Genomic DNA, 144,179 nt, shown 5'->3' on the forward strand with positions numbered 1-144,179 from the left:
TCTGAAACACCTGCACTCAGATTATTTAAATGAATTTTACATTTTTGATGGGTCAGACCTATTTAAAACTAAAAGTCATATATTCAATATCTTAAAAGATCATATGGTAGGGGCTCAAATATCTTTATGGATTAAAAATAAAATTAGCTAGTGCTTCTTTACATCTCTATAGGAAAGTGAGAAGATAAATATAAGATTAACTCCATTTCCTGTTGAAAAAGGAAGTATGAAATAATTCAGAAATAACTTTGCCTACTGCCTAAGGTCATTATGCCTCTAGTTTGTCTGACTGTCTTCCTGTCTTCCTGTCTATCTGTCTACCTATCTATCCACCTATCTATCTATCTATGAATCTATCTACTGTCTGTGTCTTGTAGCTCTGCCTATTTCTATCATCTCTATCTATCTATCTATGAATCTATCTACTGTCTGTGTCTTCTAGCTCTGCCTATTTCTATCATATCTATCTATCTATCTATCTACTGTCTGTGTCTTCTAGCTCTACCTATTTCTATCATCTCTACCTATCTATCAATCTATCTATCCATCCCTATCTATATCTATCTCTACCTACCTGCTGTCATGATAGAAATCTGAGGGACAAAGGTTAAAGTTTCCAAGCAAATCAATTTATTCCAAGGCTAGCAATCGCCAATAAATTGGTCCAAGTCCTTCTCAGTAGGCATGAGGTCGTACATCATTGGTAGTTCATACAATATTCTTATAGTCAATTAAGAACAAATCAAATGATAAAACCTTGACTTCCTTTATTCTGATTGACTAGTGACTGACACAATTCTTGCAGTTAGAACAAAAATATATGCAGAGAAGTTGAGGTTGGAAGATATGGGGACAGGAAATTTGTGTTTGGAACAAGGAATGTTGCAGCCGGAACATTCTGGTTTGCACAAGTCCCGTCTCAACCTTGTTGTGGGTACATTTGGGGGATAGGGAGTTCTGCATTTGGTTCCTCCTAGTTTATCAGAGTGCACATGATTTACAAGAAACTTAGCACAAAATGGAGGACAATTGGGTTCGCAAGATGCAGTCTAATTGTAATCGTACCACCTGTATACATATACATATGAATCTATCTATACCTACCTGTGTATATAAGTATGTATGCATCTGTCTATCTTTATCTTTCTATCTGTCTTCATCTACGTATCTTTCTATCTTGACATTAACATTCTAATTTCATTTTCTAAGGGCTTAAGATCCTTATCCTTACTCCTGTGAACTAATTAGCCAATGCTCATATCACTGTCTTACAAGGGAGAAAATTTTAGCATCAAACTATAAGTGACTTGTGCAAAGCCATATATTCCTTCAGTGACTCAGCATAGACTATTATCTTTTCATTCTCATTTGGCAACATCTGGTAGCCAAAGAAATCTTCCAGATTCATTGAAATTATGGGTTTTGAGTGCTTTGTTTTTCAGGTGACTAGAAGAAAATCTATAGATACTTAGATCAAGAATTAGATAGACATGAATAGAGAAGCAGACTTGTCAGTGTCATCAAATTACAAGAAGTCCATAGGAGCTCTTGTGGACCTGATCTTCTATAAGCACTAGCCAAGGTTGACAACAACAAGAAACAGAGAGCTGTTTCGTCTGTACTGAGAAAAAGATCTATTTAGACTGTGCTGTAAATTCTTGTCTCCTTTTTCTGACAGGTTGGATCAAAAATACAGTAAAGAGCCATATCTATAAAAGCTTCCTTTTCTATAGCAGCCTTTCCATTTTCCCTCAACATTTTGTACTTTTGTTGCTAAAAGAAATTAATTTTCTTGAGAAAAACATGTACCAAAATCGGCATTCATCTTGCTGAGTCACTTGTCTTCCACCTGCATTTTAACTGCAGGAGTCAGAAACCAGCATTTGCTAGTGAAGCTCAGAGATTCTGGAGAAAAGTGGGAGATCTTTGCAAGTCCCCAAACACCAAGGGAAGAGATAGCTTCTCTTTATTTATGTATTTCACTGCCACAGAAGCAATTAGTACTTTAGATGGAAATTGTAATATAATCCTGTTTCTCCAATTTATTATCTCCAATCCCCCCACCCCACCATTCCCCTACAGCTCCCATTCACAGTCTCTTTTTATCCTTAGAAGATTTGGAGTGCTCATTTTAACAAAGGAATGTTTTGGAAAGAAAATTAAATACCATTACATCAAGAGAGAAGAGTTTTTTGAAAAAAGAATCAGAGGTCATATCATAGCATCTGGTCTAGTCCCTTCATTCTGTCAGGTGAAGAAACAGAAGCCGACAGAAATCAAGTGACTTACCCAAAGTCACACAATTATCAGAGATGGGACTTGGCTCCAGGCCTTCTGAATCCACTAATGTGTTTTCCCTTTATAAACATATTCCACCTCTCTCCCACCACTAACAAACAATAAGTAATTCCTGTTTCCTCTGACCACAAGAAAAGAAAGAGGGAATAGAGTATCTTTTTATGTAAACATTCACCTAAGCCAGCTCATTGAGCTTCCCCTAAAAAATAGGCCAGGATTCTTCCCATACCCATGTCATCTTGGAAGAGCTGAGACAAGTAACAGATGAAGCCCATGTAGCTAGTTAAGGCTGGGGCCCTCCCCATCTGGTCACTGACAAAGGCAGCTGAACCTGTGATCTTCTTCCTAGAAGCAGGTGGAGGGGACACTTTCCAACTGGAAAACAGATTAAACAAACAAACAATTCCCCCGCACCCTAAATGCCACCAAATGAAGCTAAATAACAGGAATTCACTAGGGAATTCACTCCCACTGAAAATTATTGAGGGTGATACTTTAGCAAGATTCAAAAAGGAATCACACCACAGGAATAGCATCAGCATTATTCACATTAGGTCAGAAAGCTAACCCTTTAAATTCCACTGTGTGGCTTGGCTTCAAACATCGCTGAGAGCATACTCAGGGACGCTCTCCTGAACATACAACTCCTCTCTGCCACAAACATCTGTAGCCCCTTCTGCTTGTTCAGATGGCCTCATGTCTCCGGTGATGTCCTCAATCCAATGTTTCCCTGGGGGAGCAACAAAGTTTAACCTACCCTCCAATAATACTTTGCTAGTCGTAGTAAATGGAGATTCAGGAACTCTTGGGGTTAAGTCCAGCCCCAGAAAATCACTTTTAACCACCCTGAGCTTCAACATTTATTGAGAGTTCTATAGATTAAATCAGAGGCCCCAACAACAACAACGAGAAAGAAGATAATAATAGTGCCAAGGTACAGGTTTATTGTGAGGACCAAATGGCTCTGTGTATACTAAATACTCTACAACAGGACTTAGAGTTAAAAAGATTGAGGTTTCCAACTCCCCTCAGACATCTACTGGGTAGGCCCATTTCCTGGGCCTCAGTTTCCTCATCGTAAAATGAAGGGGTTGCAGTCAGAGACCTCGGAATTCTCTTCCACCTCTAGCTCTATGATCTTACGAAATCATTTTGCCACCCTCTTTATCCCCTCATTGGTATTAACCTTCTCATTCATTGATGCACTCCGTAATCACGGGACCACAGATTCAGAGCTGGAAAGGACCTCAGAGGTGGGTCACTGAGTCCAATCCTCTCATTTTATAGATGAGGAAAATAAGGCCCATAGACCTGAAGGTGACTTGCCTAAGGTCATGCAGCTCATAAGAGACAGAACCAGGATCTTTGAATATCAACTTAATAAGGACTGGGCCTTGGCAAAATTGTCAAATATTTGAATTGTCCTTGGTGTCTTTACAGATACAGGTCCATTAGTTGATGAATAAATAGGACCTGAGTACAGAGAGAAACAATTCTTGGCTTTTAAAAAAAGAGTTAATTTAAAACACACCTACTTTTATTGAGCTAAAATACAATTAGTTTTAAAAAGTTTTAGACTAATAGAATGTTAGTGTCAGAAGAGACCATAGAAGTCACCTAATATAATCCCCTTACTTCATAGATAAGGAAATTGAGGCTGAGAAGTTAAGAGACTTTATCAAGGTCTTGTAATTAGTGGAAGGGCTGGAATTACAACGAATGTCTCTTGACTCTCAGTTCAATTTAATTCAATAAACATTAACTAAGGGACTACTGTATTCAAAGGCCTGTACTTTCTACTGCCCCCTGCTGCTTCTCCTATTGGAGGCCATAAAAACAATAAAATAAGTGGTGGCACAACTACATATGCGATTTCATTTTTGTCTTTGTGCCCCAGCAACTAGCATGTCTTTTTTTAATTTTATTTTTCATTTATTTTTAACATTCATTTTTGTGAAGGCAAGAAATGTGATATCAATATACGTGTGAAATCACGAAAAACAATTCAATATTAGCCATGTTACAAAACCAAAGGAAAAAAAGACAGTTTAAAAAGTAAGCTTCAATCTACATTCAGATTCCATCAGTTCTTTCTTTGGAGGTGAGCAGGATTTTTCATTATAAGTCCTTCAGAATTGTCTTGGATCGCTGTATCAATCATAATAGCGAAGTCATTCAGAGTTGATCATTGTACCATATTGCTGTTACTGTGTACACTGTTCTCTTAATTCTGCTCTTTTCACGTTGCATCTGTTCATACAAGTCTTCCCACATTTTTCTGAAAGCATCCTGCTCATAATTTCTTATAGCACAGTTGTATTCTGTCACAATCACCTACTACAATTTGTTCAGCCATTGTGAATTGATTTTTTTTTTCAATTATGGGAACCACAGGGAAATTCATAACAGGAGGTGATAGTTATTGCAAACAGTTGTCACAAATGCATTTTTAGACATGAAGCAGAGACCAAGGGGAATTTGTGACCTCTTTTCCCATCACTGAAAAAGTTTTCATAGATGATTTCATGATTTCAGGAACCGATGAATAAAAAAAATTATATAATACTTCACAAGTTGGATATGGCACAGAGCCCATATTAGGAAGTGGTATACTAGAAGGCTACATAATTGACAAAATTTGAAGGGGTGTCAGGAAGACCCTTTCACCCCTGGCCTATGTCACATAGCCTATAGTTAATAAGTCATTCCACTAAGTTAAGGACTGCCCTTGTCTCTCTCTTTGTTACTTAAGAGGGGCAAAAAATTAAATTAATACCTTAGTATGAATTAACTTACCTTTTTTCCCTCTGACCTTAAAGGTTTTTAGGGAAAGACAAGGAAAACATTTAACAAAGACTCTAGCAATATTTTTCTAAAAATAAGGAAAGATGTGGGTAAGATGAGCTCAAATCCAGCCTCAAACACTTACTAGCAGTGTGACCCTGGGCAAGTCACATAATCCTGTTTGCCTCAGTTTCCTCATTTGGAAAATGAGCTGGAGAAGGAAATGGCAAATGACTGTAGTATCTTTGCCAAGAAAACCCCAAATGGGGTCATGAAGAGTGAGACGCAACTGAAAAACAACAGTTAGATGGCTTTGGAACTGGTAATTCAATAACTGCACCCAAAGAATAAGTTCAGTGTTAACTTGCAAGGTGTTCTCTAATGGATCACCCAGGGATCTTTGTTTGGTTCAATTTTTTTAAAAAATATTTCAGCAACCATTTATATAAAGTCTAAATGGCATGCTTATAAACTGTACACACAACACCAACTTAGGGGGCAGGAAGAGGGGGAAACTAACACTGCATAAAAATCAGGATCCAGAAAATTGTTGGCAAATTAGGATATCAGGTTAAAACTAATCTGATGAGTTTTAGTAAGGATAGATATAAAGTCTTCCATTTGGTTTCAAATAATCAACTCTTCAATATAAGAGAGAAGTATATCTAAGTGGCAATTTATTTGAAAAAAGATCTTGGAATTTTAGTGAACCAGAAGCTCAGTATCAATCAGTAATGTGATTTGGAAGTCAAAAGGGTTAATTTAAACTTAGAATGTGCTAATAAACAGTGTCCAGGGCTACAAAGGTGACATATCTACTATAGTCTGTCCTGATCAGATAATAACTGGAATGTTGTATATTTTGGAGAATTGTTGACATCCCACTGAGATATCAAAAAAGGAGAAAGAAGGAAGAGAAGAATTTGGATGCAAACTAAATGTGGCAAAAAGAAAAATAATGGAGAGTCAAAGACGACCTGCAAATTTTATGTTAAGATGACAGGGAAAAACAGATAAGTATTATTTTTAAAAATGTAATATTGTGTAATAGTTATTTTACAATTAAAACTGGCTTTCACAGTCCCTACTTCCCAGATGTCAAATCTCACATCTCACTTTTCACTTTGAATTTCATTCTTTCTTAGCTCTATCCAAAAAAATCTAAAAATAAAATCTGGAAAATCTTTTTTTTTCTATGAAAGTTTGATGTAGTCTACCATTCCAGCAGAACAAATAGGCAGAATTTCAAAAGTGGCAAAATAGCTAGTTTTAAAAAATGGCAATCTACAAAAGCAAGCAGTTCCCATTGGTAACTACATAAAACTATGCTAATTCTCTTACTTTAAAAGGTTTGGGAATGACTGTAAACACTCAGTCAATTGTACTATATGAAAAAATTGCATTATGTTATCAAGATAGTTTTAGGTATTAACCAGACTATTTAAAAATAGCTGTCTGGAGACTCTTCACACTAAGTCAACAATTCCTATGACACTATTTATAGAATATCATTTGTGACCAGCAAGATGATACAAATGGCCTTTTGGAGAAGGGAGAAGGAAAGGGGAAGGAAAAGGGGAGTGAGAAGGGGAAGGGAGAGAAGGATAAGGGGAAGGGAAGGGGAAGGAGAAGAAAAGGGGGAATGAAAGGTAAGAGAAAGGGAAAGGAGAAGGGGAAGGGAAAGGGAAGGGAATGACTGGATTTAGGAATGGGGTTACAGATGGAGGAAATTGAGATTTAGAGGCAGAGTGACCAAGTACAGGGAGGTGATACCACCATTATACTCTACCATGGTCAGACTGTACTATATCTGAAATACTGTGTTCAATTCTTGGTTTCACATTTTAGAAAGGGAGAAGCTGCAGAGCATCCGAAAGAAGGCAAACAAGATGGTGACATTCTCAACTTTATGCCATATGAGAAGTCGAAAGAACTAGTCATATTTAGCCTATAAAAGAAATAGGAACAGGATTGATAGCTTCCTTCCAGTATTTGAAAGGTTGTTGCATGGAAGAAGAAATAAATTTTGTTCTATTTTATATCAGAAGTCAGAATTTGGAGGAATGGTAGAAAGTTACAAAGAGACAAATCTACATTTGATGTATAAGAAAATTCATAAACATTAGAGTTATCCAACACTGGAATGGATAGCTTAGAGATCCAAAAGTTTCCATGATATTAACCATCCTACAACAAAAGACGAAATATCATTTATCAAGAGAAGAAACTCTTGTTCAAGCGCAGATGGGATTAGAGAGGTAACATGACATAGAATGCTAGACTCAGTCAAAAGGATTTGGGCTCAAATTCTGGTTTTGACAAATCACTTAATTTCTCTGATTTTCTGTTTTCTTGTCTGTATAATGAAGATAATAATACCCTCTACGAGGCCATTGTAAAACTCAAATGAGATAAAATACATAAATTTCTTTGCAATCTTTAAAACACCATGTAAGTATTAGGTATTATTAGATTACTACTGAAATCCCCTCCAATTATGAGAATGTATATCAGTTAAATATACAGTTAAATAGAGGGTGAATTTTCTTTCAAGACTAGTCATACTTCCTGCTATGTCCCAACATCTATTTTTCCCTTCCTGGTTAAACTTGAGAAAGTCATCTATAACTGGTGCCTCCACTTTCTCTCCTCTAACTCGCTTCTAAACCATTTGCAATCTGGCTTCTGACCTCATCATTCAACTGAAACTGCCCTCACCAAAGTTACCATTGATACCTTAATAGCCAAATCTAATGCAGATTCTCAACCTTCATCCTCCTTGTTCTTTGTGCACTCTTTAACAGTGGTGATCACCACATCTTCCTGGATAGTTTCTCCCATCCAGGTTTTCATGATGCTTCTTTCTCCTAACTCTCCTCTTACCTTTCTGAACCTCCTTTGATAAATCTTCCTCCAGGTCATACCCAGAAGCCATTGGTGTGTCTTTAGCCAAAGATCTGTCCTTGGCCCTCTTCTCCTTTTATATTATTTCACATGGCAATCTCCCATGGGTTCAATTAACCTTATAATTCTCAGATCTATATATTCAGCCCTAGTTTTTCTTCTGAGCTCCAGTCTCACATCACCAACTGTCTTTTAAATATCTCAAACTAGATGTCCTGTAGGCATCTCAAGTTCAACATGTCCAAAACAGAACTCACTATCTTTTCCCCAAAACTCTCCCTTCATCTTAACTTTACTATTACTTTAAAGAACAACACCAATCTCCCAGTCACCCAAACTCAAAACCTCTATGCAGTCCTTGACAACTGATACTCACTCACTCACCATATCGAATCAGTTTCCAAATTTTCTCCTTTTTATCTCTACTAGACCCCTCATAATAATCCACCTTTTTTCCCTCACACAGATACCACTCTAGTATAGTCACTCATTACCTTTCACCTGGACTTTTGCAATAGTCTTTGAGCCGTCTTCCCTCTCACCATATAATTGTATATAGGATAGGGATAGTCAAGATGTAGTCCCTCAAATATACACACATATGTCTGTGTGTGTGTATATATATAATATATATATATACACATATGTATGTATATATATAATTATATTAATGTAGACATTGATACAGATACACTCACTTTGAGGGATCTGAGGTCTTACTGATGAGATACTTCCTCCAGTGAGTATGTATAGATATCAATATATTTATGACTTCTAATCTTTTGTGATTCTTTTCAATATCCTTCTTTACATTATCCAACAAAAGTAACAGAGCATGGTGGTTATCCCTCAATCTTAAACAAATCCTTTTTATTATTAATTTAACAATCATCAGCAAACATCCACATTTCAGTACACAAATAACAATAAATCTCTTGGACTTGGTACTCAACTAGTCCACTTCCTTTTTTAGGCATTCATTTCTTTGATAATGTCTTCTCCTTTGCTTACCTGGTGGAATTCTTTGTTGAAAATGTGGCTATATCCTATTCATTTTTTCTTGCTCCTTGGTAACCTGAAACTTTAATTCTTTGGATTATAGTATTCTATGTTTGAAAATCACATAACATCCCTGCAAGAATATTGATGTAAACAAGTGTAAATGAGTACAGTTACAGTTGTTGTTGTTCAGTCATTTAGGTCATGTCCTACTCTTCCTGACCCCATTTGGGGTTTTCTTGGCAAAGATCCTGAAGCGGTTTGCCATTTCATTCTCCAGCTGAGGCAAACAGGGTTAAGTGATTTGCCTAAGTTCACACTGCTAGTAAGTGTCTGAGACCAGATTTGAACTCACAAAGAGGAGTTTTTGCGACACCAGGCCTAGCACTGTATCCACTGCACTGCCCTTAGGCCATCTGCAAAGGAAGAAAAGCCAACAGAGGAGAGGGGAGTGGTGGTCAGGGATGGAGGAAGGTCACCACAGGCTTACAGTCCAGTGGGATTAATTTTAAGAAGAGGCAGTGGTGGATAATATCTAATCCATTGCATGTATGTTCCTATCCATCTGAAGCTTTGTGCCTTCTTTTTCAGCTGATAACAAAATACCTACCTATGTGCCATGGGAAGTGAAATTTTCTGGCACTAAAATCATGTATATTATAACAGCAAATAATAAAAAGTATCCCTCGTGATCATCATACACTAAAGGAACTATTCCTTTCCAGCAATTACAATACTTGTGCTCTCCATACAAGATAGCCTCCTTTGGTGTGTTAGGAACACATTGACAAATTACTTTCTTTTCAGCTCTCCCTCGAAAACTGGATGGGATATTTGTTAATTTCCAATTCTATCGGTGCTTATGTTATTTTTATTTAAAGGCAGTTCTTTCATCTATTACCTTTATGTCGTTCCTACAGTTTTGGATGCCTTTCTTAGGGTGGGCCTATAAAGGCACTTGTTCACTTCATAAAAGTGTCAGCCATAAAATACAGAAGGAAAACCATATAATTACAGATTTTCCTGTTCACTCTAACTGTATAAATTAAAATCTGGGCTAAAAGTCCCATGAGGTCTATCCTCATTGACATAGCTGATAGCTGAGTCTTTGGCTGACAATTTCAGAAAAGTATAGATGAGAAAGATCTCATTTTATGTAGAAAGAATTTTTGTCAACAATAAAGGGATATTTAATTTTGAGCTAATAAAAACAATTCTCACAGAACCTTGTTGTTGCTGCTCTTTATAGCGAGCATTGAAGTCCAGCTAGGTTTTGATTTCTTCTCAGATACTTATTAGTTTTATGATTACAGACAAGTCACATAACTCTTCCAAACCTCAGTTTCCTAGTTTGTAAAATGGGGATCATAATGCCTATAGTATCTGCCTCACAAAGTTTTATAAGAACTATATGAATGTAATCTATTATAGTTGTCATTTCATTCTTTTCATCTTCTTTGAAGTTTAGATAGAATTAGTCTGAAGACAAGCCATTAATCTGATGTTATTCTCACTGACTTATTGATTGACTATACTCAATGTTCTGTGGACTATCTGTAGGTAGATTAAATGACTGCTTTTTGCAATTGAATAAGAACATTAGGATGTAAGTTCATCTTCAGACTCATTGTGAGCATTTTGGGGACAACAGTTCCAGCAGCAGACAGGTCAACAGGGATGGCATGCCCTTTATCCTGTTCTCATGTGGTTTTAATTTCTTTCTTTGTCTCTATATTTTGAAAGCTTTTTCTTCCACGTAGTCTGGAGACTCTAAGTATTTGCTGTGGTAGCATCTATCATAACAATTGTTTGTAAATGTTTATGATTCAATACTGTGTTCTGGAGGTTGTGGGAAACAGTTTGGTCTATAATGATGCATAACACAAAGATTTTTGGTGATCTGTATTTGTAACATGGGGATTTGTCATCTCTTAGTTTATAAAAGAGAGTAAGCTTCTGATATGTAATCATAGCCTCATAATTGTGTCTTTCTATATACCTAGTAGATGCTAAATTATTGCAACCTGAAATGATATATTACTACTTTGCAACCACTTCATTAAGGATAACCTTTCTGTAATTTCTTGTGACAGTGAACATATAGACAGTCACTTGACCCATATTTAAAGCCTTCTTGGATTGATAGGATTCTTCATTGTGTTCGGTCATTTCAGTTGTGTCCAACACTTCGTGGCCCCATTTGGGGTTTTCTGGGCAAAGTGGTTTGCCATGTTCCAGCTCATTTTACAGATGGAGGAAACTGAAGCAAACAGGTTTAAGTGGTTTGTCTAGGGTCACACAGCTAGTAAGTGTCAGAGGCTGGATTTGAACTCAGGAAGATTCATCTTTCTGACTCCAGGTCCAACATTCTATTCATTGCACCACCTACCTGCCCTATTGATAAAATTGTTTAATAATAAGAATAATAGGCAAAGTGCTTAGAGCACTGGACTTGGAATCAGGAAGACTTGAGTTCAAATTCAGCCTCAGATACTTAAGAGCTGTGCAATACTAGGTAAATCATTTCACCTCTGTTTCCCTGAGTTACCTCATCTGCAAAATGGGGATCGTAAAGATACCTACCTCTCAAGATTGTTGTGAAGAAAAAATGAGATAATATTTGTAAAGTGATAAAATTTATAAAAAATATTTTTAAATATTTGTAAAATATTTGCAACCCTTCCAGTGCTATATAATGCTAGTTACTATTATTATTATCATTGTTTTTATAAAAATACCGACTTCTAAAGAGTCTTGAAAGATCTGAAGATTTTGGCTACCATAGAATCTTAGAGCTTGTCAAATCCAGCCCCCTCATTCAACAAAGGAAGAAACTGAGGCCAAAGTTCAAGGTATCCTTAGATTAAATGACTTGCCCAAGTTCATGCAATTAGACAGTATCAGAGCTGGGACTAGAACCTAGGTCTCTCAACTCCCAGTACAATTCAGTTTTGCACTGGACCATGCTACTCCTAGTGGATATATTGTTCAAGAGTATATATGTGCATATACACGAACACACATAAACACACACATGCTTTATTTCTCCATAAATCATATTTGTTGTTAATAAAAAAGCTCATTGTATCAAATTTTTTACCACTAGGAAACCATTCAGAATGTAGGAATATGTAATTTATTCAATTGTTTTCTAATATTCCCCCATGCATAATTTATTTCTTCTCATCAAGAGACATGAGGATCATGTCTCTTAGCTCCATGTATAAAATGATGATGTCAGAGAAGAAATTAATGATGTCGTACCCATTATACAGATGCAGAAAGTGAGAAACAGGTTTTAAGTGCCCGGCATCTAAATCTTTTAGAACTAGTTCTACTATACCTTTTAATTAAATAAACCAGCTAGAATCTCTTGGGAAGTAAGGTTGTTATAGCCCTAGATGAATTGTCCATGCCTCCATAAAGATGAACTATGGCTGATTGATTTGACTGTCACAGTCTGACTAGGAATAACTCAGACACTGAATACTTAAATACAATCAGACAATTTGTATGATTTGCTAAAAGCCATAGAGTGATTCATTAGCCTAGTTCTCTGCTTGGCCATTACATCTCCCTCTGGTGTACTACGCCTCTCTGATATACCATACTCTCACTTGCATAGTGCCCTTTTCTCAAAAATTTCCTATGCATCAGATAAGAAAGAACAGGAAAAGAAATTAGGTTTGGGACAACACAAATTTTCTCTAATGAGATGGCTTTGATGGCTGACTGTCTATCGTCAAAGAATCACTTCAAAAAAACTTTCAGTTCATTGTCAACTAACCAATTTGGTAAACTATTAGTCAGCCTAGCTCATGGAAACATTCTCCTTAAGTAGAAGCAGCCAAACACTGTATTTAAACAAATACAAAGACCTGTCTACTCCTCTATGCCTGTCCCCTACTCTGGTTTCCTTTTATACCTACAACTGTTGACACAGAATCCCATTGCTCTCCCCAAGGGAATGACTATTAAGGGGCAAAGTGAGATATGATATTTTAATGTAAGGTCAAAATCACTCCAGTTTAATTTTTGAAATGCCTAATAGACAATTTTCTATAAAATAATATTGCCTATTATATTATAATAGTTGAGTGTACATAGATTGTATCCCTTCAGGGAACAGAATACAAGCTAAATTCATAGGTACTTCCGATTCTGATGTTATCGATGACTAGAAAGCCGCAGACACTGAATCAACATCATGTAAATAACCACCTAGCAAAGCAAGCAATTTTCTCACTACTCATAGTGGGCACCTAGGTGGCTCATTTGATAGAGTGCCAGGCCTGGAGTCAGGAAGACCTGAGTTCAAATCCAGCCTCAGACATTAGCTATGTGATCCTGGGCAAGTCACTTAACCCTCTGTGCCTCAGTTTCCTAATCTATAAAATGAGCTGGAGAAGAAAATGGCAAACCATTCCATTATCTTTGCTGCAAAAACTGCAAATGGGGTCACAGAGAGTTGGACACAACTGAACAACAACATAGATGCTACTCAACTTGCTGGATCTTTGTAGAAATTTTTTTGTAGCTAAATTGTTTTGAAGCACATTTTTTTTCATCTTCACTCACTTTCTTGTTAGATTAGACCTACACTATTTCAATATATACCCACCTTGGGCATAATGATTATGCCATTTTTTCCAGTTGGCAAAGACTATGGTTATGTTTAAATTCAGACTATAAGAAGATACTAGAGAGACCAGCCAACATGGCAGAGTCAAAAGAAAAGAGTAGAGCTCAGTTCTCCACACAATTATTCCAACAACAATCTAAGAAGGATGCTGGATGAAGAAGTAAATTGGAAACTGAAGGAGAAACTGCAATGATCCTTCCAACTCAAGATTACAAATTCAACCCATAGGCAAGTGACCAGGGTGGGAACTATGGAACTGAGGTGGTCTGGTATCACAAATTCAGGGTTCTCAATCTTCAGGTTACTGCAGTCCAGGCATACTGAGAGCTGATCACCCTTTCTAGTAATTCAATAGGACACCCAGAGCTTTGACCTGGACCAGCCTAGAGCAATCTCAGATTTAGCCATTAGTTCAAGTCAACAGCTATGGGCAAGAGCATGGACTCAATGTCCAGAACTCTGAGCTAAGCAAGTAGTGTGGACATGACCAGAAGCTGATCACGGACTCAGTTCTGAGACCAAGCTAACAGTAAGTGGTCACCCAGAGGTGTTAAGAGGCTAAACTCGAGTCAAGAGAGATGAACTAGGCCTGGAGAACAGGGACACAGAGATGACTTTGGCCTTAGTCCAGGTCAGCAGACTGGACGTGGGAACTGGAGTATGGCTGTGTAGGCCAGAGCAGTTCATTTGACGAACAACTAAACAAACAAAAAAGATATAGTCAATTAAACAACAGGCACTAATTAGGTAATTATTATGTGTAAGGCATGCTGCTAAGTGTTTGAGATAAAAGAACATTAAAAAAACTTATTCTTCACTTTCAAGGAGCATACAGGAGGAGACTTCATAAATCTCTTAGAATGAGAAGAGGAAGTAAAAATACAAAGAATACATGGTCACTTCCTGAAAGAAACCCCCGAATTAAAGTTCCTAGGAATGTCATTGACAAAATCCAGAGCTTTCTGATGAAAGAAAAAATATTGAAATCTTCCAGAAAGAGTTTAAGGACCATGAAACCACATGTGATAGTCAAGATCACATGAGACTTAGCATTTACTACTCAAAGGGGGAAGCTAGGTGGTATAGTGGGTAGAGTACCTGACCTGAATTCATGAAACCTGATTTAAAATCTGACACTGAACTGTGTGACCCTGGTCAAGTCACTTAACCTTTATTTGCCTCAGTTCCTCATCTACAAAATGGGGGCACACTGGAGAAAGAAATGGCAGACTACTGCAGTATCTTTGCCAAGAAAACCTCATGGACAAGTCCATGGGGTCCTGAAGAGTCACACACAACTGAACAACAACTCAAAAGGAACACAGAGCATGGAATACGATATTTGAAAAGGCAAAAGATATAAGTTTTTAACTAAAAATAACTTTTGCAGAAAAGCATAAGAAGTAGAATTCTCCAGGGAAAAAATAGACCTTTAATAAAAGAGGTCTTTCAAGCATTCCTAAAGAAAAAACTGGAGCAGAATAGAAACTTTTTATTACAAATCTAGGATTAAGGAAAAACACAAAAAAGTGAACATAAAGGAGCAAATGGACGGGGAAGAGAACTTTGTAGGGATTAAGTATTTGTTTTCTAATGAGGGAAGGGAATAATATCTGTATTTCCTAAGAATTGTAATGTCATAGAGGGAGTCAAATAAGACAGGGTCTTGAAGTAGTTTTTGTTGTTTTGATCATAAAAGTTGTAAGGAAAGGGAGGGGAAAAGAAACACTACAGAAGAAAAGAGGAGGAATGGAGGAGTGCCTATCTTACATAATCTGGGGCACAGGTAAAAATCCATACCAACATGGAAGAAATCAGGGAAATGGGTTTCACAAGCAAGTCAGGTTAAATAGATGCAGTGTTAAGTGAGCAGAATCACAATAATTTATACTACAGCAACAACATTGTAAAACTGAACAATCTACAAGACTTAAGAACCTGGATTTATGTAAAGATTGTGATTCCAGAGGACTGCTGATTCTGCTCACCCCTGACAGAGATGTGATTGACTAGATATACAGAGTGAGACATATTTTTGGACATGGCCAATGTGAGAATGTGAGACTATGTTTTACTTGACTATGATTATTTGTTGCCAAAGTATTGTTTTTATTAGGGGGTGGCTGGGAGGAAGGGGATCTGCTTGTTAATTGAAAATAATTTTTACAAGTAGATACTATATAATGAGCACATTAAAACTTAGGAGAAGCAGTCTTTATCTAAAGACTAGACTTGTGATCTAAATGACTGACAATTTGTGTTTCTCAATTCAGACTGTGTTATCTTTCCTGAGACAGGATGCAAAATATCTCCTGTTGGCATCATGTTGGTCAAAAGTACTTGGTAAAATAATTAATAAAAGATGCTGTCACCACCATGAGAGCTTCTGGTAGTACCTGTGATTTAGTTAATCAATTTGACATTCTATTCTGGCTTTTTTTCCCCCAAAGATGTCATTGGAGTGCATCAGCATCTAAATATTAAGCTTTAACAAGTCAGTTCTTTCAAGGCAAATCTTGCACAATTTTTGCTTGCAGAATAAGCCTCTATCATTGACGCATTACCTATTCTGCTTTTTCACCCTGGAAAATCCCCCACCTCCTCTCTATTCCTTCACAAGCCTTTCTGACTGAACATCTTCCATTCAGATGGTCTCACTCAGAAAATTATTTTTTTTCGTCACTGCAGAGCTTCCTTCAAACCTTGTATGCTGTCTTTGTTTTCTTGGTGGCACTTTGGCAAAAGGAAACCCAAGTCTCTGCATAAAGCATTTTGCAGTGTTTGTGTCTGTCGCCCCTTAAAGATTCCAAATTGTTTTGCAATGAATGATCAAAAAACCAGTATTTTGTTGGTAATTGAGCACTTATAACTATCATAGCTTTTTATCATAACTTTCAGGGATTAAAATGTTTTATTTGGGTATGAGTATGCAAAATTTATGTGTTCTAAAGCTGACAACCTGTCCGGTTTTGTGTATCCAACATTAATTAAACATAAATGATTACTGAGTATTGTGATATCAGATTTTCCAAACCTACCATTTGGTCCAGTGATACTAACAAGGTCTAAGGAGTACAAATTCCAGACATCTACATTAGAAACAGCTTAGATTAAATTCTTATGAACCAGACCCCTTCTGAATTCATTTTATTTTCTTTTTTCCAGGGTCTCTCTCCCTCCCTCTCTTTGGAAACTGTAATCAGGAATAAAACTACTGTTTTGATTTTACCCTTAGAGAGCAAGATGGATGGAGAATTCTCCCAAGACCATAAGCCCTAAAGAGATTCTCGTGAGCTAGATGGGAATCTTTCCTTTTTCTCCTCTGGAGAGGGAGTCGTGAAGTTTCGATACTTCAAGGTAGAATTCCTGATCACGTCCTTCCCCTAGGAGTACTCTGCAGTGCTGGATTTGAGACGTCGCTCCACCGCCCTGCGTTGCCCCTCCCCACCACCCCCACCTACCACCTACTCACCATCCTCCTCGGAAAACCCGGGCTAACCTTCCAAAACACCTGCGAAACAGTCATAAGATGCTCTCACCCCAAGCCGATTTACATAACCTACAGCCAGCTGTGGGCTGCTTTGGCACAACTAGACAGTCATTTAGTATTTGTTTTCTCACAAGTAAGAAAGTAGATAGATTAACACTTTCTTAGTCTAAAACAATATTTGCGCAAGAGAAGTTCCCTTTACCAGTCACAAATGATAACCAAAGTATCTTGTTTGAGAAATGAATGAACCACTAGGATTTTGTCACGTCCAATCCCCCTAAGCGCCTCCCTATCCCACCTCCTTCCTCCGGAAGTCTGGATTGTTCTATAAGCCACATACATACAGAAATATAGAGTAAGTCAGAAACTGGTTTACGAAAGCAACAAACCAAAACATTCTCTCTTCTTTTTTGGGAGCGGGGACACTATATCGGGGGAGGGAGCACAAGGGGTGTGTGTGTGTGTGTGTAGCAAGAAAGGGAAAAAAGAATATTTAAATCCCAGACGAGGTATTTCTTTCTAGCTCTCATACCAAACTTTAATTGCAACAGTAAAACAAGGTTCTATCATTGGCAATCAATAAAGGCTAGCTTAAATTCTAAAAACAATCATATCCACGTCTCCAACTTCCAAAATAAACTCATTTGCTTCCTTATTATGGTTGTTCCTCTGACGTATTGTAAAATAATTGTATTTTCTGAAAGAAATAATCAGATTAATGCAATTCCATATCTAAGGGGCTGCTCTAATAAAGAGAAAGAAGAAATCACACATAAAAATAGCAGCCCACGTAGACTGGCCATATATGGAGCAAGAGAGACTTCAGAGGGATGCCCCTTCAGACCCTCCCCTTTGGAGAAAACAAATCGCTGCTGCATTATCCTCCCTCCTCGCACCCTCCCCCTTCTGTGACTCAACCAAAGCTTCAAGGGGGGGCGGAGAGAAAACAGTAAGACAGACAAAAAATTGCCCCGACAGCCTCTTTATTTCCACGCCATCCGGATGGTATAATTGAATTACGAGAACCATCTTCGTTCAGTTATTCACTTATTTCTAAGAGATTAAAATTACAAAGGATTGCAGCAAGGTGCAGTAGCAGCTGAGTCAAGCCATCAGCATCTCCCAGCTCCTCCCCCTCCTTTTCTCCCTCCCTCAGCTCACTTCCTCCTTCTCCCCTCCCCTTGATGAGATGTCTATTAAAAGCTGCTGACGTCAAAAAGGACGGCCATCTTTGATGAGGGCAGAGCTCCCATTGCATTCAAGAAGAAACCTCGGGGAGGTCAGGAGCAAACCGTTCCGTCCTTCCCTCCCTTCAGTGGCAGCAGCAGCCTCTTCAGAGATCGCCTATAGACTCGAAACCTGCTCAGGTTCCGAGAACACCGTCCCTTGAAGCCCGCTCTGCAGAAGCCAAGGTAAGCTACCCTCTCCCTCATCCGTGTATCTCTCTGTGTGTCTACACAGAGGGGATACGGATGAATGTTGCTGTGTATACAAAACGGGTTTGTGCGAATATGTGTTTATGTATACAGGTTGAGGTATTATATTAGTTTCTCTATGTACTCGCTATGTACACGTATTGACTTCTAAAGTAGCTTCTTGGTGAGCAGAATGATGGAGAAGTCGGGAGGTGGGGGGAGAGAAAGAGAGAGAGTACTGCAGATAGACCCAGGTGAGAAAGAACGTCCAGAAGAGACTTATTCTTTTACAATTGTTATTGGGACAGGCACTCTTTATTCCTTTTCTGTCAGTTTGCGGTGCAGACTTCGGTGCTCGTATTGCTAATTTTTCTTTACGGAAATAATGATCATTATAAGATTATTGTGATTATTATATACGAAGACGATGCGTTCTTCCCCCACAGATTATTAAGGAGGAGGCAGAGTGTGAGGTGGGGACTGGAGAAAGAAGGGAAAGAGGAGGGTGAGAAGGAGAGTTCCCACCCAGATGAAGGAGAAGCAGCTACTGCAGCAACAGCAACCTCCATGGCAGAGGAGTTTGATTTATGCTGTCTGCTTTACGTAAACTGCAGGCTGGTGCGGATTTGGGGTAGTTCTGGGTAGATGTTTTGCTTCTGGGACGGCCGATTCCGAATGGTCTTTCTACCCCTTCTGCGGAGCACCCATGGCCCAGAACCATGGAGAGTGACGCTGAGAGACTGCGTCTGATGCAGTCGACCTTTCAGCACCAGGGACAGTAACCCAGACTGCTGGGTTTTGCTGCTGCATCTACCTGGTGCAGAATCAGTGTGTCTCGTTTGAGACAGGAACACACTGAAGTCCTTGACTGGAATACGGGTCCTAGAAAGAGCTGCAGGTCTCTCAAATAGCCTTTAAAATATCCTTTAAAAGAACCATAATGGATAAAATCTTGCCAACAGTAGCTACTTCTTATTTGACAGTTCTCCCCACTCACCAGAATATCTATCCTTTCTTTGTTTTATTAAAGATTTACTTGTGGAAATAATTTTTAGTGACTCGCCCCTCACCTTATGGAATTTTTAAAAAATGTGCATTGATTCTTTACACCAAGTAACAAGCTCTTTTAAATAGGGACTTTACTAGAAGATGTGAGGATCTATGGTATATTGGTGTGTGTGGGTTGTTGTTGTTTAGCAACTCTGGAAAATATGTGCTCCTAGTGATCTGCTGTCAGTTAGCTCCTATTTTAAGAGATTATGAGTCTGAACATATGTGTCTATGTATGTATGCATGTATATGTGTGTGTGTGTATATATATATATACACATATGTGTATATATACAGATATGTATGTATAAGGAAGGAGGGGGAGAGGGGAGAGGAGAGGAGAGAAGAGAGACAGAGAGAGAGATATTAACTAAAATATATCACAGGTAAACAAAGTGGGATCAACTTTAAGATTGAATCCCCCCTTCCCTCAGAGGTTCTCCCAGTCTCTCTCTCTCTCTCTCTCTCTCTCTCTCTCTCTCTCTCTCTCTCTCTCTCTCTCTCTGTCTGTCTCACACACACACATGCACACACACATTTTAAAATATATTCCTAAAATTTTTCAGGTTACTGACAGTGTATATGGAATTCATTCCTTTAACTTTGTGTTCAGATCACAAAGCAAACATAAACATTTCTGAGAGAATGTATTAATTCCTACTTTAGACTAATAGCTTATCAAACAATGAACTTCTAGTTTTGACAGAATGGACAGTTGATTTCTTGCAGGATCCTAATGGGGTCTTCATTATGACTTCAGTGGGAAAATCATAGTGGTTCTACTGAAACTGGACGCCGTCCTAAAAATCTGCTGCAGTTTGTTATGGCATTGCAGAATTCTGCTGAGATTGTAATGATGACCAAACATCTCATTGGATGAAATTATTTAACCATTTAGAATCATTCAGAAAAGTCATCATAGATTTCTGATATAAAATGATCAAAAGCAAAAATTTAGTGGCTTTGACAAATAACAATGAAAACACAGAAATATACACATTTGATGTACACATATAATGCATGAGCAGAAATTCCACCATTGGTACCCCCTAAAGTCTTAAAAATAAGATTTCAAAAGATGTTTATCAAACAACCATAACAGTGTAATAGTTTCTATATCATGTTTGTTAAAATGGGAGCAAACACTTAGCCTTTTCCCTTGGTCTTTTCCTTTTAGTCATGTGTGTGTGTGTGTGTGTGTGTGTGTGTGTGTGCGCGTGCCCCATATGTGCATGGGTATAAAATTATTTGGTTAGTATTTTGTCCAAAGATGTGTAACTATTTAAAAAGTAACTTTATAGCCTTTAGGCAAATAAACAACCATGTTTGTGATGAGGGAAGGTTAGGAGAAAAGATGGGCAGGAGTCTTTTAAAATATGCCTCGACTTCATAGGAATGCTACCCTGCTGCACGTCCAGACAGCCCTCTGCGTAGCTGCGTCAAAAGAAAACCACCAGAGCTGCCAGATTTACGTGCTTGGGCATTAGCAATTACTGCTGTTTTTGTTCCCTGCTGGTGGAGGAGTGAGGGGGAGGGGAATCTGCAGTGAAGCTAGTGGGGGGGTGCAAAAGGCTAGGGGAAAGGAATGAAGTGTTTGATTTTAGGGAGAATTGCATAATATCCTCCTGGGTAATGTTTTTTAAATGACTGGATGATGAATTTAACGTTTACTTGTTCAGAGGCTTCAGCAAAAGCATTCCTAAAAATAACAAATTTTTGAAGCCTAGACAGTCAGGTCAGGAGAAACACATGCAGATATGTTCAAGGACAAGCATAGGAAAGATTATATAGTTCTTCCTATGGGACCTGCTCATAGGTTCATTAAGATTGCCTACATTACTGTCTTAAAGTTTGGCTCAAAAAACAACATACAAATTTAATTAAGCCCCCAAGTCCAAATTGCTCTAGGGAATGCAAGTTATTATTTTTATTTTATTTAAACAAAAAAGTCCATAATTTTCTATAATAAGGATAGTAGCTTCATGGAAATTTGTGGTCCCATTACAATGGCCTTGAATGTTGATTACCTTCAACCTAGAGTTGGAGGTCTCCACTGGTTCAGTTTCTTCACATCAAACATAGGGTTTTGTAATGTTAAAAAAAATGGGAGTCAGCTTCAAACAAGTGCGATTATTAGAAGCAACAGAATAATAATGGAAGAAGAAAGAGTTAAATTTATTGTTCAGATTACACAGGTTGAAGAAATATCTTATTTTTCAAGTTATGGAAAATGGTTTTCAATAACATAAAGGTAAGAAAATGTTTTTCAGCTTCAGTCATGGGTAAGCTTGTTTTATTACCCTTCCATACACTAGATCTGATTTTACTTAATCAATATTTATAGAACAACAGCTATTTACAGAACACTCTGCTAGGCACTATGGGAAATATGAAGTGATATAAAATATGATTCCTGCCCTCCAGGAATGTGTCATCTAAAATTAGATTATGAAGAAATGAGTTAAATGATAAGATACTGATACAAAAAATGATAAAGACACAATATGATTAAATATCAAATAAATGTGACTGGCAATTCTACAAGTTCAGGGAATATAAGGCTTTGTAAATGATGAAGAAATTGAATTGCACTTTGAACAATGATTGTGGTTTGGATAAATAAATATATTGGGAAAATGTCACGTCAAGGCAGGAGGTGCAAGAGGAGAAGGACAAATTAAGGAGAGGTACAGAGACAAGAAAGCCCATAGCATGTTGGGGGATAGTAAGTAGGCCAGTTTAGCTGTACTAGAGGGCTTATAACAGTTAACATAACTTATATGGTACTTAAGGGTTTGCAAAGCACTTTGCATATATTAACTACTTTTGGTCCTCACAAAAACTATGTAATGTAAATGCAAAAGTTATTAGTATAATCCATTTGATAGATGAGTGATATTGAGGTTTGAGAAGCTACATAACGTGCCCATAGTCACACAACTAGTTGGTTTTTGAGGTAGTATTCAAACCCATGTCTTTTCCTGACTTCTATGTCTGGTGTTCTTTCTACTATGCCACACTGCCTCTCAATGGAGAGAATCAGGAGAACGTAAGACTGCAAAGGTTGAGTATAAGGATTTTAGAGTTGGAAGAATCATTAGACATAGGTGGTGGCGAAATTGTGGGAAGTGATGAATGATAGGTTAAATAATTTGGACTTTATCCTATGGGCAATGGGGAGCCAAAGAAGATTTTTGAGCAGGGGAGGGAGTCAATAAAAATGACATAATCCATAATGATATTTAGAAATTATTGACTTAAGAACAGATTGAAGTTGCCCCTTTCTAACAATAAAAGGCAACAAAATGATTTAAATTAAAATTGATTACAACTTGAAGCATGTGTATGAGTAAAGGATGTATCTGAGGAGTGAAAGCAGACTAATCACTTTCCACCTAAGACAATATTCAAGGTCACACCAGAGCAGACACACACACACACACACACACAGAAACCCATCCCAGATATTGATTTTAAGTTTCAATTTTCCATTATCAAGGAGAGTGAGTAGTCAAATTTAATGCTTTTCAAAAAGGCAGAATTCTGATGGAAAATCACCAGCTTTCCCATCAATTTTTACATAATCAGCACTACTCAGAATACCCACCCACAACCTCTGTGTCTTCCCTGAGTACATGGTCAGATATCTAAGCATTATGGACAGCTGGACAGCTGAATTAAAGAAAAAAACTGTCCATTCATTGCTTACTTTAGGGCAACACACAAAAAATCCATTATAACCTAAGTGGCAGAAGATAAAGATTCTGTAGTATTTGAACTGGGGGGAGAAGAAAAGCTGGCCAATATAGCATTCTTCTTTCCCCACTTCCCACTTCTTTATCTTGCTCCATCCTTTGGCAGCCTTCCCAAATATCCAGCTGTTTTGTTTGGGGCATAACCATGTGACTATGGCTATAACAGCCTAGCTTAAAACAAGCTGAGACCAGGAGCGCTACAGATATAAAATAGATGCTATGATGGCATATGGGAAGAGGCAACAGTCACCAGGATAAATGTCATTGCTGTTTGGAGAAGGAGGAGCAAGAGGAATGGAGTCTTCAGGGAGATTTCTTGTCCATTCTAAAGAGAAGCATCAGGCAGGAAAGACTAGCACATAGGATCATGCTGTGAACTCTAAACGAAGGAATTGATGAAGAGCAATTTCTGATGCTTCGTACATAGATGAACAAGATTATCAGTGTACTCTTGGTTGTGCTACATGGAATCCAGTGGAGATCCCAAGCAGTAGATAAGGTGAAGGGCAAGATTTGGCATCACCTTCTTCAAGAAAGCAGGCTATAATGACTAAAGGGAGTAATCTAAAGGAGATATAAGAGAAATGATCCTTACTCTAGGGGGTGAAAGATTATGATTTGCAGAATCATTTACAGAGAGCTAATGTTATTGCATAATTCTCTTCCCTACAAAATTCTCAAATTAACACAACTTCCCCCCCAAAACAGTAATATTATGGCAGTGTGATATCATAGAAAGATCACTGGATTCAGAGTCAAACAACCTGGGTTCACATCTGGCTCTTTTACTTACTATCTATGGGATCTGAAGCAAGTCAATTTACCTTGATGGGTCCCTGACTTCCAAGGTCCCTAAAATATGTAATCCTTATATTTCTTATATTTCTACATTACCTTTTATATAAGGTACTTGAAGCTCTTTGCCCAATAAAGAAATTATACAAGGTACTACATGATTAACTACACGATTAATGAGCAGTACAGATAATCTGTTTTATGGGTTCAAAGGAGTAACATCACAATATCCCACTATGAGAGAAGTACAGATGAAAATCATATTATCTCCTGTTTTAGAGCCCACAGATGGTACAGAGATTGCAAAAGTGATTTGTGCGGTATTATTCAGCAAGTTATGGAAATAGAGGACAGTATAGCAGAATGGAAAGAGGACAAGACTGAGATTCAGGAAAATTCAGTTATAATCCTGTTTCTGCCACAAATGATCAGCCTGTTTTTGTTTAGATCATGTGCTTTATCTCTCTGGGCCTCAGTTTCCTCATCTGTAACACAATAATATTGGACTGAACGATATCAAAGCAATTTTCCAGTTCTATCATTTGATGAAATAGAATGTCTCCAAATATGACTGTCTCCGAGTCCAGTGGTAGCAAGATGTCAGGTGTCACTTTTTCAATTACATTTTAGTAATTGAGCTGGCAATCATTTTTAAATGGAAGCCTAAGGTTAGAAAACAAGCTACATTCCTACCCTTGATGTATTCTAATTCATGTAGAAGTTCCTTTTAAAGCCATTTTTAAAGAATTTCTCTTTACACCCTTTCAATTCAATATGACCCAGCAAATATTTAAGTTCTTACTGTGTGCAGAACACTGTTTTGAGTATTCCTTACCCTTGACATTTTGTCAACTCATGTTTATGAGTTTATAGTAGTTTTTATATTCTTTTATCCCTCTTTCTAAAGCCCATCTTAATTTACTTTTGTAAGTCTCTCATTACTACAGACTCCTTACTATAGTATCACAGAATTGGAAGGCAGCTCAGAGGATATCTAGGCCAATCCCTATCTGAGCAAAACTTTCCTCCCCACCATATCCAGTAAGTTGTCATGCAGGCTTGTTTTGAAGTCCACTAATGAAAGGAAAGTTTCACAAACCCCTAAGCAACCCACTCTATCATTCTTAGAAGGTGTTATCAAATTCTTTCCTTGACATCAGTTTTGTATTATTATATGTTTTCTCTCCTCTTTTTCTTGTTTGTGAAAATGGTGGCTAGAATATTCTCAGACCTATAGAAGGTGATTAATAAATTCATGGTAAATGAATGAATGAATCTATATCTTCTTCACTTAAATATTAACGTTTCCAGGTGGCCTGAGTGACATAATATTGGAACCTTTCTCAACAACTTAAGAAATCAGGAAGGATCAGAGATGAACTAATATTTCAAAGCAGCTTTAAGGATCTTGGCCAAGGAGAAAAGGACAGAGCTCTCTAGTTTTTTTTTTCAGATTTCTATGTCTATAACCAGCTACATTTAAAATTCCTGATGATCCTTTCAGAGACAGACAAGGGAGAGGGGACAGCGGCAGCTATACAAAGTTATAGAGTGTATTGTTTATCAAGTCAATCGTCCAAAGAAAGCATGTATTTTGTCCTGTTACAAAACTAAATAGACCATAGATTTCAGCAGCATCCAAGGTAAAGCCCAGTGTTTAGTAGGGAAATATCTCATTGCATTTTTTGGATGACTTTGCCAATGATTGACTGCAAGAGCTAAACTATTCCTTGCTGTGGGGGGCACTGAAATTCCCTTTGAGGATTAATATTTGCATTTAAATTCCTGAAAACATTTCCTGTAGCCTCAGTGGATGTGAAATGTTTTACCTGCTATGGTCTATAATAAAAGACAGCTATACTTGATAGTTCATTCTTAGGTTAGAGAACTAGCTATGGTTTCTCCTATTAGCCCATAGAAGAAGCTAAATCCAAAGACAAATGAAAGAGAAGACCAAGTAATTCATCCAGTATTTCACATTCAGCAATGAATTAACTATTCTGACTCAAGCAATCACATGACATTTACCAAATAACTACTTCTGATGTCATAGACAGCAATCGTTACACTTTTCTGCTGACTCACCAAGTGCCTGCAGGCCCCTGCTCTTCATCCCTATGATTCAAGGGTGCTGTTATTTTTCTCCTAAGCTGGAAGTTTCTACAAAACGACTACTCCCCACCCCTCAATACATCTCTCTCCCTACACCACTTGTATCCAAACAATAATATTCACACACTTAGGAGATCAAATCCTACATGAGATTGTGGCTTGCCTCCCTTACTGCTCACAGCAAACAGAAAAAGAAAGTCCCATTTGCCATCCTTGGGCTGGCATGTTCATCTCCGCCATCCGCCATCCTGCGGCATCCTTGTTTTGCAGAAATCTATCAGCAAAGCTTCCGTGAGAGTCTCAGGGCTGCCTTCCAAGGGAACACTGCACATCAGACAGCATTTGTTCCATTAATAGCCTCTAGCCAAATTGCAGCTCTCTCTTCTTCATGTTAATCCATTACACTTGTGTGAAGTAGGACCTTCAAAGACTAATGACTGATATATTGCAAATCTGTGAATTCCTCTACTGTCAGGAAAGCGAATATTGAATCTAAGATTGTTCCATTTGTCTGGGCTATCATGTGACTTCTCTGTAGATAGACAGAAGGCAAGGAAGAAAAAGAAAAGTGAAAATTATAGAAATCTTGTAAAGAAAAAAAAAACACAGACTGGCAATTTCAGTGCCCAGTAGTCTATCAAATGACTACAGAATTCCATCATGTTCCATCTTAATTCTGATAGCTAGAAAAAACATTTTTAAATATACATGCAAGTCAACATAATTGTTTAAATCTAGTAAGATTAATAAGATGACATTTGACAGGGATGTTAATGTAAATGTAAAGTCTTACACTTCAGTTTTTGAAATAAAAATATTGGCTTCATAAGTACAAGATAGGGGAGGAGTGAAAGAGGTACAAAGCTAGAGCACAAGGATTGGGGCAGTCCCTGCTAGGGTGATCCTATTGGGAATTACAGTCTTAGGATTGGGGACTTTCTTACCTCTAGCAATTCTGCCCAGGAAAGCTTTTTTCTGGATGTCCTTTGAAATCAGATATGATCTCAAATCTGGCTTTGGTGAATAGAAGCTTCTAAAACCAGGCATACTAACAAGATGATTGTGCTGAAATGTAGCTTGAAAAATGCTTAATAAACTTAGTTTTTTTAATCCAAAATAAATTTTCTTTTATTAGCCCTTCCAAAAATAAATTTATTGACTGCCTACTAATGGAGAAGTAACAGGCTAAAGGACTACTCTATAAAATTCTGGTTTTGAGAAAAGCCTCTTAAAAGAGAAGATAGTGGCTGAAATCTCTGGAAATGGCTTAGCTATTTTTCTAAGATATTCTGATTGATGTACTAGAGATCACTGAGTCATCAACAGTGATAGCATCATCCACCAAAAAATTAATAGCCTATATTGTAGCCTTCAAGGAGCGATTTATATATCTAATATTACCCTTATACATATTCATCCCATTTACATAGTAATCAAATGAAAACTGGGGAGGGGTTCACTTAAATGAATTCCCAAAGTGCAGCTGGTCCAGTAGACCCTCTCCTGAAAGACTTTTTTTTTCCCTACAAGTCACCAGAATTAGGAATCCATTAAGCTGCTATGACCTTGGGCAAGTCATTTTCCCTTACTAAACCTCAGTTTACTAGTTTTGAAGATGAAGAGTTTGAACTGGATGTTTTCTAAGGTCTATTTCAGCTCTACCTTCCATGATTCTCTATGTTATAGCTTTAAACAGAATCAGAGAACCCCAGAGTCAGGAAGACCCTAATGAGCTCTCCAGTCCAATCTGTACCTAGACAAGAAACCTCCCTACATCCTTCCCAACAAATGTCCATCTAACAATTGTCCAAAGTCCCCATGTAAGGGGGAACTACTACTTCCCAAGGCAATCTGTTCTACCTTTGGATAGCTTTAATTGTTAAGACTTTTTCCCCCCTTAGATGAAGGAAAAATTTGCTTCTTTGAAGTTTCAACCTTCCAAGCAGAACAAGTCTAATCCATATTCCAAATATTAGCATTTTACATTGTTAACCATCCTCTCCTCTTGGATGCTGTCTCCTCTCTAAGTTTTTATAATACTATTCCTTTTGCCTCTTTTCTGTCCCTGTAGAGGTAACCAAGTGACACAGAGGGCAGCTAGGTAATACAGTGTGTATAGTGCTAGCCCTGAGTCAGGAAGACCTGAGTTCAAATCTGGCCTCAGACACTTACTAGCTATGTGACCCTAGGCAAGTCACTTAACCCCATTTGCCTCAATTTCCTCATCTGTAAAATGAGCTGGAGAAGGAAATGGCAAACCACTCCAGCATCTTTGCCAAGAAAACCCCAGATGGGGTCATGAAGAGTCAGACATGACTGGAAAAGTGACGGAACAATAAGGTGGTACAGTAGATATGGTTCTGGGCCTGGAGTCAGAAAAACTTGAGTTCAAATCTCAGACACTTATTACTTGTTTGACCCTAGAAAAGTCACTTAATTCTGTTTGCCTCAGCTTCTTCAACAGTAAGATGAAGATGATAATAGTACCCACCTTGAAGAGTTGTTGTGTGGATCAAATGAGATAATATTTGTAAAACTTGCCAGGCATACAGTAGGTGCCATGTTAATGCTTATTCCCTTCCTTCTCTTTTGCAAGATCATCATCCATGTCACATACCATAACTGGAATTGTATCCTAAGGCTCTATCATTAGCCCTCTTTTCTTCTCTTTCTAAACTCTCACTTGATGATCTCATCAGTTCTCGTGGGTTTAATTATCTCTTCTTTATGAATATGACTCCCAGATCTGGATATCCAGAATTACAGATCTCTCCTGAGCTCTAATCCTAGCTAGCCAACTGCCTGATGGATGGTTCAAACTGGATGCCTAATATGCATTTCAAACTCAACATGTCTAAAATAGAACTCATTTTCTTTCCCCTCTGACCCCCTTTGCTTACAAGCCAGCTCATTTCTGTCAAGGGTATAGAACCTTTTAGTCATTAAGATTCAACCTCAGAGTCACCTTCATTTCCTCATTCTCATTTGGCCCACATAGCCAACCAGTGATCAAACCATATTGTTTCTATCTCCACAATTAGCTTGCATTAGTCTCCTTACCACTCATGTACACAGCACTACAGCCCAGTTTATCTGGTCCAGGTGACCAGAATACAGCTGAAGTAGCTAGGTGCTCACTTACTATCTGCCACTTATCTTGTATTTAATTCCTTATTAGCCATTTTTGTTCTGTGCTTTCCAGTCAAAAGATCATTTGCCTTGGCAAGGATGAATGAAGCAAGAATTGAATACTTCTGCCTTATCTCTGTCATATGCCTTCATCCACCCCAGAGTAGCAGCAGTCCTATCTTTTCTTTGATGATCCACTTTTTCTGTAGTATGGCCTTTAAGACCAAAGAATCCATTATCAATCCTAAACAACATTTGGCCATGTAAGATGGCCTAGGAAAATAAAATTCATATTGCATAGCTTTAACTGCCTAAATCTTCCTGCTCTCCAAATCATCCACTAAGCCTCCAATAGTTTTTATCCTCAAATAAAATTAGTGATCAAATGAATCTTTGTGCCTAGCCTCCCCTATAAGAGACTAAGCATTTTCAATCTTATACAAAGTGTCTACATCCTTGTAGTGTCTATATTTCAAGAGGAAAAAAAAGAATTCATTAATGGTCCACAATTCTACTTCTTGAAACAATTTTTGGAAAGCCCTCAAATCAGAGACATGGAGCTTCTGCAGTTCAATGACCCTTCATGGTCACTTAGTCTTCGCCCATCTTTGGAAGGATTCAGTGACCCTGGAATGAGAGGAAATTTCCATTCCATAAACGCATTAAAAATTTGGTTGGAAAAGTCCAAGAAACCATAGGAGCCAGGAATTCCTAGATGTTGCAACTTCTTGGTCAACATTTCCTTAAGGAATGTTGCCAAACAAAGAAAGACTTCAGGCAGAACAATTCTTGGAAGTGATGAGATGCTTAAGTCTAGATCAACATTAATGGGAGACAAATGCTTTGCAGCAGTACTTGGTTAATAATCCTATATTAATTTTTTTTCCATAGATTTTGGCCTGGCTAGTCCAATCAAGATGGTAAATGAAACTTCTTGGCCTTTGCCAATTAGGCTAATAGGTAGTAAGATCATAAGTTATTTGTCTGGGACGGGTCAGTGTTACGTCCAGAAAAGTTCTGGAACCATTTTGAGAGGCTGTGAGATTTCCGAGAAATTTTGTTTATGTCTCATTCTTGGGTATTACAGAAAGGATTTGGCTCAGTATCGAATGCAAGCTACTTGAAGGCAAGGACTATTTTGTTTCTGTCTTTGTATTCCCAGTATCTAGCACAGGGCCTTCGACATAGTGGATGCTTACTGTATGTTTATTATACTGAATTTTTAAACATGAAAACCTTTGTTCTCATTCTAATCTCAGAAATGAAAGTCAATATAAAAATTTTTATTAGCATCTTTGTCATTAAAGACCATAAACGTTTTTATTTCACTCCATTGGCAACATTTTTACCACAATTATACCCTTTCAAAAATTGTCCATAAGCAACATCCTCTTTATATCCAACATAGTGGCAAATCTGATAGGGCTAGAGGAGAGTGGCTTTAGAAGAATCAACATATATCTCTTTCTGTGGCCATCTTCTGTCCACTAAGTTTTTTTCTATGTGGTCAGAGCTGGGCTGAGTAAGCAGGGAACTGGAGATGAAGAAGCTGAGATGTCCTACAAGTCCTGGGTTCCTGGTGAAGCTAACTAAGGAGGTAGGTTGGGGAGGATGTGGTAGGTTTTGTTTTTGGGAGTAGGGAGGCAAAAGGGAATTGTGTTTGCTGCTGAAAAGCCACCATTAGGGGCCTATCTCTGAGAATGAGCTGATAGATAGGAAGTGTTCCCTAAAATGGACTTGGAGTCCAATGAGATCTGAAGAAATTAGAATCTTTGAGAAAAGAATTTGGGTGTTCCAGGATCCATCTTGAATGTTTCATCTTTTGACATACAAGTATTGGTAGAAAAAAGACAGCACACTTCTGAAAATCCCCTCTATAGCTGAGCTCAACAGGTTGTATAGATATATAGGCAAGACAGGTTGTGGTTATGGTTTATCCTTCGTTCTCGAAGAGGACTATGACATCAGGAAGATAATTCCATGACTCGGAATTGGATTAGATTTGAGTGAGGGAGGGCAGTGCAGTCACCAGCCTCACTTTCTCCTTCAGAGCCATCTGAGTCCCATGGCCAGATGTAGATCAGAATGACTGGAGATGGCCCATGATGCAGTGGGAGACCTTGGCCTTTCTTAACCTAAGGTCTTTCCTAGTACTCGCTTTGCCTGAGTCAACCCCCATTCAGGGATTTGATCTATTTAAGAAGTGAATCAAGGGATGACCCTTTTAAGATAAAAAAAATTAAGCAAGACATGTATGTATATGAATGTTGGCTCAAAGATAGGAAGACACATATCCTTAAGAAATGAGTAAGCAAAGGTTGGACTGAACCTTTATATAATGGAATATCAATTAATAGAAGTTGTAATTAAAACAAGTTGTTGTGTGGTGTGGTAGACAATGCATTGGATTTGGAGGCAAGTCTACCAATTAGACAAGTCACTTTGTTTCTCTAGACCTTATAGTAAGGAAGTTTCATTAGACAATTGCTACATGCCCTTCTAGCACTACCTATCAATGGAGGCGGCTCATTATAGATTGTGGCTATGGTCCAACAACAACGTATCTGCCCTATGTCAAACCATTTATTTTACATATTGTTCAGCCACTTACATTAAATTTTAAAATGCTAGAGAAGTAGAAATTTTTAAAATTCCAGAAAAACAGACACTATTCAAAATGTTATTAATTCAAAAATTTTCAAAAATACTATCTTATGTGTCAACCCACTTATTTCACCATTTCACTGGTTTTTTGACTACTCTTCCTATCCTTACCTTTACCCCAAGAAAGTCTTCAGGTTACTCAGTATGCACAATCAGAATTCTTTATTGTTCTCTTATGGGGCAAGTAGCTATATTTGAAATTGTTATAAGGGATACGATGATCTTTTCAGCCTATCCTCTGTAGCACATGGTGGATTTGCCAGACAAAGGAGCCTCTAGTGCTTGACTAAAGCCAACTCTTGCCTTCAGATTAAGAATCTATTTGTTACCACATGATTAGAATCGGCAAGAGCATGCAGGACCAGATAAAAGGTTCTCTGAAAATGGACTTCAATCAGATTTTTTTCCTTAAAAAAAAAAACAAGGTGATTTGATCACAGAGTCAAGAAGAGTCAAGCTGGTTAAAAAGTGTTAATTATTGCTCAAGCATATGAGGCTATGACCTACCTTTTCCTTCCATTTCAAAATGTCTGACAAGACTCTGAAAATAGAAATATGAGAAAAGTAAGCCCGAAATTGCTCTGATATCTTGAAATAGAAAGTACTGTCTGTCTATCTATCTACGTATGTGCACTATTTACAAAACATAGATATGAGATTTCCCTAGAATAAAGCAGAAGAGTTCATGTTATATGAATAATTAGGGGCAAAGGAGCACCTGAAGGTCCAGAGAAATCCATTATAACATTCTAATATAGTTAGCCATTTACGATAGTAGATATTCATACTTTTTCTTAGAATTCTTGTTATAGGCTATGCAGAGGCCGTATGTTCATTTGCAATGTTAGGATTATTTAAAGGAATTATAGATCTTAGAGTCTCATTATTTTCAAGACGGAACAACATGTGGTAGTACAAAAAAATGTGTCACCCTCCTTTGTTTTTTCATCTGGTGGAGGAATTAAAAATACATTTAAATGGGGTTATAGTCTCTATTTTGGTTATATTCATATGATAATATATACAAAGTCAAACATATTTAATGCAAGTAGACTTTAGTTTGTGATTTAAATAAACAAATAAAAAATTCATAATCAACAAAATTTATTGAGTATTTACCATATGCCAGGCATTGTGTTAAATGATATATATATATAGATATATATAGATATATATATATAAACAAAAATAGCCCCTGCCCTTAAGGAGGTTGCATTCTAATTGAGGAAACAGTATGTATGTGTGTATGTATGTACATAATGTGCATATATTTGTATACATATATAAGAAATTTAGGGACATGAGGGCAGCTAAGTGGCATAGTTGATTGAGCTCCAAGCCTTGGACTTGGATCATCGGTTCTCTGTGTGTGTGTGTGTGTGTGTGTGTGTTATGTATATGTATATATGTATACATATGTCTGCATTCTATTTTATAATACACAATGTATTTTATGCACTTTGCTTCATTTGAGCCTCACAATAACCAAATCAGATATGTATAGCAGGTAATACCTCCATTTTATAGAGAAAGAAGCTGAATCATAGATGTGTGAAATGACACAGAAGGGTATGTCAAGGGCAAATCTGTATGAATCCAGGTGCATCTAACTCCAAATCCAATATACTAGGCATGAAAAATTGTAATATCCTCTTGTTTGATGCATATCTTATGTTTTAAGGTTCTAGGCAGGTTAAATTTGTATAGAAAAGAAAGTTTGTCCAACAGTTCAGCAATTTGTAGCTAACTTTGTTTGTTGGTCCCCTCTTTTTTTTTAAAGGCTCATATTATGAGTTTCAAGATACAAAACCTGAGTGAGTCATATTGATGGGGAAAATGTAGCTCTAAAGCATCAGGCAACATAGCCCATTGTGAGAACAGTTCTTAGTTATTTGAACAAAGACTAATATAAAGGTGCTGTAGTAGTACCTCTATGGCCTGGTGAGATTGAGAGACTTAGAGGCAGGTAGCTTTTAGTGTGGATTGAATTCTGGGCCTAGGATCATCAGTTCTAGTCACATTTCTTCTTCTAAAAGCTAGCACTTATATAGCACCTTAAGGTTTGAAAGTGCTATCCATATGTTATCTCATTTGATCGTCCTAGCCACCCTGCGAGGTACATATAGTTACTCTCTCAGTTTCATAGATGAAGAAACTGGATATCTCATCTAAACTTAAGAACATAAGTAAAATTTCAGATTCAGACATTTGGAATGTTTTCTCTCAAAGATTTTCTATCACTAAATCAGCATGGTACAGAGAAAAAGCTGCTGGATTCTAATCCTGCCTCCATCTCTAACTAACTGTATGTTCTTGAACTAGTCACTTAGCTCTTTGGACATCTGTTTCCTTCACTATATACATAAAGCAGTTGGACTAAATGATCCCTAAGGACCTTCTGTCCCTAGAATTTTTAATTCTATAATTTTAATCCCTTTCTCCTATGAAGTATTGAGTGAACTCCTCAAAGTAGGAGCATAATGTTGTCCTACTGAGCCTGCCAGAGATTTTAGGAAGGGCAGGTCAGTTTTGTTGCCCTGCTTTTTTGAAAAGCCCAAGTCACCCCCAAGCCAACAGATAATGCCATATTGATCTTTGAGAGAACTCAACTCTTCCTTCAAAAACACTAGGATGAACATGATAGCAAAGAAGAAGAGCATTGTCTTCTTGACTCTGATTCAAGACTTAAGAATGTCCATCCATATCACTTGTTACCATTCTTTTCCACTCAATCCCTACATGTTATGCATCAGTCCCTTACTCTGTCATTTTCTTGTGTGGCCCAGACATGTGATTTCAATGATGTAGTGAACACTCAATAAAGACACTTATCTTCACTTTATAGCCTTCATTAGATCATTGCTTATCAAAAGTCTAAACAAAACTTTGGATTTTTCTCTGAAGATCTCAGAATACTTTTCCAGCCTTTATCTCATTTATGGCCAATATATCCAGATGAGAAAACAAGGGTTTGTATTGATAGTTAACAGAAAGGGCACATAAAATGTCAATGGCAGAACTGAAGCTAGAAGTCAATCTTGACTCCTTAGCCTCTCCTATTGGACCACCAAGCTTCTTTAGGCAGCCATCTTATATTCATTACTTCTCTTGGCATTCTCATGAAACAAGTTCAAGATACTATTTTCTACCTAAAGAAATTGGGGCTCAGAGCTTGATATCACACTAGGGTCATGAGCTAGGTATATAAGAAGCAAATATGGTATGGTGGAAACAACACTAGACTTTGATTCAGAAAACCTATGTCAATTATTCCCTCTGTCAATTGTTTGACCTTGGATGAGTCTCTTTATATCTCAGAGGCTTACTCTTCTCATTTGTAAAATTTGTGAAAAAGAGTTGGACTAGATTCAACTTAATTCAACTCAACAAACAATTGAGTACCTGTTATATGCTAGGCACTAGAGATACAAGTCAAAAACAAACAAAAAAATAGAATGTAAACTCCTACTCTCAAATTTATGTCCTGTGGTGGGGATGTGTGCACATAGAAGTATATCCAGCTTATAGGCAGAGTAAATACAAAGCAACTTTGTGAGGGAGGAGAGCACTAATAGGTGGAGAATCAGAAAAAGCCTCATGTAGGAGGGAGTACCTGAACTATACTTTGAAATAGAATTGAGGAGAAAGAACATTCCAGAAATGAAAGACATCCTATGGCCTATGCAAAGGCAAAGTGGGGGGGTGACAGAATACTGTGCCTGGCAAGAAAGACAGTTTGACAGAAACATAAGGTACATGAGGGGCCATCAGTAATGTGCTATTAGTCTGGAAATATTTGTTGTAGCTAGATTATGAAAGACTTTAAATGCCCAAAAGAAGAATTTGTATCATAATTTAGATGCAATAGGGAGCCACCAAAGCTTCTTGAGTCAAGGAGTGACATGCCTAGACCTGAATTGGTAGAGGATGGTTTAGAGAAGGGAGATACTAGAAGCAGAGAGATCAATTAAATCTCTAATGATCTGTAATGTCCCTTGTGGCTCCAAATCTAAGATGTAGGAAGTTTCAGTCCTTGGGTTCACATTCCTTCTTCTTTTGTAACTGTATAGAGTAGAGATGGGGAGCCTCTGGCCTTAAGGCCACATGTGGCCTTCTAGGTCCTCAACTGTGGCCCTTTGACTGAGTCCAAACTTCACAGAACACATTGCGCAGATTCCCCACCCCTGGTACAGATTTTTGAAGTACCAGGGCAGGTGAGATTAAAAAGGAATGCAGCCTCAGCCCTAACCAGTTTTACCACCAGGTATTTCAGCAAGGATCAATGGCTGTCTACCAAGATAATAAGGAAAGTAAGGCTTTTACTGTTATGCCTTAAACCCCTCCATCAATCAGCCCAGAGTCTCTACCAGCCAGCAAAGAAGCTTATCATATAACTGATTCATCCCTACAACATGCCTTATTTCTTTCTTTTAGCATGAGAAACATTAGAGATTTTAGTTTAAGATAGATAGATGGATAGATAGATAGATAGATAGATAGATAGATAGATAGATAATGGACAAATAAGGGAGTCAGACCTTTCTAACTAGAAAGGCTGGATCCGATGTGACTTGGCACTTGGTCAGCAGATTCAGGTTCAAGTTTAGATTCCTTTCAAGAAAGGAATCCATTTTGCTTCAAAACAAATCTCAAGGTATTGTGATGAAAAGTAGTTGCTGTTGCTGCTAAAACCATGTCCTCAGCCTGTTTGATAGCCAGATGTTGACTAATGAGCCCCCCCGGGAGCACCTTCTCAGTCACCACTTCCCCATGGAGTCAGGACTCGGGTGATTCCATCTGGGATTCTACTGTTAACATTAAATAGAACATGGCAACAGCTGGCCCTAGCATGAAAGATTTTAATGTGACCTCACTTATTCCACTTTTGAGACTAAGCCAGTTAGGAAAAGTACTCACTGGTGCCAGATGGCTCCCTGAGAGAGAACTAGGAAAGAATCAGAAAATGGAGGCATTGACTGAAAGTCAGGAAAGCTGGGTTCAAACATGTATGATCCAAATAACATGATGTGATGGAAACAACAGTGCCCTGGTATTTGGGAAACCTGGGTTCAGGTTTCAATATGCTGCTATCTAGCTTTGAGCAGACCATTCAAGTCCTTGTTTCTCAGTTTCTTCCACCTTCAAATGAGAAGGTAGGAACAAATGATCTCAAAGATGCTTCTTGCCTCATATTCTATGTTTCAAATAGCAATGGTCTCTCCTTGGTTTTTTCTACCATTCATTTGAATACACAAGGTTTTGTTTTTCCCACTCAATTTCCTGGATATGATGTACCATTCATTACAAAAGCAGAAATTTAGTTTTCTCTATGAATACAATGAGGACACCAGTGGACTTTTCTTTTCATCGTCAAAAAAAACTCCTCAACAATCGTGCTCCAGAGTAAAGTCCCCAGTCATAGCTATGTGCTATGGCTTGTCCTACATGACAATAGACCCTAGTTCTTTTAACCACGCCTCTTTGGAGGATGACCCTTTGGGAGCTGACCAGAAAACAGGTTTTGAGGTGGGGAAATCAGGTACCTTGTAGATATGAAGTTTATTGCACTCTATTACTTGTATGGATGTTATAGAGAAACCTTCTGTTCAGGTGTAGCTTCTAAATTACTTCTGTGGTCTCTTCCAATCCTAAGATTCTGAAGTTCTGTGAAGTCACAAATGAAATGAGACCTTGTTGTTGGGAGATAACCTATGTAAATTTTCTTCTATTGATAAACTGCTGTAAAATGGAATTCATTACTTTAATTCAAAAGGCATTTCTAATGCGTCATATGATTTGTATCTTCACAAGGAAGGTACATTCAGAAATGACTCCCATTTTACATATGAAAAGACTAAAAAATGAAGAAGTTCGATGACCTGCCTAAGGTTACTCAGCTTACTAAAAGCAGAGGTATGACTGGAATCCAAATGACTTGATTTCCAATTAATTCTTCTTTTTACTAGAACAGCTGGTCACTGGGGGCAGAGTATAGGTTCCTGGTGATACTCCAGCACGACCAAGGAGATTGTTGGATGCATAACTCCAGGGAAATCAGAAATTTCTGGTTAGTCTATATCAGTAGCTCTCTTTAAGTGATAATAAAGGTGTTTCTGAAAGGCTTTTAGATGACTGATCAGGTAGGCTAGAAAATATTGCCCCAAGCAAATATTTCAGCCAGGCCTTATCTCACCACACAATAATAGATAGAAATACATAATTTCTTGGGACTCAGAATCATTCTCTCTTTCCCCACCAATCATGTAGAGATGCTTATGATAATAACATCATGAGACATATTTAGTTCTTTAGAACAAAGGTATTACAGGAATGTTAACTGTAATGATTAGACTATCTAGATCATTTGATTAGGCTATCTAGATCATTAGATATGCCATTGTCATCATCTTTTGAGACAGCCAGACGTATATGTGCCTCTTACAGGTTGTACCTGTAATCTAGCTATCTACCCATTGACTCACATTTTCTGCCTCTTGAATTAGGTCACATTGCAAACCAATCAATCTTGGAACAGTTGCTTTTTTCTTTACTTCTTGGCAACTTACATGAAAGATTACCCAGTTATAGAATGATAGACTGCTCCTCCTAGGTGTTAGAAATTTACCAGCATTAAAATCAGTAGTGTTTACAATTGAAATTATTTTTCTTTCTCCTTATAAAAGAATAAGAGTATGTATGTTTCAGGTTAAACTGATGTACACCTTTAGACATTGTCTAAAATGTACAGACAAGAATGAGCTCAGCGTTCTGATGTTTTAGGATATCAAGTTCTTGGGTCTATAGTAGAATTTATCATATTTTGCTCACTATCAAATTTTTTTTTAAAAAACTCACTCTATTTCTTTGATACCTTGCTGCTTACTAGCTCTCAACTCACTAATATTGTTTATTAAATAACAGGGTCACTATGCATTTTCTCTAGACAGAATTCTTTAGTTATTTTCAAAGATATTAGTGTGGTTTATTCCTAAAGAGACACAGTTAAACAAATTCAAGAATAGGAATGAGTGGGCATGAAGGAGAAACCTGTCCAAATTAGTGAAAAGTATGAGGTTTTGATTGTAGAATGTAGTTAAAAGGAGGAATGTCTTTCAATTAACCAGTGAATCTGTCAATCAATGAGCATTTATTAGGCACCAGGCACTGCGCTAAGTTCTGAGAATACAAATACAAGCATAAAGGAAAAACAGTTCCTGCTCTCGAGGAGCTTATAGTCTAATGGAGGAAGACTACATATAAAAGGAAGATGAAAATGGGTTAGGGGAGGGATGTGTGGAGCAACGATGAAGACGTTAGAATTGCATCCTGTTGAGAAATGAAGAGATGGCTAATCTGGGCATCCTCCTTTATTGGAGGGTCTGGAGCAAGTCCTCCAATTAGAAGTGCATCTGACATGTGATTCCAGGGCAAAGTGATCTACCAGGATGAGGAGGTTTCTGGCATATGGTGGAAAAGTCTGGAGTACAAGCTGGTGAGAAATGAATATACACTGTGACTGATAATTTTATGGGCAACAGTAAACCAAATGTGTTCGGTTAATGAAAAAACCAATTTGCAATAAGCCTGAATTACATATCATAATCATAACATCAATGTCCCAAAGTATACACCTCAAACCTGCCAATCAAAAAAAAGTCAGACATACAAAATTGGCATCACCACTTTCAAATTAATGGGATCCAAATTTAATGAAGTTGTATTTTGTTATGGCAGGAGAAATTGATCTCCCACGAGCTCTAATGATGTCTCTTAAAATGTCTTTGCCTTGGTTTCCTCATTTGTAAAATGAGGATAATACCTGAGCTAACTACCTTAAAGGATTGCTGTGAAGAAAGGCCTTTGTCAACTATAAAAAACTCTATAAAAGTCAGCTGCTATTATTGCTGTTGCTGTTTTTAATCCCCTTATTGGTTTATAATTCTTTTTGCTAATTATGATTTTCTAATTGTTTATAACTAAGGAAGCTAATAGAAAGGGATATACTAAACACCTAACTGATATCTACAATCCTTGTTCCTTTGGGGTCACATATTAATAATATAGATCTTAATAATATTTAAGTGAAAATTTATATGCAAGCATTAACTTGATTTCTATGTGATAATTTATATTGCCAATTGTTAAGGGATTTTATTTTATGCTCTTGATGGTACCAGTGATTTTATTCCTCTAAAACACACTTTTACCCCCATATTGGTTGTCTCCTTTATTATCTTTAATGCTTACAGAATGGTTGTTTGGAAAGCATTTTCTAAAAATCTTCCCATAGTTGGACTGTGAGGGCTTTGATTAACTTAAATGCTTCAATAGTATTCAATAGTATTTGTTTAATGCTTAACCTCAAAGCCTCCTTTATTTCAACCTCTAAAAATGCTTCTAAAATGTGCTAATGCAATTTATCTGATTTAGTAAATAAAAATTCTAAACAAAAAAGGAAAGCACTTTCTAAACCTTAAAGCTTTATATAAATGTGAAATATTATCAATCAAGCATTTATTATGTGCTTACTGTGTGTCAGGCACTGTGCTAAACACCAGGAATATGAAGAAAGGCAAACCCTACCCCCCTCCAGGTGTATACATTTTAGTGAGAGAGACAATGTAAATAATTAGGTATATCCAAGAAATATGCAGAATAGACATAACCTCAGAGGGAAAGGCACAAGTAGCTGGAGGAGAGGCAAGGAAATCAAAATGGATAAGTCGGGGGCGGGGGAGGGGGTGGCGGCAGAAGTTCTAGGTATGGGGCACAGCCAGTACAGAGACAGAAAGATGGAAGATGGATGGAGTGTCATGTTAGAGCAATTGAAAATAGACCTGTGAAATTGGCTTGTAGAGTATATGGTGGGGGGACCTAAATTATAGGAAGAATAGACAGGTAGGAGGAGGCCAAGTTATTAAGAGCTTTAAATGTTTAACAGGAAAGTTTATACCTGATCCTGCAGTATGAGGTAGCCACTGGAGTTCATTGAGCATGGTAGTAACATGATTAGATCCTGCACTTCAGAAAAATTACCTTGGCAACTGAGCAAAGGATGGATTCCAGGAAGGAGAAAATTGTGGCAATCAGAAGATTATTGTAGTAGCCAGCCCTGGTGAGAGATGAAGCCCTAAACCATGATTACAATTGTATAGGTGGAGAGATGGGGATGTATTCGAAAAATGTTCTGATGCTATAAACAAGATTTAGTAACAAATTGGATATCAATGTGGTAGGTAACAGTGACAAGTAGAGGAGAATATTGAGGTTACAAGCCTGGGGGAGTGGGAATATAGTGGTTCACTTGATAATAATATGAACATTGGGAAGAGGGAAGTATTTGTGGGAAAAGATGACTTCTGTTTTAGACAGGTTCAGTTTATGAACTACTTTGAGATGTACAAAAGGCAGTTGGTGATCCATGACTGAAGCTCAGGAAGAATACTAGGGCTGGATATATAGATCTGGGAATCATCAGCATAGAGATGATAATCAAACCCATAGGGATTGATGAGATCACCAGGTGAGATGGTATAACACCAAAAGAGAAGAAGCCCCAGGGTAGAGCCTTGAGAACACCCATGGTTAGTGAGCATAAGCTACATAAAGAACTCTTTGCCCCCAAATTCTCCTCACTGCTCAACTCTTACTACCAAGGGAGATACCATTCTCCTGGTCACCCAAGTTTGGAAACTCCATGTCATCCTGTCTTCACAAGATCCTGCAAAGACATTTTCTCCTCTCAACTCACATAGCTACTACCCTGGTTAAAGCCCACATCACCTCTATAGCCTGCTCATTGGTCCCCCTGGCTCAAGTCTCCCCCTTTCTAATTTATCCTCTTTTCAAGCATGAAAATTATTTTCCTAAAAAGCAAGTCTGACCATGCCACCTATCTACTCTTACCTTGAAGATAAATACAGTATGCTGTGTTTGGAATTTAAAGTCCTTCACAACCTGGCCCCTTATTAACTTTCCAATATTCCTATACTTATCTTAATGAGTGCAGCTAGGTGTCACAGTGGATAGAGTGCCCTGGGGGCCTGCAGTCAGAAAGACTCATCTCTCTTAGCTCAAATCTGTCCTTTGACACTTACTAGATATGTGACCCTGGACAAGTCACTTAACTCTGTTTGCCTCAGTTTCCTCATCTGTAAAATGGGCTAGAGAAGGAAATGGCAAATCACTCCAGTATCTTTGCCAAGAAAATCCAAAAGGGGCTCATGAAGAACCAGACACAACTGAACAACAAGACTCACTTTGATATATTTTATAATCCAGCTACAATGGACTTTTACTGTATCTCACAAACACTCTATCCCTCAACTCTTTGTCCCATATCTAAGATGCTCTTAATCCTCACCTCTGCCTCCTGGATTCCTTCATTTCCTCTAAGACTTTCTTCCTTCAAGGATAGTTTTCCTTCTTGTCTCTCCCTCCTCAACATCCCCTTGCTAGTGACTTCCCTCTGAGCTACCTTCCATCTATATACACATATGTGTGTATATCACATACATACATATACATACATGTGCATGCACACATATATGTGTATTATATATTTTTAATGTACATAGCTATTTGCCTGTTCTCTGCCCCATTAGAAAGTGAGCCCTTTGAGGGCAAAGACGCTGTTTTTGCCTTTCTTTGTATCCCTAGCACTTAGCACAGTGTTTGGCACAGAGTAAGCACCTAATAAATGCTTATTGATCAACTGAACAAACAAAAGAGATTGAGAAGAAGCAGTTGGATGGATAGGAGTAGAAACAGGAGAAAACAATGTCAAGAAAACCTAGAGAGGAGAGAATGTGCAGGGAGGTGTGCAACAGTGACCTGTAATGCGGAGAGCTCAAGAAGGATGAGAACTAAAAAAAGACTGTTAGGTTTGGCGATTAGTAGATCATTTGTAACATTTGGAGAGAGCACTTGACCTCATTCTCAAATATATAATGGATCTGAGTGACTGATTTTCTCATTTTAGGGACCTCTCAACGTGCTAACTCCCTTTACCAATGCAACTCTCAACCCATTTGTGCCTTAATAGAGAAGTCCTAAGGAGTTTCCTTAAATAGAGAGAAAGATTAAGTGACTTGTCCAGGGTCATAGATCCAGTAAATATCAGAGGTGGGATCTGAATAAAGTTCTTCCTGCTCAAGATTGTTGTTCATTTTGTATTTGTCTTTTTAATTATATATTTTTATTAATAAGCATTTATTGTCTCTCCCTCCCACTTTCCTTCAATCCTCACTGAAAAAGGAAAGCAAAATCCTTCTAACTTATATGCATCTGGGGGCCTAGGATGGTGCATTGCCCTTTTAAGTGATTAAGAAATATCTGTTGCCATGAATTGGATCTGATTGTGAAATCAAAGATGAAATAGATCTGTGCAACTTTTGGGGTTTCACTTGGTAAAGGCACATTCAGTTTGTTTTTAAAAATTATTCCCAGCCCACCAAAAAACACAGCTAGATTGAGCAAAGCTTGTATTCTGCAATAAGTGTAGTTGTAACAGTGGGAAATAATTCTCTACCCTCTGGATGCCTCTCATATGAAGGAGCTTTGCCCATAGAATCTCTCAGTGGAGAGCGCTTTAGAAATGGGGACTCCAGGGAGGTGGCAGTGGAAAAAACCCTCAAGGCTTTTCAGCTCTACTGCTGCATAATGGAAAACACAATAGGGTAGCACTTCCTCTGCTTCCTGGGGAGAACAGCTCTAGGCCTTTTGTCTTAATTATTCCATAGATTAGCAGGGGATTCTGATGCATTCTGGGTTCTAGCCATGCTTTTCTAAACAGTCAAGTTTTGAGCGCCCTTACATTGTTCCTCAGCTCCCTTCAGAGATCTGGGAGCCAGCCTCAAAAGGGAGATCATTTGTTGACTTCGATTCCTACTGCATTGCTGGCCATCTGCAGATTATTAGGCAAAGATGGGGAAGCCTTTGTTGGGCTGGGGCATGGATGCCTACTGTTCAGAAGCAACAGTGAATACCCAATGAGGCTGGAAATTGCATTCTTTTACTTCAGCTTTGAGTCAATAGCAGGGCCCACCACGGGCATCTCCACAAATCTCAGTAGGGTCTTGGGTTAGATTGTTTAACTGAAAGGCTGAAGGATCTTAGACAATTTCCCTAGGAAACAATGAGTTTTGTAGTTTTGAAGTTTTCTTCAGTGTTACTTGAAAAGGGAAGGAAATAAAAGCAAATACATCTCCACACTTTCCTCTTTCATGTCTATCTAGTCAATCATAGTGGAATGCCCCCAGAGGACTTAGACCAGGACAGCCACTTTCTTAAGCAACAGAACAACATTTAAGGCAATGGTAAAGTTACAAAATTATTATTTCAATTCTTTAAGAAACTTCAACTTTGCTAGTATGGATCTGCCCTCCTCCAACACAGACTAAAATCCCTTTACATCTTAACACATAATCTATGTGAGGAAGGAAGGAAGGAAGGAAGAAGGAAAGAAAGAAAGAGAAAAAGAGAGAAAGAAAGAAAGAAAGAAAGAAGGAAAGAAAGGAAAATAATTAGCCAATAGCTAACCTCCCAAGAACTGACCTTTCTGAATTTAACCAATCTTTAAAAATAGATGTGCAGTCCATCACAAGGAGTCTTTCCATCTTATGTTCTACTGGCATAACCTTTGAGACCCCAGAGTCACCTCCACACACAACAAGGTACCATAAGTTGGACTTAAGTGGAGGAATAATATTATTAATGAGATAATATTGGGTGAGTTAGGGGAGAAAATGACTGATTAGTTAGTTATAGCACACCAGCAGGGGAGTGGGAGGGAGACAGGTGGCTTTCACTGTCTCTAGAAATACTAAACATCCCTCAGTAGTGCTGTAGATTCCAGGTGGCAAGAAATGAAGGCCCCGGGAAGCTCTCCCTCCTCTCCCCATCAGCAAGACATATTTTTGTCTTCTTCCCTCACTCTCTAAACAAGAAGCCAATTCTTTGGAGGAACCAAAGCTGGTGAAAAATCAGTATTACTGATTAGACATTATGTACAATTCATGTCTCTTGATCCTTGCCTAGTTCTGTATTTCCTGGTTTTCTCACCACCCTATCGTTCACATCAGAAAAAAGTGAGACTTTTTTCTTTCTGATGCTCACCTTCTTCTTCCCCAAACATTCCCTCATTTTCCTTCTTGCATTCCTTTTTTACTCCAATGTTTCTTACTTATCCATTTGTCCTCAGGAGCAGTCTCCTAATTATTTTTGTACTCTGAAAAGATCAGGGGCCCTTTCAGCTCAGAATGATACTTATGCAAAATATTTATTTTATTATTCTTTTTTAATGGCTAGAGATAACATACAAATTAAAATGGGTCTGTTAGACTGAAGTCTTCCTGTCAGCAGGCCAATTAATCAACCAATATTTATCAAAGCCCAGCATTAGGCATGGTGTGAAATACAGAAATGCAAGATACAATCCTTGCCCAAAGTAAGTTTATGTTTGAGTTACCTGAATCATGTTTACTCCTACTCTATTCAAAGTCTCATTTTTCAGAGTATTTTCAGAAGCCCAACTTTTGCCCTTGCCTTGGTCTGTGGGGCCAAGCAAATCTGCATGATTGCACTAACACCCTCTTCAGCCAGCTCTGTTATCTCTTGAAAGTAATAGTTAAAGCATGAATAGCATAGTACAACGAGAAGAGTGCTCAGCTGGGAATTGGGCAACCTAGCTTATGGACTTGGCTCTGCCACCAACCTGCTGTGAGACCTTGGGCAACTCTCTGTACTTCTTTGAATCTCAGCTTTCTCATCTAGAAATAGACTGCACCAGATAGTCTCTCAGCCCTTCCATTCTCTGACTTTACTTTGGGAAGAAGGCCGGAGAATTATATCGGGAGCGAACACTGAATTCAGATGCTCATTATGGTGCTATAAATGGAGGAAGTTTTTAAAAGTCCTCATGAAAAAGTCCTTGAGTAATTTCACTTTTGGAGGATGTTTAAATCATTTTAATAATTGTTTAATTATTGTAAATTATAATTATTGTAAAAAAATTGTAAATCATGTTTAATAATTCATTTTTAGAAGGTGTTTAATAAATGTTTGTTGATCGATTGGTGAAAAAGCTCCTTTTTACAATGAAAATAAATGATCTGCAGTGAAACTTCATCTTTAACAATTATTTTTCAGAAAGATAATATTTCAAAACCCCTCTGGATAATCCCCAATACTCAAATGAGTACAGTCAACTATTTATGGTCTGCAAACAGGGAACCATCAGTCTGACGGAGGGAAGGCAGTACTGGACAAGGAGTCATGAGACTCCAATTACTCAATTTTAGATTTACTCACTGTTAGCTATGTGGCTTTGGGCAAATTGCTTAACCTCTCTGAGCTTCGTCTGTCCAATGGATTAGTGTAGCAGACCTCTGTGGTCTCTTCCCACTCTAACCTGTGATTTTTGATGTCCTACATTCACAAAGCACTGATTGGATTTGTCCTGTGTGATTTGAATGCCTCCATATGGAAAGGGGAAGTAATGGTTCCTCATTTCTTTCTCTTTCATCCTGCTGCTTCTGCCCACCCCATTCCCCTTGTAAAATACAATATGTCTTCATTGGATTAAGTTGAAATGTATCCCAGAGTTCTAACCAATCATTCCAGGACCACTACTGCCTCCTCCCTCCCATGGATCCTAAAACCAAATTGAGTATGAAAGAGCAAGAAGGAGTGTGTGGGGTAGGGCTGGGGAATAGAAAGAACCTCGATGCTGGGGAATTTAGGATGATCAAACCTGGTCCACTTTTATAAGATCATAGCTCTAGAGCTAAAAGGGACCTCAGAGACCATATAGTCCAATGCTATCATTTTACAAATGAGGAAACTGAGGCCTAACCAGGTAGCATTTGAACCCAGGTCCTCTATCTCCAGAGCCATTGCATTTCTCATTGATCCATGCTGCTCTCCTTTCTTTTCTTTCCCTTTTTCCTACCTAATCGTAATCTCTCACTCATCTATTCACTTTTGCTTTCTGGTCCAGAGGCAGACAATCTAGGATGGACATAGAGGTCCAGTAGCCTGGCTGAGGCTGAAAGAGGCAATTCTAGGGATGCCTATGAATAGAAAAGTGTCACCCCACCCCTCCCGTGGTCCCCTGAGATTCCTAGCTAGCAGGCTCCCTCATGTCCTTTGAGGAACAACAGAAATTGTCATCTCTAACAATTCGCAAATGCCTGTTTCTAAGGTTGTCATTCTATTTCTTTTTCTGCTGTAGTAGAAGTAGCGCGCTATGCTCCAGATTGCTCAGTAAGGGGCCTCCCCAAACACACACTTCACATCAGCTTGGAATATTTTTTTTTAGATATTTATTTTCAAAGCCATTCCCTGAGCCCGGCATTTGTTGCAGTGGTTGCCTCGATACAAGTGCTCCACATCAATTACTGCAATCATCTTCTCAAGTTCTAGGGTTTCACCCCAGAAGGGCTCCCACGAGGTGGAGGACAGCACCAGCTTTCAATGCTTGCTCCTGCTGGAGAGGGGGATGCATGCAGAAATCTGACAGCTCCAAAAATCCCAGCGACCTCAGTCACCCTCAGGGTCAGCTCCTGAGGGATGTAGGCAGAAGCCAAAAAAAGCTCATCTCTTCCTAAAGCCACTGACTCGGGAAGCAAAGACATGGCCACCATCTCTCTGTCATCCTTCCTGAGCTGGAAACAGATGGCTCTGCTGCTTTTAGAGCTGGATCCCCTAGGCCTTAACATACTGGGCTAGAGAGCAATTATTGTGAGTGCCACTGCTAAAAATGGGGATCATTTGAGTTTCAAATGATGCAGGTATCTTTAACCAGGAGAGAGAAGGGTTCAGAAGGGATAATCTCAATTCCAAAAGCCCATATATAACAGAAACTCTAGACTTAGAGTGTTTTCTACATTTTTTAAAATGTCCTGAACCCCTTTGGGCAGTCTGGAGAAGCTAACTGATCCCTTCTTAGAACAATGTTTTTAAATGCATAGAATAAATACATAGGAATATCATAGAAACCAATTATACTGAAGCATGATTAAGAAACAAACCAAGTTTACAGACCCCAGATTAAAAACTCCTGTTTTAAAGCAAACTTTCTGCTGTCAGTCTGGCCATTTGGATGCCAGGTGAAAAACCAAGGCAGCCATTTTAGGAAGGGGAGATTTAGTGCAGCCATATTTCTAATGCAGAGTGCTACAGTTCAGCAGACAGCATGTGACTGGTCTATTAAGGGCTCACTGCAGATTTGGGCTGAGCGCTGCTAAGGCAGAGAAAGCTGTGTCAAGATCTTAAGCCAGGAGAGGCTTTATCCCATCACACTTCTAAAGACTCCAGGCCAACCCTTTCATATTATAGGTTGGTAACCAGAGCCCAAGGTGGCTAGAAAGTAGCACAGCCAGCGTTAGACCCTCAGATATCTGACTCCCTGTCCAGTAAACACAATGCAATGCAACAGAACATAATACAATTACATATTAAGTGACTACTATGTTTCTGGCTAGGTACTAAGTGCTGAGTAAGTTACAGGATCAGAGGTTTGGATCAGAGATCATAGACAGAGCTATAGGGGATCTTAGAGACTGCCTCACCTCCTCATTTTACATATTAAGAAATTGAGGTTCAGAGAGTTTAATTTAGTTGCCCAGGCAGGGTCACACAGAGAATGTCTAAGGTAGGATTTGAATCTGCTTCTTGATTCCAAGTCCAGTACTCTATGTATGATGTCATGCGGCCCCTGAGCAAAGTAAGCAAATGGCCATTATCACATCATGACGATGATGATGTTGATAATAGTGATAGCAACTAGCATTTATATCATGCCTCTGTGCCTTGCGCTGTGCTGATTGCTTTACAAATATTGTCTCAGTTGATCCTCACAACAACCCTGGGAGCTGGCACCATTATTATCCCCACTTTACAGATGAGGATATTGGAGCAAAAGGAGGCTAAGTGACTTGCCCAGTTTCACACGGCTACTAAGTATCTACGTGGCATTTGAATTCAGACACTGTAATCTTGACTCCAGACCCAGTATTCTATTCACTGTGCCACCTAGCTGCCCCCTCACATCCCACTTGCTATTTTTGTTGGTTTGGTTTTTTTTTGGTGGGGAGGAAGTCTGGATCTGTGGTTTCATACACATAGAATATTCCCACTATGGAAATTCCCTACATTGATGCAGATCGACAGTTCCTCAATAACTTCTAGCCATGCCAGGTAGTATTGCAACTCTCTGCCTTTATTGGGAGAGAGACAAGGCTGAGACATACAGATGGAGCCCTTAATAAAAAACTGGCTGTTTTTCTATACTCAGCTATGCTCAGGTAGCTAACCAATTGATTTAGTTCTTGATTCTAGACTTCAGTCTAGACTTGTAGGGATCAATAAACAGGGGGACAAAGGGTGAAAATCCAGCAAATGTAAGAATGGATCACAAAAGGAGCCTTCATATTGCACTGGGGTTGCCCAAAAGGTTCCTTTAAATACCTAGTACAACTAGGCTAATAGGGTCAAAGATTTTGAGAAAGGAGAGACCTTAAATGTCATCTAGTCCTTTAGCCTTATTTTAAAGATACAGAAATTAAGAAGCAGAAAGTTCAAGTGACTTGCCCAACACTACACAGGTCCTAAAGTAGCAGAACTGGGATTTGAACCCAGGTTCCCTGACACCAGGTGCATTACTTGTTCCACTGTCTCTAAAACTGTGAATTACAAATATTTACATACAACTTCTCAGAAACATGTCCATTGACTAAAATGAGGCAGATCTTTATATCTTTGACTGCCATAAGAGAGACTGGTTCTAGGCATAAAAAATATATTTTTAAAAGCTAGCTTTCTCCAAAATCAACTTCTTTTCTGAGAACAGATATAAATACGAACCATCCCCATAGAAGTGTTCATTAATGAATCACTCACACTCTGACAGAAGTAACAGGAAGAACAAGTAGATAGAAGGACACAGTGACTCAACCACCCATTACTGCTGTTGTTTCTCTTAACCTGAAAGGAAATAGGAATCATCAGCCAATTGCATCTAACTCTATAATCTGTACAATGTGGGTCACTTTGGGTGCTTTGCCCTCCTTGGTCTCTCTTCTCCCTAATGCCTACTCACCCTTTGGCAGCAAGTCTCAGGTACTTTGGGACATTCACTGACCCCCTGTAATAGGAGGGCAGAGTTTATAATCTCAAAGAGGATCATAAACATGTCTGAAAGGTTCAGAACCGCCGGATATAAGAAACTCTCAAAGTAGAAGGTAGAAGAATCAAAACATATATTTAGGCTCCACAGTAACCAGCCCATGAACCAGCATCCCCATTTTGATATATTGATCAAAAGCTTCCAGGCCCAATAAGTACGCCTTGAAAGAGTAACCAGGAGGCTACAGAGAAGCATGATTGCGTAAAGCAAAATCATGCTTCCCCCTCTATGGTAAAAAGATTACCCACTGGCCTGAAGTCTTTGTTCAGCTTCCTCCCGTAGGTCAGCTCTGCTACTGGCAGCTCCTGCTTCAGCTGTGGCTGTGGCTGTGGCTGTGGCTGTGGCTGTGGCTGTGGCTGTGGCTGTGGCTGTGGCTGTGGCTGTGGCTGTGGCTGTGGCTATAGCAGCCTCTGGCTCCAACAGGAGCTGCTTTTAACCATCCGGCTTTTGCGGGGGTGTAAGGTACGCCGGGGAAAGCACAGGTTCTTTCAATCTGCTTAAGCAAGGTGAAGGGGTTGACCGGGAAAGCACAGGTTCTTTCCATCAGCTTAAGCAAGGGAAGCAAGGTGAAGGGGCCGACAAGCTTACTCCAGTCCAACATACAAACAGCATTCAGTTCAGGGGAAAAAGCCAAACTAGTCAAGGGCACTTGTTGACTAAGTGCTAAGGAGCCCATTTTTGGTTGCCAATACACCCCCTTGCAGTGTGGAGATGTCTATTCACTGTAGCAACAACACAATAAACATTTCCCAGGGGCCTGGAAGAGTCAATGATTCAAGAAAAGGTGATAAAGTATCTTGAAACCTAACTTACTTTGAGGAGAAACTGCCTATGTCCTTAATCAATCATCATCCAAAACGACCTTTCAATTGGCTCAATTGAGCAATATTCCCATTTTACAGGTAAAAAAACTAAGGGCCAGGGAAGTCCTGTGGCACCTACTTAGCAAAGGGACATTAAAAAGTTTAGAAATGGACACTCTGGCCATGCCTAGGCCCAGGAAGTTACATTGCCTACCATGGCAGCATCACTGCCCAGGTCTAGTTCCAGAGAAAAATGATTGCCCTGTCCTAATTAAAAAAAAAACAAACAAACAACCAAAAACAAAATAATCTATTAACAAGTACTTATTGAGCATATGTCTTATACCCACCTCTAGATGTAGAATCATTAAAGTGTGATCTCTCCCTTCCAGGAGCCTGTAGGGTTCAGCTGGCGGTAAGTTGAATATATATAGAATAGAATTAGAAGTTCATTAGAAGTTCATAGACAGAGCTGGAAAGGACTTTAGACACTATATAATCCACGGATTGCAAACTACAGCCTGAGGACCAAATCCAACCTGTCCTCTGATTTTGTACAGTGAGCTAAGAATGATTTTTACACTTTAAAAATAAAATAAAACTGTATTTTAAAATGTCAAAACCAACAACAACGTTCTTAACTTGCGGCTGTACACAAATAGGTGGTAGGCCAGATTCTTGGCCTCCGGGCCCTAGTTTACCAACCCCTGATCTTGTCCATTTTTCATATTAGCAAACAAACCTAGAAGAGGAAAGTAAATTCACCAAGGTCACACAGGCAGTATGTGGAAGAGCTATGATTTTTCATTTCTTTCCTTTGATGCTAAATGCAGTGTTTATTTCTACTATAACTAATCCAAAAACAATGTATGAAATAATATATAATTAAGTGCTAACCTGAGTGGTCCGCATTATGAATAATAGAGAAGTTCAGAAAGGGAGAGATGGGTGTGGCTAGAGTTGTCAGGGAAATCTTCATAGGAAGATGGGACTTGATCAGATCTAACAATAAAAATAATAGCCTTTTAATAGGGCCTACTGCATGAACATTGTGCTAAGTAATTTTTTGGAGGACAGTTGGGGTTAAGTGACTTGTCCAAGGTCACACAGCTAATAAGTGTGTCAAGTGTCTGAGGTTTGATTTGAACTCAGGTCCTCCTGACTCCTGGGCCAGTGCTCTACTCAATGTGCCACCTAGCTGCCCCCATGTTAAGTACTTTTTTTTTTTTACAAATATGGTCTCATTTGATCTATTAACAAATCTGGGAGGTCGTTGCTATTATTATCCCAATTTTACAGTTAAGGGAACTGAGAAAAATAGAGATTACGTGATTTATGCAAGATCACACAGCTAGGAAATGTTTGAGGTCAAAGAGATCTTCCTGACTCCAGGCCCACCTAGCTGCTTAAAATCATTAAAGGAATACCATATTCCTAGATTGAATTGAGCTGGGATAGAGGGATACATACTGAGTAATAGTGTCCTAGTGGTTGGTACCAAAGTTTTTCATCTCCTTAACTGCAAAAATGCCCCTCGTCCTAGCTTTGAGGTTCAGCCAAGGTCCTCTATCCCCCTCCAGTAGTAGCCATAAAAGGCTATGGGTCTGTATAATGTGGGGGACCCTGAATCTGAACCCCAGAGGCCGCAATTGCTCTAGGCTCAGATGTGAAGATGAGCAGGAAGGAATGAGACATCGTTCAGGAAGAAGAGAAGGGCTACAATTGATTTCTTCCATCTGGTCCCAATTCAAGGCTTTGCAGTTGTGGTCATGGACATGTTCAATTCTGCCTCACTGGAAATTCTCTCCTTCTGCCAATGTTGTGCTCCACATTCACCATCAATAGTCTCCCCCAACCATTGGTTAATATGAGGAAGAAGGTAGAGAAATGTTGATGACAGTCAGGATAGGAAGAAGTATTGGATATCAGTTACTGACCCCCTCAGCCCTAATCTTATCAATAGCTTGGGGTGGGGGGAAGAAGTAATGGTAGTAACAGCAGGAAGAAGGGAGGGAAGGAGTTGGTTAGATTTCCAAGAATGTAATGGCTCTCTGATACTTTCTCAGGTAGTTGCCTATTCATGGCTCCTTTTCAAAGGAAAAGACCAACTTTCCCAGATTATCTCCCACAAAGACTTGTTTCATTTTAAGAACTTCTATCCAAATGTTGACCTGGAGTCAGGAAGACCTGAGTTCAAATATAGCTTCAGACACTAGTTATGTTACCTTTGGCTTGACCTCTGTCTGCCTCAATTTTCTCAACTGCAAAATGGGGATCATACCTACCTCCCAGCGCTGTTGTGAGTTTCAAATGAGATAATAATTGTAAAAGTGCTTAGCACAGGGCCTGGTACCTGGTAGGTGCTTAATAAAAGCTTATTCCCTCCCGCCCTTCACAGATTTCATCTCTTAACACTCTTGAATAAGAAAAAAAGGGACCATTCCTCTTGTCTTCATGTTCCCTTTGCCTCAATGCACCAAACTTTTCATATGGACGATGCCTTTCATGTGGACTGTGTCATCACTGATAGACAATGAATATTTTAACATAGTCACCAAAATAATAGGATGTCAGGGACTGTGTCTGATTCACATTTGCATCCCCAAATAACATAGTGCCCTCTATGCCATAGGTACTTAATAAATGTTTGTTGAATTCAGTTGAATTAAATATAAATTGAACTTTTTTTTTCCCTTATCAGAAGGAAGGCTGCAGAAATTGTTTGAAAAAATCCAGAGCTTGTGGTCTGGGAATTCAAGAATATGATTTTAAAATGGAAACTTCATTTAACCTTCACCTGCTCTAATGGAATAGTGGTTACCTGAATAGAAATAGAGAATGGTGGGGGTGGGGGAAGGGCTAGAAGAAAAGTCTCCAATTCACATTCCGTGATCCATCAGGAAAAAGGCCAGGCCTTTGTTAGAACAAAGGACAACGCCCTCTTACCAATTCCTGACTTTCTCTAATTAAAAGTAAGACTCATTTTTAGAAATCATAGTCTTATTTGCTAACATGGTGTCAGATTAATTTTATGCCTTTTTAGTTACACTTCAGGATTTAGAATTTAGCCTGCAAGATAGATGTTGAAATCAGTTTCCATTTTAAATAATGAAGACTTGCAAGGGGAAAAAAATTCCTTTAATGAGAGTATCATAAATGCTATACTAAGTCAGTCCTATGTGCCAGGCACTCAGTGTTGATGAGTGATAGCAAGTGACATTGTGTGGGAAAGCATGATTCCCTCAAAAATTAGGGACATACCCCAGACATCCTTACTTTCCTGTTGAGGTGATCTAGTGAATAGAGTGCCACTTACTATCTTATCTATGTGACCCTGGGTAAGTCACTTAAACACTTTGGGCCTCAGTTTACTTAATGTATAAAATGAGAATATTGGCTTTAATAATATTTAGGGTACCTTCTAACTCTGGATCCTATACCTCATTAGGACATTCTGAAAAGAAATAAGATTATTGATATATTTGAAGGTATTAGCTGAGCTAACTAGAGCTGAGTAGAGATTGCTTTGTGCCAAGTCATCCACACTTCCTTAATTGGTCCCCTTTTCTGCAAATGACATGTATTTTTCAAGGTGGCTGCTCAGGATTTCAGCTGCAATTTGTGATCATATAACTATGTAATACTAATTGGCCCATGTGGGAAATGAACCCATGACCTTGGCCTAATTAATGATGTAGCCTAACTTAGCTAACTTCACCCTACTAAAAAAAAGTAACAACTTCTACCTGGGTCATAATAGTATCTTTTTTCCCTAAAAAATAAAATTTTAAAAAGGGTTTTATCGTATATCATTAGCTCATTTCTCATTGCAACATATGTGGGACAGGAATTATCACTTTTATAAATGGATAAACTACATAATTTTAATTTGTATGAGCTTAAAGATAACTGTTGGTACTGAAAATTCGATCATATTTTAGAGATAATTATTCCTAGGGATTGCTTTATGCACATAGAAATCTGGCTGAAATATAAAGAATTTTTTCAGAAGAATGGCCCAATAGAAATCTTATGTAAAGAAGTGTTATTTGAATTTACCTATGTCAAGAGACAGCTGTCGACAGTTGCCTGTATCTCCCCTCTTTCTCTCCTTTTTCCTCCTCTCTTCTCCTCTCCTCTCTCCTTCTTACCTCCCTCTCTTTCTTACCATCCCACCATCCAATAAGGTACTCCCACTTATCTGTACTTATAGGCCTCCAGCTAGCCTGTGCTGGCTACTGTCTGGTGTGTCTTTCTAACCTCTCTCGACTAAAGTCTTTATACCTTGCTTCCTATGTTCTGATGCCCAGGCTATCTTCTTGGATTCCAAGCCTAATTCTTGTTCTGGCCTTTGATAACCTTCCTTGTTATGACTTTCAGGACCCAAATATACCCCTCCCTAGAATGTTCACCTGGTTCCAGACTGGTGTTTCTACCTTGACCACTGTCTTTTTTGCCCTTACCTAGGTCTGCCCCACTCCCATTCCTACCCTCAATATGGTACTATTCTCTTGTCCCCAGAACTTCCAGTCTTAGTTACTCAACCTGAATTTAAGTTGATATTTCAAGTCAAACCAAGTCAACAAGCAATTTTTAAGCACCTACTACATGTCAAGCTTTGTGCTAAGTGTTGTGGATATAATGAAAGGCAAAAAACAGTCCCTCTTCTCAAAGAACTCAGTTTAATGAAGGAGCTAATATTTATCCATGATAACACATGTTCCTCTTTGTACATTTCCTTTGTGGTCAGGGGAAGGAGGGACTTGATTTGAGCAGAATTTCCTTGCCAGCTACACTATTTTTCTACCATGTTTGAAGGAGTCCAATCAAATCAGTCAATTGATCTAAAGGAACTATAATACTTGGAGCTCTCACATCTTTTTCTGTAGTTTCTTTAAAAAAAATTTTGGAGAATTTGCACCTGCAGAAATGCACAGTTTTTTTCACATTAATAAGAGCAAAGATGAGAGGATGTTTTCATTCTGTAAATGAAATTGATGGCCTGCACAAAATAGTAAAGGATATTTTTAAACATGTCCTCATGCTTTGTCTTCAACATTTAAGAAAAATCAATGTGCATTACTTAATTTTTGTGTCAGGAAATGATCTGGGTTAGGTAACACAGCAAGATCTATGCCTTTTTGAAGTACATTGCATAAAAGAAGTACACAAAGGAATTCAGAGTGCTTGTCAAATGATGTCTCCAAAGACTGAGTGCTAACATGAATTATGAAATGTACTGACCAAACACTTCCCCTGTTTCCAGACAGTGTTGCTTTCACAATGTTGTGTTTAGGCTTGCCGGGCTGTACTCCTAACATTGCCACTGAATTTTAAATCACAGAAACCTAGAGTTTCAGATTGGAAAGGGGCCCCAAAGTGACTCTAGTCCAATCCATTCCTGAATAAGAATTCCTCTAGAACATGCCCAGGGCCTTGAAGACTGCTGGTAACAAAGAGCCCACAAGTTCCAAAGTCATCCCACTTCACTTTGGGGTAGCTCTAATTAATACAGCCATGGAACCTGCTCCGCAATTTAAATGTAAGCTCCTTGAGGACAAGAACCCAACTTAAACCTCTTTGTACTATCCTACTGTCCTAGCACAGTGACTTCTACCTAAAAGACAATTTTTTTAAAAAAAATATTCTTTTAACAAATGAATATGTACATTGGCCATCAGTCTGTAAAATGGATCTCCTTGGAGTTGAGTTGTGATTAACAGTGCATTTTACGATTACTCTGAATTTTGTCTTTTGTCTTTTTCTAGTTCCCTAAAGCATTGCTATTTGAAAACCCCAAAATAACTTTAAGTCATAAATATGCATGCTTTTCTTGATCCTCTCTAGTTCCCATATTGTCATCTCCACCAATTGGATATGACAAAGTATTTTAATTCCCATCATGATTGAAACTTTAAATATATAAAAGTCCAGATTTTCAGTCAAGGGCTCTAGAGCTGAAGAAACTAAATGTCCCTATGGGTATGCATTATTTAGTGGAACTCTCTTTTGGACTTCATTGTACTCTTGAAATATGTTTACTCTTCTTCTCTGTACCACCTGCTTCAACAACTTAGAATTCTTGTGCTTTGACTGGGAACATATTGATTCTGAGCCATTATGTTCCAGTCATAGTTTACAGCATTGAATTTTCTTAGAGGAAAGAAGAAGATACACATTGTAGGAAAAAAATAACTCAAAGATAAAATTGAATAGTCTCTCTAATATTTGGAGCTCCCAAACAATTTGACATGTTTTCTTGGGATGTCTTAAAAGAGAGAAAGAAAGTTGCCAGATATTCTGGGTCTCCTCCATGGCCATTTAAAATTGAGAAGAAATAGGGCAACATGGTATAGAATATATGTACCATAATTTTTCCAGAACATTAAATTTATAGCCATAGATACATGTTTGAGTCCTAGCTCAGCTACTAGTAATGTTGTGTAGCCTTGGACAAGTCATACATTTATAAAACAAGATTAGATTTAATGATCCTTAAGCTTCCTTCTGGTATTTAAGCATCCCTTTGTGTGACCTATGGTTAAGTTTGGAGTGTTTGTCATTTGATGCAAGCTGAAAGTAGACAAATCTGAAAGGAAGGAGGAGTTTTACTTGTGTCATCATTCTTAGGATGTTCAGTAGATTCCTTTATGTTCCTCTAACATTTCATTTAAATATGGAAAATTACAGAGTTCACCAATGGGCTGTACTTCTATCCCCCAGGTTAATATTGCATTTTAAACAAGTGCCAAGTGAAATTTGAAGAAACAAAAAGAAGTCAGTTTTTCTTATTGCTTCACCAGATGCATGGGGAAGCCTTAGCCCATGAAAAGCAATATAGATTTTATTTTGAGATACTCAAAATGAAATATGACAGAAATTTACCATATATAATCTCTTCAACCCAGCCTACCCAGATCTGCTTAACCCCTTAACCTCCCTGTATCCCCATCTCTAGTATTCACTTTTAGACTATGATTAGCATTAAAATAAATATATATATATGTTATACATATATTTCTAACACAAAGGTTTACTGACTATAGACTGCCTAGTTGTTCTAGATTTAGATCTGTGTGTGTGTTTTATGATGACCCTCTTTTCCTATATTAAAAGGTGGAGGTGGGACACTTTCAGGAAAGACCACCAATTACCAAAGTGTCCTTATTAACACAAGCCATCAAAATGTGTTTCTCTCTCTCCGGCTGTCTAAAAATTATTTAGGCAAATGACTGAAATATGTTTAGGGAGGAAGAAGGACTTGGTACCACACTATGGTACTGTGAAGCTATAGTGAACTTGATATCAGTACCCAAAGAATCCTAATGGCAATCCCGGTTCTTGAGAAGTCTGCCAGCTAAGTACTGGGCAGAGAGAAAACGTGAGTGGAGAAAAGCACCTCCTCTTCTTAACTTAACTCACCATTTCATTGACTTTGAATTTAAAAAATAGAGGGATTGGATCCAGTAATCTGCTTCTTTGAAAAAGAGGAAACTATTTGAATTAATGATTACCCTATTCTTATGTTGCTTCTTTATAATAACGAAAGGATGAGGGACTTAATGCATGAGACAAAAGCATACTCCTCCCCATTGGGCCAGATCACAAAGTGGATACCAAAAAGCGATGATGTGTTTGAAGTGCTTTGCGAACTTTGATGTGCAGTATAAATGTCTATTACTGTCATCACCATCACCACCAACTTTTATTTACTAAGCATCTGCTATGAATAGGACCCCATGGTGGGCTCTCTTGATTTTTTTTAATTTTGTGTTTTTGGATTATTTTTTGGAGGGGGGAAGGCAGGGCAATTGGGGTTAAGTGACTTGCCCAAGGTCACACAGCTAGTAAGTGTGTCAAGTATCTGAGGTCGCATTTGAATTCAGGTCCTCCTGACTCCAGGGCCGGTGTTGTACTCACTGTGCCACCTAGCTGCCCCTCTCTTGATTTTTTTTAAAGTATAAGACATGATCCCCACCAGCCTGGAGGAGCTTACAATCTGATTGAGTTGAAAGAACAGCCAACGATACATTTTTCAATCTCTTTTCCCAGGACTCACCACAAAAGGTACTTAATTTAATGAAGCACCATATTTCTCACATTTATGCCACCAGAATAGACCGTAGCATTCTGACTTGAACAGAAATGAATCAGAACCCATGAAAAGACCCCATGAAAAGATTAGAAATTTTAAATAATATTTGTGTCATCTATCAGTGCCACCCAAAGTGTGACCAACCACAAAGGCCCATTCTCTTTTTTCTCTAGGAATTTAAATCCCCAGACATACCATGGAGCCAGTAATGTTTACTTCATATTTATACTGGATTAGCTTTCCAGAAAAATACAATTAGCAGATCTTAACAAAACACCTTTTAAATAGAAAGCAAAGCACTTCACTTCTCAACCAGGTATCATCTAAAGGGAGACTTAGTTTGCAGGATAACATCTAGTCATACAATTACTAAGGAAGCACTAGATAATGGTATCTATTTTAGCAGTAAATTAAGTGGGGTAAATGTGGTTTACCACAAGCTTGTAAATAAGCATCTCAATTTACTAGCCCACATTTTTTTTTCTTACCAGCCTGCTTTCCTCAATGTAGGACTGATGGGAGCAAATTTAGCAAAGTGAAATTACTTGGATTTCTTTTCTATGAACTCAATTGTTACCCCTCCTTTCAGAAGAAGCATGCCTGAGATTATTTTTAAAGCATTTTCAGAGGTAGGAGAGGAGGATCCTATTTGTTAAAAGACCCAAGGCTTATAGGATACTCAGATACTTCATTACCATGTATCATGAATAGTATCTTCAACATAGGAGTCAGAAGGCAATAGAGATGGCAGGCACTGAAAAACACACACACACCCAAAACTAACTATATTATTGAAAAAGAAATGACTGATCACTTCTATTAATAATCATTTACAAATGAGCAGTCTGACCATTAGCTTGGCAGAAAAAGGATCAAATTAAAACAATAGTCATTTTTTTGCATATGTTCTACATATTTCAGAAAAGATCACATATTCTTGTCTTTTTAAAAAAAATTTAACTGTCCATATAAGTATTAGATTTAATACTGTATTCTGACATGTAGTTTCTTTCTTATTTATCCTTTTGATGTATTTATTATGTTCTGATGAGTGTTAAAATCTCCTGTTTCCATTTTTTAGCAATTTTATTTTATAATTTGCAATTCACTTCATTTTATGAATTTCCCTGCAATATTATTAGGAGAATAAAGAAAATGATATATTCTTACTTGGATTGGGTCTTGTTTGGGTCTCTGAGGAAAAGGTCATTTGTTTTTACCATTCCCTACCCCTGAATTCAATGACTATTTAGAGAATTTAAATAATTATGTGCTTGCCTATTTTGCTTTTTTCAGGATGATATGGCAGTGTTGAAAGACCAAGGTTCAAATCCTCTATATCTTTTTGAGCCTCAATTTCTTCATATATCAAATGAAAATGATCTCTCATCTACCTTCCTCACAGGATTGTTATGAGGATCAAATAAAATAATGTACAAAATGTTCTGTGATAGGGAAGCACGATATGAAGTCAGCTTTTCATTATTAATTAAGATATATAATAATCGCCATTATTCTTATATTTTTGCAATTACCTCTAAACATGTATTTGGGAAACAGTTGAGAATTGCAGTCAAAAAGGGGGAAGCAATAGAAGTAGGTCCCTGTAAGAATGAGGGTATAAACTTAATTTATAATTAAGTTTATTTAATAATTTTTAGTTTAAATTAAATTTATTTTACTTAATAATTAAGTTTATTAAACCAAAACTCTGGATTAACTCAGGCACCAAATTCTCAGACAATGCAAGGTTGAGAAAATGGGAAAGTGTCCTAAAGGGGGCCACAAGGTGAGGTGATCATACTTTGGGTTTGGATCTGTAGTCCACAGAGCTGGGTCTCATAATCTCAGAATTGGAAGGCTATCCAGCTCATCTCATAACTGACTAAGAATTCCCTCTACCCAGTCACTGGAAAATGGTCATCTGGTATCTGTAAGAGGAAACCAACTAGCTTCTGAGGCAACCTATTCCACTATATATCTCTAGTGGTTAGGAAGATATTTCCTACATGAAAACTAGATATTCTTTTCTGTAGTTTCTACCCATTGCCCCTAATTCTGATACTTCTTCCATGTGATAGCCCTACCCAAGAACTACTCTTCCCTACTCTAATTAGAAAAGTGAATTTACTAGACTATGGAAAACTGAAGAGAAGAAGGAAGTGGGGACATAAAGTTAAGGTGGGTCTGTTCTTTGCCTTAGCCCAGTCTGCATTTTGTTTGGCCACATGAGTTACTTCCTAATCACACGTTCACTAAGTAAATCTTCAGATAGCCAAGAATCCTTTTTCAGCATCATCCCATGGTAGGTACAAGGCCTTGAGGTAAATTGCATTGTATGACCTCTAAGGGTATACCAGTAAATGTTTGACAAGTGGCTCTCTGGAGGGAAAATGTATCCATGAGGCACTTTTAAGTTTAATATCCATTAGTAACATTTTCTCCATCACTTTCTTAAGCCTAAACAATTCACAAAACAATAAACCGAAATCTGATTTGTAGTGTTTGCTGATTTCTGAGATGTAAATGCTCACAGTGAAAATTTAACAAAACCAGCTCTTGGAGCACTAAAGCTTACTGCACCACCCCCTTGATGTCATCCCATAAACATCACTGCCAACAACAAAAAGAAAAAACAACTTCTATAGAGGTGAAATGGAATTAAAACAAATATTAATAGCATCATTAAATTAAAAAGAAAGCATAAAGGGCATCTTGGGGAAGAGTTCATATAGGCAGGAATTCATGGTTTCCCTTTTTCTTTCTGATGATTCATTCATCCATCGTTCCATTCACTTATTCATTCGATACATATTTACAAACCATGATGAGAAAGTAATGAGATAATTTATATATAAGACTCTCAGGAAATTTTTAGGACCAATTATTAGAGACAATCTGTTCCTCCCTTGAGACTGTGGACTTGGCACTGTCCACCTTATCAATACTGTAGAGTTCCCCAAAGCATAGGACCTAGCACCTCAATTTTCTCTACTCCAAGGATAACTTGATCCTTAACCTGTAATACTGAGTGGAGCTGAGAGAAGGAGCAGGAATGATGGAAATCAATGAAATCTTCCATGTTCAACCCCCAGATTTCTTAGCAGTCAGGTTACCCCTTCCTCCTATACTTCTCTTATTTGGTGCTTTTGAAGATAAAAAAGAGAACAAATCACCTGCAATTGCTACGCTACTTTAAAACTTCCTAAATGTTTCTCTAGCTTCTCAAAGGGTAGCATTGGAGGGGGGGACGATTCACAAATCTCTCTTTGTAATCCCCAATTTTTTATAATCTTGTAACTAGATGGAGTAGTTTTGGAAGCCAGGAAGCATTGTTTTGCAGCTTTCTGCATGCACGCACCAAATGAGAATTGTCTCTGGGTTAATTATATCTCTTCCTCAAATAAGGTAATTGACCATCTGGGATGCTTTAGGTACAGTCCTACCTAGAGGAAGGAGAAAACCATCTGCATCAAATTGTTGTGATCCCTTCAATCCCTAAGAGTCTGTAATTCTAGAGAAACTTTGGTTTCTTCAGTTAATAAACTGATTTCAGAGAAGCTTTTATTTTCAAATCCATTTTTAGAACAAGGTCACAAACTCTTTGTCATTAAGGGCCTGGCAAAATCATTCTCATTGTCAACTACCTGCATGAAAGTAAAGGCATCTGCCTCATTTTAAACCAATGAGAGCATCTGTATTTCAACTGCTCCTGTTGCTAAGCTAACATTTTCTCTTCTTGCCCAAGAAAATACTTTAAAAAATTTACCCCCAAAGGTCATTTTGAATGCAAATTAATTCCATCCTCAACAGCATCCACACAGCTCTTCAGCAGCAAATGTTCTCTTGCTGGATTTATTAAGGGCATTACCCATGGTGTTAAAAGACAGGAAAGAAAAGGAAAAAAATACCACTAATGTTCAATTAACATATTTCCTCTGAAATGGTACCTGCCCAGTGAATCAAAATTGCCACACAATACAAGCTTTCTCAAAATTACCAACTCTAAATTTCTGCATTTCACCCCTTATCCTTGTCACTATTTTTTTTTCTCTTAGGAATGCAGAAGTTTAAGGCTCAGATTGTGTCCATTTTCTCCAGGAAGTCTTTCTTTGTCCCCTTGATTATTAGTGCCCTCTCAAATTATCATGTATATGTTTATCAGTTTCCATGGTAAATATCATATCTCCCCAGGTCCTCCACCTCAAAAGAATATAAGCTTCCTGAGGATGGGGACCATTTCTTTTTCCTCTCTGTATCCTCCCACGATGCTCAGAGTGAACACTTAATAAATGCATATTGGATTGGGTTGGATTGGATTGGATTGGTTGAAGATAAACTCAGAAATGAATCAATAATTTTTTTGCCGTATGATGACAAAAAAAGAGTGATCAGGGACTGACTAGGAAAAGTCTTGGTAATCACAGGGGTCTCCTGTGTGTCCAGCCCTTTTCTAGATGCTAAAGAGTATATCAAGATATGTGAGATATGACCCCACACTTAAGAAGTTTACAATGTCATTAAAGAATTATTGCTGTTTGGGATCACAGTAATTCTTAAGAGGTAACCCTTCCAAGTTAGGTCAATACCTGAGACCAGATTTGAACTCACAGTTTTCCTGACTTCAGGCCTAGCACTCTATCTACTGCATCACCTAGCCTAGTTGTCTGTTTGAATCCTAAGTTTGTTATTTATTACCTGTGGAAACTTGGGCAACTCACTTCACTTATGGGTCTCAGTTTTCTCATCTGTAAAGTAATAGAAATGGGCTAGATGACCTTTAAGGTCTCTCCATTAAGAGTTCTTAATCTGGGGTCCAGGAATGTTTAAAAAAATATTTGGTAACTGCATTTCAATATATTTTTTTTGTAATTCTATGTATTATATATTTTATATTTAAGACTATACTTCTGAGAAACAGTTCATAGGCTCCATTAGACTGCCAAAGGGGTCCACTTAAGAAACCCTACCTATGATCTTATGATATCCTGTATGGTAACTAAGTTGTACCATTTTTTTCCAGTTCCTAAAAAGTGAAGATTTACATGACCTAGACCAGGGCTGTCCAAAATGCGGCCCACGGGCCACATGCGGCCCACAATACGATTTATGCAGCTGGCTTACAAGCATAGAAATTTACATGAATGCATTAGCAAACGAAGCTGAGCTACAGCAGAGCTCTCACTAAAATGGCAAATCAAAATATATTGTCTATTGTTTCAATAAAAACCTAAGGTTGGACAGCCCTGGTCTAGACCAAGGCTAGGTCTACAGTTACACTCACCTGTGGCTCTTCCATCTTCAGATTCACAATCCACCTTCCTGACTGACCCAGTTACTACGTACCATGAAGAGACTCAGGAGAACAAAGAATGGTTAATAGACTTTACAGTTTGTTGAGTCTTTAAAATGTATTTACTACTTAGAGGTCATTGCTTAGAAATTACCTAAATGTTTTATTTTGTTTATTGAAGTGTATGTATCTATATTTAGAAAGACAATATGATATAGAAGAAAGACTATTTCATTCAAAGTCTGAAGATGTGAGTTCAAGTCCCAACATGAGTACTCCCTAGCTGGATGCCTGGGCAAGTTACTTAGCCTCCTTTCCTGAACTTGTTTCCTTGTCTGTAAAATGAAAATTAATAACGCTTGCAATGCAGAACTTATGAGGTTGATGTAGGGATAGCAGTATATAAATCTCAATGTACTAAATCAGGCAGTGACTCTCAATATGAGGCAAGGCAGTATGCATTTAAATAACACTTATAATGTACTAGGTGGAACAGTGGATAGAGCACCAGGCCTGGAGTCAGGAAGACTCATCTTCCTATGTCCAAATCTGGCCTTACACCCTTACTACTTGTGTGAACCCAGGCAAGTCACTTAACTCTTTTTGCCTCCATTCCTCATCTGTAAAATGAACTGGAGAAGGAAATGGCAAACCATTCCAGTATCTTTGCCAAGAAAACCCCAAATGGGATTACAAAGAGTCAAACACAACAGAAAGACCAACTTAAGAACAACAACAAACATTGTGTGAAGTACTGAGGATACAAATACAAGAGAAAAAAATCCATGCCTTCAAACAGCTTACTTAATGGAGAAAGAAAAAACACAAAAGGGAGCTTAAAAGAGAATGGAGGGAGGAACCTATGAGAAATCTTCCAGGGTCAGAAGGCCATAGGGGAAGATAGATATTCTAGCAAAAGGAGGCCCCCTGGCACTTTCCAGGGTAAGCTGGCATCTGGAGCCTGAAAGGCCGGAAAGACAGCATTAATTAAATGCTTACTATGTGCCAAGAACTATAAGAAAGAAATATAGTTCCTGTTCCCCAGAGCATACGTTGTAATGGAGGAGACAACATGGAAACATTTCAGTATATATAAAATCTACACAGAGCACAGGAAGGTGATTATTAAAAATTATAAATTAAATAAAATTAAAAATTATATAAAGGCAAATAATTTGCAAGCTCAGTTAATATGCTGTACAACATGCTAGAAAGGACAGGAGGTTTAGAATCAGAAGACCTTGTTTTGCATCTTGGCTCTGCCTCTTACTGAGTGACCTTGTAAAACTCATTTGTCTTCCATTAATCTCAATTTCCTCCTCTAGGAAATGGGGACACTATCAAGTTATTTTGAATCAAATGAGATTTCTGTGAATGCACATTATAAACTGTAAAGCTTACATACAAATGTAAGAGGTCGTCGCTGGTGTTATTTGCTTTGTTGGTGTGCACACTCTAGTTGCTGGGAAACTGGAAAAACAACCAGGGTAAGAGGCTAGTGGTCTGATTTTACAGTTTGCAGGATAGTTGGATCTGGGCCTTTAAGACTGGTGGCTGGCAGGTATCCTTTGGCAGAGATATGCCAGCACATTCCCTACTGAATCCACAGATGGGTCACCATCTGTTTGCAGCAAAACCACCTCTACCCAGCTCTAGGAAAGGGGGAGGGGGCAAAGATGTATGTAGAAGGTCCTTCCCTTCTGTATCTACCGGAGAAGGGTAGAAATCTTACAGATGAGAAGAATGAAGACAGTCTCAAATAGTAACCCTGAAAGGTCAGTGCTTATGTCTTGTTCCATACAGCACCACACACTTACGAAATACTTCCAGGTGATGAAGAGAAGAGGATATATTGGATCTATCCGCTCCTGGTCAAGGTTTGGTCTCATTTTCTGAATCAAAGAGAAAAATGACATATGTGGACTAGGGATTCAGGTTCTGAGAAGGCTCCTCCCCAAACCAGCCATCTCAGATCAGCTCTCATTGAGTTTGTACCTGGGGCTTATGCACATACGCATAGGTTTCTATCCCCGATGGAAGTCTTGTTGGTATAGTTGTTAGAGTCCTGGATTTTGAGTAAGGGAGACTTGAGTTCAGATCCTGCCCCAGACCCTCGGCAAAGGTCTCACAGCTCTTAAATTCCCAATCTCATACTTTCTCAGCCTCGATTTCCTCATCCATAAAATGAATGGGTTAGATTCAAGGGCTTTTGAAGTTCCTTCCAGTTCTAAACATATGATCCTCTGATTCTAGTTTCTCATGCAAACACCCAGCACCAGGTACTCCCAGAATCATAGGCATACCCCTTAATAGACTGCAGTCACCAGGCCTATCCACAGTGACCTTGAGGGATAGGCTTCCCTAATATTTTTTTTGTCCCTTCACCTGTTTCCATCTCTCTTGATGAGTCATTTTCCCCATCACCCTGCAGAGCCACCAGTAGAATTCCCAAGTGCCCAAGTACTACTTCTACCCTGAGACAGGCTGTTTCTGGAATCAAAACAAGGCTGGGGCAGCACTATTTAGGTACAACAGGCTCATTGTTTGCCAAGGGCACAAGCAAACGTTGCAGGTGGCTTCCTTTCCCTAGTGTCCTTAGGGGGAGCTGTGAGTTTTTTCATGGCATGCCCTCATAGCGGGGGAGAGGGGAGAGCCACTTGAGACACCAGCATGCAGAGAGACAAAGCTCCCTAATCACAGAGACCAAGCATTCTATTCAGGCCCTGCCAACGCCTGAAATGGTAGATTGCTTCCTGCAAACTCTTTAAGATAAGGGAGCACATCAGGATAAGAGATTTGATCTCTCAAAAAATCCCTTATCTGGCCACAGACACGGTTTGCTTAGCCACAGGCAGCCATCTTGCAACTGAATGTGCAGACATACACATGAACCCTAGGGTCCAAGCAGGGCTGGGTGGGAAAGGGTGAATGAATGGATCAGATTAAATATCCTCACAATTCAAAGCAGTAACAGCAACTCCCATGACCCATGTGCTACTGAGCATGAGCCAGCAATAGCATCTCTGTTTAAAGAGCAAAATTCACAATCCATCATTATGAAACCATGGCTGCAGTAGCTACCTCTTCCCTTGTGTCATTACAGTGATAGGTAGGCAGTAGAGGTAAGGTGAGAATGGAATAGGATGGAACATGGAGTCTCCATGGACAGGCGGCAGATGTTAATAGATTTGGAGATGTGGTCATTAAGAAGTTTTTCTCACGTTTCCCCGCCCCGCTCCTCATAGTAACATAAGTCCATCCCTCTTGTATTTTTTTAATGTTTTATCGATAATGATGATGATGATAGAACTAATTCTTATGATAACTGAAACACTAAAGAGCATTCAAATGTCATCAATTTGGACTCCAATGATTCACATTGATAGGGGCAGCTAGGTGGCACAGTGGCTAGAGCCTTGGCTTGGAATCAGGAAGATGCTAGCTGAGTGATCCTGGGCAAGTCACTTAACCCTGTTTGCCTCAGTTTCCTCATCTGTAAAATGAGCCAGAGAAGGAAATGGAAAACCACTCCAGTATCTTTGCCAAGAAAACCCCAAATGGGATCATGAAGAGTCAGACATGACTGAAATGACTAAGCAATAAAAACAGCTTCACGTAACAGAACCCAGAAAAAAATAACCAGCTGCCAGTAAAAATCAGTTGATGGATCTGTGATGGAGTCAACCACGGTAAAGTAGCACATACATGAAGATTACTTCTTGTGTCAGTGTGAACATGGTATATAAAGATATCCCTTGTTTCCATCTTCCTGATGTAGTAAGCATAACCCCAGCATAACATTATCCCAAGGTTCTACTGAAACTCCCAGGGCCACTTCTCTGTAGCTTTGTTCAGGCTTGAAAATCCATTATATTTCTGTGACAGGAAATGTCACAGAAGCACATTAAAGTGAAGCCCGTAATCCTCTCAGAGATTCAGATGGTTCCACAAACACTAGTTAAAGATCTTAAGCTGCCGGGAAACCATTTCACAGGTGTACCTCCATTTACATAATAGTGTTTCTGAAATTTGCATGCAAATCAAATTTTAAGAATCAGATTCTTTTTTTCTTCCTCTGATTTATGCAGCTGTTCAATGATGCTTTCATCTTCATTTCTGATTGATCTTAAATTGGCAGTGGTTCCTAAGACTTGCTTTGAGTTCCTCTGTCCCTAATCATCTAGTCAAGTAGCTAATGATCTTTAAAATGCTTAAATGTACTTTGGGAGCTTAATATTTAAAGCAACCCTACCCTGAATTTATTTCTACAGCAAAGGATCCTTTTGCAATGAATAGTCACTCCCTAAGTTGTCAGTCTAGTTAGTAAGTTAAAATATTCCCATTTATTAGGTTTACTACAAAAAAGCATTATGCTGGTCAAGAAGGAGGTACCTTTGGTCATCTAGGTCTCTCATAAAGATGATGATTATAACGCTAAAAGCTAAAATCATATAATTTTAATGTATCAAGATCAAATGTAGCTATAAGAAAAATAAATAATCATGATAAATCTTTGTATTAATGCTATCTTACCTCTAAATCTTTAGAGGTGAAGGGTCGGATACTACAGCTAAGCCAATTAGTACTGGGGTGAGGGGTGAGTTTGATAAGTTAGGAAAGATATGAGTTATCTCTGGCAACCGCAGTCATTGAATACAGTAGAAAACACTGCTCAAAACCTTTCTGTTCCAGAAAAAAAGTGTAGGCCCTGGTCCATGACAGCACACATCTCAAAGTATCTATGATGTATTACAAGGGCAAATGTAGCTTTGACCAACTCCACTGGAGAAATAAGGAAGACTGAGCAGGAGAAATTATTGGACTCTTTTCTCTAGGGAATTCAGGGAGTGGACGATGGATCCAGGAACAGAAAATACACTCATACGTGGCATCTTTTGCTAATGTTTGTCAAACACCATAGAATACTATACACACACTCTAGATGTATTAGCACTGTGCTCCATCATGTATTTGCAGATCTTAGTAAAAAAAAAAACTCTCTCCTGAGTCAGAATAATAGGATAGGCAGTGCAGTCGGGCTATAGGGGTAGGAAGGCAGCATCTGCCACCGTTGATCCCAAAATGTGTAGGACATGACTGGGTACGACTTCAATTAATGGGTGTCATGCTCCCTTTCGTAAAATAAACCCTCATTGTTCTGTTAAGTAGAGTGACTGTGTACACGGTGTGATAGAAAAGAAGAAGAATGATAGTAAGCATTCATGTAGCATTTACCTTGTCCCTGGCACACATTTATGTAGCGCTTACTTTGTCCCTGGCACACATTTATGTAGCGCTTACTTTGTCCCTGGCACACATTTATGTAGCGCTTACTACGTCCCTGGTGCTATGCTAAGCCCTTTACAAATATTATTTCCTTTGCTCCTCCCAATAACCCTGGGAGGTAGGTGCTGTTATTATCCTCATCTGAGGCAAATGGAAGCTAGATGATGCTCCCTGGATTATACAGCTACTAAGTGTATATAAGTATTGTACAGCTATAAGTGTAAGGGCTGGATTTGAACTCAGATCTTCCAGAATCCAGCCCTACTAGAAGGCAGAGAGGAATCAGTTTACCTTCAGGCAATTCTACTACAAAGGTTTCAGGTCCTTACATGTCTGCGCTTTTTCCTTCTTATTAGTGCTGGGCTGGTGCCCTAGACCTTAGAGGGAGAGAACCAATATAGAGAACCAAAAATATACAACCACGTATGTTTTTCCTCAAGGCATTTTGTCAGGTTGAGATTGTACTCCAGAGTATAATCACAAATAGCAGCGCTTAGGCATGGCCTGTGATGATGCCATATATTCAGGTTCAGAGGATGCTGAGCACCTATTATTCCCTGTGTTAGATCACTCCCAGTGTTAGTGTGGCCAGTTAGGATCAAGAGTCGTAGCGCTATGAAATATGCTGCAGTGACAGTTCTGCTGATAAATTCCCAGGGCTATTTCCCTAAAAATTTGTTTCAGGCCAGGGGGAGGTCTTTGCTCAATTCTGACTTGCCTTACATAATAATTTTTTTCTTCCTGTGCACATCCTGCATTTAAAGCCTGTTCTCTCTGGCATGCATCACACTCTTGCACCTTCTAGTATTCACAGTACCAAGTGGCCTATTGGTACTGGCACTGGCAGTGAGAAAATTTTCCACCCAGAGAACGTGCCAGTGTGAAACTGGAGATCTTAGCCAATTCTGTAATTGTTCTAATCCTAGTATGGATGATGCGACCATCTGCCTTAGAGTAAATGGAATGGACTCAGTAGATACATGGGCAGCAGCATTTATTTTCATATGTCCCCCTAAGAACGTCCTTAGAGTATATTTCACTAGAAAAACAACATTCTACATGATTATTCATAAACAGTTTACCTGACAAGTAGTCAGTCATGGAATGGGATATGGCATTCTAGTCCAAGAGAAATTAGAGAATGAAAGGAAATGAAAAATCTCCCTCCATCTTCAACGTTGGTGACTACGATCGCTGACAAATCCAAATCTGAGTCTCATTTACCCAGTGTGTGTGCTTCATTGGCAGAAGGATACATGTCTGCAAAGCTAACAGAAGCAATCATGCTGTAGATAAACTCACATTGAGAGGGATGACATTAAGATGGGTATTATACTGCAAAGAGCACTGGGTTTGAAATTCTAAGACTGCAGATTTGGAAGGGACCTTGAAGATCATCTGTTCCAACACTTTAATGTTACAGATTTTGAAACCAAGACCCAGAGAAATTCAAGGTCATCACATCCGTAGCAAGGGCAGAGAAATTGGAGAAGGGAACTATACCTCACCTTGTCTCACCTTCATACCTTTACCTAATCATTAGTGCTAGCATGAGTATGCAGTGATTCATTGTCCTCATCAAATTGTGCATGGCACTGAATGGAAGGGTTAACATAATCATCATTCTTGACATTTAAAAATTTAAAATATGCTGCATTACAGATTGGCTGTGTCCAGAGTAAAATGAAGTATTGGTCAGACCTGATGGATAGTTTCTTTTGGGATCCCCAGCCCCATAATCAGAAGCATCTTGTTCTGCCTACCTCCTTTTTCCTATCTCATGTCTCCCAGGGCATCTTCCAAGCTCTGTAATATGGGAAGTAGAGACTGGAGCTCCCAGCATACCTTCTTCTTCTTCTTCTTTTTTAAAACTTGATATTTATTAGTCCCAAAATAGTACATTTAGCATGACAAAGATTTTAAGTAATCATGGTTTAGAAAACCAAAGGACCTGGAACAAAGTTCCCTGCCTTATATCTTATAATTACTATAACGATTTATGTCTGATAGAAGAAAATCATAAGTGGTTATACATGAGGAGATTGAGATAGACAACGTGTGCATGCACATATGCATTTATATATATAATGTATACATACATATATACAACATAGAGGGAATTGAACACTAGTTAGGAGAAAAGATTGCATAGAACCATATAGACCAAAATATTCTTGTGCGTGTAAGTCAGTGCTAGGCCATATGTGATAAGTGATATGACAATTGAAGGGCTGTTTTGCAACAACAACCATTTTGAACTCCTAGAGTCCACCACGTAACTTAGCTCTAAGGAAAGCATGGACCTGACATGGCAATGAGTAATAATGGGAACTGTTTGGGGGTAGGTAGCATGTGTAGCATGTGTCCTCAGTCCCAAGACAGGTAAGCCTCCATTTGGCAATTTCCAGGTATGGAAGAACAGAGTCAACAACCTCAGGTGGAGCTGTTTGCTTGGGCATTGTATAGCTACATTCAAGTCAAAACCACACAAAAACACCAGAACAACTTGGTTGGTATTTTCGTGGTAAATCTTGATTCTGCAGTAACTTGCCAGGCATATGTGAATCTTTTGGGTCCTCTGTAAACACATTCAAAATAGGAGACACTCTCTTTTATGTCTAATAGTAGTTTTTATCTGTGTGTGTTTTTCTTTTTTGAAAGTACTTAGCATTCTCACTTCTGCTTATTGCTTCTCTGTATAACTCAGGAAGAAAGAAACATTTCTGTATGGTTCATGTTAAGTTCATACCAGTCACACAGCCAGGGCCCAGACCCCCAATGTATTTTTAAAATGTGTTATTAGTGTTACTTCTGGGAGCAAGCATAGTAGTTTCACTCATGTAGATGGTGGGTATTCTTCAGATGACCCAAAGAGATTTCAGAAACCTCCTGAATACATAGAAGATAAAAACATCAAGAAGGTTTTTCCATTATTTCCCACATTTAAGACTGAATAAAATTAACATTTTTCCATTCCTAAATGGTTAAAAGATTTTATCCAAGAATCACTTTGTAATAGATGCTAAAAGAGTATTTTTATTTATTTATTTATTTTCTTTTAGTTTTCAACATTCACCTTTATAAGATTTTGAGTTTTAAATTTTCTCCCCCTTCTTCCTCTCCCCCACTCCCAACATGGCATGCAATCTGATATAGGCCATACATGTACAATCACATTAAATATATTTACACATCAGTCATGTTGTAAAGGGAAAAACCACAAGAAAGGAAAAAGCAAAAGAAAAATAAAGGAAAATAGCAAGCTTCCATCCGCATTCAGGCTCCATAGTTCTTTCTCTGGATATAGATAGCATTTTCCATCATGAATTAAAAGAGTATTTTTAAAGGGCTTAGGGCATGGGGTTTTTGTTTAAAAAAGAATATAGGTGACTCCAAACCCATTTATTTTACAAATGTCATCAAGAAAGATCTGCCCTAGAGGGTAACAGCCTCCAGCTCCTCAGCGGAGTCTGCTACTAGACTCCAGGTGGGACCTTTTACCAGAAGTTAGCACAACAGTAGGGTCTTCAGGCTCAGGAAATGTCCTCTGGTAGTTCTGCCCATTTGGCCCCACTGCCATTTGCAGATGTCACCAGCACACTGCCAGCCCATGGACTGCAGACAGAGAGCACTCACAGCCAAATGGGAGTACCGAATATGCGGTACAATCATGTTGTCAACCCCTCGAGGGATGATTACATCAGCTTACTTCTTAATTGGCAGCAGAATTCCTCAAAGGCAAGTTTGACAAAGATGGTGTCCTGAGTTAGTATCAGCTCCAAGTCTTTCCCAAGATGCGTATCTCAGAGAACTGTACAAGAGAACCTTACATCTGAGTCAGGGCCAACAAAGAGTCGAAGGTGAAACATGTCCCAGATCTCTTGACTATGAAATACCACAATGCTCTCAAACAGAGCCATATCCCTGGGTAAACCACAGGTGTCTCCAGTAACCTGGGAGGCAGAGGTGAGGAAATGGGATGCTGCAGGAGACAGAGGGTCACAGGGTAGTCTGCACAATCAGCTTCAGTGTTGGGGGCACTGAATGCTTGGAAGGAGCAGATCACGAAGAGTCTGCAGGGCCTTGAATGGGTTACAAAGTCATAGGTTGTGACCTCAATGATTTTGCCCTCCACAATGTGTTTGAGGGTGGTGTGCATCAAGTCATTACCAAAAACATCCAGGTGGTCAAAGCTGTAGGTCCCCTTCAGTAATTTGGCTGTCTGCTCCATGGTCAGGACATTATAGAACTAGTCCTGGCTCAGGATGACCAGCTTGTGCTGGCAGTGGTCCACTTCATGCCAGCTCAGCAGTTCCATAATCTTCTACACACTGTGGACTTTCCACTGGCTGTGCTGCTGCTCACCCTGGTCAGGGAGGGTCACCTATTAGGGTGCTCTGCCTCTGTAGCAGCCCAGCCACTGCTGCCTCTATCCAAGGCCATCTCCTGTATACTTTCTAACAGCTAATGATTATAAGATTAGGAGAGGGGCTGAAAATGGACTACAGTACCTACCCCTACTCTGTTTAGGAGATGTAGGAATAGAATAGGTTTCGTACATGCTCTTATTACCTACCAGATTGGAAATACCCACATTGATCTCCTCATATTTCTAATTGACTCAGATATAGTATCCCAACAAGGAAGCTCTGAATGACTTTCCCTAGAGTTGTCCTACACTGGCATTTCCATGAGGCCCTAAGAATGTCACCATTATCATCGATTCAGATCAAGAAGCATTGTTAAGCACTTACTATGGGTCAACGCATTGTGCTTGGTGCTGGAGAGACAAAGACAAGAACAAAACTACTTACATTCTACTGCTGTAGTTACTTAATTGACTGTCTGGCAAATAATGAATTAAGTCACTAAAACAAGACTGTACCTTGAAGCTTAGAAACATGTCAACTTAGGGAAATTTTGTCTTTAGTCCATGAATACTTATTCCTGATATCCTCTTCTCTCATCCTGTCCTGGCTGCGTCTAGTCAATTTGTGCAGAAAAACCGCTTCATGCTAGGGTGTTGGTGACTAAAATGTTACCTCCCGCCAATGATATTTGCAATTGAAAATTGTCATTGTTCATGGATTCAATAATGTCTTTGATCAGTATCAAAGAGGAGAGGTGAGGGGGGAGGTGTTTCAATCAATCAATAAGTACTTATTAAGAACCTACTATGTGCCTTCATCTAATTCAAATGGATGAATCTCTAATGGTAGAATTACAGAAAGGATAGCACCTGGGTGGGAGAGATGTATTTGGGGGTGAGACTTCCCACTCTTTCTGAAATTATATTGTATTAGTTTCTATCTATCAACTTCTCCATAAAGCCATCCCTATGGCTTTATTTTATTGACACAGTTCTGGAAATTTGCCCTTGAATTGGTCAGCATAGACATGATCAGATTTCATTTTGCCATCCTCTCATCTTAATAGAAATTGTCCTCTGCTATAGCTTCCAAGTAAACCATCAGGAAATAATACTTAAATTAAAGGTTGTGCTAAATGCCCGTTTGGTCTCATTTGTCAAACAGACAAAGGAAACACTGGCATTTTCAAAAACAAGAGATTGAAGTACAATTCAGTGGTAGTCATGGACGCCTGCCATGTATTACGATTAGGAGAGACCAAAGCTGTTTTCTCAGCCTGACAGGCAAAGAGCTTGAGCCCTAGCCCATGGCATCCAGGTGCCTGGAGAAAAAGCCACAAACCAAAGAGGACTGCCCAAACTAAAGCTGGCCACGATCCTGGCTGCCAGTAATCTTTGAATGATACAGGACAGAGTCTCCATGGAGTAGGCGTGCTTCCTTCTCTTCTCCAAAAGAATTGGAAAAATGAGACAGTACTAGTTCAATCATAGAAGGTTTGCTTACTTTCTTACTTATCTGTTTGTTTTACAAACAGAGGGGAAATGGAATGTGCAGGTAGACTAGAAGAGTTCAAGGCATCCAAAAGAGCATCTGATCCAGCCTGATTAAAGCACAATGTGTTATGAAATGATACCCATTACGGCGACCTTGGGTATGAATATTTTGCATAGTGCTCAATGTATTACACATAGTAGACACTCAAAAGTTTGTTGAATAGTAAATGAATCTTTATAAAACCATATCCATATAGAATGTAGCATAACACAGTGGAATGAGCCTTGACTTTGGAAGACCTGGGTTGAAATCCCACCTCCGATGCTTTATTTATTAGGTAAGTCACTTTAATCTCCTTGGATCTCATTGTCCGCATCTGAAAAATTAGGAGGTTGGACTAAATAGCCTCTGAGGTCCCTTCCGGGTGGGAGGGCTGTGCAAAGTCATCAGCCTCACTTTCTCCTCTGGAGCCATCTGGGTCCAGTGGCAAGATATAGATCAGGAGGACTGGAGATGGCCTAGGCTGCAGGGGGAGACCTTGGCCTTTTCAAACTAAGGTCTTTAATAGGTCTTGGTATGAACAAGGCAATGCCCATTCAGTGACAAAGGCTTAATAAGAAATGAGGCAAAGAATGGCCTCTTTACCTAAAGCTAGAAGGGAACTTAAAGGGCAAATAGTGCATACAACATGTATGAAAATTGAGGCTAGAGAGGTTAACTGATTATCCAAGCTCACATAGATAGCAAGCATCAGGAATAGCATTTAAACCGGGGTCTTGTAACCCCAAACTCATTTTCTCTATATTGTGCTCATCTGAAGTCATCGGACAAAGTTTTCCCAATTTTATCCAATATAGTTAGTGAGCTGTTATTCACTAACAAGAAGATTTCAGAACTGACTCATGAGAGATTTAGAGAATGGCTTCAGAGAGGTCAACAAGTGTAAAACCTAGGTGCAACAAGGATTTCATAATCCTTGTTATAGATAGACAGATAGAAGATAGATAGATAGACAAACAGACAGATGATAGATATGTATCATTGGTGAAAAAATAAAATAATATAAAATACAATCTCCTTAGCCTCAAAAAAAGGAGAAAGAAAATGGCTTCATCACTTCAGCTATCTTTCACCAGCAGGAAAACAGAGGCATGAATCCTAGTTCATCAACTCTACACAGAGTTCTTTTGGTTTTCGGTGAAAAAAAAAGATATTGCTTTAGTAGCTCCAGAGCTGCTTCAGGAATGTTAGCTCTTTGGTTGGATTCGGTGGTTTCCAAAGTGTCTTTGTCTCCCTATCCCTTAGAACCAATTTACATGCAAGTCAAAATATCCCTCTTGTGATAGCACTGGTCTTCAAAAACAAAGGACAAATGACAACAACAACAGCAACACTTTTAAACTTACCTTACTCCTTAAGAGGAGTTAGGGAAAGGGGAAGCTGGCTAATCTTGTTGGCATCTTGACTCTTTGGGTATCATTACATCTGTGGAGAGAGAGAGAGAGAGACAGAGAGGGAGGGAGGATGGGGGTGAGTGAGAGAGAGATAGAGAGAGAGAGAGGGTGAGAGAGAGAGAGAGAGAGAGAGAGAGAGAGAGAGAGAGAGAGAGAGAGAGTGAGGAAGGGAGGGAGGGAGGGAGGGGGAGAGGGAGAGGGAGAAACTACAACAGGAATGCTACGGGCATAGCTGTACCCTAACCTAGTGAGGAGTAGAGATAGAGAGGGAGAAAAAGCAATTCACTTAATCAAGATCAGAAGGGATAGTTTGACCCAGGTTGTAGAGACTGCAGTTAGCAGCAAGCAGAATACGAGATCTGAAGTAGGAGAAATAAGAGGAGCCTGAGTTTGCATCTTGGCCAGGACACAACTTCTGAATGACTTTGGGCAAATAAATCACTTCCTCTTTCTGAGCCTCAGTTTCCTCATCTGAAAAATGAAGGGATTGAGATGAAAGGACTTCACAAGTTACTTATAGATCTAAACCCACAATCCTGAATATTAGTTGACCAAAGGTAAGTCAATGAGAAAAACCTAAATGAGAGATATGCTAACGAAGGGAAGAAAAGGGAGATATCCTTTGAGGGTAGACATTTCTAATCAAGACATTAGGATCTGAGAAGCCAATTAATGGTAATCTTTCACAATTGAAGTATTAATGTTATCCTGGTTCATGTTATTTGCTAAGTGCTCTTTCTTCCAATGGACATTTACAAGTTCTAATATCAACACCAGCTTCCGTAGTCTCTCCCACAGAGATCATAGATACTATTATTTCCTTAAGAGGCAATAGGATCTTGAAAGACCGAGTTAAACGCCTAACTATACTGAATAACTCATGAGACCAATCTTTCCCTTTTCAAACACTGTTTTTTCAGGAGATTACAATGGTTCCAGTTTCATCTTTCTAATAACCCCCTTTCCTCTGCTTTTAGAGTACAAGTCTCTGTCCTCTAGAAATGATAGACATTTGTCAGTCATAGAGCCCAAGAGTAAATATTACATAATTATGCTTAGTTGCCTGACTTTGGCAAGTCATTTATGGACATCAGTTCCTCAGTTTTAAGATGGGAGAGTTAGATTAAGTACTTCCCAAGTCTTAACATCATATGACTGATTATTGAGTGTCAGTTATGTGTACAATACCGTACTAGGTATGGGGAAAGGCAGAGGATGGGAAACAGGATGAGAAGACAAAAGATAAAGTCTCTGCCCTCATGGAATGTATACTTTTGTTGGAGATGAATACTCCAATACTCCATTTCATCTCTGATCTCATCAGTGTGGCTACTCACTCCAATGATCAGATTGCAAGTTATCCATATGACTGCCTATTCTGTATGACTCTTGTCCACCCCTCGCCCTCCATACACCCACTACTGGGGATCTCCCTAATGACCTGGAGGCCTTCCCAATGTTCTCTTAATATCATGAGAATTCCCAAAGAGCTTGCAGGCTATCAGTTACTGGATAAACACATAAGATCTCTCTCTACCTCCCTCTCCTTCCCTCTCCTTCTCTCTCTCCTTCCCTCTCAATCTCTCTCTCTCTGTATGTATGTATACACACACACACATATGTCCCTAAACACTTAGAAACACAAATGGTTTTAACCCTAGCTCTGAGACTGAATTTGGGCTCCTCCTTCACACTTTTGAAAAGTAACAATAATAAAAAATCACATTTATCAAGTGTTTTGAGGATTACAAAGCACTTTACTCACAATGACTTTGTGAGATAGATTGTGCAAATGTTATCATCTCCATTTTTCAGATGCGCAAACCAAGTTTCAGTGATTTACTCCAGGTCACACAGCTAGGTAAGTGGCAAGTCAAATCCAGGTCCATTGACTCTACATTTTATGTTTTCCATGCTCTACTAGTCACTTCATTTCTCTGGGCATAAATTTCCTCACTCTTAAACTAAGAGAGTGGGATTAGATTTCCAATAGTCTTCCAGCTCTATCGTACTCTTATTTTATGATGTGCGCCAATAATAATGCAGCCACTGAATGGTTAGGGGCTTAGAAATAATTAGAATTCTGATTAGGGGCTAACCTGGAAAGACTAATTGCTACTTAGTACTAATTTGCATAATTGGGATCATTTAGAAAAGTTGAGGAAGCCATCTCTTTCCCCAGTTCCTTGCCATTGCTTCCATATAGGCTAGAATGTTTTGGGAAAGTCTGATAGAATTGTCTCTCAAGCAGCCGCCCTGGGCCTGCTTAATTATTCTCTTAGAATTAGCACTTTCCTACTTAGGCTTGCATTTACTTCAAGGAGAGATTTCCCCCCGTGAAAATAATAGGACTGGGTGCATCCTTGATAGCATTCTCTTGCAGTTACAGCAAGAAAAGTAGGGGAAAAATCAAGATAATTAGCTCCTTTCTCCAAATTGATCAAAGTACTTTCCAGATATTATCTTATTTTTCTCAACTTCCCTCTTGAGGACAGACACTTCCCTTCTTGAAGATGGTGAACCAGACACAGAGGTAGCTGGCAATTTGCCAAATGCCATTCTGAGAACACATTTCCTAGAGAAGGTCTATGATGTTGTCCTGGTACACATACAGTATTAACCATTTCATAAATATTTTATGATAATAAATGAGGCAGGGGGAAGTTAGAATGAGAAAATTGGATTCCTGAGTTCAGTCACAGGATCATAAATTTAAAACTGGAAGAGAACTTAAAAGGTCATCTGATCCAGCCTCCTCATTTTATGTCTAAAGAAACTGAGCTTCATTAGGGGTCAAGTGACTTGCCCAAGGTCACACATGTTGCTGTAACCGAGCTGTAATTCCAACCCAGATCCTCTGACTCCCAATTCAGTGTTCTTTCTGCTGGAGCATACTAACATTCATATGGTTGGGAATCATTGGGTAACATTAATTAGCTCATCTAAAGCTTAGGGAGCAATATAATGACCTCTAATGTCTACTTGGTTCCCCTCCTTTTTAACATTGGAGTTTGTTATAGAGAAAAAGTTCAGAGTTCAGTTTCAATTGTTCTAAGCCCCCAGTTAGGAAAATTCTTAACACCTAGGCAGAGGTTAGGCTCTCTGCCTAACTTTATAGTTTTATTTCTAATCAACCCCCATTAACCCATGGCCTCTTTGTGATTGAGACAAAGTTCAGTTTACTAGAAAGGGTTGGGTAACAAAATAGGGTAACGAAAGCAAATTATGTTATACTATCTGTGGATAGGCAGGCATTGGGAGGGCAAGCTGGAGAACGAATTGACTTTTCTTGGGATTTCCCTCTGCCAGAGCCCTCCCCAGTTTGCACCAAATACCTTCCACAGTGACAAACCCCCTGACATTTCTGAGGCTGATGTAAGCAGCGGAGCCCTGCTGCTAATGCTAAGTATGGTTGTTTCTCTTTAATCATCGGAAATGTTGAGTCTCTGTGGAGGTGCATGGGAAACTCCATTACCTTTGGGTTGTTCATAAACATTAACTGTGATTTGTGATCATAAAGCCCCACAGACTTGGTTGCAAACTAAGTTTTGTTTTTCATCTGTCATCTTTCCCCTCCCTCAAACGACCTATGACTCTATGATTCGTGGGGGACAGTAGAGCCCTGGACTAGGTAACTCTGACCTTGACTTGTTGTATGACCTTGTATGCATCACTGACTCTTTCTGTGCTCAGCTAGATATGATACTGAAGCTATTCACTCATTTCTCTGCAGTTAATGTCTGTGACCTCTTTGACCTTGGATAGTACTTCTTTAATGATAATTGATTGGCTGCCAAAATCAAGAACACATAACCAAAATATTACAGGGTAAGAGACAAGTTATTTTTTTAAAAAGACCTTTAAAAGGAAAACAAGTTTTGCTTTCACTTTTCTCTGAGGTGAATCAAACCCAGTCAACAACCAACCTAAGAGGTAGTGAGCTCCTCTTCATCAGAAGTATTTAAGCAGAAATTGGATAGACATCTATGGCAGGGGTTTGGGGGAGGGGAGCAGGGATGTAAAAGGAGTTCCTTACTAAGACATTGGACTAGGTCCAATAGAACTAGATCTAATTCACACATAGTGGGGAGGTCCTTCCCAGGTTGAAAAGTCTCTTCCAACTTGAAAACAATATGATTCTAAGTATTTATTAAGTAACTTCTCTGTATACAAAATAAGTATCTGAATAATATATTGGTAGCCATTCTTTCCCAAGCTTTCCCTTGCCTTCTTGTACTCTTTCCAAGGACCTATCTCTATAAAGGAAAGAAAAGCTCCACTCTATACTCCGTCTTTCTTTTCTCCATTTCATTGTTAGGTAAGTTTCTCTAGTTCTCCTCAGCCTTCTGTGACACTAGAACCTCTCTTATACGAAAGGACTTTGATATTTTAATAAGTTGGCAACCATTCCCCCAGGGTGTGGGAAAAAGTATAGCATCTCCAGTTGATCTGCAGTTGGCTATTAGCTAAGTGAAGTGATCCCAAGGGGCACTCTCCTAGTGGCTAGCCTTTTTGTAATTTTAGATATCTAGACAGACATTGAGTAACCTGCCATTCCAAGGAGATCTACCTAGTGATCTGACCCCCTAGCAGTCTGCTCAGCCTTGTTCTTCAGAGGTTGCTTAACTTTGCCTCTTATTCAATAAATGTTTGCATCTGCTATGTTCAGGCCAATGTGCTAGGCACTAGTGACAAAAACCCAGCTAACCTTTTGCTATGACTCATGCGGTAGCTGTTTTTATGACAACTGGATTCCAGGGCCAAGCTATTTAAACCCCATTATGGTTCCCAAGGCTCCCAGATTATAATGGTTGGTTGGTAGGATTGATCCAATTTGAGAGGTGATCTTTCTAGGGCCAACTAGATACTAGCCCTGCCTAAAGAAAGTCCCCCCCCACCCAGGGGTGAATATAGGATCTATTCCCTTCCTAAGCCCTCCAGTTCACCTGATAGAAATAACAAATCATCTTCTTGTTTGGGGTATGGATCCCATTGCCTTATAGGGTTGAGTGGGAAAATGGGCCAAACCTTAATAATTTCAAACCCTGCAGGAAAGAAAATGAACAAATGAACTAAAGCAATGAGCAGCCTGGTTTGCCACATGTTGTTCCAATTAAATGGTTTTGATGGGGTTTGCTAGGTTCTCTTTAGGAACATTAGTTCCCCCTTCAAGATGGAAATGCATTTGTTAGGATACAGGAGTGAGAGTCATTCCAACATCTCCCAATAATTTATGGTGTGAATTTTGGACAAAATTCTGCCCCTAGGTTTTTCACTTCCAATGTTTCTCACTGGGCAATTTTACCATCTCTGGCTTCATGGAAGGATTTAGAGCAATGTTGGTTTGATGAACAAATATGAGTTAAATGCTTTGGGCTGCCCAGATATTAAGCACCATTTCAATACAAACCAACATCCTTTTAGCTATTGTAATTACTATTAATTACCATCATTATGTCTCTTCAGATGCTCTCTCTTGGAATACTGATGTATGTGTGTTGAGGCTAAAAAAATAAAAAGGGAAAATTGATCAAGCACTGACAGTAAACATACTAAAAGGGGGTTTAACACCAAGTTGAAATGTCCATTTCCCCCATTCCCATTTCCTAAGCACCCAACAGCCACCTGGACTTATTGGCACAGCTAAGATTCATTCTTCTGAGATGAAATGTTTTGAGTGTTATGCTATCCCTGAGGGCTTGATACATATGTGTAAGGGCAAGCAAAGTGGGGCTTTTCCCTGGTTTCTTTTTCCTTTTGGAGTTCTAGTTCTTCTCAGCACTAAGGCAATCAAGTGCCTTTCATTGAATCCAGAGTCTTTGATGACCTGCTTAAGTCACCAGAAAGCCTAAGCCACGTGAGTTTGAGTCACAGGAGCTGGGGTCACAAGAGTTGTGCTGCCTTCTGACCCTGAAGAAATATATCTATATCTATATACCTATATAGATATATATATGTATATATATATATATATATGTGTGTGTGTGTGTGTGTATACATATATACTCTGATGTTAGCATTTTGCTTGGGGCTCACTCATGGAAAGAATGTTCATGTGATGTAGCCAGATGAGACTCTAGGTAGCCATTAAAGAGGCCCATGGCTTTGAAAACCCAGATGTTGGTGCTTCTCTCTCTGGTGACTACGTGTGTATGTAATGGTCAGACAGCTACAAGCCCTGTCTATTGATTTGTGTTATTTTCTCTGCTTATAATTTCTGTTTGTATTTTCTCAGAAGTTCAGGGTGCTGACTTTTCCTCTGAACTAAATAAATGATGTATGTGTTTGATTAAAGTAAGATGGTTGACTCCTTTTGAGTTGCTTTCCTTTAGATCTAAGAACCTATGCTAGCATCCCTCCTGTGCGCTTATTCCTGTGTCATTGGTCTTACACCCCCACAGCAGCTGCAAGTAACATTGTTGTTACAGTATGACTCAACAATGTGATATAGTAAGAAAGAAAGCTCATTGTAATCAGCATCGTGGCCAAATGGGAGGTGAGAGCCCTATTATACTCTTCCCTAGTTAGATGGTCCTTGGAGTATGGTGTTCAGTAAAAAGTGTCACATTTCAGGAAGTCCATCAATCAGCCATAAGCAACCAGAGGAGGGACTCAGGATGGCAAAGGATCTCAAGATAGTATCACAAGAGTGGGTTGGGATGTTTAGCCTGGAGAAATGAAGAGTCAGGGATTACATGATAGTTGCCTTCAAGAACTGGAAGAACTGGCATGTGAAAGACAGACCTGACTTGTTCTGTTTAGACCCAGAGGACAGAATCAGAAGCAGTGGGTGGAAACGACAGAGGTGTAATTCACTAGAGGTCAATTAGTCAACAGCCATTTTTTTTGAGACTTCCTTTCCTTATCTTGTCCAGGTTGGAAGTGAAGTGACCACTCATGGGTTTTATCCCACTACCAATCATCATAGAAACTTTGACCTGCTCCACGGTCTATTAGCCCCTCCTTAGGCAGCCTAGAGGCTCCCTGTTCCTGGCCGGGGTGGGGGGAGGTCTCCATATTGGTGCCTGACCTGGTGCCAGAGTGTATGGCAGGTAATAAAGCATAAGAAGACTGGAGAGGGCCAGGTTATGAAGAACTTTAAATTCCAAACAGAGACATTTATATTTGATCCTAAACAGTGAGCCACCTCACTGAGCAGGGCAGTGACATTGTTAGACCTTTAGAATACCTTAGAAAAATCATCTTGGCATCTGAGTGGCGGAAGGATTGCAGTGGGGAAAGATTTGAGGCAGGGACATAAGTTAGAAAGTCCGGGCAAAAGATGATGAGGACCTGATCCAGGTTGGTGATTCTGCGAGTGAAAGGGGTGAATATGGGAGATGTTATTAAGTAGAAAGGACAAGATTTGATATGTGGGGTGAGTATGAGGAGCCAAAGATAACAGCAAGGTTGTGGGCCTAAGTGACTTTGTCCTTGTTAATATAATACGGATGTTTGGAAGAGGGGAAGGTTTGAGGGGAAAGAGAATGAGTTCTGTTTTGGACATGTTGAGTTGGAGATACCAAGAAAAACTTGTTGGGAAGGCTTAATGATATCCAAAAGTGATTTGGAAGTAGTGAACTTCCATACAAGTCTTCAAGTGGAGGCCAAATGACCAATTGCTGGGGATGCTGTAAAGGGGAGTCTTATTGTTTATGGGGTAGCTGACCTCTGATTTTCTTCTCAACTCCACCATTCTGTGACTCATCATCTCTTCTCAAAACCCAGTCTTTCTTCTGAGGCATATATCAACTATGGAGTGGTCAAAACCCAGAAGATACTTGAATGTCCCAAATGAGATGCTTAGAGAGGTGGCTACAAATGGACCCATGCCCTTATTTATACTAGAGTCTCCCTAAAACAATTCTCTCTATCTCTGTCATATCAAGGTTAGCCAAGAGCCAGGAACCAGTGCTTGGTTTGAAGGCAAAGAAGGTCAGACAGGTGTTTTTTTTTTCATGCTGACAACTGAGAGAAGAAAACTGTTAAGGAAATAGCAGCAGCTGCTGTGCATTCTTAGCTGCACCCATGCATATCTATCAGCAAATCGCATTGGTGCAGCAGGACAAAGCTGTAATCCTGCAGGTGCCAGAGGAGCATATACCTCAGTTTTCCAATAAATTACGTTATTCAAAGGAAGCATCAATTGACTTTACAGTAATGTAGCCTTCTAACTTAAAGCAATGCAAAGTGGAGAAGTTGGATAGTAAGAAGTATGTTGTGAAAGAACTCCTACTTGTTTCTCTCTAACTCAAGCCAACAAAAGTCCTTAATGGGTATTTAGCTCTGCAGAGCAGCACCTCCTGGACTTCCTTGGTTTCATGCTCCTTGGTGGTGGGGTTGTGCTCCCCAGTTCAGCTCAATAACCAACTCATTAAGAACCTGCCCCAGGAAAGCCACCAGGAAAGATACAAAAATAAATATGCCACAGTCCCTGCCCTCAGGAAGTGTATATTTCTCTGGGGGTAAGACCTATATGCAAGTAACTATAAAATAAGGTGACATGATAAATGCCATCAGAGAGGTCCAAGGTGCTGTGGAAATTCAGAGGAGGGGCCTCAGTAGAGATTTCAATGCAAAATGGAGCAGATGTTAGACTTGGTGGCTTGGTCAATGGCTTATGCTTAACAGTGGGAAGGTGTGAATATAACAGGGAAAAGGCTATGGTGTGAGAAAAAAACATTTAAAATTGGAAAAATGCAAAATAAAATAATGAGATTGTGCTCGATGATATCTGTTTCCTTCCAGCTTTAGCCAAAAAAAAAAGCAATTCAAAAGAATGAATAATCTCTTCCAATCAGGAGGACCAGGAAAGACTATATGAAAGAGGTGACATCCAGGTTGGGATCTGAGTAATGGGTAGAACTCTCCAGATGGAGGTAGGAATGGCTATGTAGATTACAGGCATGGAGACCAACATGAACAAAGACACAGGATAAGAAAAGAAGAGAAAGTGTCCAGAAAATGGTGGTTCTGCCACTTGCGATATGCTTTATACTTAGTCTTAATTAAGGCAAAGTTAATTAACAAATATTGGATTGGTCCCATTTCGAATCATTGGGAATAACTTTACCCTGAAAGTGAGAAACCAAATGATGACCATACAAAAGGGTAGGATCTTTTAAAACACTCTCACTTCACTTCTTTAAATCTCATCTTTATTTTTTCTGGATTTCATAGAAAGGCTGAAAATATTCTTGCAACCATGACCATATTCACTCTGACTCCCATTTGGCAATTTGGGGTATTTGTTTGGTTGGATTTGAGCTCTCACACAGTCTATTTTTAGCAGCAGACCTCCCTTCCTCAGGCTTCCATTCTATAAAATGGAGAAAATATCAAGTAATATTGTGAGCTTCTGCTTATAATTATTCCCCAGGCAATAGTTAACATACAAGATGCTCCTGCTCTTTATGTGCTTAGCCCTAAGTATGGCAGAAGATGAACACAATTTTAGTATATGATGCTATATCCTTTGGGATAAATATAACACACGTTGATCAGCTCCTGTTTTCATCCCTGACCATTTGCATCATTGTAATTATTTGTCTTTCTTAAAATTTTGTAGATGGCTTCTTTTCCAAGAACTCTATTGTGATTTATTGTGTTCAGAAACTGAGAAACTGGGTGTATCCATGGCAATTCATTGTCCATGCAAAGATGAATTTAGCACATGAATTGTTCATACTTCACTTCTGGATCCTTTTTGAAAACGTTCATTCACATGGAGTTAAAGGGGCAAATAATGTACAAGATTATCATAATAAATCCCAAGTTAATTCCCTTCCAGAGAAATATTGCCTTAGCTTTCAGGAAGGAGATATATGAGTAGGACAAAACTCCTGAGTTCACTTTTCCAGGCACTAATCTTGGCCAGCTAACTTAGCATCTCTGAGCTTTAGTTTCCTCATCTGCCGAAAATCCAGCTAAGTGAGAGAGAGAGAGACAGAGAGAGAGAGAGAGACAGAGAGAGAGTGTGTCAGAGTCCTTATACACAAGAATACTGAAGTAGAATTCTAAGCTTGAGTTCCTCTCAGAGTTTCTGCCTGAAATTCAGCCTCCTTCATGAATAGCTTTCCATAATAAGAAAACACACATGATAATAAATCATGCTTATGTGCACTTTTTCTCTTGTGTGATACTGGACAAGTCACTTGGCCTCTGAAAGTGCTAAGCAGTACTACAAAACCATAATTTAAAGAAACAGTGCTGGCCTACATTGATAGTCAGTCAATAAACATATATTAAACCCTTACTATATGCCAGACACTTTGCCAATCACTAAGGATACAAAGAAAAAAGTCCTTGATATTCAAAGACCTCAAATTCTAATAGCAAATTTCCTCATTCAGGAGTTCCATGTATCAAAGAAATCACAGGTCCAGTTCCTATCCTACAGGGCAAGAACCACGGGATACCTTCATGGAAATCAGTCATATGACCTCCAAATATAGATATACTCTGGGAAATTTTTCCTGACCCATCTTTGTCAATTCCACAGATTTCAGGAAGGCCTGAGATTTTCACATCAGCTTTCACCTGTGTACTACACATACATATTTCTGCACGGAGTACTGGACCCCAACTTTTTTTTCTAAGTACAGTGTCAAGAGGTTGAGCTCATTCCTCTTGCAGTCCATAAACATGTCGTGAGAAGAGACATATCAGAAGTGTCATCTTTCCTTTTGGGTTCTAGACATTCAAAGCACTAAGCTGCCTCATGCTTAAGTGGTAGCTTTTTTATGTGTTAAAAGGAACTGGTAGGATCAGAGACATTCCCTTTGGTTAGGGAAATGGCAGTCTCTTCTCATCTTCCTACTTTCCTGCTTTCCTTTCCTTCTATTTGGCACTTCCATCAGTGGCCCACGTCCTGGTTGTTTTAAACACTCCTACGTGATGAAATAAGTTAGCAGTGTCATTGCTTTTCTCCCCTTCTCCCAGAATCTGTTCACTAGCACAAAACCCCTTGTCACTTTCTGGTAATAACTGAGGGCCAAAAGCCTCTCTCCACTGAAAGCTTTTGTCTCCAAAAGCCAGTCTGCAAATACATTCACATGGAACATCATCCCTACGGTCTTTATTTTGTCTTTCTCAATCCTCCGTGTACTTAATCCTAATTGACGTTTGTACCTTCGAAAACAGAATTCAGCATTGTCAAAGTAGCCAAAATATACCCGTGTTCCTATTCAGAAGAGTGACTAAGAGTCTGTGAATAGAACATTTTTGGCCTTGAACATTGTCTGAGCACCGTGCTCTGTGTAAGAGGCACATAACCAACAAGAGCTTCGTGTGTGGTTATTGCCAGTGTTTTTCAGAGACATTGACGTTCAAGAATACAAACGCAGAGAGCAGCAAATGTCACTCACAGAACTGAGAATTTCTTTTCTTATTTGATTCATTGCAGGACCCTTGGCCAAAGACTTTGCATCCTGAAAGTCAAGTCCCCGGCACCACCACCACACCACCGTGACCATGGCAGAAGACGCTGATATGCGCAATGAGCTGGAAGAGATGCAGCGACGGGCTGACCAGCTGGCCGATGAGGTGACCATGAGGGAAGGACCTGGGAGGCGGGAGGCTATGGTAGTTTGCTGTCTCCATATTGTAGGGACTCTCAGTAGGAGGGTGAAGGTTAAAAAGTCAATTTGGCTTTACGTATTATAGGTCATAAGACTTCTGAGGCCACGAATGAATTGCCTATAAATGGCCAGTAGTAGGGGAGGGCTTGGTCCAAATATCTATTATACAGTATGCTACAGGAATTAATGAGGCTGAAGAAAGAGCATGACCTTTGGTGAATTTCACAGCCACTCTAATTCAATTAAGACCTACTAGCAGTAGTTTCTCCCCACTTAATGCTATATAAATGCATATTCATTTTGGTTTTATTCCAAGGCGTCCGTGAGATTTCAGCTGATAAGGACTTCAGGTGGAATTTCTTAGAGTGTCATAAAACTCTTCATAGCATTCACCCTAAGTCATGAGAGATTTAATTGTCCAGAATCCAATATCCCCTAAACGAGGACGCCAAATTACTTCTCTATGTATTGGTGGGACTTTTCATCCATCATGTACAATAATTATCTTTTTCAGATGATTTCTGCCTTTGATATCAGGATTGCTTTCATTTAGATCATTTGAAGACAAGCTATAATTTAATTGCCCTAGAGAACCTTATAATTTGGTAAGCCTGATAGCAAAGACAGATTGAAAGAAAAGAGACTGACTCAGTTTCAGTAGAAAGGGCTGTTGGTTTTTTCGTTAGGAAGGAAAAGAGGAGGAAGGGAATTTCCCAACCTTTTTCAGTATGAGAAATCCAGTTTAACTTCAAAAATTTTCTTGGAACCCCACCCTTGTTAAAGTAGTTAAACTCTAAGAATAAACATGATAATAAGCTATTATGAATTCAGTAATATTTTTCAATGATTTTGTATTTTGTTAATTTTGTTTACATAAATTTGAAAAATATTGGTATTTCATATTTAAATTTCATTTTACTGTTGAGTATTTGAGTATTAATTTGAAAAATAATTTTATATATACATATATATGTGTATATACAGAGTGTTCCTAAAGTCTGGACACATAGGCAATCAACAGCAATGTGGAGTTATTGCATCGAGTTCACGTGAATCTTGCAAAGCACATCAACCTTTTCGTCACAAATGGTGGAAATCATATCGAAGATGTTATTTGTTAATACTCCAATTAAATAAAATTTCATTCATTTCTTGAAAATATGAATTTTCGCCTATGTGTCTGGACTTTAGGAATACCATGTATATATTTGTGTATGTGTGTGTGGTATTTATTTGCTCTTCCAGAAGGTAGGCTCACTTATTTGTTGACTCCCAATCCCCTTGGAGTTTCCCAGACAGCTTGCACCAACTTCTCCTGGGGTCCACAGCCCACTAGTTAGTAGCCACCAGAATAGACCAAGGAGAAACTTTGGGGGCAAACAAGTAGAAGAAGGTACCAAGAAAAAGATCTAAGTGAGAGTAGTTTTCATTTCTGTGATTCTCTGCATCCTATTTATTTTGTATGGAAAATGATAGTGACAGCTAAATTTCTTATCTATATTCGTGCATTTGTGTATACATGTATGTGTATCTATAAAACACTAAGTGTATATATAGTACGTGTCTATATACACATGTATTATGTTTATATAATGCATATATTTGCATATGGATTCAAGGGACCCATTTCCCAAATTCTTTTTTTGTTTTATTTTGGGTTTTTAGTTGTCATTGTTATTTTTTGAGGCAATCAGGGTAAGTCATTTCCCAAATTCTTTGAAACCTACGTTGCCCACAGGGCACTGGCTCGGAGTCATCCTGGCTGTAGAAAAGTCATTGAAAAACAATGGGGCTGGGTGGCAGCCCATATATAGGTGGTTTCATGGATACTGAGGCAGTTCGATCTAAATGATGTAAGAATTAAGAAAAGGGAAAATTTGATGACATTTTATCTTTGGGTAACTTTTTAAAAATTTCCATGATCTGTATAAATTCTGACATGAGCCTAAGCTGAATTATTGTGACCGTGACTTAAATGTTTATGTTTCTTTTTTCAGTCTCTGGAAAGCACCCGCCGTATGCTACAACTTGTTGAAGAGGTAAGGAGTGATTGTCTTTTAAAATAGAGGCCCCTTCTTTCCTCTTACCTTTATTTACTTTATCCCCTGACCATATATGCTTTAGGCACTCACACTAGTGAAAACTTAGCTACCTCATAGACTGCGCAGATTGAAGAGATATTATGTTTATATCAATTTTCCACATCAATATGCAGGTCTCTATGGCAAATGCATTTCTCTCAGAAGTAACACCTTCTAAGACAGTAAGCACAGAAGGTTATTATGGCAAACTGAAGTTTTCCGAACAATTCATAAAGGTAGAATGTCATTGGTCAAACTGAAACGAGTCTAAGCGCCAGCAAGTTGCAAAAACCCTCATGGCTCTTCGTATTAATGTTCAATCATAGATATCTGCTCTCGGATTTGCCACTCTGGTTTTAGTCCTACTGGCATATTGCTGTATTTTATCATTTATCCAGATAATGACAACAATAACAGCCCTTTCTTCTGTTGGGGTCTACATTTCCCTGATATTTCAGAATTTTTAGCACTTGGTTTAAAATATTCCATCTTAAGCCTATATCAATAAACGCCAAAGTGAGTCAGCAATACAGAGCTTTGCAGAAGGCTCAGCTTTTCACTTCTGAGCCAATTCCTAATTTGAAATAACACAGGAAGGGAAAAAAGGATAGCAACCATAAGGTTTGTATGAAGCCGGCAAGGTGGGGGAGGTGCTTAAAAAGTAGTTTATTTTTAAAATGGCAATTTAAGGCTACAGTTTAGGATGAAAGCAATCGATGAGCCCCACAAGCCCAGCACTGCAGAAATCACAGGGAGGGGACAGAACAAAAAGAGAAAAACAGGAAATTTGACTTTTGTACTCTCTATCAGGTATGCATGTTCTCCACTTAAAGCAGGGGTTCTTAACCTTTTTGGACTCCTTTGGCAGTCTGCTAAAGATGATGGCTCCCTCTCAAAACAATGTTTTTAAATGCATAAAATAATATACATAAGATTACAAAGGAAACCAACTATATTTAAAACAGTTATGAAAATATTTTTTGAAATAATATCATGGAAACCAGGGTAGGGATCTACATTAACTTACTATTATTTCAGAACCAGAACCAAGAGACACCTACTTTAAGTGTGTCAATGATGGCTAGGTATTTAAACGTAGATGTACAAATCTGACTCACTCTCCCCAAGCAGCTTCTTATAAAACCCTCAATGATTGGTCTAAATATCAGTAACAATGTTGTTTTTTAAAAGTTTTTACGTAATGATCTGTAACATTAGTGCCCCGGAGCATTCTGAAATAAAGTGACTTAATTATCTTGACACATTTCCCTGACTATAGGTCACAGATTCCAAGCTCACTTTTGCTTGTCCCTTCTGTTATAGCCACATGAAGTAAATTCTCATAATGTTCAAATGCAGCCGTCGATTAACTCACCAATGGACGGTTGGGTTATGCAGCCTTTTGGGCCTAGAAAAGAGACTGAAGACACAGACAGAAAGCACGTCATGGAAATGATTCTCTTCTCTTGCCTTCTTTGCCTTTGGGCTGTTGACACATCCCTTTAGTGTCTTCTCAAACTGCTGAAAGTGCCACCCTGTCTGGAATAAAAAACTGTCTGAACCGATTTTGTCTGGAAAAATTCCATAAGCTAGATTGAAATGAAATTCTCTATTTAAACATTTATTTCTCTTGGAGTGATCAAGGATAAAAAATTGTATTTTGATGTGGAAGATGCCCCCATTTGATATAATCAGCAGGAAGAAGCTAATAAGCTTTTGTACATTTTTGAAATTATAGGCATGACTTTCTTAACAGCAGAGCTATTCATACTTGTTTCCTGGATGGTTAGTTTGTGGTTTTGGTCAAATAACCTTCATTTCTGTATCAGTCCCTATGAAAACGTACCTCTGCTTTTCATTTAAAACGAAATGATCGTTAAAAAAAATTAGCCACATGGTCCAGTGGAAACAATACTGGCTCTGAGCCAGAAGATCTGGGTTCAAATCCTTCTTCCAATATTTCTTACATGTGAGGCTTTGGGCAAGTTCCCAAAGCTCTCTGAGCCTCAGTTTTCTCATCTATAAAATACAGGGTGTGGACTAGATGATCTCTTGGTTTCCTTCTATCTCCAGATCTAAGATGACATGACATTTATCAAATCAGTACAATTCAGCCAACACATATTAAGTGTCTGCTGTGTTCAAAGCTTTATGGTGGGCCCAGGGGGATGCAAAGACAAAAAACCAATCAGTCTTTGGCTTTAAGAAGCTTACATTTTATTAATCAAATCTGAAATCACGTTCATGATCATTAGGAACCCATGAGCATTAAAGCATCACTATTTTGCTCATGAAGCCAAAGAACCAATGTAGTTTTATGTAACTGGAATTGAGCTGATTTCTCATTGAGATGTAGTTTCAAAGACAGGAAAGGTTACTAAACTTGTGAAAATCTCTGACTGTGAAGAATAGCACTTTCAGTAGCAGTAAGAATATATGAGTTTTGTGAGTAATACGCAGTTACCAATCTATTCCAGAGACTAATAGTCTATTTTGATGGAAGTAGATTTCAGTATTTCAAGGACTACGTAAGAATCCCATATGACTAAAATTAAGATGCACCAGACACATTGAATGTGTTATGGGAGACAGAAAGTTGAAAATTATATACTACTCCATTCTGGCTCTATAATCAAAAAAGATGTCTTTTGGTAAGGGATTTTTAGGAGACCCACGAAATTGGGTACTGCTGATTGTCAAAAAGAAATGTAGTTTTTACCTGCCAGTCCACTTGAAAGCCAGGCCGCAGGCAACACTACAATGGAATCCCACTGGAGCTGTTTTAAGTGAACCCCACTACGGAGTTCATTGGGGCAGTAATGGAGGGCTTCTTAGAATTTTAGTGTGCTCCCAATTACCTGACCTGTGTGCATGAAAAAAGGGGATCCATGAATCTGAAGTTATATCTATTTGACATCAAACAGCAAAAATGGTACTATGTGGCCAAGGCCATTCTATTCAAACCCAAGATATTTTGTCACCAGGAGGCAAAGTGGAAGATGAGTGCTTGGATTTTAAGACTTTCTCTTCAAGCACTCTAGACTCTAGGTAAAGTATTCTTGGCAGACAAAAGACAGACCAAAACTCTCTGTAAGTCATTTTGTGAGTCAGGTGTGCGGTGCCAGTTCACCTTCCAAAGAGCAGTTTCCTGTCTCCAAATTCCCTGGTTTAAAAAGAAGATCCCTTCCCTAGAAAACAGCAAAAGGAAGCCAGAGATTGAAAAGGCAAGGAACTAAAATCTCTCTCTCTCACTTCTAGCTATTAGTGTATAGTATTCTTTGGGTGGGACGGGGGCGGGGGGGGGAGGACAGGAAGCTAGGTGGCACAGTGGATGGATCACTGGGCCTGGAGTCAGGAAGACTGGAGCTCAAATCTGGCCTCAGACACTTACTAGCTGTGTGACCCTGGGCCAGTCACTTAAACCTGTTAGCCTCAGTTTCTTCATCTGTAAAATGAGATGGAGAAGGAAATGGCAAACCACTCCAGGATCTTTGCCAAGAAAACCCTAAATAGGGTCACAAAGAGTCAGACACAACTGAACAACAAAATGGATTTCTTAACACTTGCCATGTCTGTCTCTTCCTCCCTGATTACTTTTTCTTCTTTTCCTCCTCCTCACTGCCTCCTCTCTCCCTCCCCAAAAAAGTTTAATTGAGATATATTTCTTTTGCACTATTTGGGGGTATGACATGGAGAACAGAAAGGCAAACTATGCATTCTCTCAACTCATCAAAAGAAGATTGAGGCTAAGAAGGAGCCAAAATCAGTACACTGAAGTATACCAAGATGCCCCCTGATGCCTGCTTTTCAGAACATTACTTCCTGAACTCACATTTTGTAGTTTTTCAAAGGATTTTAACATTTCTACTCTCATTTGATCCTTGTTTTATCTAAAAAACCTGTGACCCAAGTAGGGAAAGAATTATTATTTCTATTTGACAAATGGGGGAAGGTGACCAGAACCAGTGTTTGGTGACTTGCCTAAGGTCACATACATAGCAAATTTCAGGACCAAAACTAGAACCAAGGACTAGTAACTCCTGACTCTAGGTTCTTTGCAAGAAGATATAAGAACTCTAATAGAAATGTAGTAGAACCTTTTATAATATGTGATTATATGCTGTGTTTCAGAAACAATACAATTTTCTCTTATGTCTAAGTTTGAGTTTATGACATTTTAAAATTACTTATTGAGCCAGCTCATTATAACATGGTCCTGGCTGTTAGTACAGATAATTGAAGATGGAGTAAAGTAGTAGGGTTTTCCGCTCTAATAAGGAAGACATTGCAAGATGCCAGGATGATGGCTGGGGGTGATGGATTTTCAGGTATGAAGGAAACTGAATTAGAGAGAATTATTAAATTCCCATCAAGAGGAGCTGAAAAGGTTAGGGATGGTATAATCATAGAAACAAGCAACAACATCTTGGAGCTGGTCAGGACTTTAGGGGATCAGAGGTTAATGTGAGGTCCAAGGTCACAGCTAGAACCCAGGTTTCCTGATTCTTCTCCCGTGTGCAGAAGTCCCAAAAGACAAGGAAGATAAGCAAAGAATATAAAAACTCATCTCAGAATTTTTAAGTGAACATGGAAAACATCCTAATAACATGGACACCTCATATTCCAATTGCACATTAAGGTCTGCAAATTCCTTTCATCGCAATAATCCCACAGAGGTAGATGGTACAAGTATCACATCCCCATTTTATGATAAGGAAATTAAGACTCACGGAGTTTTAATTGGACAAGAACCTAATACAAGGAGGAACCTAATATGCAAATGAGATATTAAACCCAGTATAGCCCAGTCCTAAGTCTTTTCACCTAAAGCACAGTCACAACCTAACTATTAGACATTTCCTGCTTACACACCAGTCAACACCAGCACCAACTGCACAAAAAGTATGGCTTGGCTATGGCTAAGGACATATTTTTTTCTCACTCACTGTTTCCGTAAATTAAGTGCTTGATATCACCCAGACATTTGCTAAGTGTTTTACAAACATTACCTCATTTGATCCTCAGCAGAACACTGGGAGATAGGTACTGTTATTTTCCCTATTTTACAGTTGAGGAAATGAGGTAGATCCAGGTTGAGTAACTAGCCCAGGGTCACATAGATAGTAAGTTTCTGAATCTGGATTTGATCTCAGGTCATCTTGACTCCAGGTCCAGTGCTCTGTGCACTATGGCACCACCTAGCTGTATTTGAGACGTAGTGGGTTATCATGTAAATAATAACATAGAGTTGGGAACTTGGACCTGTGACTTCACTGGTACCAAAAAAAAAAAATCCTAAATGAGGAAACTCCCTCTTCTAATGCAGGGTTGTACTTTCTATGCAACTTCTCACCTTAAGAGAGTTGCCTAGGGCACCAAGAAGTAAAATGACTTGCCCAGGGTTCTACAGCCAGTATGCATGAGCCAGCACTTGAACTCAGGTCTTTCTACCTCCAAGGCCAGCCTTGTGTCCATGCTACTTCTGATAAATAATGACAATAGGAATAGCTTACATTTAAGTCCAAGGTAGTTAGGTGACTTGCAAGTAGTCATTCAGCTAGTTAACAGAAGAGTCAAGAATCAAACCTGGTGGTATCTGATTCGATAGCATAAGATCAGGACAACCCTTGGACAACCCAACTTCATGTTGGCTCCATGGATAATGCGCCAAGCTTATCACGCTCAGATCCAAAAGGAACAAATGTGAAGGATCATCAGTGGTGTTCAAAGCCAAATAAACACAGAAGAGGAATGGCCAGGAAATGAAGATATTCTGAAGACTGACTATCCAAGCTGATATCATTAAGCCATTCCACATGAACCATCCCAAATATAATGACTTGGAACAGTGATAGGTTTCGTTAGATCTGGATAGGACCCTAGGAGAGAAAATGCATTGTGAGATACATCTAAAAATATCCTATTTACTGGCCAAACCCTGCTACATCCATATGCTACAGAAGCCATCTGATTTTTCTTCTCTTCCCCCATTCATAAAGTATAGTGGGAACTGTGCCAGAATTAATATAAACAAGATTTTTTTCTTTTTTGTTTCTTTGGGTTTTTTTAATTTAAAATGTAGCTTAGTAAAAAAAATGGATAATAGTCAATTTACCCTGTGTTCAAGAAAACACTGTTGCTTGGTTGGAATAAAATAGCTCCTTGGGCATTAGTAGCATAGGCACTCCCAAACACAGTCAGAAAGCAGTTTCCTGTCCCAGAATTGCTGCCAACTGCTGACAGGGGAGCCTGATGTCATTACTAACCTTTAGAGATCAACTAATCATCATATTTCTTGATTTACTGCAACAGAAAACTTTTATCAAATAAATATGGTTGTTCAAATTAAAATGTGCTTACAGATAGAGCACAGTTAGACTCACTGATTCATGTGCTATTAACCTCTATCCAAGTCTCTCTATTAAAAGTAAATCCTTGAAAGACAGATTCAAAATATGGTTATGAAGGGTCTGTGATTTTTCAAAATTATCCTGATATCTTCCTTGATTCATTCACCCAAAAAAAATTTCTTTAAGTCATGCCTTTTCTCACTGTAAATCACCTAGTAGAAAAAAGTATCTGATTGAAACTAGCTAGTGTTTTGAGATTTGACAATCTTTAAGAAAAAGGGTAGCTGGCGTCCTTGCTTATTTCTCCCTGTCCAGGAGAAATTCTATTATTTGGTTTCTTTGAATGAAAGGTAGTCACACAGGGAAACCTTTTTAAAAGCCTGCTCCAGTACAAAGGAGGGATTTTCCTGAACTAAAGTTGGTATACAAATTCATTTCTCCTACCGGGTCACTATGCTGGACTTTAATTGCATTTGAAAAGAGTCTGTATTTCTCATTTAGCAACCACTTTTTCTCTTCCTCATTACCAAGGGAAACTTGACAGTGAATTTTCTTTATGCAATCCATATGGTATCTATTGATCTGAGACCTTCCCCTAGTCCCTTAATGTTCTTGCCACATTTTCTCCCTGTTTTTCTTTTGCCCTACTCCATTTCCATGTCTAGGGCTAATTGTTCCCTTATTGATTTCTCTTTTCTCTCTAACTCTTTTTTAACCTACCTCCCATTATTGGAATGTAGAGTAAAGATGCTGGCATCAGGACTTTGGTTATGTTGGATGAACAAGGAGGTAAGTTCATTTTTCTTCAGTAAGAGTGATTTATTCCTTCAATGAAGTATGTTGATTATTATTTATATCTAAAGATATAGCCAGTTTAACTATTAAGATTTATGTGTATATATTTGAGTGCCTCAGAGGACTCCAAATCCTTCATTGTCTTGCCTTCTTTATTCTGTTAAATAGCCTGGTTAAAACAAATACATATTGTCATCTTCTTCATATTTGATTGATTAATATATCATTGGGAGATATTCAGTGGGGCTGCACTGAATCTTTTAACAATCTTTTAACAATAACTTTTAGCTAAAATTGTCAATAATAGTTTAATATAATATGAAATCTCCTACCATCTTACCCTTCCCATTGAAGTAGCTCATATAATATTTGTAGAACAGTATATCATGTTATAAAAATATTGTCCACATTCTTCTATCATGCCAATTCAGTCCTTGGAAAATCTGATTAAAAACTGACTGTGGGTACCTCTCAACAAATAGGAAACTATTTTTGGATGCCACATACTTAACCTTAATAGGATACAGAAAAATATAGAACCAGATACAACATTTTAAAATGAGTCTTGTCAAATATTCTGCCATATTTCTATCACAGTAATCTTTATTGAAATCATTTTACTTTAATCAAGTCAAGTCACAAAAATTAGCTTTGCTACCCTTTAAATATGGTCATGCTATAATTACAAAATAGGAAGGGGAACACTGAAATTCTGAAATTCCTATCTTCTTCCCACTGATTTTCAGACTCAACTCATCTACTCGTACAGCAACGTTTTAAAGAGCTACAGTCACAAGGCTGTTATTAGAGAAAATACCACCAAAGAAACAGAACTATAGGCTTTATTTTTTCCTAGTTTCATATGGTGGATTTGGATCCATATTAAATGAATTAATAAGGTATCTTAATACTATTTTAAGTTCAAGCATTGGGAAATTATTCAGGCTTCTAAACATTTCTAAAAACTGGACCAAAATATCTTTGTCTGATTTCACTTAGTCCCACAAGGTAGTCTGTTGAATTTTCTTGGTGTTATATGAAGTGCCTCTCAAAGGCTACTTCTCATCTCAAATACTCCTGGGAACAGTTTCCCAATCCTTGGAAACAAAAGAACATAAATCCATGAAAAAAATCAACATATATGTAATAAAAATGGCAGCAAGCAGCATGTTCAATAAGAATGTAAGTGGAGAATTGATTTTAAACATATTCTTCCCATAAAGATCTAAAAAGGTGAGACTAAAATTCCATCTAAATACAAATACATAGACCATGAATGATTTCCTGATGCATATTATACTCTATAACATACTTCCATACTTCAAGTATCACTAATTTTATCAAGGTTGGTATTCCTACCAATGCTGTTTGTGATCCTTTTATTTTAGTTAGTTTTTAGATGCTGGAGCTAATCTAGTGACAAACCCCTCCTCAATTACCTAGACTAATATTGGGAAAAGAAGCATGAAGTCTATTACCTGGCTCATAGCATAGTGACTGGCATGTAGTAGGTGCTTAATAAATGCATGTTAAATTGTCACTGGATTGTCCCATGCTCAGAATCTTTCCAGAGTGGCAGAACCTAAAAAAGCATGTGCTCCACTCTTGCCTTTCAAGAACCCAGGATCACTTTCATGCCATCACAGCAGAGCAGAAGATATACATTTATCTATATGCAAACATGTAGATGTATATATTTATAAGTATATACAACACAATTCAATAAGCACCTTCAAGACATTAATGTTTCCTATGTTTTACCATTGGTCTAAGAAATTTCCATTTTGGCACATAATAGTAAATATAAGATCCCGACATTAGATCACTTGTTTAAACTGATAAATGATTAACAGACTGCTGCAGACAAGGGGTAAACATCGCAAAAACCTCCTAGACATCAGGCCAGGCCGTAAGTGAGTTGATTCATTTCTATTGTAATGATGGGTTAGGCTTACTTTAAAATGATAAATCAGTAGAAGTGACAATTGTATGGGATGATTTTGTAATTACTGTGACATGTTAAACGTATTTTATCTATGCTTTTGCTATCTTCAGAGATTCTATGTTTCTGTAGTTTTTTATTTAATAATTGCAGCATCTATGCTGGGAAATATATTTGAATATACAGCATTATTAACTATTCCTACACAGAGGCAGGAGCAGACTGATTTAAGGAAGCTCTACAGCCATCATTCTGGGTCAGACTGATCAAAGTAGTCCAGCTACAGGGCACCACAAGCCTGAGACCTTGCCATAGAATTTCAATTTCTCCAACCAACTTGTCTTTGAGACAGAGCCCATGAAGTTGATCTTGGGAAACTGCTAATAATGCAGTGGTTATTTAACCTCTCCCATCCCAGAGTTCTTTTGGCTTCTTTTTTTTTTTGCTATTTCATTAATTTATTTGCTTTGATGTCACAGATAATAGTTGCTGGAAACAATCCTTCCAACAAATGGCAAGCTAAGCAATGAATGAAAAGTGATACTGTTTTGGCATCGTCAAGCTGAAGGTTTTGTGATGATCCCTGTCAAGTGAAGTGACTGTACAGAGTACTAGCTTAGTGACTTAAAAGAGCTTTGGGGGAAGGAGAGAGGGAAGGGATTTTCACATTTAACACAATTAGAGCCTCCTTACTGGCCTTTGTCTATGATCTGTTTCATCGAAGGAGAAATGGAGCAGTCCAAGTTTCAGTTCTAGGCTCCTTAGCAAAAGGTTCTCCCTGTTCTAGTCTTCCCTGAACAAAAACTTTCACTATGCATCCTGGAGATTCTCAAGCATTTCAGGGCATTCAGAGGCCTAGAGCCCTGTTAATTTTATCGAATCTCCCAGAAGAGAAAGGATATTGGAAAAACTAGGACATTAATATATCATTCTATGCACCTTATCCAAAGGGAATAAGCAGCAAAAACAACACATGATCTCTTTAGCCATTAAAAAAATGCTCTGCACAGCTACAGATGGCCATTACTAGGATTCCTGGTTCATATTTCATAAACCATTATTATTGTTTACTAAAGGGAACATCTAAAAGCACAATTCTCATGTATTTTGATCTAATTAAAATCAACCATTTCTGCTTAGTTCCCCCCTTTGGATGGGTACAGATGTTTTCATCTCAGAAGCCCAGTTGATTGGAGGGCATAAAAATATTAAATATGAGCCAGGCCCTATAGAGGAAGCTGAAGGAGAGCAATATTAAGGAAAGTGAGGAGATGGTGCAAGATTTGTTCGATTATCCAAGACGTTGAATTCCTTGCCTACGGTAATTGTGAAGGAGTATATGCTATACCTACCAGAATAACACTAAATTGAACAACCGTATTCTTTAGAAAACAGTGGCAACTATATTCTTGCCACTATGTGGCAAATGTTGCACTGCCATTTGCATTTGGATATTCCATTGGTTTTGCAAAAAGTTCAGAAAGTATTCACAGTAAGTAGATACATAATTAAAGTCAAATGGGCTTGAGGAATCTCATTTAATCAATTAACAAACATCTATTAAGCATTTGCTATATGCCAATTACTATGCTACACACTGGGGATGCAAATACCTAGAATTAAACCCTCCTTAGCCTTTAGAAGCTTACATTAGAAAGAGAACTCTCATTCTTATATTCCTTTTAAAAAAGATACTATCTCTCAGGGAAACAAACCACTGAAAGGACTTTTTCTTCCATAAGCTGCAGTATTCCGTTGGAAAACCAACAAATGGGAAAAGGTATAGTTCAAAGGTATGACTCCCCAGAGAAGGTACTACTCATCATTTGAGAAGATAAGGTTGACACTAACTCAAATGTCTCTTTGAATGATGAGGGAGGTATCTCCCAGAGCTTGGCTTTCTAATGGGATATTCTGTCATGTACAAAAGAGGGACCATTCAAGAATTTTCTTGAAAATATTTTTACATATATTAGCATTTTATGGACATTATATGATTTGAATCTCAAAAAAAACCCTGTGAAATAGATACCATATGGGTATTATTAGCCTCATTTTTGCAGATGAAAAAATGAGGCTCTAAGAGATTAAATGACTTATTCATAGTCATACAACTGTATCAGAAGTGGTGTTTGGATGAAGGGCTTCCTTTATCTATCCACTATATCACACTATATCACAATCCACAAACATTTATTAAACCCAACACTGTGTTAGATGCTAGGGATACAAATATGAACAATGAAATAGTCTTTTGCCTGAGGAGCTTACAATCTAAGGAGAGGAGATAAAATACATATACAGGCATAGCCAAAAATGAATACAAGATAATCTTGGAGGGTGAAAAAGCACCAGCAGCTGCGGGGAAGAGGGAAATCAGTAAAGGCTTAGGAAGAAAATGAAACCTGAGCAGAGCCTTGAACAATTATGTACTTCAAAGACAAATAAAAAGCATTGTGGATTATTCATGCCGTAACTGTTTTTAGTAGTCCAGATAACAGAGCTGACATAATGAAATGTGAAGATATTTACACTGCAATACAAAGATACGTTTAACACACACTCAAATTTATACAAAAATTTTCCAAAACGGTTTTTATGAAATATCCTTAAAATCTTTAGTCAATAGAGGTATGCCTCACTTTATACTCCTTAAAGATTTTCTGAAAATAGAGTTGTTTTTAAAAAATAAAAGAAAATAAATTTAATGGTAATGACTCACATTTTAACTTAAAAGTTATTGTTTATTTTAATTTTGCTCTTCAATTGGCAAGGGCTACTCACATTTTTACTTTAAGGTTCTCTGCTTCCTCTCTCTCATTTAAACCATTCATGCAGTAACTATTGAAAGTTACCCTGCAGGGAACATTTTTTAACTGAAGAATTTTTTGTAATGCAAATAACTGATGTCTGATTTATCCAATTCCTAAATTAAGATAGAGAATTTTCTTAAAGTGGGTTACAGTTGTTCCACACAAAAGGTGCACTAGAATTTGATTCAACTTGAGACATATTTATTGAACACTTACTGGACACACTGGACTGTAGACAAAAATGGAATTGTTCTTAATCTCAAAGAGCTTACCTTCTGTTATAGAATTAACATTGAATCATTAGCTACTTCTATTACTACTCTTCCTGGGATACTAATAGAAAACCCCCAAAAATATGCTTTCACTGTTCAGATGAATAAAAAATTTGAGAAGGAGATTTCTGTTATTCATTTCAGAATCCATATATTAATTAAGTATTAATATTCTTAAATCATACAAAACCAAGAACAATAGAATTCACCTTTCCAAAGCTCCAGTCTCTGCTTTGGTTTCAGGGGTCATTCCAGCTTAATTATTAAGTTGGCAACTGCCATCTTATAATTTCACTTGAAATGTTTTTAAATTATTATTTATGGCCTTAGGCTTTCAATGTGTTTGTTTATTCATTTTATTCTAATCATGCCTATTACTCAAAGTCCTATGCATGCATGCATGAAAATGCAAATGAAAAGAAGCAATAGAACCTAATTAGGTTTTGCAATTAGACAACTAAAATATTAAATGCTATTCTCTTTTAATCATCTTAAAAGTGATCTTAAAATCCTTCCTGTGTACCTGCTGTTGCCTCATTTTGGTAATATAGTTTTAATTTATGTTGTCTTGGTGATTTTTTTTAATCTTAAAAAATGAGAACTGGGTTCTTCTTATGACAGTCAATCCCTAACATAGAGACAGTGTGTTAGCTTTGCCTGCAGTAAAGAAAGTATGTAATGATTTGCAGCAATTCCCAAATAGATCAGTGTTTTCATTCATTCTTGCCACATTCCCTGGGGTAGGTATCCACTTGCCTCCATTTTAGAGATGGAGAAACCAAAAGGCTGAGGAGTTAAATGGCCTCCAAACATCTCACATCAAGTAAGTAATGAAACTAGATTGGAATCCAAATGTTTTAGGCCCTGAAACTTCACTAATATTGCTCTCTGTACTGCTTCTGTAAAATAAGCTAAGTGTTTTCACCCAAAGATTGTGCCACAGAGGCGCATACTCAACTGTTAGGTCAGCCAGAAGGTCAGTGGGTAGAAAGGTACAAAAAGGGGGAGAGCTAAGAGTCAATTACCATTGTAGCCTTATCCCACAAGCAAGCTGGTTCTATTATTTTGCCATTGCCTGGCTGAAAGTGATCATCATCATAATATATTTTTAAAAAAGAATTATCAGTATTTCAACAAATTTTCTCTAATAACTGTTCAATTAAAGTGCATGAAGAATAATGCCTTATCTCTCTTTCCCTTGGGTGTCACTAACATTTGAATAAGTGAATGTATTGCCCTGTTTTTAGGCATTCTGAATTAAACAGGCCTACCTAATGCCATCCCATCGTGTTTGAATTAAGAGCTGTTATAAACATCATTTTTGGTTTTTTCCTTCACTCCGCATCTGCACAGGGCATCTTCAGCACTCAGCCTGCATACTTCCTGCCAGCAATGCATCCATTCAGACAATGCATTGTCAATTTCTTTCTCTCTCTTTCTCTCTCTCTCAAATTCCGTTCTACATAGTCATTTCTCATGTTCTGTTGGAGATCCAAAAAAAAAAATTCATTCCACCCTGTCATCCCTTTGTCCTGACCAGAACAACTCGATCGTGTTGAAGAAGGCATGAACCATATCAACCAAGACATGAAGGAGGCCGAGAAAAATTTAAAAGATTTAGGGAAATGCTGTGGCCTTTTCATATGTCCTTGTAACAAGTAGGTACTGGGTACCGGCTCTGCTCTGTGGTGTCCAGTTTTCTTTTTCTTTTTTCTGTCAAAGTGAATGTCTGAAGTTTTGTCTTTTTTTTCTTTGTCCTTTTTCATCCGCTTCATTCTGTGGGGATAAAATACTTGTGTTTAATCAGAACAACTGGAACGCATCGAGGAGGGAATGGACCAAATCAATAAGGACATGAAAGAAGCAGAAAAGAATTTGACGGACCTAGGAAAATTCTGTGGGCTTTGTGTGTGTCCCTGTAACAAGTAGGTGCTGCCTGCCTGCCTGAAGCTTTGAGCCCCAAGGCCCATCTCCGAGCCTTGTCAAGCTCATCCCTGCTGGGCACTTGGGCAGGATGAGCATGTAGCATGCAGAAGAGATCAGTACGGGTTACAATGCATTCATCTCATAGTGTAGACAATTCCATGGGAGTTATTGTAGATGCATCCAAAAAATCAGGCATACTGCAGTGAAAGCTTCACTGTCCACACCTCTTCTTGGTAAACGTTTCAACATTTTCCAAAAAGTGTACCCTAGTACAGAGCCCTTTCCAAAGAGGCTGTCAGGTAACAGGACTGTGTTTCCCACATCACTTCCCCCAACCCTAGAAACTGAAATTTTATGTCCAGAAAAAAGTTAGGAGGAAGTTGGAGAGATAAGAAACATGGAAGTCAGGAACCAGTTCTCAAAAGTAAATGGCAGGTAATTTGGCCCCACTATTTGATAATACAAGGTTGAGAGTGTACTATTAGCTCTCTTTTTCCATTTCTGGACAGATTTCGATACCTTTGAAAGACATGACCTGAATTGAGATTATTGAGATCCAGTGTAGGAGTACTTATCAGTCCTTTAAGGAGTGGCCAGGCTTTACCCAAATTGATGGTGTCCCTCTTAAAATTCTTCTTCATAGATACCCAGTACACTGACTGAAATGTTGAAATGTGTAGATTTTGCATGCACGGCATCACAAAACATGAAATGGTTCTCAAGATTCTTCAAAGCTTGTTTTGAGTGCAGCAGAAAATGTGACATGTGGTTGTAACAGTTTGCAACACAAGAAATACAATGGGTAGTGTAGGGTTCTTGGAGACAATCTCATCTGACAGGGAGATCAAATGCATGAAATGATTGTCAAACATGCATTTGGAAATTAAGCCAGTTCTAAGGTCTCCCCTCACCCCTCCCAACTGTCTATTTGTAAAAATCCTTTTTTATCCTAAAGCTTCATAATCTCCCCCCTTTTAAAATGATAGTTGATTTGCTTACTATCCAATCGTATAATCATCACATCCTTTAAAGTTAGAACTTTCACCCTGATTAAAAATGCCCCATTTCTGTTTGGGAGGGGAAGAGGATCACATATTGATATATTCAAATGAAACCTCTTGCTTTTAGAGCATGATCTACAATGAAATCTGATTAACTGGAACTTATCTAACTGCAGCCCTAAAAACCAATTACAAATTTTCCTGTTTTCCAATTTTAAGAGAAAGAAACAACTATTCAATTTTTATATCATCCCTACCTTGAAAAAAGAATCTTTCAGGCTAAGGTCCTAGAGTTAGTATACATTCTCTTATACCTTCTATACCCACAAACTATACAATGAGAATTTCTCTTGACATTGAAAACCCAGAGATAGGGACAGCAAGCTCCTCAACCACCAACAAAAGATTTTGTGTTCTTGAGTCAGAACTCATTCCCCCAAGCAGGCAACTTAATGAATTTAGCATAGATTTTTAACTGGAAAGGAAGGAAATAAAAGTTTCTCCTTCCACTTAACTGACCAGGAAATTTGGTTACCCAGACCAATCTATTCCTTCAGCATTCCAGTTAATCAGGGTCTTATTGTAGATCATTTTCAGTAGCAATTTTCCCCAAAGACTCCAACAGTTGGCTTCATAAAGAATTTCCCCAAATGGCTTTCTTCCTCCCCAAAAGTGTCCCTAGGGAGGTTTGAGGAAATCCCTACTGAAAAGAGCACCCATGTGATGTTAAAATGCCCCTTCCTGATTTTATTTATTAGTACGCAATAATTAGATCATCCACAAGAGGCCCAAATGAAACTGCAAAGCTGGACTTAAATGTCCCCCACCATTTGTAGACGAAGCTTGGAAAACCATGTGTCACAATTCAGTGTGTGGTAGTGCACCTGGAATTCAGAGGGCGTTTTCCTGTCATAGCATGTTTTTAAGGACTCAAGTCAATGCCTACCAGTAAGTGTGAATGTATGTGCAGCATTTTGGGTAGCAGTAGTTTGCCTTCTTTTAGAAACGCATTCTTTCCCATCCCACCCCACCCCACCCCCCCTCACTCCCAAGTTGCCAAAGATGGTGTACAAAACATCTTACATAGCAGAAAACATTTCGAAGTCCTTGGGATTTCACACAATCTAACATAGGCAGGGGATTCACAATACAACAGACCCCAAGGCAAGTCGCTAAATTCTCTTAAACACATTTTTCTTTTTCTTCTTTTTTTATTTGACATTGTCATATTGTGTGAAAGCAATTAACCTTTGCTTGCAGTAAATTTGGACAAATGCGAGAGCTATGGAGTTGCACATGCCTAACTAAACATGGGTGAAGGAAGTCACTGATGTGTTATTGGAGTAGTGTTCCAATTTGTCTCCAAATGTGCTCTGTCCCCAAGCTGGGAATATCAGAGCCACATCTATGCCTAATTGTAGCCCTGTGATGAAGGGGAAAGGTGTTTTCATTGGAAACAATCCTATCTAATTCAACAAGCATTGATTAAGCACCTATTATGTGTAAGACAAGGTAGCCTACTATGTTCAAGTGTGATTCCTGTATTCTGGAATCAACCAAAGGGAATCCTACTGCTCTTATTCCAAAAATCTCATGGTTTCTTCTATGCAAAGAACTTGAAAACATCTTTGATTGCTTTAGTTACAAGACACTCCCCCCCTCCCAAATATGCTGCACATGTGTCTATGAGCCCTGCAGGTATGCCTGGATTTTAAATTTCTCTCCAAGGCAGCTCAGTGAAAAATGGCTCCTTCAGGCCAATCACTACCCACAGAATAGTTGGAAGTATCAGGGCTTAAGCACTCTCCACCCTAGCCCCCAGTCCAAAGAAGAGGACATTTGGCCTGCGTTTCGCTCTTTGGGAAGGCTATTACTACTGGTGCATTTCGGGAATGGTCAACTACGGGAGCAGTTCGTGCTTAGTGAGAATGCTTCACTTTCTATTCATGCCTGTAGCTGGTGCATGAAGAAGATGTAGAGGACTTTCCCTTTCTGATGCTAGATTGCTTGTATTTTTTCTTTTTCTCCTGCGCTCATTTCACTATGCCTCTTTTACTTTTTGTCTCTGTGGGCAAAGGTTTGTACATCAACTCTGGATGTATGGTTACTGTATTGAAGTACCGATATATTATCCTAGAAAACCATTGACATTGCCCTAAGTAGAACTCTAAAGGCCATCGCCCCAGCCAGCCTCCAATGCTGTGTCTTTTATGCCTCATTGGAAATGTCAGTGGCTTATGTGTCCCTGATGCCACACAAACATGTGGAAAACAGGGAATCTCTGTATGATGCTGTGTTAAAACTTAGCCAAATCTGTTTTGCTCAATGATAGTGTGTTGCTGTGATGTGATGTACACACTATACTTGGCAGTCTTGTTTCATGTCTGTCTGCCAGTATGTTTTTCCGTGTGTGTTTTGTGTCTCAAAATATAACCGTGTCACTGAAATAAAAGTGAATGTCCTCCAGCTACCTTTATGCTTCTGTCAAATCGAACCAGCTAATCCAAAAACTTCCCTTTTGGGCAATGTTACAGACTTGACAACTGCAATTGAATCCATTGGAATTGAGTCATGGAGTAGTCTGGTCATGGTGGCAGCCAAACATTTGAGTCAGGTTTATGATATATCGGTATACTCTTAATGCCCCTACTGGAAACTCATTTGCTTGGTTCAGTTCTTAGCTTGAAGAAATAGATTGTAGCTCAACAGCTCCTCCCCAGTGCACTGTTACTCACCCTCTTTTTTGCATAGGCTTAAGTCAAGCGATGCTTACAAAAAAGCCTGGGGCAATAATCAAGATGGAGTTGTTGCCAGCCAACCTGCTCGTGTGGTGGATGAACGAGAGCAAATGGCCATCAGTGGTGGTTTTATCCGCAGGTGAGCTTTGTTGGGTTTAGAGTGGTTAGAAAGAGGTGCCATGTTGCCAGGAGGTGCCATGCCCTCACCCTCTGTTCCAAATGTATTTTCATGAGTTTTATGTGATGTTTTAGTGGAATCCAGAGAATGCCAAAAAGACTGTGGCTTGGCTTCCTATCAACTAACTTTCTCTTCTAGTTCAGGTAAGCAAACACTGACCACAGTGTCTATAAACAGCAACAGGTATAGATACGTGGCGATGCTGAGACATTGAGTTTACAAAGGCAGTCGCCAACAGCTGGCCCTAAGACAAGCCTATACAGAACTCGGCTGTTTGGAGACTGAAGGACCTGGACTAATAATAAGTAAATATTCTTCAGGTAATGAACTCATCCCTTTTTACATGATATTACACAAGGATATTCGACAGGTACTTAGGTTTGCAATTCTACAAATATCAATGGCCAGGCCACTGTTAGCTCTTACAAACCAACTCAGCTGAGCGTTCCCCAAGTGTGCAAAATGTGCAAAAGTGTGCAAAAAACAGATTGTATTTCTTCATGTCTAAAGGATAACTTTCTAGTTGCTTCTTGAGGAACCAGAGGTAATAGTCACCATGGTTAATGACAGGCTGATTTTCCTCAAAAAAAAAAAAACATGGGATAACTTCATGCTTCAGTTTTGCGGTTTGGTTTTGACATAGGTTGTTGATCAAAGTATAACTAAGCACTTTCTACCCTCAAATAATCCATTAGGAATGCTAATCAGCACTGCACAGAGAGGTGTTAAGGTGGCCACCTCCAACAGGAATCTTCCTGCTCTATGTGTGGTAGAATCTTTGTACAAACACATGCTCTAGGTAATTGCAACTGCTAAACCATTGGAATATCCTGACTGTGCTGTGAAGACTTCTAGCCAGGGAATTCTGAAGCAGATATATTCATTTTATTCAACAAATTGGACTATTTATCTTTTCGAACCACTAAAGAAAGTGAAAAGATAAGCAAGATCTTCATGTTAACCTAAACATCTTTTCTTCCCACTCCCTACCCACCAAACACATACCCAAATGCATGCATGCGCATGTACACACACACACACACACACACACACACACATATTGTCTAAGTGGTTTTCCCTTCATAATAAATCATCCTCAGACCATCTAAAGAGACTATAGCATTTAAATACAAGCAAATGTAATGGAAGCAACTACTCCCACCAATGTTCCTCCTAAGGAGAGGCTTATAGTTGTTATTGCTTCTCCCATTCCTTTCCATCCCAAGTGAAAAAGCCCAATGATGTGATTCTTTAACTGAACTCAATGGGTTGAGTTTCCAGAGTGTAGCTATAGCTAACAAACACATAGGAAAGGAAATACAGAGTTATGACCTAGTATTATCCTCCTTTCCTTCAATAGGGTCTTTCCAACTGCAGCTGAATTTTCTTACTAACATGATTAAACTCTGAGAGTAGAAAAGACCATTATCCTATGCAAGAGATAGCATGAGACAGTTGATGGTGCTCACATAAAAAGATTCATCCACTTTAAATGCCATATAATGCCAATAAAAAGAAAACTATTTAAGAGTTCAGAGATGAGATTGCCACAGTACAATGTTTTGATTATTTTCTAATAAATTAGTGATAAATTCCCCTTCCCCTCCCCCCCATAATGAATTGAGGTCCTCCAAAGCAGAGATGTCCAGGTGGCCTACAAGTATTTTTCACATCAGCTCTGGGTCCTAGGTATCCAGAGTATTTCCATTCAGGATTCCTCAAAAGAATTGTTTCTTTGGTTACAGGGTAACAAATGATGCCCGAGAAAATGAGATGGATGAAAACCTGGAGCAGGTGAGCGGCATCATTGGAAATCTGCGTCATATGGCCCTGGACATGGGTAATGAGATTGACACACAAAATCGCCAGATTGACAGGATCATGGAGAAGGTAAGGAAAACAGAGATATATGTCGCTTCTAATAAGTATTGCCACTTTTCCACTTTAGGCCTGACTGGAAGTCAGGAAAGAAGTAATAAGACTGATCTTTGGGAATTTTGCATCAGAGAGGACCAGTTCTCTGCTTCCTAGTTAATGGTGCATTTCTCTAGGACTGCAGTCTCATTTTTACAAGTGTTATGACTGTCTGCAGTAATTTTTTCCCTTGTAGTTCTCTCTAAAAATTGTGTATAATCTTTTGAAATTTCCAAGGAAATGACCAGTTTATAAGTTTAATTTCAATTAAATTATATTCTCACCTGTTAGAATCTTGTGACATGTCTCTATTATGAAATCCCTGGAAGACATTGAAGTTCTTATTTCTGATTTTTTTAAAACAATTATTCAGCTTAGGTACGTAGAGAAATCTGCTTTTTAAATCTTTTGACTCAGGACTAAATTTTCATTTTCTTAGTACCCAGGAAACTGCTACGGACATCAAAAAGGAACTAATAGAGAAAAAATAAAAGAAAGCTATACTTTGATCTATTCTATACTATATGCTCTATATTAAAAAAAAACTTCTTACATTGAAAGGTGCTTGATAAATGCTGTGCCAAATAAAATTAGATCTTCATTGATAAAAAAAAAAAACACTGGCTATTCACAGAATGGTTATCCATCCTCCCATTGTTTTAAAAAAGTGTATACCAAATTGTTAATGTGTAATACCTATAATCTAAGGGATTTTAAAATGTAAAGTAGGCATTTTATAAATAGGAGTGTCAGATCTCTTCTAATGCTTTGAACTCAGCATAGAAAAGTTACCCTGAAAAACCAACTTGTATCATAATTATGCCTCCATGTATTTCTGTTTTTCTGCGTTAACAATCATTCATTCAGACGGCAGCATGGTATGGTGGATAGAATACTAGACTTGTCACCAGGAAGATGTGGGTTCATATCCCACCTCTGACACTTTTGATGTGAACATGGCAAAGTCACATAAATTCTCTGAGACTCAGTTTCCTAACCTATAACATAAAGACAAGGATACCTATCATATCTACCATTACAGGGTTGTTAGGAGGCTCAAATGAAATCATACATGTCTTTGTACCCTTCTACTCCAATGACTCTGTGATTTCATCCACATGGGTATTCCCTCCAATGATAGAGATTGCCACCCATCCATATTTGCCCATTTCGTGTTACTTTTCTCCATGGCTTCTCAGAAATGCATGAAAGGAAGTTCCCCTAAATCACTGGAGGCATGTTTCGTGTTCTTCTGACATCTTGAGGACATCGGTGGAGCACTTGAGCTCTCCACTATTTATCTGTCATTCTTTCTATATCACTAGTCCATCATCTTTTGGGCCAAAGTGCTACATGAATATGCATTAACAAGAATCCTGTGGTGTGAATTGGGCAGGTATTATTATCCCTATGTTACAGATGAGGAAACTACAGTAAATTAAATGAAAGTAAAATAACATGCTTTATTGGGCAACTAGGTGGCACAGTGGATAGAGTGCTGGGCCTGGAGTCAGGAAGACTCATCTTCCTAAGTTCAAATCTTGCCTCAGACACTAACTGTGTGACCCTGGGCAAGTCACTTATCCCTGTTTGCCTCAGTTTTCTCATTTGTAGAATGAGCTGGAGAAGGAAATGGCAAACCACTCCAGTATCTTTGCCAAGAAAACCCCATGTGGGGCCACAGAGAGTTGGACAAGGCTGAAAGGACTAAATAACAACAAAATCGAAAGTACCTTGCTCAAGGTCACACAGCTACTAAGAGGCAGAGCTAGGATTTGAATTCCAGGCTTCTGGCTTCCAGACTATTGCTACTTTTACCATATTGTAATGCCTCATTAACAGAGGGAAAATGCCCGTGTAGCACCACAACTTTGCTCCTTTTGCATCTCACTGGTCATGTAGTTTTCTGCTTTTGTTTGAAAAAATTTAATTATTATTATTATTATTATAAATTTAAATTTAATGATAAAATCACAAAAGATAACTAATTCAAACTGACTTCATACTTCTGCCAAGTTCTAGGAACACAAAGGCTTCCAATGAGGTTTCATTTCCCACATGAATCAGGCAGATTTAATTTCACAATCTGCACAGAATTCTTGATATATTATTCAGAAATAGGAATAGGGATAGAGACTGGACCTGTGGTTTTGCTATTACAGGGAATTCTTGGGTGAGAAAGCTCCTTCTACCAATGCAGACTACCATCTTCCTGGCAATTTATAGTCTTAGAGAGCTGCCTAAAAAAACTGAGCTCTTAAATGACTTATCTATGGTTGCACAACTAATATGTGCCAAGGGATGGGACTTGAACCTATGTTTTCTTCCTAGCTTCGAAACCAGCTCTCTATCCACTGTGGCATGCTGCCTCCTCTATTCGAGCATAATATATTTAAATTCATATTTCATTCAATGGCGTCTGTCATGCAGAAAGCCACATTTCTCTCCCTCTCCAACACTTTTCTGCTTTTGATGCAGATAATGGGCACAGATGGACAACCAAGATGCTTTTAGAGGGAAAGGAAGGAGCCCTTAACGTTGTTTTTTCTTCCATATTTCCACCCCCGGGTCATGCTCCTGCTTTCAACACTAATCCTGGTCACATCCAGTCATTCATAATATATTTCCCTGACATCAGTTCTGTACAATAATTCAGTATGACAGATTGTGGAATATCTTTGTGGATTGTCATAAAATTACCTTATAACTCAATTCTAAAACCCTGCTTTCCCATTAAATGTTTTTAAATTAATATTTTATGGGAGAAAAGATGAACCCTTTCTGAAAGATCTATCAGAGGCAGATTTTCATCTGTGTTAGAATTGGTGTAGGGCATTACTTTTTATCATAGACTTATCTAAGGAGGTAAAGGTCTTGTTCTATAATTTGTCTTTTTATTTTGACTCTCTATACCCACTACCATGCAAGCTTATCCAGTCTCATGACCACCTGTGTCTTAAGAGATAAATCCTATTGAGTTGTTTGAGGCAACTGGAGGTTAAGCAACTTTCCCATGGTCCCAGAGTGAGAAAGAGGTAGAGGCAAGATTTGAACCCAGGTCTTTGTGACTCCAGACCCAGCAAGCCATCCACCACTCCCTCCGCCAACATTGCCTATATGAATGACTTATACACTCATAGAATGTCAAAGCTGGAGGACAATAAGGGGGTTAGCTGGCATCATTTTAAGGTTAATAAAGGGGAAGTGATTTCTCCAAGGTCACATGATGAATTACTGGCAAAGTTATAACTAGAGCTATCTCAATCTGATACTGATTTGACTCCACCATAGTATCTGTATCTCTAACCACGACCCTTCTCCCATTCTCTAGACCTACATTCTGAAGTACCTATTGGATGTCAGTGTGGATGTCCTATTAGCACTTGGAATAAAATGTGTTTAAAACTAATAATAGCAGCTTCCTCAAAAACCAGTTCTTCATCCTGACATCCCTACTTCTGTTAATGACAGTATGATGCTGCCAGTTTCCAAAAACAGATATCCTGGATTCATTTTTCACTTCTTCCCTCACCTCACATCCAAATCACCAACTCCTATTGATTCAACCTCTAAAAATTTGTCCCTCCTCCTTTATAGTTTCCCTGCCACCACTCTATATCAGGCCTATGTATTTGTAAATGCCTCTTGACTTATCTCCAGGACTCTAGTCTCTAGTTCCTTTAATTGATTCTACACATTTCTCTCAGATTAATATATTAAAATACAGACCTTGTGATGTCACTATCTTTTTCAAAAATACCTAGCAAAACGAGTAAAAATTTGATTCTCTCCCAAACTACTTTTTGCAGTCTTATCACATACTATTCACCATGCAACCAACATTTGAATCAAGGCAGACTACTTACCATTCCCCCAAAACATTATTCAGTCTGCCTAATAATTTCACACTTACCTGGGTCTGCAGTCTTCTTTCTGTCAAAAGTCCAATTTCCTCCACTGGGATCTGTCTCTCAAGAAGGAAGTCTTTAGGATTAAAGAGAATGATAAGTTGGAATTAACCAACATCATCATGTTACAGATGAGGAAATTGAAACTCTGAATAGAAAAACTACAGGAAAAATTTCAAATAAAAATAATGACTTCTGTCTGGTGGTAAAATATATAGATAGATAGAGTCAAGTAAGTTCAGAAAAATGCAGCTAATCAATAAATCATTGATATTTTACTTTAGAAAAAATATTGTAATTTTTAATCTATATGTATATGTACATGTGTTTACATATCTATATCTATTTCTCTATAGGGGTATTATATATCTATATCTATCTGCATATATACATATATATGCATATATATACATATATTTATATAAAGTCTAAAATTTCTAAGAATTAATAACCCTTAAAATTAAATGAAGTGATGCTGAGAATAGAACCCCATAGGGGTGGGAAAGCCCCCCTGATTAGATTAGAAACTGGGCTTTCCCCACCTTACCTGATCAATTGCTTCCTCTCCATTGAATACTGGGAATGAATACAGTCAATCCAGTAGATTCTAGAGTGAATTCTTTTCTGAAACAAGTTGGAATAAATGGCCTTCCAACTGTGAAATTCTGTGTGTGGAGTTAGCAGAGCAAGTAAAAACATCAACTTGTAGTTAAAAGGAAGATCTGTTGCATTTGAACTTTATTCAACTTTATTGAGTGTCTAGGTGGCATAGGGGATAGAGCACTGGGCCAGGAATCAGGAAGATTCATTTTCCTAAGTTCAAATCCAGCCTCAGACACTTACTAGTTGTGTGACCCTGGGCAAGTCATTTAACTCTGTGCCATCTGTAAAATGAGCTGGAGAAGGAAATGGCAAACCACTCCAGTGTCTTTGCCAAGACAACCCCAATTGGGATCACAAAGAGTCTGATAGGACTGAAAATTGACTCAACAAATTTCATTTCAGCTATCAAGTCCATAGAACTGTATCCTTGAAGGCAATGCCTGAGGAGTGTCATAGATCCTCAAAGGAACTCCAAGAATTGGAATGCTGTTTTGCTACCTGTATTTATTTCAGTCAAAAAGAGAAAAATGTCCAAATAACTTGTGATTCCTCAAAAAAAAAAGCCAAACCAAAATGGTTATCCCTGATTACTACACTGGTGTTAATGACACCCCTCCCCTCTTCTTTCTTCCAGGCTGATTCCAACAAAACCAGGATTGATGAAGCCAACCAACGTGCAACAAAGATGCTGGGCAGTGGTTAAATGCCAACAAATGTGTCTTTGTCTCCATGCTGTCGAGGAAGACGGCATAGTCATGCTTTTCTCATGGTATTTCCCTACTAGGTTTGCACACATGCACATATCAGTCCCCATTGTAACTGTTGTCCTGTGTAGTCTGTCCTTTTCTTTTCTGGTTACCTTTCTTTCCCAAGGTTGTATATAGTGATAACTTGATGGCTCTGGCTCACTATGATGTGTTCTGTTTTATTTTTCTTCTTCTCCTCAATGATGTTTGCTGAATGACAACAATGTAGGAATGCTTAATGTGCTGTTGAACCTTTAAATATGCAGTATTGTTCTCGTAAAACTGTGACCTTCCACAGAGCTACTGCCACGCGCCTTCCTTCAGGTGTCATGCTCTTAAGCACTTAAAATTTGCTGTCCTTGGTTCTTCATGGCCGTCATCTGTCGTTATGATTTTATGATTAGACAAATGTGGAATTATATTAACAGGCATTGCACTAAAAGTGATGTGATTTATGCATTTATGCATGAGAAATAAATAGATTCTTAGGCTCCTACTTAAACAAGACCTTTCCACGGCAGTAGCACATTGACAACGAGAAACACACATACACACAATAACACAAAAGCATGCTCAGTATTGAGACACTGTTGGGACTATGTTATACCAGCAAGATTGCAATAGTGGCACTTTCTTCTGTCAATAGAGTTGTTAGCCATAATCATTCTTTTTTAATTAAAAAAAAAGATGGATTTGACACTCGCCATTTAATCATTGCCAGCAAAATAAGTGTTTGGCTGAAATTATGTCAAATGGGTGTAATATAGGGGTTATCTGCTGCTTTTGAAGACTATCTTTTGGAGGAAACGACTACACTATGAAACAGTGCAGAGGTGTAATTTTTATAAGGCTGTATCTTATTAGTCGCTATTCCCCATGTGGTTTGTTATTGGTACAGTTCTCTGTTGCTTATCTAGAGCTATGCACACCAAATCTCTGAAATGTTTAGTAGCTAATAAAGAAAAATTTAAAAATAATATAAATGAATGAAATATAGATAAACTGTGAGATAAATATCATTGCAGCATGTAATATTAAATTCCTCTTGTCTCCTGTCAGTTTGTGACGTGATTGACATTTTGTAGCTAGTTGAAAATTATTAAAAATTATAGACCCCAGATTCTCTGTTTTGTCTTTCTTGGTTGACCTATACATCAAAGACACTTTATTTTCCATTAACAAGAGAGGAGGAAGAAGAGCAATCCAATATTCTTACTTCTGATGAATTAATGTGTAGGAGACATGGGTGGTCTGTAGGGAAAAGGCAAATTCCTATAATGGATGTCAAGTGACAATTGATGAGTCAAACTGAAGAGGGAAAGAGGGAGGGAAAAAGCGTTTATATAGTATCTGCTGTCTACCAAATGCCATGCTAAATGCTTTCTTACAAATATTACCTCCTTTGATCCTCACAACAACCTTGTGAAGTAGGTGGTATTATTATCTCCATTTTACAATTGAGGAAACTGAGGCAAATGGGGGCTAAGTGACTTACCCAGGGTGCTACAGATAGTAAGCATCTGGGGCAGGATTTGAATTCAGGTCTTTTTAACTCTAGGCCCAGTGCCACCACTGGGCCACCAGCAGAGATTTCTACAATCTGCCTTTAAAACAATGCATTAGTTGATAAAGTATAGACATTTCTTGCTTTACATAAATTTGCATTATGCACATTGGACTTTATATAAAGAATTCTGAAATAAATCTGTATATGTATGTTAACTTTACAATACTTTGCTCTCGCACACTCTCTGCTCCTGCCCCTCAGTTTGTCATTCCACAGCCTTCCACCTCCCCACCAAAAAAAAAAGTTTAAAAAAAACCCTCTAAATGAAAGCAGAAGAACAGAAGCAGGGAGAGATCACCACAGCCCCTGGGGAGTCCTGCTCCACCTACCCACTTGCAGGGTGTCCAGCCCCACCGCATGTCTGGCTTCCTTCCCAGCTCTGGTACTATATGCTTGTCTCTGGCACTATATGCTTGTCTCTGGCCACTGAATATCTCCCATTCTCTTCTGTCTGTGTCTGCCCCTGCCCCAATCCCAAGCATATTCTTCCTCTCATTCTGGTCAGGCCCCTACTTGGCTGGGCCAGCCCTGAGTGCTTCTCCTCCTGCTCTCACTTCTCTGTCCCTGGCCCCTACATGTCCTTGAAACATATGCCAGCCCCCTCTCTATATGGACTGGTGGCCTCCTTTCTGCTTCTCTCCCTGCCTCCCTCCCTTCCCCACTTCTTCAGGCAAATTCATACTATGTAAAAATCGCTTTACAGAAAGTTCTACTGAATGGTCCGCTCACATAAAGCAACAACTGTCAACATTGGCCCAAGGAAGACGTGCAGTTCTCCATCCATGGAAGCAAATTAAATACATAATTTGCATATGCCAAGGGTCAAATAATCCCCACTGATTCTCTCCCCAGTAGAAGAAATCTAAACCCATTGCAATCATAAGGTCATATAAAAAAAACCCAATATAACCCAACCATAATAAGACTGTTAGTGCTATGCCCCAATGTTAGTATTACAAAGGAATTCACCATGCTATAAGTTCCCTTTGGACTGAAGGATTATTTATGTTCAGAAACTATTGAGACTCGGAGGAAAGGGGGTCTGAGAAATGATTTCTCGCAATCTTTAAGTAGAATACTGAAAAAGATTAGAACTAGAGTCAGGAGACCCTGGCTAAGTCACTTCATCATTCTGAGTCTGCATTTTCTCATCTTTAAAATGAAGATAATAATACCCCTAGTGTCTAATTCAAAAGTGCTTGTGAGACACACATGAGAGCTTCTGTACCTAATGTGTTTTACCAACTTTAAAAGTGCTTTATAAATGTCAACTATCATTATTTAAAAACAAGGATATTACCACTGGTCTGGTCTTCAGAAGTCCCACATGAAAACACATAGATGAATTAGCAGAATTTTAATGATTCCTTCCAGCTCCCTTTTTCTCTAATATTGTGCCAACAATCCCATCAATAGGAGACCACATCATGAGAATGCCCATTTTGTCTTGCCAGATGCCTTGAACAAAGGACAGTCCACAGTAAAATAAACAGTGAGGAAGAAACCCCAGATTTGTCATCCTCTGTAACTGTCTGGGAGTCACCAAGAAGGAAAACCTGACCAAATAGAATTTTAAGGGACAATTTGCCCATTTTATTGCCTTTTTTAATGTCAAGAAAAACTGAGACTGGATTTACTTGAGTATATAATTCATTCAAATATTTTCCACTTAAGTCATCTCTGCCCTCCTCTTGCTACTCATCTTTGGAAGATATTTTACTGCTTAATGATTGAAGTGAAAATGGAATTTTGTAGGTAAATTGATTCTAGTTTCTCTTCTTTATAGAAACTCCAGCAGCATTTCTGGAGGCTTAAAACAAGCAGTTGAAGAGCTGAGAATATTGGCTAAAAATCCCATTTTATTTTCATCAAATTATCATTTACAGGTCATCAGCTGCTTTTTCTAAGGCTTCCAAATAGCTGTTGTTGCTTCTGCTACTACTCATGACAATCTGCCATGATTTTCTGAGAAAAATCTTACCTTAAAAATGGGACTTGAGGAAGAAAAATACAGAAAGGGAAAAGCAAGTAAATACAAACAAATATGCTAAATAGTTTAAGAAACTAATATCAGAATTTTTGTACCATGTTCTACACTTCTGATCCAGACTTTGTCTTTTCTTGATCAGTTATCTTTTTCTAACCATTCCAAGTGAGTAAATTTTCTTCATTTAGTGAATGGTAAACAATGACATAATAAAATATCATTATTATTATGTTATATTATTATTTAAGGAAAAATAAACACCCCTCATGTTCCAATAGTTATTCAACAAGTATTTATACTATGTGCAGGGCACTGGAGATACAAAGACAAAATGAAACCACCCCTGACCTTAATGAGCTTGCACTCATCATAATACTATTATAATGATAGCATATAGAGACATATAGGCATGTACCTGTTTTTTTCAGAGTTTACAAAGCCTTTTGATGTATATTGTAAGTTGGTCCTTATATGTAGACCCATGTTTTCCCAGGGGTACCAAATGACAATGCTTTTGTGTTGTACTATGTGTTGATCCTTACACATAAGGATGATGCCCTATAAGAAAGCTATGGGAGGTAGCATTATATCTCTTTTTACAGATTAGGAAACTGAGGCTCAGAGAATGTAAATGATTTATCAAATCATAAGATTAGAGCTGGAGGGGACCATAGATCATAGAATCATAGAGCTAGAACTGAAAAGGACCTCAGAGATCATCTCCTTGTTGGCCCAATATTAGAGAAAAGGGGAGCTGGAAGGAATCATTAACTCTCTGCTTTTTCAGATGAGACACAGAGAGGTTAACTGACTTGACCTTGTCAGTCATGAGGCAAACAGAGGGCTGGATTTGAATTCGGGTCTTCTTTCCTCCAGGCCCAATGCTCTCTCCTTATGCCACATAACTGCCTTGTCAGAAGCAGGTTTGAGATTAGAACTGTGATCTTCTGACTCCAGACCCAGTGGTCCTTCTGCTATACTACACTGCCTCCCAATGCATATTGTAGTGCCTTAATAAATGTTACCCAAGGTCACATGACTAGTATCAGACTTGAACTCAGGTCTTCTTTGGCCAGTGCTCTTTGCAGCACATAGTGCTATTTCTCAATTAGCATATAGACAATTAATTCCTTTAGTTAATTGGTATTTTCCAGTCAAGGCTTGAACCTAAACTCCTTACACAGACTTACTTACCTTTAGTGTTAAGAGAAATTTTCCCCAGGGAACGGAGAGAAAATTCAGCTCTGAATAATACCACGACCACAACTTATGACATTAGAAACTCAAGGATTAGGGAGGAGGTATTCATGTCAACAATGAAGATTCTTCACTGAGCAAACGGCAAGGCCATAATGAAGTGTACACATAACTAACGATCACACCCTCGTTCATCTTTCTACCTTCAAGCCGGTACGTCCACCACTACCTCCCTCAGCCCTGCAGCTATGTCAAAGATAAAAGAAACAAAGGACCACTTAGTCAAAGTAATGAGGTCGCTTCCCTAATTCTGGGGTCCTTCCTCCTGTCGTCACCAGTCCACCAGCATCCTCTAGCATCCTTTTCTTCCTGCCACCATATAACAGATACATCACGTACCTGATATTTGCTTTGTCAAAGAAAGGAAAGAAAAACCTTGTCATATTCCATAAGGAATGTAGGACCTGAAGAGATATATATATATATACACATATATATACATATATATACATACATACATATATATGTATACATACATATATATGTATGTATATACCTACATATATATGGAGAGAGAGAGAGAAAGAGAGAGAAAGAGAGAGAGAGAGAGAGAGAGAGAGTTATATATGTAGGACCTGAAGAGATATATATATATACACATATATATACATATATATACATACATACATATATATGTATACATACATATATATGTATGTATATACCTACATATATATGGAGAGAGAGAGAGAAAGAGAGAGAGAGAGAGAGAGAGAGAGAGAGAGAGAGAGAGTTATATATGTAGGACCTGAAGAGTTAACATAGAGGTATGGGAGTCAATCAGCAGAAGGATATTATAGTCAGCTAAGAACAACAGAGAAGTTACAAGACAGAAACCATATGAAAGTGGGCCTAATAATTCATGGAGCTCCTAGGGGGTAGAGAACAATAGTCAGCTAAGGAAATTATCTGTAGGCAGGAAAACAATTACACAGATCAGATAGGGAACAGCCAAAGTTGGTGTCCAATTGTAAAACTGCTGATGGGGAGCCAGAAGGTCAGGCAGGGGTGGGAGTGGGGGTGGAGGGTAGAATGTGGATGCTGAGACCTACAAAGCAAGTTAAAGGAGTTAGGAACAAACAATAGTCACAGACCAGAAACAGGGCAATAGGTTGGCTCACCCTTGCTCCTTGGCCCTGACCTTCTGGGTTTTTAAGACAGTTAGAACTAGGCTGAGATTGTCAGCCATGCTAACTCTCACAACTGTAAGGACAATTTAAGGGACTATCAGCCCTTGAAAATCAGTGGTATTGGAACCCTTGGGAAGTTCCACTCTGAGCAGCAAAGATGGATGATACAGTTGATTTTCTGGGAGGGAAATCTTCACGAACACTCTTTCTCTCTTGCCCATGGGAGCTTTCTCCAAATTAAAGTCAGATAACAGGTTAGTTGCCTTGGCTAATATACTTAAAGATGGCTTTTCAACAAATGCCTATCCATCTGACGTGTCTTTACACTTGATAATACTGTTCCCTTATCAAGTAAATCAGTCACTGGATAAATTTATCCACAGACAATACATTACACAAATTATAGGCCCAAGGATCAGGAAGAAAGCAGTGGCCATGAGGAGGATGGCAGTGTGAAAAAATCAGATTTCCTGACAATGTAGACTCCTTGGATATGAAGCCAGGAAACCAGGATCCTAGCCCCACTCATTCTATTGTCTTGCTGAGTTTTTCTTGAGAAAGGTCATTCTTGTATCTCTTCCTGTAATGTGGGGTTATTGTCGTGTCCAACTCTTTGTGATCCCATTTGTGGGTTTTCTTGGCAAAGATACTGGAGTGGTTTGCCATTTCTTTCTCCAGTGAATTAAGGCAAATAGAAGCTAAGTGATTTGCCCAGGGTCACATAGTAAGTGTCTGAGGCCTGATTTGAACTCAGGAAGATGAGTCTTCCTGACTCCAGGTCTGGCACTCTCTCCACTATGGTGTCACCTAGCCACCCTGTGACATAGGGATCTAAGACCAAATCCTAGTTCCTGTCCCATCCTATGGATCTATTTGTTTGGGGAGTTTTCTTTCCTTATTGGTCTATTTGGGGATGAATTCCATAATATATAGGAAACTTCTAAAAAGGACAAGCCTACACAAATGTGATAATTCATATTAAAACAGATTCCCACTGACAATTTCCTAGTTGAAATGCCAAGGAATCACCAGCTTCAGGCTCTTCCTTTAACACTACCAACCAACAAAACCACCCCTGTTCTACACAGAGCTCTGTCTTGCCCTGGAATTGGTGGTAATTACATTTTTGCCATTAGAGGATCAAGCCCATTTTACCCCCTGGTGCCCTTTTCATCCACCCATTCTTCAAGACCAGTTGATTCAGGGAGAAGCATACCACCCTGACTTCATGAACTACCTGCCACAAGAGACACTAGCACTATTGAAAAGTTATAATGGAATTGGGAGCAATTTTGCCCATTTCCCTGATTAATGATTTTTTATTCACATTTCTTGCCAGCCTCTGGGCACTTCCCCAAGTACACCTTGGCATTGAATTTTGCCATCCCACTGCTATTTCCTAGTGTTCCGGGGAAATGCTGAAATGTTCCTCAATAAACACAGATGTCTCTAGATTCTTAGCCACAATCCAACCATCATTAGGTTTACAAAATACATTCCCCAGAACTAAGCAAGAAGCTATAGCCAGCACAATTTCAGTTAGTTCTAAGATATCTTGCCCAGCATTGGGAAAACCTGGCCTGTGCTCAAAATTCAGCAACATTTACCAAGCGTCCCGATGAGACAGTTTACAATGAAAAATTACATTAGAAGAAGGAATGGCTCTTACCCACTAGGAGCTCAGACAGTAAAGGAAAGATAACTAGATAGGGACTTCAACAGTTTACATTGAAGACTGCTTCCAAGATCATTTTCTTGTTCATTTATTATATATTTAGGGCCCACACAAATAAGTTTCATATCTTCAATGTTCCATACTTCAGCCAAAGTCACATTTTGAGCTGGAAAAATATTAGCTGCTAAAAATAGGTTATCAACCATTTCATAATCAAGGTGAAATTTTGCCCTAGCTCTTTCACCATTACATCCTAACTGTGCTCTGAATAATCTGCACGGTTCACCAAAGTCAATTCCTTCTTCTCCTCTGTGGCTTTGACCATTCCTTATTCTCTGTATCTTTGAAGCCATCTGATAAGCTCAGTTGATTAAAGCACTGTACTAATGAGGTTCATGTTTTGGTTCCCATGCCCCAGATGAACCAGATAGCACCGTAGATTGTACCCTGACGTCATTCCCAACCTCTTGCCAATGTATGTCATTGGTTATAAGGGAGACTTGGTGAAAGTGTGGCTAAGGAGGTCAGTTTTGAACCCAGGAGAACTAACCCTGCCTATTAGTGACAGAGACTGCTTCTTCAAGTCAGCCACATAACTCATCATGAATGGCATTTATAGAGTTCTTTAAGATCTACGATGAGTTTTAAATGACTTATTCCTTCCAGTCCTTATAATAACTTGCAGTCAGGTGCTAGTATTCCCACTTTACACATGGAGAAACTAAGTCTGTGACTTGCCTGTGGTCACATGTCTGAGTTGGAAACATCTGATTCCTAGTCCAGTAATTTGTCTACTGCACAACAATGGTTCTCCATTACTTCTCCCTTTTCAAAATAAATTGCTCTGTAGGGAAGTAAGATAGCCTTGGAAAGTGGGGAAGAGAAGGTACATTATTGTGCCTCCATTCCAAAGAGCTAGTAACAGAGGTATAAAATGATTACCGTGGCGTTAAGAATCTATTCTATCACTCTGTACAAGTCCTTCAATCTCTCTTGGTCTCAGATTTTTATTCTGTAAAATGAAAAGATTTTGGAATAGGTAGCCTCCAAAGTCCATTCCAGCATAAAATCTATGATCAATGCAAAATTTGGGTTCTAGTGCCAACTTTCTGCAAGACTAGCCTTAAAGAATCTTTCTTAATACTAAGACAAGACATAGGACTTTGGGTGGTGCCATTACCTGGATCATTTTGAACTTCTGTTTAAAAATGTTTTTGAATATACAAAGAGAACCCCAGAACCCTGTTATTTTTCCCAGTTATCAGGCAAATAGACAGCTAATTTCCTATGGTTTTTCTATTTGTCATCTAATTACTGCTATTTTATGGGACTATATAGTAGAATTTTTCCATTTTTATATTAAATTTTTCTTCCTTTTGGAGAAAAGATTCTCTCTTTCTTGCTCCTTGTGTCTGTCTCTCTCCCCATTCTCTTTCCTTCTCCTTTCTCTCCCTCATCTCTCTCTCTCTCTGTCTCTTTCTGTCTCTGTCTCTGTCTATCTCTCTATCTGTCTCTGGCTCTGTGTCTGTCTGTGTCTATGTTTCTGTGTCTCTCTTTCTCTCTCTCTCTCTCTCTCTCTCTCTCTCTCTCTCTCTCTCTCTCTCTCTCTCTGTGTCTGTGTCAATCTGTCTGTGTGTGTCTCTATGTGTCTCTGTCTCTGTCTCCTTCCCTTTCTCTCTCTCTCTCTCTCTCTCTCTCTCTCTCTCTCTCTCTCTCTCTCTCTCTCTCTCTCTTTCTCCCCCTCCATGGTTTCAGGAATAAGGAAAGACTGATTACTGAGTGATGAGACAAAGGAACTTTATACGTCAGAGACGGCTTAAGCACACACATGATGTATTGGGTGTGCCTGTGGGAGTGGGGTGGGGGAGGTGGCTGCTGCTTTCTGAGACACTTTTTTGCTTCTTCAGAAGAGCCATGGGGAACTGCCAGTTTAGAAATGATGAGGTGAATACTAATAGAGTATTTTAAAACTGCCAGAAGCTGTCAAGAGAATATCTACCCAGAGAGTTCATATTCTCATTTCAATGTTTATTAAAGACCAAGTAGATTTTTGCAGGGGTTAGAATTTTAGTAAGCCTCACCTTAACCAAACTGTCACCATTCCAGGGACATTAGCACTTCTTCAACCTGTATTCACATCTAAACATTTTACAATAAGCTGCAATATTTATTTAAAATATTTTCATTCTGGAGCACTCAGGGGCCAGTGGAAGGCAGTTTGAAGGAAAGTGCCAAGGGAGAGAAAAAACGTGAGTGAAACTCTAGGAACCAAATGACATAGGTCTTCCTAGGCTTCCCTGAGACTTCCCCTTTCGTTGTTTCTCAGGCTAGTATCCCATGGAGACAGCTAGGTGGTGTAGTGGATAGAGTGCTGACCCTGGAGTTAGGAAGTCCTGAGTTCAAAATTGACCTCAGAAACTTACAGTGTGACCCTGAGCAAGTCACTTGACCCTTCCTGCTTCAGTTTCCTCATCTATAAAATGAGCAAGAGAAGGAAACAGCAAAGCGCTCTAATATCTTCGCCAAGAAGACCCCAAATGGGGCCGTGAAGTGTTGGACACAACCGAAAAGGCTGAACAACAACAAGTATCCCATTATATTAATATATCATCACTAACAGTTGGAAGAGAGGTGCGAGGGAGAGAAAACAATGCTTGTTAAAAATAAAGATTTCTTTTTTAAAAAAAAGGAGCAAAGTGATACAAAAAGACAATCTGAGAGGGCAAGAGAACTTTAATGAAAATAAGAAACTGAATTAGACAAATAGAGCATCATAAATTTAGACCTGGGGGACCTGCAAGACTCTCATTTTACGGATGGGAAAAATGAAGTGAAGGAAGGATGAAGCTTGCCCAAGGTCTCACAGAGAGGAAATGGCCAAGGCAGAATTTGAACACAGGCCCTCTGATTGCCAGTCTTATGTTGGTTCTACTGCAACATGAAACAGTAGAGAGATAAAATAATTACCTAATTCAATAATTTTTAGTGTCTGAGTCACAATAATCATCACCAATGGTTGGCAGGAAAACAAAGAGCATCTTAAAATATATTTCAAAAGATAATAGCAAAAGTTATATATCACTTTAAAGTTCACAAAGCACTTTTTATTATCTCATTTGATCCTTACAACACCCCTGGGAGAAAGGTGCTATTATTATCCCCCTTTCATAGATGAGTAAGCTGAAGCTGAGAGAGGTTACTTGCCTAGAGTCACACAGCTAGTAACTGTCTAAGGTGAGATTCAAATTTAAGCCTTCCTGACTTGAAGCCATTCCTTTACTATACCATCTAACTGTCATGCTCTGAGTTCATTGATGTCAGTATTCCCCTCATTGGTACAAATTACAACCCCTCCATGCACTGCTAGATCATATCATGAATGGCTGTGGCCAAAAAACAATCAGCAGCTGGTGGCCATCCTCCCAGTAATGAGCTTCTCTGAAGTTAGCCATGCTGGTCTTCAGATGGCAGGCAGAGACTGTCACCAGATCATAATCAAAGCCTTTCCAACTTGGCAGAAGGTGCTGGAGCTTACATGCCACTGGTGTAGCTTCCGAAAAATGAAGGTCGCTTCTGTACCAGTATGAAGGGTTAGTGTAGGACTTTGCTAAACAACAACAAAAAAATAAGATTGAGAAATTCTGAGATTCTGGCAGAATAAAATGGGAAAGTACCTGAGACAAGATGAAAGACAGTAATCCAGAGAGAGCATGATACCATAAATTAGACAGACAGACAGACAGACAGACAGACAGATAGATAGATAGATAGATAGATGGATAGATAGATGAGTAAATTACCAAATAATAAATAACTGATAATAAATGAGAAGATAAATCAAGCAAGCACTGTTCTGAGAGCCATAAGACCTGGGTTCAAGACCATTTGTGCCATTCACTGTCTGTGTGACCTTAGAAAAGATATTTGGACTCTGTCAATAAGTGCATCAGTGTAGATTTGGAAGAGCTACAACTCCTTATATCAGTTGGAAAGTTGTGTGCTTAGCAAAGTATCTGGCACATAGCAGGTACTTTAATAAATTCTTATTAGCTAGTTGACTGACTGAAAAACACCTCAGCACGAGCCAAAGAAACCTTATCTCCCTGATTTAGTTTTAGGCTGTCACTATGACAAGGGCCATTCCAAGATTCAGAACCATCCCAATGACATTCTGGGTTACCAGCTGACACTAGTTACACCTTGAGCAGCATTCACAGTCATTCACAGTAAGGCTCCATTGAAGAGTTCTTTAGCATGAGTGACTGTTGACATTGGGCATTGTGGTTCCACTAAGGAAGATTATGGGAAAGCATTCCTCCAGTGGCACTAAAGAATGGGCCCTCTGACTCCACTGCGCAGACGTAACCAAGAGTGGTAATGAATCCTGACCCTCTGCTCTCTTCTCTCACAGACAAGCTATAGTAGCGTACAAGAAGTGGCGCCTGACTCAAGCTTCAATTTGCTTGTGTGTGAAATGGGAGCAGTATCATTTGAGTTGAGAGAGGTTTAGTGACTTGCTCTGAGTCAGAGAGCTAGTAAACATATGAGTCAGTATTCAAACTCAGGCCTTTTAAGGATTGTTATGAACATTAAATGATCCATAAATTGCTTATAATGTTAATAATACGTACATTTAAAGACGGGTGGGTTTATTTTAGGGCTATTGTTGTGGTGGCTGTTGTTTTGCTTTGAGAGATTCAGACCTGTGATTTTATCAGTGTACAGAAGTCTTCATATTAAAACTCCCTCTACTCATTCAGACTAGCAATCTGTAGTCTTAAATAGATGTCTTTTTGCACTGAGACATTAAGTGAGCTGTCCAAGGTCACACAGCTAGTATGAATTTGAGAGAAGACTTGAATCCAGATCTTCTGTCTCCAGGACCAAACCTCTACCAACTGTGCCCCATTGTCTCTCATATTTCTATTGTTACAATAAAAAAGGAGCATAGAGATACAATAGCTCTACCACTGGAAACATGGATATAAGCAGAATATACATTATTACAAGAAACTAAAAAGGTAAAACCAACCTGTTCTGAATGGATAATTATAGGAGCACTCTTAATTTTTCTAAGAAATAGCACCACATTCAAGTTCTTCCAAAGGCATAGATTTGCTTTGTTATAACACTTTTTTACCCTGATAGAACTCAAAGCCTCCTGAATACCCTCCCCTTCATCTTCATAGATTTCGTATTGTTTTTAATAACATTATCATTCTCACAATGTTCCAGAACAGGCAAGTGTTAGGTCGTCTCTCCTCAGTGATGCTACAGCTATTTTGTTTGCCTTTTATTGAGCTCTACTGATGAAAGCTTCCCAATAAATAACCTATTAAATCCTTCCAAAGTGGCAGATTCAATCATTTCAGAAAGTTTCTGTCAATGTCAAAAGAACTACACAAGGCTATCTAAGTAGCATTTGAAAGGGTGAAACAAAACAGATCTTAAAAAGACCAACTTGTAACCTCAGATAGCTCTCCATAAAGAAAATCCAGGTTGCGATGGAATCTCCTTGTGTTTTTCCAATAGGCAATAGCCACTGAAACTTAGAAGATTCTGCTGAACAAATATTCTTTCTGAGCACAAATGCCCATCAGAAAGTGAAGGTTGTAAATCTAATGGGTAAGAGAAGAATGGGGAAAAGTCTAACACCATCCCTCTTGAACTCAACCTAATCCATCATTTAAAAATTGCATTTCCTGCAAAGATAATACCTTTGCATTTTCAGTAAAATTAGCTTATTAGAAAACCCAGCTGACACATTCAGTTTAACTAAATGGCATATGGTTTATACCTCCCTGCTTTTCTCAGGGAAATAAAATAATGTTTGATGACCCCTTGTCGAGTATAAAGGTGAAAATGAGGGAACTCATGTTGCCCCTAAAAATCATGAAAGAGCAGCAATTTAAATTGGTGAGTCAGAGAGAGCTGGGAATCAGGAGAAGGAAAGGAGGGACTAGAAGAATATTAAAAGAGTTAGGCAAAAAATAAACACAAGCACAGCAGGAGCACAGCTGAACAGAACAACATGGAGCATAATATGATTCAGAGAAGGACAGGAGTGGGCCATGGCAACGTGAGAGCGGGATCCTTTTACCTACATCCTGCCCCATGTTTGGAGACCTTGGATCATGTCTGGGTTTTCATATAGAGTAAAATAGGTTAACACCTACTCAATGTCATTTGCTTGGTGATGTAAGGCCCTTCATGGCTCCAAATATCTCACTTACAAGCTTAACTTCAGAGGAGGAATAAAATAGGAACACCACCTCTCTTTTGGACTGTCTGCCTGTCTTAATTCAGCCTAAACCTTACATCACACTGCTAAGTTATAATTAGTTTGCAGCCCATTGAGTCCCTGAAATCTCTTTCAGGTGCGATACCCTCTAGCCATGTGTCCCTCATCTTATAATGGTGAATTGACTTTTTAACTCAAGGATAAGACATCTTTACACTCTAAAATTTTGGACTGAATTTAATAAGATGTAATATAAAGGGGATGAATGTAAAGTCTTGCTGTCGATATATTAAATTATTAAATTTCTAGCCTGTCAAGTTCTTTTAGGATTTTAATTTTGTCAACCCACATTTTAGCTCTTTATTTAAGCTTGGTTAAGTGGCCAAGAAGACAGAGAAGTGGATGATTGAGAACCCAGAGGTTTATAACAAGACCATGCTGACTTTAGGGAAGGAATATAAACTTTGCCTGAAATTCTTTTCCAAGGTTTTCAGGAGTATGGCAGGTCTCATTTGCCATCACTTAGAGAAGTTTCAGTCTTTACCTTGTTTCATTTGTATCAATGGAAAGACAATTAGGAGCAAGATTGGGAACTGGAGTACCTGGAGGATTGTACTTCGGTGAGGCAGAGAATTGATTAACATTTCCACATTAACCCTCAACACTCTAACAAGATGCAACCTTTCTTTCTTCATTTCCCTTTCATTAGGGATATTTCATGACTTTATGAGGCATTCTCTCAACCTTTAATGACCAAGTGATCAAGGCTATCCCACCTTCCTTCACATGATATCCTCTAGCGCTCCTACACCTATTCCATCTCCTGTTTTAAAATATCCCAAAAGATAATGGAGGAATCCCACACAGTTATGGGAATTTTATAAGTATACCATCCAGGGGCAGCTAGGTGGCACAGTGAGTGGAGTCCGGAGGACCTGAATTCAAATCCAGCCTCAGACACTCGACATACTTACTAGTTGTGTAACCTGGGGCAAGTCACTTAACCCAAATTACCCTGCCTTCTCCCCTCCAAAAAAAACCCCACAAAAAATAAGTATACCATCCATATGCCTTTATCCTAGTCACTGATTAAACTGTTACACAAAAGGGGTCAAACAGATCCTGGAGCATTTCATTGGAGACATCCTTCCAAATCGCTATTAAGCCACTGATGACTACTCTTTGGGTCTTGCCATTAAGCTGACCCCAAATCTATCTAAGTATATTATTGTTTAGTCCAAATCTCTCCATCATTTCCACAATAGTGCAAAAGATTTTATGTGATGCTCTGCTGAAACTTAGGTAGACAAAAATAGTCATCAATTTATGGAACACAAGGAAAAACATACACACCTAAATTGAGACTTAATAACAACATCATGAATAATGACTAAGTCAAAAAACAAAACATGAAAACAATAACAATGTGAAAGTGAATAAAATAAAATTTCTGGGATGTGGCTAAAATATATCTCTGGGGAAAAATATATCTCTGAAAACATACATTAACAAAATAGTAAATGTTGTTGCTCAGTTGTGTCTGACTCTTTCTGGCCCCATTTGGGGTTTTCTTAGCAGAGATACTGGAATGGTTTGCCATTTCCTTCTCCAGCTCATTTTACTGATGAGAAAACTAAGGCAAACAGAGTTAAGTGACTTGCCCAGGGTCACACACAGCTAGTAAGTATCTGAGGCCAGATTTGAACTCAAGGAGATGAGTCTTTCTGACTTCAGCATTCTATCTGCTGTGCCACCTGGCTGCCCCAACAAAATAGAAAAGGAAATGGTTGATCAATTATGCGATTCTTTTTTGTTTTCTTTTTGGTTTTGTTTGTTTGGGGGCACTGAGTTTCCTTGGGCTAGAAGTACAGCAGCCACTCATAGGACCAATCTGACTGCTGATCAGCAAAGACTTAACCTGCTCCATTTCTGACATGGGTCAGTTCACCCTTCCTTAGGGAGCAGGTGGTCCCCTGCTCTGGGGGGCTCACCATATTGATCCAGACAGTGTGATTGTCCAATTAGCTTTAGCTCTACTTCAGCCCAGAACTCCTGAGCTGAAGAGATTTGCCAACCTCAGCCTGCTGGAAGCACGAATTACAGATGTGCACTACCATTTCTGGTTGAGTAAACAATTTCAAAAGCTAGAAAATGAATCAAAAAGTCCAACATAATAACAAAAATGGAATCTTTAAGTATAGAGGAAAAATAGAGCAGAAAATAAAGCCTACAGAACTGATTTTAAACTTTGACTCTCTGAAAAAGACTAAAAACTTATAAACCTTTAGCTAACTTGATCAAAAAGAAGAGAAAGGAAAAGCAAATTACCAAAGTAAAAGACAAAAGTATCAATAAAAATGAAGAAAAAATGAAGTCTTGGTAAACTGATCTGTCAGTTCAATGAGCTTATCAAGAAAAGAAAAGAAAAATACATTAGTCTAGTTGAATAGTTCTTGAAGCAACCATGCCAACTCTTTTTGTTCACCATTTTCTTTCCTAAGATGTTCACTCACCACTGAATTAATATGTTCTAGAGTTGTGTCAGGAATTGAAGTTAAACTCTCTGATCAATAATTTGTAAACTGTATTCTCTTTACTTTTTTTTTGAAAATTGGACCAATATTTGCATATCTCCAGCCATGTGTTAGCTCTCCTATTCTCTAGTCTTTCAAAGGTTGCTGAATGGCTTAGCAATCACATCTACATTTAGGTTCCAACCTAAATTTCTAGGCTGATTATCAATTACTTCCCCAATTCAGTTCCATTTACATTTCTTCTAGATCAGAGGTTCATAAACCTTTTCTGTGCCAGAGACCCCCTTGATATTCTAGTGAAATTTATGGACCCACTTCTCAGAATGTTTTAAATGCACAAAATAAGATGTATTGGATTACAAAGGAAACCAATTATAGAAAAATACAGTTATCAATTTAAAACAACAAACAGTTCAGGGACTCCAAGGTAAGAGCTCTGTTCTAGAAGGATATGAAAGACTGTGATATGAATCCAAATGTTGTAGCTCCACTCCTCAATGGTGAGTTATAAAAATCTTTGCAGATCTTTTCCATCATAAGTCTGTTGTCCTTCTAGTTTCATCCTTAAGTGACATCAGAATGATTTTGTTTTGTTGAGTTTTTACTAAGCTTTCCTTAATCAGATTTTTCCATTTTATAGCTTCTCAATTTCTGAGATCACAGTGCTCATAGTCTTCTACCATCCTCCTCCATAATATTTTACAAATGAATTTATTCTCTAAACTGTTGTTGTCTTTAGCCACCACATTCCATTTGGAAAATAAGCCAAATTTTTGCTGACTAAAAGGATTTAAAAACTTTTTTTCAGTCCCTCATTAATCCAAATAACTTACATTGGTTAGATTTCTGCATGATATGTAATCATAAGCCTCATTGTTCTTTCTGCCATACAGTTATCATTTCTTAGTGTCAACTAAATAGGTCAGGTTGGAATTATTTTAATTGAATTAATTTTTTAATTATTAAAAAATTAATTATTTTAATTGAATACCGTATTTTCTCCTTTGTGTTCTTTTTTTTGGTTTTTTTTTGGGGGGGGGCAGGGCAAGTGTGGTTAAGTGACTTGCCCAAGGTCACACAGCTAGTACATGTGTCAAGTGTGTGAGGCCGGATTTGAACTCAGGTCCTCCTGACTCCAGGGCCAGTGCTCTACTCACTGCACCACCTAGCTGCCCCTCCTTTTTGTTCTTTATTTTATCTTTATATTGATTTTATCTTTGCCCTAACAGGTAAATGATCTGATTTTACATAGGCAGTTGATTCAGGAATGACTCATATCAATAACACATCTTTTCCCAACACTTAAAATATAATCAATTCTACTTTCGTGATGTTATTTTATATTCTCCATGCCCTGTTTTGATTGTTTTCTAGAAGAAACTATTCATGCTTTATAGTTGTGAGATTTCAATGCAGTTTACATGCCTTTGACTTCTCTCAACTTTCTTTATTCCTGAACCACACTGGCCAACACATTTTTCACTGCTCTCACCTATACTGCATTGAAATTACTAAGTATAAAATTATATGTTGATTTAAATTGAAGGGTCTTATACAGGGTATCCTGAATGTCTTATTGCAGTTTTAAGCTTTTAAAACTTAAATTTTAATGAGAATTTTAGCTTTCAAAGTTTAAAACTGCACTGACATTTGTGAAGCCCTGCATAATTTTCCATATGCTTTTTCTATTTCGTTATCCTCTGAGATGGTTGTTGGAACAAGAGCTATAGTTTTTGATGGTGGCTTTTTTTTCAAAAATATATTATGGGATAATGAAATGCCCCATCAAATGATATTTATTGTCAACTTTGGTAGCATGATAAAAGCCAACTCCACCAATTCCTTTATTTGCCTCTCCAGTAATTAACTATGACCCATCCTTTCATTTAGCTTCAATTTCCTTGTCTTTTTATTTGAAATACAGTAAGATTGTAAAGACTGATGTGATTCAATTCATCTAGGATTATGTTCACTCATTGGTAATTGGACAAGCATGTCACATTTACATAGCAGTTAAATTCATGTTTATAGATTGTTTAAAATTGATGTGATTCTTTGTACCCTTGGTCCATTTTTCTGTTATTCTGCCACCATCAATGGAGAAGAAGAAAGTAGGTACATGGGACTGAGGACTATTTTTATGTTTTATTTCATAGGTTGAATGATTAAAAAACTCATCATTAAGTGTCCAGCTTGTTTCTCTAACCTCTAACCTCAGGAATCAGACAGTCTTTTACCCAGGACCATACTTGAAACTTTTCCAACATGGTTCACTATAGAACTTGCCAGAGCTTGTGCTCTATGGTCACAGTCTTCAAGAATTCATCATAATTTTCTTGACACAATGAGGCAATGGAATAGGACTTTGTGAAGATGACAACAGCAGCAAAACAACTTTTGAGCAGCTTTGGCTTTGCTCTATCTCCCATTATCATGGTCCCATTCTTCTGCCTGAGCAGAGGTCTATTTCCTCTTCGAGTTACCTCTTTTTCTCAACACAGCCTTAAAAACCACAACTTTTTGTTGTCATTAGCTTTCCTCACCAGTTATAGCTCATTCTGAGCTTTACTGCCACTGAAACTATTCTTACAGAACAATGACACCCTTTTAAAATTTATCTTCCATTATATGTACTTGCTCTCATCATCTGTATTTTTTTTTATTTTAAGTTGGTTGGTTCAAGAGTACTTTATTTATCTAAATTTTTCTCTTTAGACTCCTTCTCCACGGAATTATTTTGCCTCATGGAACTTAGCACAGTGCCTGGAATATATTTGGCAATTAATAAATGCTAGTTAACTAATTTCATCTTTGAGAGCATCTCATCCTTCTTGGGCTGCTTTTCCTATAGAATTAAAAGCCATAAGATCCTACCTATCTGAGTACCCTGGAATCTATTCTTTGAGAATCTGAGGTATATATCATGCTAGGGCCATCTTCTTTTTTTATCACAAATTCTGTTCTCTCTCTACTCCCTCTTCTCTGGGTTCTCAATATTTCCACCACAACATCAGCTTTTCCTTGTTTATGAGAGGTAGATCCAGAATAAAGTTTTTCTTTGTTGGTTCTTCTACCTAGGATCATGCAATCACAGATTTAGAGCTGGCAGAAATCAAAAGATCATCTAGTTCATCCCTTCTTCTGCCTCCTCTACCACCCACATATGTTCACTTTAGAAATGAGAAAACTGAGGCCAGGAGTGGTGAAATGACTGATTAAAGATCACAAATGTAATAAGCAGCAAAATCGAGATTTAAACCTGGTCCTATACTCTTCCAACTATACTATGTTGTCTCTTGATTGTTAAAATTATCAATAATAATCAAATGCAGCTAGGCAGTGCAGTGGCTAGAGTATTGGACCTGAAGTCAGGAAGATCTGAGTTTGAATTTAGTCTTAGGCATTTACAAGTTGTGTCACCCCCGGCTAGCTACTTGGTGCTTATTGTTAATATTTGCGAAGCATTTTATAAACCTTCAAGCACCACATAAATGCTAGTTGTTACTGTTAAAGCACATCATGAATTCAGTTTTTACCCTCTCTGCTTTTGACAGAGAGAGATCTCTAGCAAATGACTGAGTAATTAAAGTCTCCCATTACTAATAAAACACCCTTCCATGTAGCTTATTGATAAGTTTCCTGAATTCTTTATCCATTTCCTCTTTCTGTCTAGGTGATATGTAGCATATTATAATGTAACTACTGATTCTGTTTATTCTTCTTCTGGTCTGCCTCCCAAATGTTTCCCACCAGGCTTCTTTTCTCTAATTTCTGGATTTTCTCATTTATACAGTTTTTAATATATTTCTGTCCCCATCCCCACTTTACTATCCTATTTCTTTTGAATAAGGTATAAGTTTTCAGGGCCATATTCTAGTCATGGACTTATCCCACCAAATTTCCCACTAATAACATCTACCAGGCCAAATTTCTCTTATGTTAGAATCTCTAGTCCATCTTTGTTTCCCACATGTAGCTAAAGAAAAAGGTACTATCAATAAAGGTAATTCCAAATAAATAATTTTTCTTTATTGATTCTTCCATCTAGGATTATATAATCATAGATGTAGAGCTGGAAGAAATCACAAAGATAATCTAATCCAGTCTTTCTGATCAGAATAGCTGGAAGTTTAAATTTACTAAGGTGTTCCTTCAAAGCCAAGTTTATCAGTAAAGACTATTGTAGGGACAACTAATTTAGTAAATACATAATGTATTTAAAAGGCATGTGAAATTGCTGAAACATTCAGTGAATCAGAGATGAGGAATTCCGAGAAACAATACTGGCCTTCTAACAATCAACAAGCACAGTATTTTGAGGGGAAAAGAAGTTAGAACACGAAACTAAGAAACTTTGATAAAGTTGATGGATCTATGAACTTGTGGGTTGTTTCTCCAATAATATAGATAGCAAATATCTGTATGCTTTAATAAGCAAACCAGCACATACTGCCACAGGTTCTGAAGTAGCTAAGCTCTAAAGGGACTTTGGTATCTTGGGTAACAAATTGTTGCAGGGGTCTGACAGAGTCAGACACTCAGGAAGTTTGACATCTAAATACAGTCAGCTAGCAAGTTGTCTCTACACAGGCACAGACACACTTGCACACATGCGCGCGTGCACACACACACACACACACACACACACACACACACACATACACTGAGAATGACTTAGATAGGGTAATGGCTCCATTCACCTATCTATACAGAGTGCTGGCCTATAAGTATCAGCAAGAAGATTGATGATTAACATGTATACTGCCCCTGTCCCATGTGTTGATGGTTTCTGCAATGCATGGAACAAATCATGGGCCCAAAGATGTGACTTTGGGTGAGGTTTGGTTTTTTTTCACTTAATAGTATTTTATTTTTCCAATTACATATAAAGATAGTTTTCAACATTCACTTTTATAAGATTTTGAGTTCCAAATTTTTCCCCCTCCTTTGGTCCCCTTCTCCCTACCCAATACAGCAAGCAATCTGATACAGGTTATATATGTACAATCATATTAAACACATTAATCACGTTAAACACACATTAGTCATGCTGTGAAAGAAGAGTAAGAACAAAAGGAGGAAAAGACACAAGAAAGAAAAAACAAAACAAGTGAAAATAGTATTCTTCAATCTACATTCAGACTCCATAGTTCTTTCTCTGGACATGGATAGCATTTTCCACCATTAGTCTTTTGGAATTGTCTTAGATCACTGTATTGCTGAGAAGAACTAAGTCAATCATAGCTGATCATGGCACAATGTTGCTGTCACTGTGTATGATGTTCTCCTGGTTCTGCTCACTTCACTCAGCATCAGTTGATGTAAGTCTTTCCAGGTTTTTCTGACATCTGCCTGCTCGTGATTTCTTATAGCACAACAGTATCCCATTACATTCATAAACTGCAGCTTGTTCGGCCATTCCCCAACTGATGGGCATCCCTTCAATTTCCAATTCTTTGCCACCATGAAAAGAGCTGCTATAAATATTTTTGCACATGTGGATCCTTTTCCTTGGGTGAGTTTTTGAAGGTTATAACAGTGGAACTAAAATTCTGAAAAGTCTTACCAAGCTGGGATACTTTCAAGTATAGGTCAAATGATGAGATTTAATAAGAGACTTGGGATTTGAACCATGATCATCTCTGACTGTAAATCCAGCACTCTTTTAATTAAATTATGCAAATTTGTATGGAGTCATCATGATTTTTCTTATGAGAAACACAACAGAAATACTAAAAATCTAGGTCAAATGACTTACAGTAGCTGGGCTTTTTATTTTTGCCTCTTTACATTTATTGGGATTTCTAAAAGATTTTCTAGTTGAAATAATTTCCCCTTTGATCCCCACCTCAATACTGAGGCCAGAGCCAATGTGGATAAAAGAGGAAGAGGATTTGTCAAGATGCCTTGTTATCTAATTGCCATACCAAGTAAAGCCACGCTTTACTGTCTCTCCTGAAAATTATTTTGGTTCCAGTGAACACCTTGAGAATAATAAGGATAATTATAAATATAGCTTTGATTCACAATGACTTATCTCTGAAACACTTGAAACAAAAAGGGGAAAAGTATGTGGGGAGGAATAGGAGAACCTAAACTGTATCTCTCCTCCCCCTGTGCAATTACAACTTTGAAATATCTGCAGTTATTTTTACATGGAAATCCTCATGCCTAATCACTCATGTGTCATTTTGTGGTGGCTCTTCTTTTGGCAATGATTGCACCTAGTTTCCCTACCTCTAACCTGTAATTGAGAAAACCCTTCAGTGCTTATTCTGTGAGCACGGTTTGACAGAAAAAGAAAATGTTCAAAAAAACCCATCCAGGAAGACTTTTGTACTTAGCAACTCTTCTCCACTCTGGCCAATGCAAACCAACAATTGAACATAACCCTGCAGGGCTGGCATCCTGCTTAACTTCAATTTTCAAATCAGGAAGGCAACCTCCGGTTGGAAGTATAGTTCTCACTAACCTTGGCCTTTATGGTCTCAGGTCTCAAAAGAGAACACATGAACATGTGAGCTTGAGCTGACAAATATCTATTCCATGTTCTCCAATCACATTACCTCAGGAGTAAGCAGGGCAAGTGGCTAAAGGGCTGACATTACACCATCTAAAGGGCCCCTGGCAAGCTAAATTAATTTTTGTTTTCCCCTCCAAAGTCTAGCTGGAAAGCAGCATGGCTCTCTGGCCTGATTTCCAGAAGTATAATTAAATTGTAAGAGCTGTGCTTTTAAAAATTTTTCCTTGTGTATTTTCTATAGGACAACTAAGGCCCTCTGGGATTCTTGAATGTTTGCAGAATCTATAATAGTGCAGCGACTGCTTCATTCCAGCAAAAATAAGTATCATATTACAGGAGATTGTTTTTGCAGCTGACAGAGGCTATGGTTTGGGGAATATTTCATTCAATGGTTACAAATGGAGAGAGACTATGTTAGCAGGACAAAGTACAACTTTGTATCTCTTCTCCGAGAAGCAATTGTTTCTCTAGGGGAGCATTCCCAGAGGATTTTCCTACTTCAGCAAAAACCTGCCCTCTTTAATCTGGCATGCTCAGCATGTGAGAGTTGTTTTTAAGACAGTTAAAAATAAAGATGTATAGTGAGGGCCCTGCAACTGGGACCAATTCTTTCAGTCTTTCATTCCTCTACCTTCCTCTCTGCCCCTTCTCACCCCCCAACCAAAAAAAAAACTATTGTGTGAAACAGGAAGAAATCCTCAACCTCAAAAATGTGCTTACCTTTAACATTTTCTGACTGGTTACCAGCAACTAGGTTTAAGTTTCTAGATTGTAGAAGCTAAAAGTTGTCATTTCCTATGATTTGAATTTTGTTGCTTTCCTATTATTCCACCTGTTTTGGGGTTCAGTTTTCAGCATGCAAGCATTTAGGTTGAAATGTGATGAGTTTTATTTTCCATCTATTCATTACTCCATCACCCCACAACTTGCCGCCTATGCAGTAGGTTCAGAGGGGTGACCTCGAAATGGATTCTTGAAAGCTGTACTAGTAGAGAACACACTTTGGCAAGTTTTGCTAAGCCAGAAAGCCTTCAAGTATAGGCCAAGTTATATGTGGTAATAAGAGGAGAACGAGCTTTTGAATCCAGAGCCAGACCTTTTCTCTGCCACCATCATTCAGCAACTGGTGCTCCTCTGAGATCCATTCCATATCTCCGTCTCATTTGCTCCGTATTTTTTTTTGCTGTCGCTCTCTACTGTTTCTTTGCAAATCTTAACACACTAAATAAATGCCAGTTCTTATCATTGTCAATTATTATTGTTACAATCTCATATTCTTCAATTTTCCCCTCTAGTTCAGCCCTCCTAAGCCTATTCTTCCAGCCCTCCATCCTTCCCTGTTTTCCTGCCTTAACACCCTTGCTCTGGCTTCACTTTCCTACAGTCTTGACCCTCTGACTAATCAATTCAGCTCCATTTTGTCCTCTTCCCTTGACTCCCTTGCTCCTTCATCCTACCGCCATTCATGACTGGCCAATCTCCTGGGTCAACCTCACCATATACCTTTTCCCCTTAAATTCTCAAGCTGCTTAGTGTCACTGGGAAAAAATAAGTAGCATTTACATAACATTTTTAGTTTGGCAAAGAACTTTACATGTTATCTCCCTTGATCCTCACAATATCCTGTGAGAAGTTGGTGATAAAGAAACCCAGGCTAAGTCACAAGGTCAACCAAGTATTGAGTGCCTCAGGAGAGATTTGAGTGATGGTCTTTTTGACTCTAAGTCCAGGATTCCATCCTCTGTGCCATGTAGTCACCTCATACCACTGTGCCAACTGGATCTGCCACAAATTGGTTTTCTCTCATTTGAACTGGGACCTAAGAGCCATAAGGTAAAACTTCCATATGCTTCTTTATCTCTCTCCATCTACTCTCTCCTCAGAAAGATTGTTTCCTTCATTTTTTTCAGTGACACTGCCCTTTCCTGGTTCTTCTCCTACCTGCCTAATTGCACCTTCTTAGTCTCCATTGCTAGATTATCATCTATCTCCTGCACATTTATTGTGTAATCCTCCACTCCTCTGACAGCTATTTTCTCTTCTCTGTCTTTCTTGGAAACCAAATAAAATAATATCTATAAGACACTTAGCACAGTGCCTACAACATAGTAGGTTCTCTGTAAATGCTTATTCCTATCCCCTTCTACTCTGGAGATCTCATCAGCATCCATGGGTTCAAGTATCATATATTGATATATAATATTATATGACTATATGTATATTTTTATATATTATATTAAATATTATACATATTTATATTATGTTATATATCATACATATTATAACATAGCTTATATATATTCTGTATGTGTATACATATGTAGATATACATTTCTACATCTATATATCTATCTATATGGACAGATATATCAGATATATCTATCTATATCCATAGAGATAGAGAGATGTGGAATCTAAAGTCAATCAGTCAGTTGACAAGCATTTATTAAATATATAATATATTCCAGGCACTGCGAATACAAAGGAAAACAAAAACAAGGCCCCTTCCTCCCAGGAGCTCAAGAGTTGCCTCCCATATGTGAGGTTTGAGTTGAGACTTGAAGGAAGTGAGGGAAATTACAAGGCAGAGGTAAAGACAGAGAACATTCCAGGCACAGTAGACTGTTAGTACAAATTTACAGAGATGGGAAATGCAATGGTGTGTGGTTGATGATGTATAAGGAACAGCAAGTAAGCCAGTGTAGCTAGATCATAGAGTCCATTGAGGGCAGTAAAGTCAAAGAAGGGGTCATTTTATGAAGAGTTTTGAATGTCAAATCCAGGACTAAACATTTGATCCAGAGACTCCATAGAGAGCCACCAGGATTTATTGATAGTGGTATAGCATATTCACACTGAGCCTTTAGAGAAATCACTTTAGCAACTGAGTGGAGAATGGGTTGGAATGGGGAGAGAGTTGAGGTAAGGAAAACAATCAGAAAGTTATTGCAATAGTCCAGAAGAAACGTGATGAAGGCTTGAAATAGGATGGCCAGTGTGAGTGGAGAGAAGAGGATCTATTTAAGACGTTGTAAAGTTGGAAAAGACCAGATTTGGCCATGGGTTGGGTATGTGTGGTGAATGAGAAACAGAAGTTGAGGATGATCTGAAAGTTGTGAGCCTGGGTAACTGCGATGGTGGTAGTTCCCCTTCCTCTCTCTCCCACAACTAAGGAAATTCAGAAGAGGACAGGGTTTGGGGGAAAAGATAATAAGTTCTGTTTTAAGCACGTTAAGTACAAGATACCTACAAGGCCTCCAATTTGAGATGTCCATCTACTGAGGTCTCCAATCAAACTGGGCTACTAGTTGTTCCCCAAACCTGACACTCCATTTCCCTGCTCTGTACATTTATAAAAGTCATCCCCCCTGTGCCAGGAAAAACCTCAATTTTTCAGCATTCTTATCTTCCTTCAAGGCTCAGTTCGGGTGTCACCAACTACATGAAGCCTTCCCTGATCCCCACCATCCCTGAGGTGCTCATGTGTCCTTCTCCTCGATTTTAGACTATACTCATTTGTGTACATTATAATCCTCCCCTTGCCCCCAAGAGAATGTAAATAATCTACAGGCAGCGCCTGTTTTCAGGATTTTCATCCCCGGTGCCTTGCACATAGTAAGAACTTCATAAATGCTTATTAAATTGAATTGAATGTGGCCTGATTAGAATCAATCAATCAGCTGGAATTTATAAAGCTCCCACTTATGAGCTAGACACTTCTGGGCACTGAGGATAGGAACACAAAGAACGAAACAATCTCTGCCCTCAAGGAGATGAGGGTCTACTGGCAGAAACAACATGCCCATGTAAAAGTATATGCATAACAAAGATTAAATGTAAATATAGAGTATTCAGGGAGGGAAGGGAGGTGTTGGGGGGAATGGATCAGAAAAGTATTTGGGGAGAAGGTAGTGCTTAAACAAGTTCTTGAACTAAGCAACATAGTGAATGGGGTAGAGGTAAAGAGGCATTGAAGATTAGAGAGAAGGTGGTTAATTAGAGGGCCAATCTGCTGGAGAAGACAGAAGGGAGTAAGATCAAGGGTATATGTTAGAGGCATTCCCTTCTAATGAGGAGGCCACCTCATTTCAGAGAGTGGAATAAAGGAGGAGAGAGTGGGGGATGGGGCCAAGGCCTAGTTCTGAGATGAAGAGAAGGTAAGAACAGGAAGCCGGCTCCCTGCGAATGGCTTCAACTTTCTAGCAGAGAAGTAGTAAGTGGATCTTAAGGCAGCTAGGTGGTCCAATGAAGACAGCACAGGACTGAGAGTCAGGAACACTGGAGTTTGAATCCTGCCTTGGACACTTACTAGCTGCATGATCCTGGACAAGTCGCTTAATCTATCTGTGTCTCAATTTCCAAATCTGTAAAGTGGGTTTAATAATAATAATAGTGCCTCCCTCACCCAAGTTTCATGAGGATCAAAGAATTTAATACAGTTAATGTGCCTTGCTTTCCTTAAAACACTATCTAAATGTTAGCTATTATTATTTAGGAAACTGGTTCTTCAGAGTTTTGCTGTTTCTTTCTCACTTTTCATCTTCCAATGGACAGAAAATCAAACATTTCTTGTCTCTGATCACTCTTTTGCTTCTTCCTGTTGGGCAGAGACTCAAAAGGTTCTTTCTGTCTGTCTCTTTCTTCCAAGTGGGCAACAGAACAAACAACAGTGTCTTCTTGGCTTGTCTCTTCTTTCTTCGTGCTGGACAGCAGGTGAGATCAACTTTTCAAAGGTTCTGTTAGGAAGTCTTGCTCTTTTCTTTGTCTCTCTGACTCTCTCTCCCTCTCTGTCTCTCTGTGTCTCTGTCTCTGTCTCTATCCCTGCATCTCTCTCTGTGGGTGGGTGTGTGTGTGTGTGTGTGTGTGTGTGTGTGTGTGTGTGTCTTCCCCCTTTCCCTCTCTTTCTCTCTTTGTGGAGTTGGAAAGCCTACATGGCCTCATGTCAAGCTGGGTTCAACTGGGCATAGGAGAGGTGATCCATCACTTTCCTCCTTTTAGGAATATGGGTGTGTCCATGCATGCATGTGTTAGCATGTGTGCATGTATGTCTTAGAACTTTAAAGGTATTATTAATGTAATGAATGAAACCCTGAAAATTCTGAGCACTCTTGTTAACCTCTTTCCTTCCTTTTTCTTTGTCTCTTCTTCTTCCTTCTTTTTCTTTCCTTCTTTCCTTCCTTACTTTTTTCCCTGTTTTCTCTTCCTTCCTTTATCTTTCTCCTTCCTTCTTTCTATCCTTCTTTCTTTTTCTTTTTCTGTTTTGTTAATTGTTTTTTTAAACTGGATCTCCCTGGCTTATCTGGCCTGGAAGTCTAGTGTAGACACTCAAAATCTCAACTCTGCCACTCATTGGTTTGAAGTTTTGACCTGACCCTGCTCTTTGGGGGTTCACCATATTGA

The 144,179-nt window shown here is 38.6% G+C and overlaps 1 protein-coding gene and 1 pseudogene across 2 annotated transcripts; one reads left to right on the forward strand and one right to left on the reverse strand.

Annotated features, from left to right (window-relative positions):
* The first annotated feature begins 18,344 nt into the window (after positions 1-18,344).
* On the forward strand, positions 18,345-116,982 carry SNAP25 (synaptosome associated protein 25). Of its 2 annotated transcripts, none has more exons than XM_036752584.1 (8): positions 18,345-18,529; positions 88,424-88,563; positions 90,596-90,637; positions 97,770-97,818; positions 104,392-104,509; positions 108,530-108,655; positions 110,440-110,584; positions 115,754-116,816. In XM_036752584.1, the coding sequence occupies exons 2-8, from the start codon at positions 88,492-88,494 to the stop codon at positions 115,820-115,822; spliced, it is 621 nt and encodes a 206-aa protein (XP_036608479.1). In that variant the 5' UTR covers positions 18,345-18,529; positions 88,424-88,491; the 3' UTR covers positions 115,823-116,816. The 2 variants fall into 2 exon arrangements, with proteins under 2 accessions (XP_036608479.1, XP_036608478.1); XM_036752583.1 differs by lacking the exon at positions 104,392-104,509 and adding an exon at positions 104,659-104,776 and having other exon boundaries at positions 18,363-18,529; positions 115,754-116,982.
* On the reverse strand, positions 73,162-74,144 carry LOC118842475 (annotated as a pseudogene).
* Positions 116,983-144,179: the final 27,197 nt, after the last annotated feature.

This window comes from Trichosurus vulpecula, chromosome 3, assembly GCF_011100635.1.
Source record: "Trichosurus vulpecula isolate mTriVul1 chromosome 3, mTriVul1.pri, whole genome shotgun sequence".
In the NCBI taxonomy this organism is placed as follows: Eukaryota; Metazoa; Chordata; class Mammalia; order Diprotodontia; family Phalangeridae; genus Trichosurus; species Trichosurus vulpecula.

What these genes read in the sequence shown, in the direction of transcription:
- SNAP25 (XM_036752584.1), top strand. Translation starts at nt 88,492, where the DNA reads ATGGCAGAAGACGCTGATATGCGCAATGAGCTGGAAGAGATGCAGCGA. An exon ending in CTGACCAGCTGGCCGATGAG is followed by an intron (nt 88,564 to 90,595) that starts GTGACCATGAGG and finishes TTCTTTTTTCAG; the next exon opens with TCTCTGGAAAGCACCCGCCG. An exon ending in AGTGGTGGTTTTATCCGCAG is followed by an intron (nt 108,656 to 110,439) that starts GTGAGCTTTGTT and finishes CTTTGGTTACAG; the next exon opens with GGTAACAAATGATGCCCGAG.